This window comes from Phocoena phocoena, chromosome 8 (genome assembly GCF_963924675.1).
Source record: "Phocoena phocoena chromosome 8, mPhoPho1.1, whole genome shotgun sequence".
In the NCBI taxonomy this organism is placed as follows: Eukaryota; Metazoa; Chordata; class Mammalia; order Artiodactyla; family Phocoenidae; genus Phocoena; species Phocoena phocoena.
Genome location: NC_089226.1, coordinates 47,201,569 through 47,328,978, shown reverse-complemented (window position 1 = coordinate 47,328,978; position 127,410 = coordinate 47,201,569). Strand labels below are relative to the sequence as shown.

At 36.7% G+C, this 127,410-nt stretch overlaps 1 protein-coding gene across 2 annotated transcripts; it reads right to left on the bottom strand.

Moving 5' to 3' along the window:
* Positions 1-15,809: 15,809 nt before the first annotated feature.
* Positions 15,810-121,968, bottom strand: PICALM (phosphatidylinositol binding clathrin assembly protein). 2 transcript variants are annotated; one of them, XM_065882338.1, is made up of 21 exons: positions 121,588-121,751; positions 90,427-90,569; positions 86,774-86,849; positions 83,468-83,570; positions 67,726-67,819; positions 64,562-64,673; positions 62,836-62,942; positions 60,487-60,528; positions 57,291-57,376; positions 55,285-55,408; positions 54,876-55,012; positions 52,575-52,678; positions 47,294-47,443; positions 39,344-39,451; positions 37,665-37,796; positions 37,542-37,572; positions 37,262-37,361; positions 33,705-33,728; positions 32,257-32,316; positions 30,428-30,532; positions 15,810-17,675 (listed from the first exon to the last, which is right to left on the bottom strand). In XM_065882338.1, the coding sequence occupies exons 1-21, from the start codon at positions 121,715-121,717 to the stop codon at positions 17,661-17,663; spliced, it is 1,983 nt and encodes a 660-aa protein (XP_065738410.1). In that variant the 5' UTR covers positions 121,718-121,751; the 3' UTR covers positions 15,810-17,660. The 2 variants fall into 2 exon arrangements, with proteins under 2 accessions (XP_065738410.1, XP_065738411.1); XM_065882339.1 differs by lacking the exon at positions 47,294-47,443 and having other exon boundaries at positions 16,331-17,675; positions 121,588-121,968.
* Between the last annotated feature and the right edge of the window lie 5,442 nt (positions 121,969-127,410).

The following is a 127,410-nucleotide window of genomic DNA, read 5'->3' as shown; positions in this document are numbered from 1 at the left end:
ATATCTAACAAAAAAATCATATCCAAAATATATAAAGAACTTGTACAAATCAGTAGAAAAAAAGATTTGAGGAGGCACTTCACAGAAGAATATATCCAAATGACCAGGAAGCCTAAAAAGGAGATCAACACTATCAGTGATGAGGGAAAAGCAAATTAAATACTATACACCCACTAGAATGGCTAAACTTTAAAAGTTGAAAATAGTAAGTATTGACAAGGATACAGAGTGATTTGAACTCCTCTCATAGTTGTTGATGGGAGTATTAACTGGCACAAACACTCTGGAATATGTTTGGCCGTAATTATTAAAGCTGAACGTATATATGTATACATATATGTGTATATGTATGTCATGCTCCAGCAATTTCACTCTTGGCTTAATATGGAACAGAAACAAGTGGTTATGTTTACCTGAAGACAGGGATAAGAATGTTCCTAGCAGCTTTACTGAAAATAGGCCAAAACCTGAAACAGTAGTAGACTATCAGCAGTAGAATATGTAAGGAAATTGTGCTATATTCATGCAATGGAATACTATACAGTAACGAAAAGAACAAACCATTTCCATATGCAGCAATGTAGATCAATCTTATAGACCTAAAACTGAGTGAAGGAAGGCAGACACAAAAGAACACATACGGTATGATTCCATTTACACAATGTTCAAAAACAGGACGAGCGTGCTAATCTTGATGATAGAAGTCAGAAGAGTGATTGCTTTTGTGGAGGGGAATGACGAGGATGGTACATGAAAGAGTTTTCTGGTAATTTTGATGAGTGGCAGTTAACATGGACGTGTTCACTTTGCAAACATTCATCAAGCAGGACACTGAAGACTGGGTACGTGACTGATATGTTTTATACTTCAGAAAGATTAAAAAAAAAAAAAGCCCCCCCCCCCCCACACACACCCAGGGAATTCCCTAGCTGTCCAGTGATTAGGACTCCCATGCTTCCACTGCAGGGGGCACGGGTTTGATCCCTGGTTGGGGAAATAAGATCCTGTAAGACGCGTGGCACAGCCAAAAAAAAAAGTCCCCCCAAATAACTATATTCCAATCCACTCCATGAAGTGACAGTGTGAACGGCAGCAAGAGTGTTTCCTGACAGGAAGGCAGAATACTTTGTTAGGACAATCTTTCAAAGGTCAACAGAAACAGAAATGTCCTTGGAAAAGTTAGTAACAATATGGAGTGAACTGGCCAATTTTCTTTTCAAGAAAGAAAGGTAAACTTTTTATAGATAAGATCTTTACTTTTCTTGGGTAGGAAAAAAAAAAAAACTGACCTTCCACTGGGACAAACCAAAGAGCTCCCAGTAACCAACAAATATAGCCTATGTGACAGCTCATTGGTTTCAGTAGGTCAGCAGAAACTGACTATCACATTTGGAAAGTTCAGACCATGAGATTATTAAAACAAGCCAGGCATAACATGGTAGGATTCCAGCATTTATTTATTAGGTGTGGCAGTTTCTCCTTCACAATGTGAAATTGAATCAGGAGAAAATATCAAATGACTACAAGTCCTGTTTGCTGCCAAGATGTCAGAGTGGAAAAGGCATCCTTCGGAAAAAGGGAAGAATTTTCTTTTCTTCTGTTAATATTATTCCTTGCGTTTAGAATTTGCAGATAGCAGTATCTCTAAAACAAATCTTCGGGATTTTCCTAACCACCTAGATTCTTAATAGCTTAGGGTGGTAGCCCTGTTAGATGACTACATTACAAGGAAATCTCAATAAAGTTGTACCACTGTGAACTTCCTATCAGTGTCACCTATCCAACAAAGCATTTATCAAATGAATCTTTGCACCCAGGCACTGTGTGTAGGACATCACGGCAGCAACATGAAACTGCCCCTTTCCTCAAGATATTCACGGTCCAGCAAAAGTGCCTGATGGGTCAAGGAGCCTCTCAGCCTTGGTGTGACCTGCTTTCACTCTTAAACACTAACAGCAGAGAAGGAAGAAAGGAAAGTGGGAGATGGCAGAACAGGATATTCTAGGTGGTGCAGTGGTTGTGTTTAACTCAGAATACTTTATTTTTCACACCCTTAGCGACAGGCTTGGAAAAGAAATTTAAGATGAGTTTTGGAGGATTTTATGTTGGTTTCAGTTCTCAGAAAAACCAAGCATGTGAGTGCTACATGTTGTCATTCAAGACTGGGGAAGACGGGACAGGGTGTTGGCAGCTTTAGCATCAGGCTGGGAATGTGCTTCCTGTGGCCCAGGAACGAGATAGGTTTGAAGAAATTAAGGTGTAAAGAGACTGGGTGGCGTGTGGGGAAACACTCTGGGATCAGGCTGGCTGCCTTGAATCCTGGGCAGTCACTTCACCTCTTTCAAGCCTATTCTCCTCAGTATTACATGGACCTAATTCCTGTATTGAAGGATTGTTTCAAGGATGACAGAGACCGCATGTAACCTGCACACAGTAGACATGCAATACATGGCAGTTGAAATGATAATTGACATTTAACAGCAATCTCTGGGAGAAAGGCCTAAGACTTCTGCTTGTCTTTACAGTACATTCACTCAAAGGTGCACAGAGCGCGCCCCTGTCCGATCCATCACATGCTGTGAGGCGCCGAAAAAGCTCTGATGGCAGCTGGGCCCTGCGAGCTTGTGTCAAGGGGCTCACTGAACCAAACTGGTTGTTACTGAACCAAATTTGGGTCCACTCACCTGTGTGCAGTAAAGGCAATCTACTGACACTAGGTTGTGGTGAAGAGAAGTGCAGCATTTACTGCAGGGCCAGGCAAGGAGTATGGGCCGATAATGCTCTGAAGACCCAAACTCCCTGATGGCTTTCAGGGAAAGGTTTTCAAAGAGAGGGTGAGGGAGAGGGGTGCAGGTGTGGACAGGTGATCAGCTGTGGACATTCTTCTGATTGGTTGGTGGTGAGGTAAGTGGAAGTCAACATCATCAACCTTCTGGTTCCAACCAGTCTGGGGTCTATGTGCTTGGGGTCAAAATGCAGTTAACTTCCTCCACCTGGTGGGGGTTTCAGTATCTGCAGAACAGCTCAAGGACATGGCTCAGAATATTACCCACAGCCCTTGAAGAGGAACTAAAGGTCCTGGACTGTTTAATGGCTAAACTGTTATTATTTTGTCTTGCTTGTTTTCCTTTCTGCATTTTCTCACTTCTCTGATTAAAGCTGCTCTTTGGGACTCTGGGAGGGCCTAGGAGGCTAAAGTTTTTCTACAAACAAGATGCAGGTGGAGAACATAGGAAGAGTCTGTCCTGGGAAGGCACCATAGGATCCTGATCAATTACAATCTCCCCTTTTCTTTGATACTCCTCAATCTTGAGGGAGAACAACTGGAGAACAAGGAATAGAGTTTTGGATAGAGAGGTTAGTCAGAAACTCAGCAGAGGAACTCACTTCTAGGGGGAAATTCGTTTCAGGGTGGCTGGAAAGAGGGCTCAGCCACCCACTCGTGTGAGGACTCTAAGAAGCCCTGCCCTGGATCTGCAGATCTACATCAGTAGGGACAAGTAGTAAACTCAGTTCCAAAATTCTTACGAGTGCAGTGGAGGAAGGGCACTCCGCACTGTGGGTCAGTGGTAACAATTTTGTTTCTTTCTGAATCCTAGAGTCAGACACTGGAGTGATTCAGGGTCAGGGAGACCAAGGGGATTTTTGTGGCAATAAAGGGCTGTTTGTTAAAGGCCTGCTTGATCCTTGCTTGTTTTACTCGATCTCAACACAACAGTTCTCTGTATTTTTCTTGGAATAAAACGGCTTTTGCACTAGACACAAGGAACTGTGCCCTCAAGCAGCAGAGGCTTTCTAAATATTAGTGACTTTAACTTGATTAAGTATTTCCATTTCCTACTCCTGTGACTTTGTGAGGCCCAAGTTCCCAGAAAGGCTGCTTTTTTGACCATGACTCCTTAGATTGGTTATGTTTTAGGTCATTCTGTTCTTATGATCTACGTAAGTGCTAAAAAGCATCCAAGATACTTTTAAAAGATTCTTCACATGGAAATGTTTCCAGATTTCCAGCCAGCAAAAGTTTGAAAGGACTGCAGATGCAGATATACTCAAAGATTCTTAGTAAAAGGTTTTGTCAGCATTTCCTTCCTCAAATCCTTTGCTCAACTCACTGACCTCTCGCCTTCTTGGGTTAGGGCCATCTTTTTGTATAGTCTCAGCTATAAAAATATGCTAGGCCTTGCAACATTTCCCTCCTCCTAAGAGGAATGAAAATTAACTCTGTTGGATTCCCCTCTGCCTGCCTAACAGAGGCCAGCGAAGCGTTTTTATCTTTAAAGCCCTCAGACACCAAATGAGAGGGATGGTGGGCTCTGGCCTCACTTGAGGTTCTGGTGCAAGTAACTTCAGATCTTTGATGTTCTTTGACTGCTACATTTCATTTTGCATGGGTCATTTTCTCCTAGCCACTTAAAAAGTGTCCTCTGTGGCTTTTGCGCTATTTATGTTAAAATGTCAACTTGGGATACAGCAGGGCCTAAAATCTATTGAGAAGGTACACATTTCCAACGTGCTTGAAACATTTGCCGAACACTAACAGTTTGGATTTGCTTATTTTTCCTTTTATAAGCTTTTAACTTTTTTTGCATTTAATTCCTTTGAAATATTTAAATTCTAAAACTATAAACAATTCTTTTTTAGGATATCTCAGATCTCAAGTTACAATATGTGACATGGTAGGGTTTTGAGGTCATTGAGCAGAAAAGGTTCAAGAAATTAGCAATTCTTTTAATAAAAAATGTATGACTACGATAGCAGCTGCTAGTTTTCCTTCAAATCTATTCTCCCCGTTTCAATAATAATACATTCATTTAGTTGTTGAGAATACGGTCACCCCAATTTAAGTCTCTGTTTCCCAGCTTCCCTTGCAGTCACGTGACAAAGTTCTGGCCAATGGAAGGTGAGTAAAAGTTGTGCACAATTTCTGGGTCATCCCTTTCCCTCCCCTTCTCCCCGCTTCTTTCATCCTGCTGCTTGGAATGTAGTTCTGCTGCTCAGCCACAGTGGACTGTGTGACGAGAGGAACACCTTAAGGCCCGTGGAACAGCAAGACACCCAACACCTGAAAGTGGACACCTAACAACCTTGCAAAGCTGCCGTGCCCACTCAGACTTTCACGAGAGAAAATAAACTTCTGTCTTGTTTGAATCATTGTTGGTGTGAACTTTCTGTTACACACAGCCAAACCTAATCCTGAAACAGAGACTGACATGAATATTAATCTCCCTGAAGTCAACGTTTTCAATAGTAAAATGTAGTCTCCAGGACACTAAGTAAGTCTTTGCGGTAAGTAGCTATTCTCTGTTATAAATTTTAAAAAGGGCTCAAACTACTTTAGAAAGTATTCTGCTTTATCTGAGGGCACCTAAAACTGCCGACCCAAGTATACTTAGATTTGTCGGGCTTGCTGTTTTCAAAACAGTGTACTGTCACACCAAACTAAAGTATTGCCGAAGCTGCCTCAGCACCCAGGACTCCTGCTTGAGGTCAAGTGGAGTCAGGGGCTCGGGGTTCTGCTTTGGAAGCAGCTCATGGAACCTCCACCAGCACTGCGCTGACATCAACTATGCAAACAGAACAGCTTGGATAAATCCAAAGACTGATATTTTCAAAGGTTCTTTAGTAATACTAATAATGGCAAACACTTAAATGCACTTATTAAACGCACTTTGCTTACATTAACCTAGTTGATCCTTCTTATAATCCTATGAAGGTAGGGCCTCTAATCATTCTCATTTCACAGATACAGAAACAGACAGAGGGATATTTAGTAACTTTCCCAAAGTCTCCCAGCTAGTAAGAGACAGTCAGGATTTGAACACACATGTTTTGTCTCCAGAATCTAGGCTCTTAACCACAAGCTAGTCTGCATTCCAGTAAGAATAATAACTATGTATTGAACTTCTATCATGTGCCAGGCTGTTTTAAAATGCTTCCATTTATTAATTCATTGACTACATTGGCCCTATGAGGTAGGCACTATTATACCATTTTATAGATGAAACTGAGGCACAGGGAGAGTATGTAACTTGCCCAAACTAGGGTTCAAACTCATAGCAAGGCTGCAGAGTCCACAGTGTTACAGCTATGCTGCATTTTCTCATCAAGAAGCAGGTGCTTTCCTCAATGATGGAAATGCTTTCAGAAGGGAAAGAGAATGCTCTTCAAAAAAAGAGCATTTTCTGCACATTGTCCTCCGTATACACCTGTATTCCAGGCTCTCCATTTGCCTTTCTTCCACCTCCCAGCCCATCTCACCTCCACTCCGGACCACTCAGCTTTCCCCTTCCTCCCGCTGATTTTTCAGCCTATCTCCTCTTTTTTTAAACTTCCTTAACTCCTTCTACTCTAAGTAATTAATGCTGTTAGTACATTCTTTTTTTCAGCTCTATTAAGATATAATTGACAAATAAAAATTTCAGGTATTTACAGTGTATAATGTGATGATTTGATACATGTATACATTGTGAAAGTATTCCCTGCCATAAAGTTAACACATCCATCACCTCACATTCTTACCTTTGGTGGGGGGCAGGGTGAGAACATTTAAATTCTACTCTCTTAGTAAATTTCAATTACACAGTATAGTGTTATCAACTATAGTTACCATGCCATTCATTAGATCCTCAGACCTTATTATTTTTAACTTTGTACCCTTTTACTAACCTCTCCCTATTTCCCCCACCCTCCAGCCCCTGGAAACCAATTTTCTACTTTGTTTCTATTTATTATTTTTTTTAAAATTCCACATATAAGTGATAGCATACAGTAATTGTTTTGCTTTTTCTGGCTTATTTCACTTAGCATAATGCCTCACAGTTTCATCTATTTTGTCATAAATGACAGGATTTCCTTCTTTTTTAAGATGGAATATTTCATCATGTGTGTATATTTATCACAATTTTTTTTATCAGTTCATCTGTTAACAGGTCGTTTCCATACCTTGGCTGTAGTGAATAATGCTGCAGTGAACATGAGAGTACAGTTGTCTATTTGAGATAATGGTGCTGTTTCCTGTGGATGTATACCCAGAAGTAGGACTGCTGGATCATGTTCTATTTTTAACTTCTTGAGGAACTTCCATACTGTTTTCCATAGTGGCTGTACTAGCTTACATTCCAATCAACAGTGCACTAGGGTTTCTTCTCTCCAAACCCGCACCAGTATTTGTCATCTCTTGTCTTGTTGATAATAGCCATCCTAATAGCCTCACAGGTGTGAGGTGATATCTCACTGTGGTTTTGAGTTTCATTTCCCTGATGATTAGTGATGCTGAGTACCTTTTCATGTACCTGTTGGCCATCTGTATTTCTTCTTTGGAAAAATAATTATTCAGGTCTTCTGCCCATTTTTAAACTTTTTTTTTTGATGTTGAGTTTATGAATTCTTTATATATTTTGGATATTAACCCCTTATTCATTTGCAAATATCTTCTCTTGTTCATTAAGTTGCCTTTTCTTTTTGTTGAGTTTTGTTTAGTTTCTTTTGCTGCACAAAAGCTTTTTAGTTGATGTAATCCCACTTTTTTATTTTTGCTTTTGTTACCTTTGCTTTTGGTGTCAAATCCAAAAAATAATTGCCAAGACCAATGAGGAGGAGCTTACCCCCTATGTTTTCTTCTAGAGGTTTTCCAGGTGCAGGTCTTACATTTAAGCCTTTAATTGAGTTGATTTTTGTATATGGTGTAAGAGAGTGGTCCACTTTTATTCTTTTGCATGTGGCAATCCAGTTTTCCTCACATCAAGTATTGAAGGGACTATCCTTTCCCCATTGTATATTTTCCGCTCCTATACTGAAAATTGACCATATATGCCGGGGTTTGTTTCTGGGCTCTATATTCTGTTCCACTGATCTCTGTGTCTGTTTTTATGCTAATACAATACTGTTTTGATGACTATAGCTTTGTAATGTAGTTTGAGATCAGGAAGCATGATACCTCCAGCTTTGTTGCTCCTCCTCAAGATTGCTTTGACTATTCAGCGTCTTTTGTGACTCCATACAAATTTTAGGACTGTTTTCTCTATTTCTGTGAAAAATGCTATTGGATAGGGCTAGCTAGCATGGAATCTGTAGAGTGCTTTGGGTAGTGTGGACATTTTAACAATATTAATTCTTCTAATGCATGAGCACAGAACAGCTTTCCATTTATGTCTTCTTCAATTTTTTTCATCAGTGTCTTATAGTTTTCAGTGTATAGACCTTTGACCTCCTTGGTTAAATATATTCCTAAGTACAGTTGACCACTGGAAAACATTTATATTTTTTTCAGTCAATATATACTACAGTACTACATGATCCACAGTTGTTTAAATTTGATTAGCTAATATTCCATTGAAGTTTTACATCTATGTTCATCAGGCGTATCGGCTTCTACTTTTCTTGTAGTGACCTTGCCCAGTTTTATTATCAGGATAAAGATGGCCTCAAACAGAGTTTGGAAGTATTCTTTTTTGCTTTGGAAGAGTCTGAGAAGTGCTGGTATTAATTCGTTATCTGTTTGATAGAATTCACCAGTGAAGCCATCTCATAAATTGCCGGTGCTGTGGATCTCATAAATGCAAGCCTTGTTGGTGTTTTGGGAGCCCATCCCTTGTGTGGGAGTCTTAAAAGTTGAGGTGCTACATGTGGGATCCAAACCCTTCACTCCTCAAGGAAAAGCTGGAACTGGACGTTCCCTCCCAATTGTTTGGTGCTGTGCTGGGGTGGAGTTTATGGTGAAAGTGTGTCTCAGCCTTACCTACGTGTTTTGATGTGGGTATTTGTGTTCTCATTCACTTGATGTGTAAGGGTTGCTCAGCTATGACTACATTTCCTATAGAGGTAATTGCTCCACGTGTAGCTGTACATTCAGTGTGCCTGTGGGACAAGGGGAGTTCAGAAGTCTCCTGTCACCTTGGTCAACCTTCAGTAAATGCTCCTTGTACTGTTTGTGTCTTATCTTTGGTCAGCTCTTCCAGCTAATCCTCACAGGGCCTAAATTTTGCTCATACTTAAGGACTATTACCATTGTCTCCTGACTGATTTGCCATTTCCTTCTTTTGTCTCTCAGTACAGCAGCCACAATGACCTTTTTGCCAACGAAAGTTCTTAAAGAATCCTCTGCTCAACATGTGCAGTGGCATCCCAGCTCAGAATGAAATCCAAACCTCAGCATGACCTAGAAAGCCCTGCCCACTGCCACCTCTCTGACCTCTGCTCCCACCAAGCTCCCTCTCACCCACTCTGCTCAAGCCTTCCTGGTATCCTTGATGCTGCTCAGAGAAGCCAAGCATAGTCTCCTTTAGGATCTTTGGTCTTTCCTCTGCCTGTGTACGTGGGGAGGGCAGCCAGTCACCACATCTTACCATCTTGCTTCCTCACTTCATTTGTCTTTGCTCAAAGGCCATCTCATCAGAGGTCTTCCTTGATAACTTATAGAAAGTAGCACCATACTCTGATCATATCAGTCTATCCCTTCACCCTTTTTTTCAGAGTACTCATCATGTCATGAAATATTTGTCCATTGACTATTCTCACAAGAAAATACACTCCATAAAAGCAACACTTTTTTCTGTAGAAACACGTTTATTCAAATGACGGGCAGGAAGCAGTGGCAGCAGGGGGTGAGGGTGGCCAGGTGGAGGCTGTGCAGATTAGCACTGCTCCCCTACATCCCTTGTGACCCTGCTTTGATAGCCACCCAAGCTATTGGCATCAGGGTCAGAAATACTTTCCCTCCTCTCCCAAACTGAATAAATAGCATCCCTCTCCCGAGAGCCAGGAGGAGACTCATGTGCTGAGCTTGGTGCCCTGTCACAGTCCACAAAACCTTTATTGTTTCTCACACCTAAAACTACTGGCTCATAGAAGGCTCTCCAAGTGTCAAGTGGATGAACAAAGTAAATTTACTTTCATCTTAAAGAAAACTCTTCCTTGGCCTGTATGCCCTCTGCTTATTGTCCTTTACCTTTTTTAGTTCATAACCAAACTTCTTGATACCTCTACATTCTTCCCACCTCTTCGATTCCATGTAATCTGTCTTCTGTCCCTGCAATGCCTGGGTATAGCTAGGGGTAGGGTTTAAATTCCTACCTGCTCAGTCCAATGGGCAAGTTTGAGGCTTTATTTCACTTGAGTTGACTCTTCCTGACTTCAACTATGTCCTTGACATCTCTTTATTGGTTATTCTCCAGTTGACTGTTCTTCCCTGGTCTCCATTAATTCTTTACTACCCTTTAATGGAAATATTCTCTGGGACTCATCACTGAACTTATCCTTAGCCCGCACAGTTGTTCCTTCGGTAATCTTGATCACTGTGATGTATTCTTCCACATATTTTCCATACTTTGGGTTAATTTCTTTAGATTTCCAGAAGTGGGATAACAGGGCAAAGGATACAAATATTTTTATGGCTTTCTGAAAGGACGAATTTACAGTGCCCCTAAAAATGATGTGTTGCTAGTTTTCCCTCCCAGGAGTGACAGGATTTGTACAGTGAAAATAGGTTAAAAGTATAGATGCAAAGGGGCAGAAAACTTGAGTTCTATTCAGTGAAAATGCCTGAGCAGAAGTACCTAGAATGGAGGTATGAGAAAGGCTGAAATTGCTGTAGACCTTGAATACTTGATGAGCATTGAGCCATACAAGCACACTGAAGGATTCCAGCAGTTAAAGTGCAGGATTGAAGGGGAGGGGCTGGAGCCAACCAGACAGATGAATCCAGCATGTGATGGATAATCCCCACCCTTCTCTGGAAGCTACAAATTGCCAAGTGTCGAAACTTCGTGAAACATGTATGGTAAGGCTGCGATTGAGAAACTGCCTGAGAAGCTGCTTGTTAATTGTGAAACTAAAAATGCCTGTGGGTCCTGTAGTTTCCCATAACACAGGACAAGTTTCCTGGGGAGTTCCACTTACCTTCTAAATTTCATATGAAAGTAGGACTCCTGCCGATGAGTGGGAGCCCCTCTTCTCTACTGGGTAACCGGCAGGGAATCTTGTTCTCCTAAGCACTTCAGGCCAGTATTCCTCCTGTCTTCAGTGGAGACTCCTTCCCTCCACCTCACTGTCAGCAGACCAACCCTTCCCTGAGGGTTGAAAACATATCTTACCTTTGGTTGGCTTGGCAACTGGCAGAGCTTGGGGGTAGTGTACACTGGCTTCTCATCTGGAATGATAACAGTAAAGATCTGAGTCTCTAATTGTCTACTATCTGCTGATGTAAACTAATCCATGACACTCACGCTGCTTTGTGTTGCAGGGATGGGGCGGGCGTGGCTTCAGGGAGGAATGCATTCCATTAACCTGATCTCTTAGTCTCTGATATGAACAATTCCTATTTTCAAACGTATGTGCTATACAGCAGTTGAAGTCCCCTAGCTAAAACCCCACACCCAGGTTATTCATCTGGGTACATTTTCTAAAAGTATAATTGCTGGGTGAAGGGTAAGAACTCTCAAGTCTTCTGACAACATACCACCAAAAAAAAAAAAAAAGGTGTACTGGTTTATACTTACTTCAGCTTTAGATTAGCAATCAAACTCTGTGTACTCTTGCCCATGCTGTTATACAGATGCTGTCTGACAGGCAAAATGGCATCCTCCGTAACAGTATACAGCACAGTGGTTATGGCAGACCTGGAGCCAGACCATAATGGCTCAGGACTGCAGCTCAACCACTTAGTTGTTAAGGATCACACAGTAAGTGACTTACCCCAGCCGCTAGGCCTGTACCCTTATCTATAAAATAGGTATAACAAAGGTGCCTCCTTCACAGACTTGATTAAATGAACAATCTGTCCAAAAACACTCAGAACAGCCTTACACTTGGAAAGCACTGTTGTTTTCATTTGAATTTTTCAGTTACTACTAAACTCTTTTCATTGGTCATTAGTATTTCATCTTTGGTGAACTGTTTTTTTAAATCATATCCTTCCCCTTTTTCTATTTGACTGAGATAGTCACCTGTATTTTCCTTCATCTTTATAGTTCCTTACATTTATACTTAACTCACTTGAAATTTATGTTGGTATTATGTTGGAGGGAATTCCATCCCCCTTCCCCAAATAGATATATGATGCTAGTAAAACTGGCTTATATAAATACTCTTTTGAAATGCCATCTCAATCACAGAAACACCTCAGTTATTAGGTTCATTATTTGCATGAGAAAAACACTTGTTTCTCCTTTACTCACATTTACAATATACACCAGATGTGTGGGTTTTCCACACAAATTTTAGCACAAATCCCATAGGTTACGGGCTCAGTCCCACAAGATTGCCTCCCCCCACAAGACTTCAGAGGCCAACTACAAGTCCAGATTGTCACCTGTACTCCTGACTGATCAGCTATAAATCAGGGCTCCTGTGACTGACCCCCTTCTTGGTTTTGATAATTTGCTAGAATGGCTCACAGAATCCAGGAAAACACTTAAACTTCACCAGTTTACTGTATAATAAAGGATATGATCAAGGATACAGATGGACAGCCAGATGAAGAGACACATAGGGCAAAGTCTGGAAGAGTCCCGAATGCAGGAGCTTCTGTCCCCATGCAGTTGGGGTGCACCACCCTCCTGGCACATGGATATGTTCACAACCTGGAAGCTCTCTAAACTCCTTAATATCAGCATTTTTATGGAGGCTTCATTCACAAGGGCACAACTGATCATTAACTCTCTAGCCCCCTCCCCCTTCCTGGAGGATGAGGCTGCAGCTGAAAGTTCCAAGCTTCTAATCATCTTTTGGTCTTTCTGACTGGCCCCCATCCTGAAGCTATCCAGGAACCTATCAAGAGTCACCCCATTAGAACAAAAAACACTCCTATCACCCAGGAAATTCCAAGGGATTTATAAGCTTTGCGTCAGGAACTAGGGTCAAAGACCAACTATTAGAACAAAAGATGCTCTTAGCGCTCGCCTATCACTTAGGAAATAACAGGGGTTTTATGAGCTCTGTGCCAGGAACCAGGGACAGAGACTATAATATGTATTTTATATCATTTCACATGATGCTATTTTGTTCGCCTTCCTTTTACGTCAATATGACACCAGTTTATCGTACCTTTATCAGATGAAGCAAACTCATTCCTTGATATGTACTTTGGACCCATAGTGATGCAAATTCTGTCCACCATGAATTCCAAATTCTACATTTCAACATAGTTGTCAAAAGGTCAGCTCCTAGCAATAGCTGTTATGAGCAGCAAACACTGGCGTGGCCATTCCTGCACCTGCCTCTGAAGACTGCTGGCTGGGCTCCTTGGGATCTCTCCCTGAGTCTTTCCTCTCCTTCAGCAGTGCCTCTGCCTCCTCCAGGAACGTGACACCTGCCATCAATGAGTAATCACACAGAAGTGAAGAGCTTTTCAGTTGCTACCCTACTTCAGGACAAAAATGATGAGAGAAACACAGACTTCACTGCCTTTTAGGACGCCACTGAACTAGATGGCAGTGCCAGTGCAGTGTGCTTGATGCTTCCATTTGAAGTGTTCTTGAAATGTCAAGCAAATCAACTGCAAGTTCTGCACATCAGTGCAGACCCCAGAGTCCAGGTTCGTAAAGGAGAGAGGGGGGCTGCTTACTTCTCTTCTGATATTTCTTTGCCTCCACTCCAAGCCAAGGTCACAATAACCCAGTGCTTACTTATCAAGAGTACAGGACAGGGCTTCCCTGGTGGCGCAGTGGTTGAGAGTCCGCCTGCCGATGCAGGGGACACGGGTTCGTGCCCCGGTCCGGGAGGATCCCACATGCCGCAGAGTGGCTGGGCCGGTGAGCCATGGTCGCTGAGCCTGCGTGTCCGGAGCCTGTGCTCCGCAACGGGAGATGCCACAACGGTGACAGGCCCACATACCGCCAAAAAAAAAAAAAAAAGAGTACAGGACAGCTGCCAAGTGCCCAGGATCAAGGCAGACGGGCAGGCGCCTGACTGCAGAAGGCTCAGACAGGTTGAGGTTTAGCTCCCCAGGTGATTCTCACACAGAGACTTTTATTTCAAAACCAACTTTGGAATTAGCTTTTGCAGCAGATAAAGGAAAAGCTCTTTGGAATGAGAACTTATTAGGAAGTGAAGCTTCCATAAAGCTTTGTCCTTGCTTTCCTCTCCTTCTAGGTGTATGCCTAAACCCAGCGTAACCTACTCTGCCTCAGAATGGTCACACCTGCCCCAATAGTAACACCACAGAAAGACCTTAACTTTTGACAATGTGGGTAGTTTCATACAGCATAAAAACTACACCTGCATGCTGCATCAGTTAACAAAGGGGACATTTCCTAAGTGCTTAGAGCAAAATTAGACTAAAATACTAGCTAGAGACTTAGAAAACATTTCTGGTTGGTGACACACTAAATAGAATGCCACTTCTTAGTAAAAGCAAGGAATCAGCTTGAGGTTTTCTGAGAGAGACTGCATGGAAGATGATACAGCAGCCTTTCCATCCAGGGCCTATTCAGACTGCAGAATTCTAGGTGTAGTCAGACCCACGGGAGGTAGCAAATGTGACAGAACAAAGATCTAAGCTAGATGCAAAGGCCACTGATGGAAGCTGTGGAGCCATCTTTTCTCGAGGATAAGATAGATTAAGTTTACCTGGCTGAATGCTGTGGCCTTTCCATATACTGTGAGCTAGCCACTGCTGAACACACAGGAGCCACCCTCCCCTGAAGAGAGAGATTCTGTTTTTCTCCATGGAGTGCTGGAGAATAAGCATTTACATCAGTACTCTGAATTCTCAAGAATTTGGAAACATGTTTATTAGTGACAATAAACAGGAGAAGAGCCTTGGAATTACTTTAGTTCAAGGAGAAACTTATCCCAAAAAGGCCTGCTTTCCGGGGGTAATGTTTTGTTGGCTCGTGGAGAAGTAAAAGATTCCTGCTCTAACATAAGGCCTCTTCCTAAATATGGACTCACACAGTTAATGGTTAAGAAAAGTATATCTTAAAAATATAATGAACAATAATAATGAGACTGTTAAAAGGAAAAATTTTGCAAATGATCTGGGATGGGTTAGCTGCCCTCTGCTAACAGTCTTAATCTCTTTCTGCAGCCACTACCAACTTGTTAGCTGGGTAGTCAGATGGTGGGGGCATATACAGGTTTAGAACCTGATTTAGTTATGTATTTTTTAATGTATTCAACAGCTGACTTACTTCACTTGTTACTTTTTTGTTTTTTTGCGGTATGTGGGCCTCTCACTGTTGTGGCCTCTCCCGTTGCAGAGCACAAACTCCAGATGCGCAGGCTCAAAGGCCATGGCTCACGGGCCCAGCTGCTCCGCAGCATGAGGGATCTTCCCGAACCAGGGCACGAAGCCGTGTCCCCTGCATTGGCAGGCAGACTCTCAACCACTGTGCCACCAGGGAAGCCCCCACTTGTTACATTTTGATTAAAGTTAACATGCTCGTGTGTTTTGCAGGAGGTAGGAAGTATGCTTCATAGGAGAAGACCATCTGAGAATAGACAGTGGTCATCAGGCTAGACCACAGAAGGAAATAATTCCCTTTTCAGTTTATGCACAGACAGAACAATGGACCATGAAGCAAAGACCTGATTCCAATGTCTGTTAGCTTGTCAACCTGAGCAAGTTCCTTATTCCAATCTGTAAAATGGGTAAAATGTGGATAATACTAATCCAACAAGCCCAAAAGTTTGAACAATAAGATGGAAATGTTTATGAAGGATTTCACAAACTTGAATATGTTGAAAAAAAAAAAAAAGTAGTATAAAAGGAACAAGCCATAGACCTCAAATATAACATCCACTCAAACACCACCAGGAGAGACAAATCAAAATCTGTGATGATGTTAAGGAAGTTAACTTACAAAAGTACATTTTCCAGTCTGTATGAAAATGGTTTAATAATAGTGAAACTTAAAAAGTGGTAAAATTAACAATGTATATTGGTTAAAGACTATTTTTTCCAACCATGGCAAATAGTATGCAGACATTTATCAATGCAAAGTTTTTAGTCCCTCTATCATGTACTCTGGATCCTACTTACTATTCAACATGAAACACGATACAGTCAGAGGTTTCTTTGGCAGACATAATCACATGCATCAATAGGTCAAATTCAAAGTATTTTCTCCCTTAAACTTACCTGACCGAAGGCATCTGATTAAAAGACAAAAATGAACAGTTTTAATAAGTAGTTCAGTTTCTAGAAGGTAACAAAAGTACCAAGATCAAGCTTTTTGGAAGTTAAGTTAAAAGAGAAATAAATTTTACATTTTATTAAATCATCAAATATAATCACTTGGGTATACTTTTATTAGCAAAAAATAATAATACCAATGATAAAGAAAAGAGGAAAAAAGTAAATGTGCCTCAGACCAGAATACCATAACAAAGGTTTTGTGGAAGCTGCATTTTATTTGAAAATCCACCCATTTTTGCTAACATACATTTTAATATTGTAAACAAAAATAGAATCTGCAGAGACAATGCAACAAGTATGCTTAACTCATGTACAGAATTGCTTTCCTACAACAAACTGTCCTTCTTAAGGCCCCTCTCAACCCAAACGTTAGGATGTATTTACACAAAGCACCGATCAACAGTGCAGCTTAATTCTTCGTTAACTAAACTCTTGGCGAGACATTAACTTTAAAGATACTATTTCCCCTTATTTAAAAGGTACATGATCATAACATGGCATGAGCCAAATAAAAGGTTCAAGGATTTTGTCCCCTCCCCTCCCCCCATAACACCTCCTAGAGTTTTACTGAAAAGAAGGAAAGTCTTGAAGTGAAAGCAATTCCTCACATTCATTTTGGAAAGGCCCTAATGTCAAATGGAAAATAATGACATGCCAAGCACAAAGCAGTAAAGTCCCTTCCCAATGCACTAATGCTGAATTTAAAATGTAGTGCTTTTCCCAGTTCTGTGAACTGTTCCCTTGCAAAATCCTAGGCACAGAATTGACTATAAGGATTAATGCATTTATAATGCTTCCCTAAATCCCATAGAAACTGAGAATTCTTAAGCGATTCAGACCTATGGACTTGCCTTAAAATATTTAGTGCTCTGTATGTCAGCTGAAAAGCATTCTGAATCAGATTCATTCTTATGGATAAAAATCAAACATACTGTGTACATCCATACTCATTTTCATAAGGAGGTTTGATACAATATTAATGTTACGTAAATTGATAATCATAAATAAATACAAATACTTAAGGAATGTCTACTGCAAACTGAATATATAATTTTTTAAAAAGAGAAGTTAATTTTAGTTACTGTTTCTGTATCTGTGAGGACTGGAGAAAAGAAAGATACTGCATAATTAAGAATTATGATTTGATCCCCCCAAAAGAGTCCTGTTGCATTACAGTAAAGGACACAGCTCTTCTCTCCAGGCAGCTTTTCCAAATACAAATTTCACTCTTTCCAGATAAGGGCTTTTCTTGGTACGTTACTGATTATGGGTATTAATAGGAGATGAAAGAACTGAAGAATTAGTCACCAAAAAGACAGTCTGAATTCATGGCAATTCTTGGCTTTATAAACTGTATTGATACGTTCTCCTATCGACTAGTCCCAGTTTCCTTCATGGGCCTTCACTGGGTTACTGTAGCATTCTAATGAGAGTTTAAGAGACAGCAGTTTGGATTTTGCTGGAAGTAAGTATTTGCTGCTTGAGCACTTGTCTTTTGGGAATAATTCCATTATCTTCCATCTAGTTACATAAACTGTATCTGGGGGAAAAAAAAGAGTGTAAGTTAATTCACTGCATTGTAGGATATCTTCTCATAAGTAAAAATGCTTTGTGCCTCTTACTATTCAACTTGCCTGGAAGTGTTCATGGCATGCTTATCACAAACCCTGATTACAAAACGAAGTCAGTATTATCAGCTTATCATGAGCCAGAACTCAATATTTGAAGCATAACTACAGGAACTTCCAAATATCTTTCTAATTACTAAAAAACCAAGGGATATGGGAAGAAAGAAGACGAATGATTTTTCCATGACAAGTTCAGAAAATCTCTCCATGAACACAAATATTCCACATAAAAATCTCATTTACGCAACAAGCAAAATTTGAAATATTATTTCCAGATATTATAATAAAATCAGAGATAATTAAGGCAACAGTAATATTATGTTTACTAAAAATTTCTGATATAAATCAAAATCTGAAAGATCTACAAAAGAATACTTTTCAATAGGGTGTCAACTAGTCACTCAGATATTTCACTCATGATATCTTTATCCTTTAAACTGCTCATCCAAAGACATTACTGAAATGATGTGCTAATAAACTGTTGTCAAATCAGAAGAGTACAAACTCTCAAAGATCCAGAAGGTGTATCTACACTGGGGGCTACGGCATCAAGAAGAACAAATGACATTGTCTTCCAGGAAAAGAGGCAGTGTGGATCAAAAGCAGAATCTTTCTATCAAAAAGGGCACTAAGTATTCACTTTCCTTTAATTTAAAAAAATATATATAAGCTGTTTTTTTTGGAAAATACTACTATTTTAAAATGAAAAAGGCATACATAAAAATATAACCCTTTAAAGAAATTGTTAAAATGAATTCTTCACAATGAATCCTGGCCATTATGTTAAAACTAAAGATGCTCCTAATAAAGCTTGAATCCAGTGCGTAAAATTGTGTTGTTCTCTATAAATCTTTTAAGACTGAATAAAACACCCAGTTTTTAACGGGTGGTGTTTGAGCTCATCCATCTGCTGTGCACAGTGGATGCTTATATGTACATATGTGAGATGGTCCTTTGATTTCACATCTTCTAATAATGTTAAAGATATTTTCCAAAAGTTCTTTGTCCTTATGCCCTGTCTTGATCTATTCTTCACCTAAAGAACAGAGGAGGAGGAGAAAGAGAGGGAACCTAGAGTCCTTTAAAGAAACAAAGGAGAAGAGTAAATTGTGCTTAATGTTTGGTAATTTTTAAAAGTATTGATATTTAAGTCCCCATCTCCCCCAACAAGCAGCAATACCTAAAGTGATTTATAAGAAATCCTCCAAAGAGAGCTCTGCAAAAGGGTCCTTTCCTGAAGCTCTGTGAGGACTGTGACTGGAGGGGCTGGATGCTGCCGACAGCTGGGGGAAAAGAAGACAGAGAGAGGGAAAGAAAAAAAGATCTCAGAATGACAGAACATGAAAGCAGAAAATGTAATGAAAGAAGAAGTGGTTTTTGTTTTGTCAACTTTAATAAATATAATGGCAGCCCTTGCAGAAGGTGGAATTATTTAAACAAAAGTTTCAGTCACACATCTAGTTAAAAGGGTATCCAATGGCATGTGTTTTTCAGAAAACAAATTCTTGTTTCTGAATTCCAAAGGAATAAAGTCTTTTACCCGAAAAGGTTGAAATAAGCTGACCCATGGTTAAGACTTTTATTTTATGTGTGTGTGGGAGAGGGGAAGACGGGAACCACAGCCTAATTGTGAGCCACAGAAGATGGCTTCCTGTGTCCAGGCTGTCTGTCAAACGGTGTGTCAAATCTGACCTCAGTCCAGACCCAACACATCTAGTTGCAATACCCTTTCCTTCCTTCCTCATAAGAGGTGGAAAGTCCCGTTCTCAGTGTTCACACTTTTTTGACATGGAGTTGTCTCCTGCCTGTTTATCTGGACATGCCACAGCTGATGCTTATACTTTGGGAGGTAGAAGGAGCTTAGAGGTTATCTGGTCCAACTACCCGCATACTGCCCTGAATACATGGAATGCTTAAGATCTTTGGTTCAGCTTCCTGTTAGAATACATTCACTTGATTCTTGGAATTTGCTCCTGTTGTTTAAGTTGAATATACAGTAAGGCAAGCAGACTGTTGAACTCCATAACATATCTTTAGTAACCCTAAAGTACCAAGATGTTCATTTCATATATGTATCTCCTTCACCGAGCCTACTTTAAGAGTATTTTAAACCAAATATGAGCCATTTTAGTTTGGAACAAACTTTTAATTTTTTCCTCCTCCTACATCAGATTGCAGAGGCATGAACAGGAATGTTCAACTGAGCATTAAATCAAAGTTAAGACTAAGTAGAAACAGTTTCAATTCATACCTCAACATTCGAATTCCTATAAAGGATTTCAAGGCTCAAAACTCTGTCTTTGCTGGGTCAAAGTGATCTCATTTCTACCTTTTTATTTTCTTAAGAAAAGCACTATAAAGAATGAAGAGCCAATGAATTTTCAACAAATATTACACCACAAGTATGTGCAATTTGTTGTTTTGGATGCCAAGATTAATTTACAGGTTTAGAAATCATCTTCAGTTATATTAGTGGTTGAGTCATTTTCTTAATCCATACCTTGTTCTCAGAAATAAATGTTCAAAGACAATGGGAAGAGACAATGGAAAAGTTGATGGAATTACACAAGCAGCTACAGATGGGAGGACAGGACAGCAGGTCTGGGTTTGGAGATTCAAGTATCATACGTGCTGAGACAGAATAAGGTGCAACTTAATTAGAAAGACATTTCCTCCTCACCTTTCAGACCAACCAGGATGACCATTCAGAAGCGAAATGATTTTAAGTAAAGTGATCCCTGAGCTGGAGGGAGTTTAAGATTAACTGGGTTTTTCTCCAAAACAGATTTTCTTTTTCATTTGAAGTTAAAAAACAACAAGAAAAACCCCCTGCTTACTGCAGATAGATAAGCATCCAAAATCAACAGTCTCCCATGAGAGCCCCACACTGAAACATCTTCTTAAATCAAATTTTCATGAGGGCAGCAGTCTGAAGACCTGACAGTCTCAGGGGAAAATGCCCCTGAAGAATATGGTCAAAGGGAGCACCAGAATTCTGTTCTTTTCCATATATGAGCATACTGCTGGAGAAAAGTCCTGGAGGCTTAAAAACAATGTTGAAGAGGATCAATTTTCCTTGAGGGAAGAAGTGCTAGTTTTTAACTAATACTTCTTCTATTCTGATAAATTGGCAAAATAAACATATGTCTTATACCTATAAAAATATGTAGCTAAATTAAAACATGAGAAAACAAGACTTAATATCCCTGCAGTTTCATATCATCAACACCCATTTCAAGCAGATGAAACCTTGGCCCAGACTGGACTGGCTGACTGCAGCGAGTGCCAAGGACTGAGCCATGGAGCAGCCCTTCACCAGTTGGCCCCACCCCTTCCTGGCACCTGTACCGAAGCATAGGCACATCTTGCACTGGTGAAAAGGTAGTCAGCTCAGCGAGTAAATAAGGAAGCAGAAGGAAAGAAAATATACTGCAATCGCCCAGTTAATGCTCAAGGAAAGAAGGAAGAACAAAGTACACAAAGGAGTAACAGGATCCTGGTGGGTGAGAAGCAGCAGGATTTAAAGAGCCTGAGAAAGTCAAGTTAACCCTCCTTTACTTATAATTCTTGGGAGTAGATTAAAGAACACGTAGGGTTGCTGCGTACTGGAGGATAAGGAATTAAAAAAAAGGAAAAATCTAATGACCATCATTAATTACAGTATCACCATATTTTACAAGCCAGCATAAGACAAACTGTAACTGACCATTCCAGTAAAGTTCTACTACAAATATGCTAACACACACACACACACACCAAACAAAAGAAAAAGACTTTCACTCATTTATTTCAAGTAACATTCTCTATACCAAAATTCCCACAGAACTAAAAAATTAGTACAGCTATCAGTTTGTTCAAATTAAATCGACCTACCTCACAACTAAATATGCCATTTAAACAAAGCAGTCAGTCTCACTAGTCTAATACAGACATACTTAAAGTCTTCTCATTTTATAGGAAAATGAAATACTGAGAAGCAGTGAAAGAAGAGCTGCAGATAAATAAAAATACTAAAATGTACAAGTAATTGATGATGGCAACTCTCAGTTGACATTCCTTCACCCACTCCAACCACTCTAATCAACCTGTAAAAAAAATATGTTGAAATAGAAAAAAAAAAATCTAATGTTACCAAAAATCTTTGTTTTTATCTCCAGAGCAAAGATTTTTTTTGGCTGTAGTGTGTGTTTAGTATAGTAAAGACAAGAGTACAGAAATCATAAGTTAACTTTATAAAAAAGCAAACATACAGAGAATAAAGGATAAAAAAGAATTCTATCAGCACACTAAAGATCATAAATAAAAATGGTTACTCCTTCATTCTACTCCCATTCAACACCAAAGAAAGAAAATTTCATGTTAGAACAGGAAAATAGCATCAGCCTCAGAAAGTGAACCTAGTGCAATTGAAAGCTTACGGGAGAATAAAAGACTGGGTATTTAAGGACAAACTTGGCTGTGCTTAAAATTCTTAGCAAAGAAGCAAGGTGCCACACCTTTACATTTGAATTTGCATCCAAAAGCCTGGATAGCAAATAGCAATGCTGTAAGACTCATTTTGTCTTTCTTGAAGAAGCAAAGTTAACATCTTAGGAAAAAATGGGTGTATTTCCTTTGCCTGGGATGAGAGAGCACAGTTTTATGGAAAGGAATCTAATCCTGGCTCTTTTGTAAAATGAGGTTAAGAATATCAAGACCCAATACCCACATCCCCGTTAATGGCTGTCTTGAGGATTAAAATATATAAAAAGCACCCTGGCATATGTTAGTCACTCAAATATTAGTTCAGCCTTCCTTACCAGCTACAATCAAATGCTCATCTAGTCTTACATAATAGGAGCCACTCTGTCTTGTCTGTGTTGCTCTTATAAGAGTTCTTATTTTACCATCAACCAGTCACTTGTGCTTCCATATTATACTCACCTTTAGGCTCCTCAGATGTAAGAAACATATTCTCCCTGTCTCTTGTTCAGCAACTAGCAGTGACTTACACATATTATAAGCATTCTATAACATGCTAAATTAAAATGTTTTTTGGTGATAAAACAAGCTCTGTATAAAAATGGTCACCAAAGTCGGACATTAGAAGTATTAGAAGACATTTTAAAATGTCTATTTTTACATGTTATTTAATGTACATAACATACTGTTATAGGGATATAGAACTATAAATACACTGAGGGTACGTGCCTAAAGAATATTTTCCTGATATTGCTGTGCAATGGAAACATGTTAGAACCTCAGCCCTACCTAATATGATTTCACAGAGGTGCCAGATACAAAACTGAGCACAGAAAGGTATGTTCTTTTTGAATAATGTTAGACCACGGCCAGACCACTGAATCCAGATGCACAGGGATATAAACATATAGTGCTGCATTCCAAAATTTTATACTAAAGATAATGCTATTCTCAGCTGCCTCTGTGAAGTATAGCTAAAAGAGAGGACTTCTTTCTCTACTGCGTAAGGTAGAGGGCCTGTCCTGTACGTTGAATCCAGTGCCTTTTGATAACTGCTTCTTGGGTTTATGCTTAACACAACCCATCTTGGGCTTCTGCCCATCAATAACATCACAAAGTTACGCCAACCTTACTCCTGTCACCTTCAAAGCACTACTTCATCTTGTCTTAGGGGCACCAAACAGCGACCTAAGAGGATTTCTCTTTGAATGTGTTGTTTCTAAACCTCTCTACTGCTAGAGTCCACATAACTTAAAACTATTAACATAGAAGTGACATTATTCCAAAATGGCATCTAAGTCATCTCCTTAGAATTATGGCAACCTAAACCGACAAAGAGTTAAAGAAGACCAAACTGGAGAGAGGGAAATAGAAGACTTCCTAAACTCATGGGAGGAAATACTATTAACAGACCTAAGCCAAAAATAAACAATTATGTATATCAGAAGTATTTGCAAGGGTAAGAGAAGTCTGTTTAAAGTTCCATTTGATGGATGGAAATCATGAAAACTGGCTCAGCTTATTTGAATAAAATGTTCACTGCTCATTCATATTAGACTCTTACCCCTTGAAAACCAAAGAAAATGAAAAGCTGTAACGTTTATGTCAACTGGTACATAAGGACACAAAATAATAATTACATGTGCCTACAATGCACCACTTATTTGCTGTTTATTGAAAATATGGCACTTTTGTTTGGTTAAAAAAAATTTCTAAACTGTGTTCCATATATGAGCTTGAGGCTACCTGCTTTTACCTGATTTATCTATTGGGCTTCCACTAAAAACATCTAAGACAGAGTTCCTTAGACTTAGACATTTTCAAAAGAGGTATGCCCCTCCTGACAAAAAGAGACTTATAAACTGTATTAAATTGGACCAAATAAAGATTTTAATTACTATAAAATAAAGCTTGGTCCTTTAGGGTAACACCACCTCCACAAACGCTGAGCCAATTCAGGGGCTGCTGACAGAGTCCTCAAGAGCGGTGTGTCAGGTTCCTGTAAACAATGTCCAGCGTCTACACCTCATGCGGATGATTCAGGCCCTAATGCAGACCGTGCTCACCCAGCCTGCCCCATCCCCACACCACAGTGACCACCCTAGCCTGTGGTTCTCTATGAGTTTATCTGATGTCATCAGATAATAGTGAGTCATGATTAAGGTTTCAAAATAATGAAGTATGAATTATTATATTTACAATAAAGATAATTTGTAACACATGGGAAGAAATATAAACTGTATTATTATAAATCAGAAGTTGGGAATAGGGACGCCTCACGGAATAGAAACAATTTCTGAAAATAGGGCAACCTTGTAACATTTTCTTCTAAAGACAAAAAAGGTTCCTTATAATCATCAATAAAAAAACATAAACATCCACATTCCTAAGTCAATTACAAATATTTTCATTTGGACCTTTCAACAAACTTATAAAGTACACAAGGTAAAAATCACCATTCTATATATAAAGAAACTGAGGCTCATCAAAGTTACGTAGACAATTTTCTCTGAAACACCCGGTTAGTGAGGAGTCGAGCTGAGAGTCTGTTGAACTGTATCCCCTAAAACGATATGCTGAAGCCCTGACCCCTATGAATGTATTTATGAATGTGACCTTATTTGGAAATAGGGTCTCTGCAGTTGTAATCAAGTTACAACAAGGTCATTAGGGTGGGCCCTAGTCCAATGACTGATGTCTTTGTAAAAAGAGGGAAAGGCCACGTGAAGACAGAGACACAAGGAGGATGCCATGTGAAAGAGGCAGAGACTGAAGTGCTGCAGCTCTAAGTCAAGGAATGACTGGGACTACCAAAAGCTGGAAGCGGCAAGGAAGGCTCCTCCTCTAGAGAATTCAGGAGGAGTGTGGCCCTACTGACACCTTGTTTTCGGACTTGAAGACTCCAGAACTGTGAGAGATTAAATTCCTGCTGCTTTAAGAAATCGAGTTTGTGGTACACTTTGTTACAGCAGCCCCAGGACACTAATAACAGACTCGAAAGCAGATCTGCTGACTCCAAGGCTGGTGCTTTGCTTTCTCTCTAAAATCTGCTATCTCAATCTCAACTCAGCTAGAATTCATAGCTATATTTTAATGTACAGAAAAAAGTTTAAGAGTAGAGAAATAATTTTTTAAAAAGGACTTCTCTAGTAAATGTTAGACAGTCAATATACCTGTGTGCTTTCTATATTCACAGTGCCGTACACAATCACTGATGTTCATCATGAAGATTTTGTAGAACTTCACAATCACCCAAGATTTTATGAATATGTTCTAAGTTTTGTTTAAAACAAGAATTAGATTTCCACCTTTTAGAAAAAATGTTCTCAGCAAAAATCCAGTGAAAAGGCCTGGTCGTACATGTTGTCTTATTAACAATAATGGTAAGCAGATGGGACTCCTCGAATTTTTGTTTTGACTGATTTGGGTATGCCCAGGGGACTGCAGAAACATTCTCACCTGTGGTCCTAAATCCCAATTCCCAAAGTAAATCCCCTCCTGAGATCTTCTACTAAGCAGGGATGAATGAGCACAACACACTGCTGACAAGGCAAAAGGCTTTCACAGAAATGCAGCTGGGCAGATCAGGTGACAGAGAGGCACTGCCAACACCCACAGTTAACATACCAAGAAAGTAAAAAAACCAAAAAACAAACAAACAAACTAAACTAAGCCTAAAAGCAAAGAGAGCTATTAGTTCTTATACACAGGAAAGTCATTAAAAGCCTTTTTTTTTTGGTAAGACTTGAATTATTCCAATATCCAAAGCCAACAGTGCCCCCATTTACATCGGTAAAAAGCACTCACAACTAGCCATTGTGTCCTTTCAGACACTTAACTGATGTCATACTTACTTAAATTTGGCCAATACAAACAAAACCCAGCGGCCATTTTACATCTTTAACCACAGCCTCCATTAAAAAAAACCCTCAAAGCCCCCCAATACCAATTAAGAAAACAATAAAACTTTTAATATGTTTATTTTAAAAAATAAATCCCCAAATGTAACACTCTACTATGGTTTTCATATTGCTTTTGGGAAAACAGATAAGGGATCACTTTGAGTTTCTCATATAAATAAGTGATAAGAACATAATAAACACAACCCTCCCCCTCAAAAATCTTCAGCATCTAAACTGCCTTATAAACATTCATTAAGAGAATGTTAGTTCACGTCACAGTAACTTAAAAAAAGCAAAACTAACTAGGTTAATTGTCTTCATGCTTAGTAACATAATAGCTGCATACTGCAACGCAGAATGAGTTTATAAAATATTGACCAGCAATGTATATTTCAATTTATATACCAGTAAGTACCAGTAAGATTTATACAAAGCATGAGCGAGAGGGCGTTAAGAATCCCCACTCTCCCCAAGTTAATAAACACATTAGTAACCGGTAACAGGCAATCAAATAGTGTGAGGAAGCACAGAAGAGAAAAAAAAAAGCATTAACCATAGGTATCTAGTGTTTTCCATGTAGTCGAACACCTAGAAAGATGCACTCATGTAAAACATTAAAAAAAAAAAAAAAAAAAGCTACAATGTTAGGCATGGAACACAAGAACGTAATACCCATCTTTAAGCATCTAATAGTTGTGTTAAAATGTCTTAAAAAATACAGAATAAGCCAGCACAAAAAATGGGATGGGAACAGAAGAAGTGTATAGGTGTATAGGGAGGCATAATTTCAACACTACAGTGTAGTCTATTAGATTAAAGCTATTCTGAAGACCATTTCCTAAAGAACAAAAAGTCTAAGCTAACAGTCATGTGGAAGGTATTAGCTACTTTCTCACTAGCAGGCCCTAACACAGCACTAAGAGTAATCTAGATATAATTTAGAACACACAACACATTGTTTGAAATACCTCACTGATGGTAATATGATAAATATATGTGGGAGGGTTGAGGTACTCTCAAGAATATTAGCTTGGTTCAATGGTAAGTAGGCAAGAGACCAGGAGCTACAAGTTACACATTTGGTAAGTAATGGCTCCCAAAAGAAATACTTCAAGGAATAGGAAAAGCTTTTTGATAAGAGCTGGAGAACTGGGATTTGATTAAAAGATTCTATTTTGATGGCATCTGACTTACATTTAAACTATCATTTACTTTACAATGTACAAAGAGACGTCTCTGCCTCAAGGAATTTTTATTGAAAAAAGAGCAAAACAATGAGAGAACAATTAAAAGGTAATTCATTAAGAAAAATTACTTTGGTTACTACTACCATTGGATGGACAAAGTTAATGCAAGGGACTGGCTAAGAATCATTAAAATACTAAAGCATGAGAAAAATCTTTCCTACTTCAAAGATAAATAGTTTAATTTTTAAATGATTAAAAATATTCAATTATGAAATTAAAGGTGTCTTCATTCTTCAGGTGACAGTCATCTAACATTTTAACTTATGGTCTATTAGCATAAATTAAACCAATTTTGAACACTGCTATAAATTATTACAATGGTTATAAGTAAGTAAAAAGGTATACCAATGAGAAGCATAGTAAGTTACGAAATGGTAAAGGTAAGTTTTCAACCAAATTCACTTGTTTGACAAATAATGTTCAAAAACTATCATGAATCAGGCACTGTTTTAGGAACCATGAACACAGAAGTAAACAAGCCACATAAGTCTGCCTCTATGAGGGTTACAATCTAATATAGGATCAGATGGATGGATGGATGAACGGACAAATGGATAGACTGATGGACAGATGTCAAGTAGTGGTAAGTTCTATAAAGAAAAATAATGCAGAATAAGGAAAAGAACTTCAGATCTCAGAAGAACTGAAAAGGGACAAGACACGACTAAGATTGAGTAAAGAGTAAACGCACTTTATGACACACAAAGGACTTCTGGAAAAGACAAACAGCAGCAGAACACTGGATACTTATTGAGAGTTATACAGGCATGGGAATTGAAGCTGAATATTCTGTTTATTCATTATTATTCTTACAAAGAGGGAGATTTTGTGAGGTAGTTTTTATGACAGAAGGAAAGCCTTACATTTCAGTTATGTTAGATTCGTCTCCTCAGATTTTTGAATATGGAGATGATACAAATGCTGCCTATAAAAGTTTACTCCAGTATCTACAAAATGGATTAAATTAGAAAGGCAAGAAAAGTTCCAATCTGGGCAAAGGATATAGAATGCAAAAAGGGTGGAGCTAATAATAGCAGAGGAACAATTAGTGGGACTTTATGACAAGACATATGGAAAACAAAGGGGGAAAAGGAATTAAAAGTAACATAAAATTTAAGATTCTGACTTTCAACTGATTCAAATAACTGCGTAAGGAGAAGACCAAAGCCCCTTTGAGCCATTTTACTGCCACCTGATTTTCTTTTCCTAGTTATCAATTTCCTTCCTTCACAGGCTTTTCTCAATCAGTAATATTTAAAATTAAGTACTTGCTTCAAATTTGATTTCTCAACTAGAAACTTATTACCTTAATGTTCCCATTCTCTTCTCTTCTGGTATAATTAGAAAAAGGCAGTTCTATCACTCTTTCATTTAAAGAACTTGGAAATTCTTGCACTTTTTTTGGTGTTTCAGTGAAAGTTACATGGATTTCAAAAGGAAACAGGATATAAAATCTGTGTTAAGAAAACATGCCAGGAGGCCAGCAATTTTTTTAAAGGTAGATTTTACTAAGATTTTTTTTTACCATATTAAAAAAAAACCCTCATATAAAATGTTTCAAGGTTAAAAGTATTATCCAAAATTGTATAGGATGCTCTTGACAACTACAGTAGTTATATCCCAAATACATAAATATAGTTTATAATATAACAGGAAACCCAAGGAATTAGCAGAGTGCTTCGTTGCTGACAAAAGGAAGAAGTACTACTGTAGTGGCCACAGGGGCTGAGTTGCACTAGTAGAGAGGCAGTGTGGCACAAATGAGCACTCGACCTGGAATCAAGGATTCTGGGAGCTAAGTTGCATTTCACCACTTATTTAGTTGAAGAACCTTTCCAAGTCTCAACTTTCTTTATCTATAAGGATAAAGGATGATGACAATAGTGATCCTAGGCCCATCTACCTTAAAGATTATTTCGAGAATAAGATGAGATAATGTATGTGAAAGTGCTTGGAAACTGTCAGGCAGCATCCAAGGTTAAGGTAACAATATATCCTGTTTTCTGTTTCTGTTTCTGAGACAAAAGCTTCAACTGGATCAATACAAATAATTTTGGCCATGTAACACTGTATGCACTGGCAAGTGTAATACTTATATCCATTCAGGTGGAAAAGGAGTAAGTCCATTACCAAACGCTCCCATGAATGTTTTCAAATAGCATTAAACACATAAAGTAACCAATCAGTTGGCATCGGAAGCCAAGAAAGGTGTACTTTAACAATCACATGTCATTATTTCTAACTGTTAAATGATATGAGCACAGCCACAGATACAGAAGGACAAGCTGTCCTATCACTTTACAAGGATCTCATTCCATAGTATGCTGCCAGAGAAGTAAATAACAGAGAAACTTCATATCTCCTCTCTTAACCACAATGAGAAGCTTTTTTCAGAAAAAAACAGATTCCCCTGACGCTAACAATGAGATGAAGAAGAAAGAGTGAATATTTAGGTGAATTTTCTTGAACTGGAAGAAGGCCTTAGAAACATCTGAAGAGGAAAGTCTTTCCTGTGAAGACATTAGGTCAGCATGGCATTTCAAGCTTTTTTGTCCTTTTGGGGGGGGTTGCTTTTAAATATGATCTTTAGCAGCAGGAAGTTATCTAATGAAAAAACAGCATTCACAACTTTTGAAGACTTGTCAAGTTTCACAAATATCTCAAACGCAACACCTTTATTGTAGCACCATTCAAGCCAAGGCACTGAGTTCTGAGTTCAAGGTTTCTAAGGCCCACAAAGGAGAGCATGTCAGAATCATTATCAGAAAAAAGGATCCTTAACCTCAGAAAAACCATCCTCTGGACCCACCAACTGTAAGTTATCAAGAATTTTCCATCTTTAATATTTGTAATCTGCTTATCCTTTCTTTCTAAATAATCAATATTCCTACAAACTCTTAGATGAGAAAGATATGCGAAGAAAATAACATCCACAATGAAGGGGGAAAAATGCTAATAACCTGCTTCTCAAGTTGTATAAAAGGATTTTTTGCTATTATATTTCTTCCACATCAAGCACATTAAAACAGTTACGTGTAGCATGTTAATTAGTACCTGTGCTCCTGATACAGGGCCAAAAGGGTTTGGTGGTCTCATGACAGGCTGGCTGTATATTAAGGTTGGTTGTGTCATTACAGGTACACTTCCCATTTGAGGAGGCTAAAAAAACAAAAAATGTCAAGTTAAAGGATGTTAACTCACATTTTCCTTATTATGAGTAAGTAAACAAGAAGGATGACAGGGATGAACAGTACTAGTACTTTTGCAGTAACTCAAAGGGAAAATACCTGTAAATGCAAATAAGACTGACAGCTACAAATGTTTTTTTTTTTTTTGCTGTACGCGGGCCTCTCACTGCTGTGGCCTCTCCCGTTGCGGAGTACAGGCTCCGGATGCGCAGGCCCAGCGGCCACGGCCCACAGGCCCAGCCGCTCCGCGGCATGTGCGATCCTCCCGGACCGGGGCACGAACCCACGTCCCCTGCACTGGCAGGCGGACTCTCAACCACTGCGCCACCAGGGAAGCCCCATCTACAAATTTTTAAGAGTATTTTTTTATATGGAAAGTCTTTAATGTGCTCATCTTTTAAAGTCTGCAAAAAAGCTCAACTTTTTCTACATGAGTTGCAAAATTCAAACTATGATAAACAGACAAAATAATTTAGACCAAAAAAATTTCCAAATCTGCCAGCTTTAGACATGGGAAACTTGAAACCATAAAATGGCTAAGACATTTCAAAGAAAACTGCCTTTGTGTATCAAATCAAGTTCTTATGCCATTATACAAATAAGCACAAGGGAAAACAGTTGATTGTTTGAAGAAGTTTACTCCCAATTGAAAGAACCCAATGGTTCTTTCATTTTATTTCAGACATTTTTAGGGAAAACCAAGAGGCTTAAATTACACACAAAGAGGTTAGTTCATTCTTAAATAATTGAAAATAAATCTCAACCAACCATCTCTTTAAAAATTACCACTCCATGGTATATAATTAACGTAAGTGACAAAATAGAGTACACACTGACCACCATATTATTTTGGTTAAAATGCTATATTCTAAAACCTTACCTTTCTGCAAGTTCTATTTAACCTTTTAGGATGACTCCTATTTGTAGTGAGAGTCATTTTGAGTTTTTTGTGCAGACACCTTTTTAATGTAATGACTACTAATCCAAAAGCTGTGAAACTCCTTCATATGCAGGAAAAGAGCTACAGATGTATAATAAATAAAGAAGTAGCAGAAGCAGCCACAGGAGCAATACCAACGGATGCAGTGCTGCCTCCCAACAGCAACAGTTCCGCCAAGTGTGTGGTGGGCTGAAGCCACTACCTTCATTTCTTATTTATGTGAGTCTATGTATTAAGAGTTGGGAGAGTAAGGGCAATCTAGAATGTGGGTTGTGGGCAGCTTAAAGGTTTAAGGACTGTTTCTGTACTATCCCAATCATGTCATAGGAAAATTTCTGCGGCCTTTACTAAACTAAATTTACCCCTACACAATTCAAGAAATATTAATTCCCTCCTTCCTCTAGAGTGGTATTCAGGTTATAAGACCTCACTGGTATTAATGTAAGGTCACAGCAACAAAGACTTGGAGTTAACATTAATGTTTAAATGAGTTCATAATGAAGTATAAAATGCCTAACAAACTTATGAGAGGAAAAATAAGCCAAGTAAATACAGTGAACATTAATAAATAGTATCCGTTGTATAATGACTATTCTAGAAATACTTATGAAACCTATGCTATGGTGCAAGGTTCTGTGTTAGGCATTAAGGATATATGTGGCACTAAATTCTTTTTTCAGTTAAGCTGGGAAATAAATTCATGTTAAATGTGAGCCAACCTATTTTCAAAAAGCTGTGTTGGGAAAAATACTTACGATTCCATATCCTATCATGCCTGTTGGTGTAGTAGCAGGATAGGCCATTACAGGGGGTGCCTGACATGATGAAAGAAAAAATAAACAAGGAAGTATAACTCATGTATGTCAACGGAGTTCAAGGAATTAATAGCTGTAGTTCCACTAAAAAGAATTGCTAAGACAGCTGTGATTAAATATGACATTTGTGTTCATTAATAATTGTGTCAATTAAAGCTCAATGAAAAAAAGTGTCTTGAAATTAGCGGAAAAGAAGAATTATCAGAAAGAAAAAATACCATTTAAAGTTAGATACAACAGTGATCTAAGATTTCATTGTGCTTTTACAAGCTTTAAAAATATTCAGATTTTTAAAAATACTCAAAGTTCTAAAATTTAAAGTCTATCACTAACATAAAAAATGTTTGCCTAGAAAAGTAGCATTACTGAATGTTTTCCTAGGTACTTCATTTTTTGAGCAAAAAAAATGTAAAGATCCCAAATCAATGAACAATCTGATCTTCCAAAAAATTAGTTTCTAAGGACCTCATTCACTCTTTTCAAGTAACTCCAAAGATTTCAAACCACTATGGAGTATGACTATTTCTAAGAAGCACAAGTTCTTACGTAGAGTATGTATACTAGTATTCCTTCTAATTTATTTCATAAATTATTTAAACTATCTTCTGCAAAGCACCAATTTGGAAGAGCAATACATTTTTAAGTCTGTTTATGCTTTAAGTCCTAAAAGAGCCATCTACCACTAAGATGTTTAAGGTCCCTTCCTCCTCCCACTTTAACTCAAAATAGACAATCTCAGCACAGAATCATTTTAGACATATCTGCTGTCTTAACAACATTCCCTGTGTGTGTTATCTTATAATAAAAACTGAAGAAGCTGAATACAGGTGAAAGACCAATAACACTGCTATAACATGAAAAATAACAAACTATATGGCAATTTGAACATACACATGGAGAAGTTAAATGAAGCATAACTAAAGTGAACAGTTAAAAGTTTAGTATTTGGGTGAGCATGTAGGACTTATTGGTCTCTCCCTACTTAAAAACCAAGAGCTGCGAGAGCAGTAGACAAACTGCCAAGTTCAGCAGAAGCCTGTAAGATTTCATGCAATTGTTATTTTCAACATTACCACAATCAACATTTCCCTTCATTCAGAAGTCATCAAGTGCATAGTGGCAGCACAGATACAGACACAGACACCCAGCCATCTGGCAGCAAATGGCAGAATATTAAGCAAGAAAAAAAAATTTGTATTTCCCATGCCACCATCAGAATCAATTCTGCAACAAACCCACAAAATCAGTAGATGCTAGGAAGAATTTTTGGCACATTGAAAATCTGAATGTGAAAACAAGTAATAGCTAGAAGGTTATGAGATTCTGCTACAGCATTGGTTAACAGCATGCCAATTTATTGCAAAAAAGGCTAGTTTTTGGTCACTTACGTATTGTGGAAAATGCATGCCATTCTGTTTTTCCCAGGGAGAACAATTACATAATGCAATAACACTGGATTAGAACAAGTACTTACACAACAGAAAATACATAGAGAGCATTTTAGTTCACATGAACATTCATTAACTACCTAAAATCCCTCGTATTTCCAGTATCTAATGGACGAACATCTGTACTAAAACACTATCAAGGTTGACAACAGGAAATTTAGTCTTTGGCATCATCACCTTACTTACATAACAGTTTATCGATTACAAGTGTCATCAAAACATAAAATCTATCAGTAGCATCAACAGTGCATCCCATAAACAGGGTTGCACTGCATAATGTCTACCACAGAAAAAAAGCAAACAGTAATAGAATTGGTAGTGTAACATCATTATATATTTTAATAAAACATCAATGAATGGTTAAAATTTTTAAAAATTTAAAAACCTTGACAGTGTTTAAGGATTAATTAAAAAGGTTAGAAATGTAAAGAAATGTCAAAAGCAGCAGTTTATCTAAGTAGTGAATCACATCACCAGCCCTAAATGTTAGTCATTACAAAGAACCTCTATAAAATACATACATACAAATGTTTTAACAAAATCCTTAAGAGATGATATACCTTACCATATACAACACAGCACCATAGATATTGCTTCTTATCAACAAATTCTAGATGGTTAGATGCCTATTAAATGCTAAAAGTCAATCTTAAGTGCTATTCACAAACTTCTAATACTTCATACAGATTAATACTAATTTCATACAAAATAAGAAAATATTCATTGTATTTTTATATCATTTGGATTTATATCATTCCTCATATATTATCAATGTATAATTCACTCCTGAGGCTGTAACATCTACTAACCTAACCTCCTGCCATCCCTAGTCAGAGAGGTGTGTTAGAGTGGGAAAAACACTGGATTGTGAGTCAGAAGGGACGGATTTCAATTTAAATCTGCTTTCTAGTTGCTTTGCAATTGAGGGGAAAAAAAATTGCATAACTTTATCCTTACAGCTGGGACAAGAGCTGCTCAAACTCCCCCAAGAGTGCACTATTTACAGACTCAGGATAGTGTGTGTGTGAGTGTGTAAAAATGTAAACTATTTAAATGCAAGGTTTTATTATTGGTGACGGTAGTGACCACTACCAGAGAAAAAGTACTGATTTAAAAAGGTGGCTAAATTTCAATATTATTTTCCATTAATGGAGACTGAAACTAATAAAACTCTTTAACATCATGTAAAACTTTAACAGCACACTATTTTTAGCTCAGCCCTATTAATTTTAACATACAATTAACCCAAGGCAACAGTAAAACAGCACAGTACTCTGGAAGAGATTTAATAACAAAAAGTAGCTGTAACAAGGATAATGTGGGGAGATCAGCTTGGTGCTTTGTAAGGACCTAGAGGGTGGGATGGGAGGATGGGAGGGATACTCAAGAGGGAGGGGATATAGGTATACATATAGCTGATTCACTTTGCTGTACAGCAGAAACTAACACAACATTGTAAAGCAATTATAACCCAATAAAGATGTAAAAAATAAATAAATAAATAAAATGAAAAAAAATTTAAAGAAAGAACGCCCCTGAAGGTATATTAAAAAAAAGTGGGCAAATGGGGATATATGTATACGTGTGGCTGATTCACTTTGCTGTACGGCAGAAACTAACACAACATTGTAAAGCAATTATAACCCAATAAAGATGTAAAAAATAAATAAATAAAATGAAAAAAAATTTAAAAAAAGAACGCCCCTGAAGGTATATTTTAAAAAAGTGGGCAAATGGGGATATATGTATACGTGTGGCTGATTCAGTTTGCTGTATGGCAGAAACTAACACAACATTGTAAGGCAACTATACTCCGATAAAAGAAATAAAAAATTTAAAAACAAAAAGGATAATGGGGGTCTCCAACAACAACAGAAAGGATACAATGTGTGGCTCGTGTAATCAAATGCTGATTAGCACACATTGTTGCAAGAAAGCATGTTTCAAATTTTTCTACAAAAAGAAATTGGTTTTCTCTGATGCAGGGAGACTTACTGGATTGGTAAAACAGCAGCTGACCAAGGATAGGGGTACGGCCACAAAACTACTCTGGGACGACCATACCTTATATTAATTAAAACCATTAGAACTTCTTCAGTACTAGATGCTAACTCATTAATTATCATATACAATTAATTTTCATTACTCATGGATTCTGTATTTGCAAATTTGCTATGCACTGAAATTTATTTGTAATCCTAAAATCAATACTTGTGGTGCTTTTGAAGTCATTCACATACGTGCGCAAAGTGGTGAAAAATTTGTCACCGGATGCATTCATTCGCAGCTGAGGTCAAACAAGGTGGGGCTGTGCCTTGTTTCAGCTCTGACATGAAGATGACCAGAAGATGGAGAAGTAGGGAACAGTGTAGTGTACTGCAAGAAGCTCTGGGGCCAGTTGGATAGGGCAAGAGTCTCTCAATTCAGGCACCTATTAGTGGGGATGCCTCAGGCAAGTCACTTAACACCTCTGGCACTCGTTTTCTCTTTCGTAAAACAAAAAAATATATAATCCACTAGAATGAGTTTTTTTGTTTTGGGATTTAAGATTATAATCTTTGTGAGATGTGTATGTGTATAGGCATACTCAATTAAAACTATACTTGCTTGGCTTTTGTTGACACTGTCATATAATTTATATAGTTGATTCTCCTTATTTGCTGGACTTACATTCTTAAAGTCACCAGAACACTGAATTAGTGAACACTGCACCATCAGTGCAGCGGTCCCCAACCTTTCTGGCACCAGGGACGGGTTTCAGGGAACACAATTTTTCCTTGGGTGGAGGAGTGGGGACAGAATGGCTCAGGCGGTAGTGCGAGTGACGGGGAGCGGCAGATGAAACTCTGCTCGCTTGCCAGCCACTCACCTCCTGCTATGTGGCCCGGTTTCCTAACAGGCAGCGGACCCATACTGGTCTGTGGCCCCAGGCATTGGGGACCCCTGCATTAGTGAACACTGAGCCACTGTTGGGGGAAATACGTGTATGTGTGTGAATCTAGCAATTGGTTCAGTGTTAAGGTTATTTATTTATTGCAGATAGATAAATAATAGATTTGAAACCAGCAGTAGAGAATAGTGATTAAGAAAATATGCTCTGAGGTAAGGCTGCCTGGGTTCTAAAAACCCACCCAATCTCTGTGATCTGGGCTTACTACTTAATAACCCTGTGTTTTCATTTCCTCATCTGTAAAATTGGGATAACAATAGTTACTACCGTGTAAGGTAAATTTGAGGATTATATAAAACAAAACCACATATTATTTGTTAGAATGATGCCTGACACAAAGTAACCTTTAAATAAATGTTAGCTACTAAAATGTACCTGGCAAACATAGTCAACCAAGCTTCCTTTAAAAGAAATACAAATTACTTATATTTCTAAAACTTGGTAACAATCTTTCCACTTATGCCTTATCACTATTTAAAAAACATTTTCATGTTACACATTTACCTAAATCATTCATGTTAGTATATAATGAGCTTTTCCAACTCACCATTGTTGCAGCATTCCAAGCAGTTGTTGGTGCAACCTTTGGTTGCCAGTTAGATCCTCCAGTTAGCTTCTTTTCACCTGGCTGACTCCAATTTACATCACTTTAAATAAATATGAGTGAGAATATTAAGTGTGTGTAATTATGAAGTTTCTTTACTATACATTTAGATTGAACAGAGCATTTAAGATGCAGATGACATCTCTACACATACTTTCTTGAGAGGAAAGCCTAATCAACCTCTAAATGGCACATAGGGAAAGAATACAAATAAAACACTCACTTCTTAGTGGTTCCATTTCCAATGCCAAGATCTAGGACAGGAGAAAAAGAAAGCATTTAAAAACTAGACTAATTTTTATAAAACAACTTATTTTAAAGATTAAAGAATACAAAAAATACTTACTGCCAACAAGGTTGGCTAAGGATGAATCCAAGTCATCAGATACTAACTTGTTAGGTGGGAGTTTGGCAACAGGAAGACTCTGGTTCTGAGAGGCCACTGTTGGTTTGAGAAGTCCACCTAGTTCATCAAAGCCTTAAAGTTACAAACAGACGAAATAGGATTTGTAAGGAACTTTATGGTGCTACAGCTTTCTAAAGGAGGTCTCTGCCTTTTCTCCTTGTTTGTTTACTGGAGAAGTCCTCCAGGTAAATAGGCACTAATAAATGCTCTGAAGTGGAAAAAGGAGAAATCCACCATTTCAAATCCCTTCTCTGTGAAAGAGAAGGAAATGGAGTTAATCCTTCCACTCAGCTGACAAAATTTTCTGAAGACTCACTTATACCTGAAGCAATACAGGTAAAAAATATATCTCTGTAACTTTGAAAAAAAGTTCCTTTTAAGAAATAATATTTTATAGACCTTTTAATACTCTTCAAAGTGGAGAATGTAAGGTATATGTAAAACAGTATATTAGAAGCAAGTGAAAATGAACCACTAGGTTATCTCTTTTCCTGTCTAAAAACAGCTAGCCTAAATTATACATAAGAAATAGTTAAACTACACTCAAACTGCATAAAACTGTCTAGTAAAGTAGAACCCTGCTTAAAAATAAAAAATAAAATAAAATAAATAAAATAAAATCCCTTAAGGTTCTCTACCAAACGGTAAAAGGTAAAACAGATCCAATCAACAAACCACCAAAGGACTGAACGGCACAACCCAGGAATACCAGAGAATATGAAAAAGAAAGTCACCAAAACCAGGGGTTTATAAAATATGAACAATTGGTTTCTATTTCCTTTATCCTTTTTCCCAGCAAGATAAACTCAAGAGGACAAAGTCAAATGCATCAAAAAATGTAATTATAAACCTACTAGTGAATAGAAAAAAATAAATTCCTAGTTCACACACATTCTTTATAAGTTTGCTTCTTACTTTTGTATGTATACTTATGATAACTAATTGTATATTATAAAATTAACAACACCTCAATATATTTCTTTAAATGGCTTGAGTTTAATTACTACACTTAGCACCCCATGATTAAGAATATAATTTGGTGCCAACTTTACAGGAACTCAATCTTTACAAAACTTCAAATTACCAAGATGTTAAATGGAAATTTGGCTCTACAGATTTATAAAGTTCTCTTAAGATGACTAAACAAGCATACTATAAAACAATAAAAAGCCTCTGAACCCACAACTCTGATATTTAGTTATTGTAGCTGTTCATTACACAGACTACCTCAACGAGTCAAGGTACCACAGGTCATATTTTCCTAGTTTTCAAAAAAGCCAATTTCATTTCAGTAAAGGTAAAAATTAGAGTAAAAGGTACAGCATTCTACACACAGTCCCTAGCAATTTAGCAGTCTAATCTGAGTAAAATCTCTTTTTTTCTCTCTTATTTAATAGCTCTGGGAGAAATAAAATCTACCCAGATTCAAAACTGCCACTAAGAAATGAGTAAAGGCTAACAGTCCCTTGAAGCTTTCTTCTAGTGGCTGGGGGAAGAGGGACCACTTCTTTGGCTACCCCAATTTCATCTATTTACATGTTAAAAGGACCATTATCTGTCCTTACACAGACTCTAAACTAGAACATTACAGTAATGTTAATAAAGCAATTTTTTCTTACCCCCAGAATCTACAATAACGTTGGTAGATTTATTTCCAAACACAGATTCAAAGTCAACATTAAGGCCAGCTGAAGGATGTGGCTGTGCAACTGGAGAAGGAGTGAATCCTAAGAAAAACCAAAATGGAAAAAGCTCAATTCTTTAATAACTCTACATCTACAGCTCTTTAATAATGATGACAATAGAATGGAAAAAGCAGTAAATTCCCACAACAAAAAACAAAGCCAACCCTTCAAGCAAAATGCTTCCTAGACTACCACATCTCTTGTGATTACATTTTCCAAAACAAAATCATCCCACTAAGAAAACTAACAAAAGAGCAAGTGAAGTTGAACTACTAGTTTGTTTCATTACAGAAATAGTATTTTTTGCTTATTTTTTTCCTTAAACTTGTAAGCTGACGTTAAAAAACCAAACACATCTAAAATTCTAGGATTTTGCATGAAGTCAAATTTAATTTAAGGGATCATTTGGGAATAAAATAAGTATTCTGTGGTGCTTTAAAAAAATATGAGTCTACTTAGTATCCCCCAAGAGTCTTTCTCCCTCTACCTACTCACCTTCCATATTTCTCTCTCCTTCCTTCCTTTCTCCCTTCCTTCCTTCGATGGTTAATCAAAAGCTATATGGTTTAAGTTAATTTGAGAAGTGACAGGATTCTGAAAGTTATAACCCACTAATCCTTATGAGCCCTCCCTTGTGTCCAGATGTGTTCTGAATATTAAAAAAAAACCAAAAAACAGACTATTTTCAACACCCAACCACCCTCTAGCTTCAACTTAACTACTTCCTAAAGTGGAGCTGACATGTATAATCAAATATACTAATTTACCTAACTGTTCTGAAACACCAGAAAATTTATTCTTTCCTGTCCATGTTACACTGATGGTGGTGGCAATAAGCCAACAGACACCCAGCTCACGTTGCTGAAACCAGACAATGCTGAGGTAAACGTTAAGATTTTCAGTTGTGTGAGGTTGTATTTTGTTGAGGTGAGGCTCTGAATTTCCAGAGGCTGACAAGAAGAATTAAAATCATCTAAAACCATTAGGGCTGTCACATGACTTGGGGAGCTTTCAATCACTGAGTATATATCCAAGTAGAGAACAGCCTAGCAAGGATCACAAAGAAGGAATTCTTTTGCTTTGTGGAAGGCTGTAATAAATGGCTCCGGAATTCTCTTCCATTTCTAAATTCTATAAAGTCAGAATGTTAAAAATAAAAAAAACTCTGGTATCAGAAGATTAACAACTATATCATTAAAGAGAAGTTAAACTTTTGAGCCCTGAACATAGACTCTCTCTCTCTTCCTGTCCCAACTTTCTGCTAAAGGACTTTCAGTCTATAAGAATCTCACTTTGAACTCTTAATGTATACCACCAGGATATAAAGAAGTACAATAATTCTGTACTAAAAGGACTGATCTTAAAGAAAAACAAAAAGTAGGACAAGATTTGGTGAGAAGTTCAAGAAGGTCCTCAAAGCCAGAGAAGCCAGAAAGCAATGACTTATTAACAATGACCCAAACAAGCTGGTATACATCAATGATACTACTTTAAAAGTAGCATTTTAGGGCTTCCCTGGTGGCGCAGTGGTTGAGAGTCCGCCTGCCGATGCAGGGGACACGGGTTCGTGCCCCGGTCTGGGAAGATCCCACATGCCGCGGAGCGGCTGGGCCTGTGAGCCATGGCCGCTGAGCCTGCGCGTCCGGAGCCTGTCCTCCGCAACGGGAGAGGCCACAACAGTGAGAGGCCCGCATAACGCATAAAAAAAAAAAAAAAAAAAAAAGTAGCATTTTACATCATAGTATGAATATTCTGTAGGGCACAAAATTTTTTAAATGTACAAGTTTGATCTTATTCCATAATTATTTAACTCTTTCTTAACTCAAAGACACTGGTCATACAATGAGAATACAAGCACTATCAAAACATAAAATAATTTAGTAGATAAATCTGACCATTCATCAAAAGGCTCCTAGAATTCTATAGATATACTGATTTAACAGCTCTTTGAAGTGTACGAACTGCTTAAGAAATATACCATGGGCTTGATGGTTCTTCTCCTAACTCCTTACAAAAAGAACAGATGTATCTACTCAAGAAAGACAAAAATCTATCATGCTTAATTATATGCCCATGCTGAACCACCACACATAGCATTCTTTAAATCATCCTGGAAATAATATCTGAGCTATGATATCATTAAACTTTAGAAAACACAGGGAACAATAATTTATAAAGTAGGACGGCATACCAATTTCTCTTTTCCCTTGCTATCTTGTCCGAAATTCTTTCTAGAATTTGATTGATATCAGAGATGAGCCTATCCTTTATAATAACACAAAAACAACTTCATTACTTTCTGTAAAGAGAGGAGCCATCTCCTGAGGTCCCTAGGGGCACCAATCTGTGAAATTGTATTACTGCCTAAAAGTATAAAAGATTTGAAAAGATATAAAGTAATCCAGAGCTAGTACCTCAAATTTTAAAAGCTTCTACATAGCAGAAGAATAAACTAAAAGGGAAATTCTTAATAAATTATAATAGCTGATTAGATTGTCAACCTTCAATTTTTAAAAGTTACTTAAAGCAAAGTTACAGAATTAATATCACCATTTCAAAAGAGCAGATTTAGGGACCACCCCCAAAAAAGATGAATAGGCTATCAAAGTTAAGGTTAATTTTATGAAATAATCACTACATTGAACTGCCTAACTTTCATTTCACAAAGCCCAATGAAAACTCTGTCACTGAACAGCTCCAGTTCACAGATTAACATTTAGAAACCACTGTACTACAGGGCAAATCTTGAGAGGACAATAGTAAGGTGACTGAAAGGTACAAGATGAAAACGCTTTTGGGACAGAAAGGCAATCCAAACACCTTTGAGAAAAATTGGCTGGGTTGTTTAATAGATTTTGGTGGTAGTTCTGTAATAAATAGGCCTCACTCTTTTTTGAGAAAATTACTGCTACTATTTATTAAACATTATGCAAGGGCTTTATAGATAGGTTATTATTTAAACCACACAATAACACTATGAGACAGTTATTATTATCCTCATTTTACAGATGAGGAAACTAAGAGATTAAACAACTTATCCAAGGTAAAATAATTAGTAAGTGGCAGAATCAAGACTTAAACCCCAATTTCTTTGATTCCAGAATCTATTAAGGGTTTTTGGTTTATCCTGAGTATTTCATCTTATATAAATTAGTAGGTAGGAAAATTAGTTTTTATTATTATAGCTATAATGATTATATCTATCAGGACTCTTCAAGTTTTATGAACTTCTTGAGCTTTGAAATAGCAAATACTGGGCTAAAAAATAAATAGCCCTTGGCAATTTAAAAATCTATCAGCAATACAAAAACAATGAGTTTTCAAGATTATATCTGATGATTAAATAATTTAGGTAAGAAGTATACTCCAAGTATGAAATGATCTGCATACACAAAATAATTGCTTTTTTTTTTTGGCCTTGCCCTGCGGCATGCGGGATTTTAGTTCCCCGATCAGGGACTGAACCCTTGCCCCTGCAGTGGGAGCGTGGAGTCTTAACCACTGGACCACCTGGGAAGTCCCCACAAGATAAGTTCCCAATACAAGTAGTTTTAATGATACTTCTGTGTCAGGCATTGTGCTAGATGTTATACAGGCATATATGTACACCTCATTAACAATCCTGCAAGACATTATTATCCCCATTTTCACAGTCTTAGAAAGGCTAAATACTTGCTTAAAGTCACACAGGTAAAGGAGTGTAACTGGAATTCACACCCAAGTTCACCGTATTCCAAACATTTTCTTTCTGTTAAATGCCCTCAACAATTCCATTTTTAAACACTTTTAACTATGTCTAATCCTTACTGCCAGTCAAGAACCTCAGTTCTTCAGTTGTGTCAAACCTACTTTTTAATGCCAACTTAACTAAGGTAACAACTCCTATACACAAAAAAATTCAGCTGGATTTTGAGGTCTTATTGCTACTGCACTGGCCTAGACAGAATATATTTGGAAAGATACAGATCAAATTGGTTACACCTCCCTGGAAACTACTTCCCATTTCTATGGCCTTTGCATAGCGCTGGAAAAGCATGCTTCTTTCCAGTATAATCTCCCTTCACCTGTGCCACAACTGTTCAAATCAAAATTATCTGCCATTCTATCACTAAGATCTATACACAGAGCTTTAAATTCCATGAGCTTGTAATATTAAAATATTATAAACTCTTCTGAAAATTTGAAAGTTTTGAGAATGAATAAAAGCAGGAAGATGACAGGCATCCATTCATAAAACAATCGTGTTTAATCAAGGAAAACAAAATTAAGCAAAAAACTACCTGTTCCTCAAAACCAAGTATTTTTTTTCTTACCAACTCATTTTAAGGAAAACAACAAAAAGAAACCCCTCTTGCATATAAATAAACTGATAAATTTTAGAGATTATCGTTACCTACCTCCAAATAAACCAGCTACAGTAGAAGGCTCATGGCACATAAGGGTAGTATTACGATAAGCTTGAGTACCACAAAAAGAATCTGACAAGGCATATAAGGGGGGAAAAGAAAGGACAGGAAAAAAAGAAAAAAGAGAAAGAGAAAAGTGAGAAAGTGAGGAGGAACAGTTAAGAGTGAAATGGAGTAATTAAAAACAAACAGAAACAAATAAAAACAAAACAAAAGAAAAAACAGGAGTCCAAGCCATTGGTGTTCTTCAAATTACAACTTACTAAAAAAAAGCACTTAAGCCTCCATTGTAAGTACTATATTTTAAAAAATATATATAAATAATATTCACAACAAGTTTTTAAAAATAACCAATACTGCATTTCTTTAGATAAAGAAATATGAACCAGTTGGCTTTTTAGTCAATACCAACATGTCTTCTAATGTCTTCTTTTGCAGATGAGGAAGCAGGCCTAGACAAGGTCACAAACATGGTATAGCTGAGACCACAACCCACTCCCCTTGACTTACAAATTTCAGTATTCTTATTGCTTTCATGAGGACAAGCTACAAAGTACACTGAGAATCATATCATCAAATCAAGGTCCTCCCCTGGAAGGGTTGGAAGGTATCTACATACCTAACTCTGATTGTTCTTGGTTGTTCTTAATCCTATAGAGCAGGGGTTGGCAAACTACATACAGCCTGGGGCCTATTTTTATATGCCTATGTGAGCTAAAAATGGTTTTTACCTTTTGAAAGGGCTGTTTAAAAAAAAAAAAAGAAAAAGAAAAGATGACGACTCAAAGATTTTATGCATCCTATAAAAGCCTAAAGCATTTACTATCTGGTTCCTTACACCAGAAGTTTCCTGACCACTGTTCTAGAGCACTATCCAACAGAGCTTTCTAATAACAGAAATGTTTTATAAATCCACACAATAAGCAGATATGTGCATATGGTACATTATGGTAGCCACTAGGCACATGTGCCACTGAAGAACGGAAATGTGGCTAGTACAAGTGAGGAAGTAAAATTTTAATTTTATTTAATATTTAATTTTAATTAACCTTTAAATGATGACATGTGGCTAGTGGCTAATTAGACTATACAGTGCCAGGAATGGCACACCTTGGGTGGTCCTCTCATGCTCTTACTACTCTGAGTAAGAAAGTATTGGAATTTTTATTACACAACTCTACTTCTCAGGAACTTTCAACTTGCATTGAAAGACTTATTAAAAAGCCTCTTCTAGGACAGGCATCAACAAACTACAGCTGTTTATCTTTGTAAATAAAGTTTTACTGGAACACAGCCAAGATCATGTGTTTATGTCTTGTCTACGGCTGCTTTCACGCTATAATGTCAAAGTTGAGCAGCTGCGAAAGAGATCGTGTGGCTCACAAGCCAAAAATATTTACAATCTGACCTTTTAAGAAAAAGTTTGCTGACCCCTATTCTAGACTAATGCCTAATGGTTTGACATCAGTGGTTTTTAATTTCCCCTTCTGCACTCATTTTCATTAAAAAAGAAAAGTATTTAACAAGTTTTTTTCTCTAATGACAAAACTTGGCAGATGTGATTTTTTTTTTAAAAGTATACTTCATACTTCCATTTGTATTATTCTCCCTCAGAAAGAGGAAGATAAGGGTTTAAATGAAAGTCTGCACTTCCATAAGGGAAAGAGCGCTGCAGAGCAAAGCTGCTGTCTCCTGATTTAGGCTTTGCTCCCACTAGCTGGGTTATCTTGATTAACTTTTCTAGGACTCAGGTGATGCATCCACAAAATGGTAATAATGTTCTCTTACTACTCTGAGAGTTGAGAGCTGGACCAAACATTCTCTGCAGGTTTTTGCAAACTCTAAATCACCAATTCTATGATTTTAATTTTCAAATGGACCGACTGACCTTGGAGTATATAGCCATCAACTTTACTAATCTGCTTTGCTTTCTGGTCTTCCTCTTGCCCCAAATCATAGGCCTTAAACTTAAAAAACATTAGGAATATGACATTTCTAGGATATTCCTATTATTACAGGCTTTTTTCCTTGAAAAGTCAAAATAATAATTAACTCTCTCACATGACTTTTATATATTTTTACTCTGTTTCTGTTTATATGTGAAATACCTACAACCTTCAGCACTTAAGGTTACTGTCCTCCATTCTGTCCCCCTTCAGGGGATACAGATGTGACATCCTGAAGTCCATGCACTGCTCTGACCTAAAAGATCTAAATATATAGTCCCAAAGCAAAGACGTATCTGTTTCATATCCCCAAATTAAGGCAACTGACTTAAAAAGATACAAACAGCCATATTTACAATATACAGACTATTCATATTCGGTAAATATGAAGAAAAGATAAACCTAAAAAACCACCACCCCAACAGAACACTCCAAAGATAACTCTAGTTACCCCTTATTACCAAGCAAAAAGGCACTCCATTTGACAAATTTCTAGAGCAACAAAATGTATAATTTAGTTTCAATTACTTTTTATATAATTTTTAAATGTACTACAATAAAGGAATTATTGCAACCAAATATTACACTTTAGAACTATTAGACTAGTTGTATAACTGGAGCACCTGCCTTGAAACTTTCTCAGATCTCCAACTACTGCTTTCTAGTCACCTTCCATCCTCCCCTTTCTCAGATATATCTAACAGAATATGGCCACATGATCTACCTAGGGTACACAGATGACTTTCTGAATGCTGCTTTAATCAAAGATTTAAATTTGTGTCACCTTACGTTGTTTCTTTGAATTGAATAAAAGCAGTTTTCATCATCTTTTAAGGGGGTTTAGCATCTTTTTAGTAGGATTCAAAAACATTTATTTCAGTTTAGTATGTACTTAAAAACTTATTCTTCCTTGTACAACTTCGGTATGAAATTTTGCCTTTTTACAGATTTTTAGACCACAATTAAGCCTAGTCAGTCAAGTTGCTTTTCATTTTCTACTTTTCACCCCAGGCTAACAATGAAATGAGACCCTTAAGATTGGACAGAGGGTATAGTGGGTTTTAGACAATATAAAGTTGTACCATTATTTGAAATTAAAAACGGGAAAAAAAGGAAGATTCAGAAAGCTACTAAGAGTGATAATCACCCTCTTTCTCAAGCAGAGAGGGAAAAATATAAGCACACATAAATACGTAACTAAGTTTAAGAGATGTTACTCCTTCAATCAACTCTCCTAATAACCACCTCTCTGAACTAATAAACAGGATGTAGCATGTGATGCTACAGTATGATAGAGAACAAAACAAAGTCCAATTTCAAAGGAAATTTTCTTTCCTAAAAACTTGCATTAAGTAAAATTAGGGATACTGGTGTAAAAAATCTCACTACACTATTGCTATTTAGTTTACTTAAAAATTTATTAGTAAAATACAAAGTAATTATTGCAGTGTTTTAAAAATAATGGATACGTTAAAAAAAAAACTTAGGCAGTATAAACATTAATTGGAAAGAAAGGTTAAATGGTACTTTACCAACAAACATTTCATGAGTAGGTGTCCTAGTAGTAAAAGTGGATACATCTGAAGAAATGGGAGGGTGAACATCACCACTACTTTTTGTGAGGAAAGGATTTAAGCTTGGAATGGCATCATCAACAGCATCTACAGTAGCAGAGAAAGGATCTGTGCAGTCCAAGTGCATTATAGCAAAATGAAGAAAGGAAGTAAATTAATTAGTATTGTAATCAGTCAAAAGATGCAAAGTGAAAAGTAGTAGCTATATTATTATTAATCTAAATGCAAATGATCAAATCTAATCACCAAGATAGAAGAAATGCATTTAACATATTTTAAAATGAACCCTCAGAAAAAAATACTTATGTGTCCATAACAACAGTAGCATACGAAGGCTAGATCTGCTTTACATCAGAAAGCCAACAGTCATGTAGTTAAAAAAGAAGATAAGTAAGAACAAAAATGTTTCTATAAAAGAGCCATCTACCCTGAACCGTGTTCCCCACCCAAGATGGGAGTGTATCAGTTCTGGTGGCATAGCTATGTTTACTCACATAATTGATATAAATAATTCAAATGTGGAATAAGCAGTATTTCAAAAGCCAAAGGGAATTAGGGGTTTCTAACATGTGAATATAAACTCTTGTATGGGTTCAGATGTAGGAAACAAAATAATAAAGATGAAGAAAAGGTCTAATGATGGGAAAGGAATTTTAGAAAAATTAAGAACAGAGACAAAAGACTGGCCATCCCAGTAGACTGGGATTAGCTTTGAAGGCCTAGCTATGAGTTTTAAAGCCTAAATGATTTGGAAGGAATAACAAAAGTATTGTTCCCTACTAGAATGGTACCAAATATGTACTTTATTATCAAATTTAGAATCACATATTTACTATACCTATACCTCATTCAAGATAACTGTCACTGTAATGACTGAAAGCCATTCATCATACCTTAACTAATGGGGAGAAGAAAAAATAAAGAGCAGCGAAAATATAGTGTCATAATTTTCTCTCTTATAACACAATTAAAAACAAAAAGATACTCCTGTACTTCCAACCAGCACCTGTTCTTGCCTCTTCTAGTCTAGTTTGTGGTCCTTACTTAAGAATACAGTATTAAGCACTGTATTTTACTCTAAGACTGTATGATAAAACAATAAGGAAGCAATGGCCTAAGGATCAGCTTCTGCAAAACAATATAGGCACACTTTATCCTTAAAGTCAATAAATTCAAAGCTAGTGTTCCACAAATCCTGCAACTGCAACTTTAAAAAGAAAAATATCAAGATAATATTGAGGTCATTGTATGAAGTCCTACAAACATATCAAAACTCACTGATGTACTATTCTAACTCAAATGATCATGTTAAACATCTTTCCCAACCCTCCACTTCTCAATAAATGGAACAATGGGGGAAGAGAGAAAAAAATAATTCAGAAATAAAAAGCAGAAAATAGTCAAAAACAAGATTCATTTTTTTATACTAAAATAAAAATGTAATGATGACCACTCTAACTCCTTCTTGTATAAGAAAGGATTTGCGTTAAGTTTAGAGTTGGCCAGTTTGGTTGAAAGTACTACTTTTAAATATTTGATAGAGGCATGGAGTTTTTAAAGTACATCATACTTTGTTGGACAAGTAACACAAAACTTCTCTCTGGTTTTCCATGCAAAAGAAGTCATGAGAGAAGTCATTCAAAAAGAGTATACATATTTCTACAACAGATCTATTAGGTTCATGAGAAAAGACATGTTTGGAAAAACTTACTAGTTATCTGCTATTCTACTGACTGACACTTTTACCTAAGCACTTAATATCAATCATTTCCTATTATATGAAACATCCTAAAGAAGAATATGCAGAAATGCGTAAATGAATCTGTATATTTAGATCAGTCAGACAATAAGAAAAACCAGCTCTTAATCTACCTTGACAAAACACTACTACTATGGGTAGCAGATTAACATCATTTAGATTAGATGATGATTTTTAAATCTAAATGTTAGTCTACTATACCATAAATGATTAATTCAAATTCATTAAAGATAAAAAAAATAGTAATAATGTTCCAGCTCTTCCAACTTAAACTGTACTTATCAGACTGGCAACTCTAAAATTCCTTATACTTTTAATAAATACTTTTTTCCATTATTTTTATCATTATTCACTTGAAAGTTTAATTTTATGTTACATTAGAGTCATAGAAAAATAATGCAAAAAATTGAAACAAAAATAGTACCAGTCATATTACAGTCTTGAGGTAAATATTTGATATCTACATTTATTCACAGAAAATTGAGTGTTTTATAGTGTCGTGTGTCTCATGCCAGCTGAGACTAAAACAAATTCAACTTCAGAAAGGGTCATTCTTTTTTACCTGAATTAAATTTTGAAATCTTGCTTAAAATATACAACAGTATACTTAACCTGGTAATACTGTATATTTTTAGATTTGCTGTAACTCAAAGTTTTCAAGGTGATGAAAACTGATATCTCAAGATATTAGTATTCAACACCAAGTGCTTGTTTAGATGCCAGACCATTTCTTGAAAAAACAAAGGCTCACTAATAATGCAATGAGAGAAACAGGAGAGCTTGTGTTCTCTCTCTTCAATGTTCATTTTTAGGTGGAACCGTAAAATGCCTCTCACATTAAACATATGAACTTTACCTCCTCTTAACTCTAATCACTAACCTAGCTGTGATTGGGAATACACATCGTTTCTGTGGTGCATATAAGAACTAAATTAAATACCAAATCTGTTGTTAACATCCATTTTTAGCAAATGAGAGCAAGGAAAGCATAGAATAAGATTTTAGAATTATCAAAAAAAAAAAGCATACCTTTGTTTTGTCACATACTATAAAAGCATGATGTAAAATGCTACATATTTCAAATGTTCAGGTAAATGGTTAACGTCAAAAAAATGCCTTTTAGAATTTACTGTTATGATCAAAGCTTTTTATATATAAAATTTATTTATCTTAGTAACTTTAATTTTAAAAATAAAGTAAAAAGTCTTAATCTGAATGTCATGGGTATGAATAATACAATGACTAAATTAGTAAGTATTCAAAGTTCTTGGCTTAAAATACTCTTCCACTATCCAATTATGCAGAAGTCAAAACTCTGAAATTATCACCAACTCAGAAGCCAAATATCTTTATATGAAATAGAAGACAAGATTTCATTCTTCTTAAATTGAGGGGTTTATATAAGATCACTGTCCTTTCCTCGTATATAATTGTAAGCTTTTGGAAAAATAGTAGTCAGTTGCTACTGCCTCTGCTCTCAACTATACTTGATAATACTTTTTTTTTTTAAACAGTTTAACAGTGTCACTTGGACACAGCAAGCCTAATGTTAAAATATGGGGGAAATTTTGATGAAAATAGTACATAAACCAAAATAACCTAAACTAGAAAAGGAAATCATGATTAAATGTACTCCCACACTGTATTCACACACAAATTGCCATGGAATATTTCTTCTAACAGAATATAAAACAATTTTTACAGGCTGAAATTACTTAAAATTATTCTCCCACAGTAACAGTCTATCTGCCTTCATATATGAGCTCAATAATTCCAAGCAGAAACTTTGTCATTGTTAGAATTAATTGTACATGGTATCCAGACAAAATAATTTCACAGTTCAGTTTCACTGAAATGTTATATTGGTCCTCATTAAGCCTTCTGTAAAATTTTTCATCTATCTAAAAATACAACTTTTCAGCCTTAATTTTAGAAAAACTGGTTTGTTTTTTTAAAAGGTGAGCAAGCTAAAACTGCTTTAAACAGTCATGTTAATCCTACTAATGTTTCCTAAAGCAATTCACAATAAGCAGGAAATAAGCATGTAAATTTTGGCAGATTAAAAATCCTAAAATTGTAATGACTTAGGATATTAAGAAACTGCTTTCTTAACCTTAATTTGCTGTCTACAGATCATTCAGATAAATAATTCTAAAATATTTACTGACTTTAAAACTAGCTTATCATTTTTAGAAATTACTCCCAGATCTTAAGATTTAGCTAAATTAAACTAGCTTTCAAAATCAATTAGTTATAAAAATCAAGTTATGGCTCACAAAATTAGTCTAAAAAATCTAGTATTTTAGTGTTTCACTATTCCTGTTCCCTGCCCTGTATTGAACCACAAATAACCTGACCCCCAAAAAAGAAAATGTCTAATCATTCAACAAATATTTACAAAGTACATGTTATATATCAATAAGTGTTCTAGGCATCAGGGATATATCACTCAACAAAATATTTTAGAGCTCTTCCCTTCACATAGTTTACATTCTATTATATAAAATATAGTCTTAAGAAATAACTATTAAAAAACCCCCAAAAAGTTATTAACTCAAACCATTGAAATAAAGATGAAAAAGTCGAATACACCAGAAAAACTCACTAGAACAATGAATCCTGCTATGAGAAGTAAGCTAGTCAATTCCGATTTTACATGTGAGCCAACATAAATGTTAAGGTAGCTTGCCATTCTCTAACGGTTCTCTAGACAGTGTCCTTTCTCAGAGTATCTTTCCCTCCCAAATAATTTTTCAGTGTTTATAAAATAATATTGATACTTACATATAAAAACAAACAGAAGTACCAAAACCAAACAAAGGAAATGATTTGAAAACATACTAAATATCTAAGGAAAACTGCTTAAAAACTGACATGGACTAGGCTCATTCCTTCAAAGATGCCAGGTCATGATCATAATATGGTCACCTTAAGATCAAAGAACTACTCAAGGTCAGCAAACTTTCCTGTTGGTACTAGGGGAAAAATTCTTTGAATACCAAAATCCTACAGGTCTGAATTAAATCAACATTTTAAATACAAGTAGCATAAAGTTTGTCATGACATTCCTGCAGAGAAGATAGTGCACTGCCTGATAACACCATCCGAATTTTATTAGAACTTTTATTAGATGAGTTTTCCCCTCTGCAAGTAAATTTTTTTTATATACCAAAGGTAAGAAAAGCATTACACATTTCTGGGTAACAGAACAGAAATTCAACATTGAAAGAATGATTTCACAACTAAACATACATTTGGTCCTTTTTCATCTTCAATAAACTTCATTTCATAATTTAATTGAACATACATTCCAAAATTGCATTTATAAATGAATGGAAATGTCTTCAAGGGGCAAAACAACTTCACTGTCATATTAATATTTTTCAAGTACTCATGTATCAAGTGTAAGGCAAGTAAATCCCACAGAATGGGGAAGGGAGATGCCTATACAACATACAAAGTAAGTTCATTAATGCTTACCTCCCCATGTACTTGCTACCTGAGAAGCAGCTGACATAGGAAGTACAGATGGGTGAAAAGTTGGCTGTTGCAAATCAAGCAGATCATTTGGTAGCTTTGATGTGCTAGGAAGATATTTTGAAAAGATGCTTTATTTATTAGATAAACTTTGCTACATTAGCCACTCCCCTCATCCACCCCAGTAAATAAAAACATTAAAAAGAAAAGTGAAAAAAAAGTCCCAATAATATAAATCTCCAAAGGAAAAACAGGTGCAACAAGATAACAGCTGCATACCCCTCATGTAACAGCATATTTCTAAGGAGGCCTGGAAAATTATTCAAGTACCATATCTTAAGTTTACATAAGATTCAAATAATAATAGCCCTTCTGGAAAGAATCAATGACTTCCCCAGGAAAAAACTAATTTCTTTATTGAAAAGAACCTAGAACCTAAACAACATAATTTTAAAATATGAAACGTCATGGCAATTAATTTTTTTAAAAGAAATTTGTTTTCTTACTCTTAATCTTCAAAAAAACTTCAATGACATTTGCAACACTAATACCCCTACAAAGTAAAATACCTGTTAACCTTACCTTTATTGCTTCAAATATCAAACAACACATCAACAATACATGGAAAAACTTATACATGCATATATGATATAAATTTATAACGAAGCCACCCCATTACATAACTCTAGGGGAGTACTACTTACGTAATATATTTCGTGTTACGTGATTAAGGAACAACACAAAAAAAGATCCCAGTTTCCATGAATTGAGGCATTATGTATATCTCAGCATAGATTATTTTTAACTTACACTTATTCAAAAACAAAAGTTTTGAAGACATATCTTTCAGATGTAAAACGTAGTTTTATAAGTAGATGAATCAAAACACAAATGCATTTAGTGCTTTGGGGAAAGATACAGAATATGCAATAAGCATTCTGTAATAGGCTGTAGGTTTGTCCTCAATTACTGTTAAAAAGGTGAAAATGTTGAGGGTATTAAGTGAAATAAAAAGATTAGTTCTTTATCTAATAATTTGTTTCATCCTCAAACCATCAACATTCTTTTCCATTTACCCCCATCCCCCTACCCTACTAAGAAAGACTTCTTTTTAAGGTCCCTAAGTGAAAAGCTTGACACTTAATGGTTCAGTGTTATTGGGGACTAAGGAAGGTATTATACAAAAATCAAAACAAACAAAAAGATAAAGCTGAAAGAGAAACACGTAGCTAAATTCAACATCTACTAAAACTTCAGAGAGCAGGTAGTAGCTGAGTTAGTAAAAGTTACACTGAGCTGTGACGGGAGTCGGTAGGTGGAAGGGAAGACCGTTTAAGGATGAGTTAATAAAATAAACAGCAACAACAACAAAATCAAAGAAACACAAGCAAACAAAACACCCCATCACTCTCTATGTAGCATTTACCATGCACTAAGCACTGTGTTAAACCCTATACTAGTGACCCTGGCAGAAATGAAAATTCTTGGGCCTTACCCTGCAGGTGGGGCTCAGAAACCTGTGGTTTAATAAACCCTCCAGGTGATTCTAATGTTTGGTAAAGACCAAGAACCACTGACTTATACCATACATTATCTTGCCTGGAAACTGAGGTTTAAAAAAAAAAAAAAAGATTAAGAAATAAATAAACCAGGATTCAAACCAGAATCTGAATTTCAAATTTCTCTAAACCACTTTGAGGTAAAACATAGGAGGAATTTAGAAAAATCCAGTTATTCCAATTTGCCTGGAAATATAATATTCCTATTGTTAAGCAGCTTGAAGTTGGGCTGGTAGGCTTCAATACCACAGAAATCTGGCGACTAAACTCTTACTGTGTTCCAGATTACTGAGTTTGAGTTTAACACCAGGGACTAGAAATGAAAAACATTTAACATCCAGTGAAAGGATATCCTGAAATACATATCATACATACATATCCAAGAGTTATATACAGGGTCTTGAACCATTAGACACTTCACAAATGTGTTTAACTATAGTTAATTTTTTTACAATGAAACGTTTGCCCAGAGATAACCCACCACCGTTCCAACTGGTATACCACCACCTTTCCAATTGGTATAAGTCTATCATTTAGCCATATCCCATTTCTTAAATATTTGAAATATAAAGTCTTTCACTTTATATTTAGCTATTATACCACTACCACCATTTATCACTACCTCCTTTGTGTGAATTTATGATTACAAAATCATGTATCAAACTAAACCTGAAAAACTGCAAAATTTCTGTTAGAAGTCTTTAAGCCTAAGTATTCAAAGGTAATCATTAACCACTCCACCTACCTGTTAGAAGAACTAGGGGTAGAAAATATGTCAATGGCTGGTGCAGTCACTATACCTCCTGCTGAGGTGGACACAGGAGAGGCTGCAGTTGTTAAAGAGGTATGAGGTTTCTTTGCAAGTTCTTTTAGGCGCTGTTCCTGTTGAGAAAGGAAACTACCATAAGGAATCCAGAAACCAGATTTGTTTGTATGGCCTCTGGGAAAAAAAAGCATTTTCTAATTTTGTTTTGATAGCAGAAAGGTATTCTCTGTTTTGCCAGTCATTCAATGTCAGGATGAAAAGTTAGACTACTGAATGTCACCCCATTTGTACAAATATTTATTAAATACTGTTAGTCTGTACAGAAGTCCCAGTTACTTTATGAACTCCTATACTTGTTTTTCCAAATAAAGAGAATGCACACACCTACCTTTAAAGCTTTTAAACGAGCCTGTTCTTCCTCTAATGCTGCCTGCTTTTCCCTTTCATCCACTTTGGTAAGAGACAGGCCAGTGCTTGCCAGGGAAGAGACTGCATTGGAAAGTGTTGTTGCCCTTGGATAATCAGACAAAGGTAATTTGGTTTTTTGCCAAACATTTATTTCACTGGTTATGAAATGGTCTAGCAAACTAGCCATGGATAGGCACCATAATTATGAACTAAACTTATGGAGTCAAAACCCATACTTCAGATGAAATATTCTACCCACTGACCTAGAGGATTATTAGAAATTAGTTGATCTACACATACATTCATTTATTTTTTTAAAGTAAGTGTTAGACTTTGGAAAGGGTTCACAGTAACGGTGAGGGACATTGCCTCTTCCAAGCCCCAAGGTAGGGAACCAATGCAATTAGAGAAGAGCTCACATACTTCTAGGAAAACCCTGATGTGTAAAAAGTACTGAATTTCTCATAGAAAATGATCTTCTGCTAATTTACAGCCTGGGTTTGGCAGTACTACTACAGAATACTAAAACATAAGCACCAGCAATAAATAATGTATGTCTAGGTATGTTTCCCTTATAATAACACCCAAAGATGTCATTCCCAGAGGACCCACAGGTTCTCTCAAAGGAAGATCAGTTTCATTCCAGTCACTGGTCCATCTGGCTCCCCCTTTCTCTCTGCTACCCTTTTGCCAAGCTAGAATTTTCTTTTCAAACATATTATATATGCACAATACATCATCCCTTACTGGTGGATTCACAGCAAACCACCTCATTTCTCTTATATCAAAACCTTATCCAGATCATAAACCCCAACATTTAATTCCCCAATGTTATTAATCCTAGGCAAAATAAACATGTGTGGTAAAGAATTCTAACAGGAAACTACTCCTCAGTGACTGCTACTAATTTTCCTTTTCTCACACACCAAACACCATTAATTTCTACTCTAAGCACACAAGTGGAAAAACTAAGTTTTATGTAAAATCAATTTTATAAATGAGCCAATATAAAGATATAACTCAGAAGACAAAGGAAGAGTAATACTGCTGTGAAGAAATACAAGAAACCCAGAAAATTTTATGTTAAAAAACATATGAGGTAAATCGGTGTACTTGAGCTACCTGGCTATATTTTTCATTACTTTCTCAAATAATCGGGCCTTATAACTTGGCTTATACTTCTAAAAACCTACTAGAAAATTCAAAGAACAAATCTGCAATTAAAAAGCATTAAAATCCAGTAATGACATTTTCCTTTACAAATTACTTAAATTTTGTTGCTAAAAAAAAAAGTTCTGAAACAACAATCGAAAAGAAGAAGAGCTCCCATCATACTTCATACAAATTTCTTTTTCATACTGCTAAAAGGAAATCTTCATAAGAAAACATGAGAACTACTCAAGTTACTAACCAACACAAAAATCACGTTACAAGGTCAATAAGCGATGATGTATATTACTTTCAATTTGCTGGTCTTGGTCTTGGAAATCAGCTAAAAGTCTAACAGAATGATTAAAATATGTCCACAGTCAACCCCATAAACTGGCATTAGAGAAAGATGATGAAATCTTATGTCAGACATCCTAGGTTTGAGTCTCAGAATTACTACTGCATACTTCACAGGGCTATTGTGAGGGTTAGTCAAATCTGTAAAAAAGGCATCTTGTAATTGTAATACACCATATGAACCTATGCATTTCATCTTTAAGAGAAATACTGACACTATGAACACCATTCTAAACCACGTAGTTTTCAATGCCATCATCTTAACAGATGCTGACATTTACTGAAAATTAGGAACTATCCCCAAAACTTACATGTGTTAATCCTTAACAGCAACTCTCTGAGGTTGATACTATTATTAAACCGACTTACAAATGGTTAAATCAAGATAAAGAGAAGTTCAATAACTTGGAACTTCAGCTAGACTCATCTACTTTCTCAGAAACATCACTACTGTTCTTTGCCCCACAAAGAATAATGTACCTGCTTGCAGCTGTAGAATCTTTGATTTTCTTTCCTTCCAAGGAAGCTAAATGTTGCTCCAAAGCATCAAGAAGACTGCTGGGGGCCTAAAATTGTACAAATATTAAGACTTTCTTTCATCAAAATAAATCAAGTATCGTCTAACACAGGAGAGCAATAAAAATAAATAGGTATATTCCTCATGATCTAACTAACAGTGTAGTTTCAGCCACCTAAGAATGACACTATTATTTTTATTACATAAGCATGACCTGGTAAGGAGTATCAACAAACATAAAGATATAAAAACTAAGACTATGTGAACATGAAACATTAAGAGAATCTTAGAATTTTCTATATTTAACTTATTTAAATTTTAAATAGAAACACAACCCTAAAAATCAGACATACTGTTGAGCATGGTCCTGGTACTTAATAACTACTCACTGAGTAACTGAAAATGTCCAAACACTATTCCTGAATAGTTATTGACAAATGAAACTGAAGACTAACATCAAGGAAACACAAACTGAAATCACAGTGAGATATAACTTCTTACCCACTAGAATGGTTAAAGTTAGATAGACTAGTAATATCAAATGTTGATGAAGATATAAAACAAATGCAACTGTCATACAATGCTGGTGGGAGTACATCCACCTTGAAAAAAGCTATGGGTTTTAAAAAAAAATAAAGTTAAATATACAACTACCTTAATTACCCAATTCTATTCCTAGCTATTTATTCAAGAGAGAGACAAATGTTATCTCCACAAGACTTGTTCAAGAATGTTTTAAGCAGCTTTATTTATGACAGTTAAAAAACTGCAAATAATCCAAAAATTTCCAAATTTTCCAATTTAGAAAACAGATAAACAAAATTGTGGTAAATTGACATGATGGAATACTATTCAGCAATTAAAAAGAATTAATCAATGGTATATTCAACAATATGGACAGATCTCAAAACATTATGATGAGCAAAAGAAGCCAGATATGAAAATAGTTGCATGATTCCATTTATATTAAATTCAAAATCTGATACAAATTATTCTATTAGAATTCAAAATAGTTATTTGTGTGGAGCGGATTAGGGAGTGACTGGAGGGGGACAGGAGGATTGGGGTGATGCAACTGATTCATATCTTGAATGGGGTGTTGATTATACAAGTGTTAATGGTTATCAATCCTCATTCAAATAGATATTTACCTCAATTTTTTTTAAAGACTAGCTTTAAACCTTCAGTCTATATATCAAATCTCACTTAATATGAACAGTTAATTACTTTCAAAAGGAAATCTTTTCTGTGAGTTGAAAAGGAATTTTTCACTATTTTTAAGTGAAGCAAATACATCAGTGGCATTCACTTACATCAGATATTCTTTAGGATTTCAGATAGAGTTTCTCAATTACAGGGATCCAAAAGCAGTTGCAAGAGACAATACTAGCCAACTTCTCTGCCAATTATGACCTGAACAATTTCCTTCATCCTGTATTTTCTCTCTACATATCAAGACCTTAGCACAAGAAAGATATGGTAGAAAACATTGACTTCTTTGTTGATCTGAGAACACATGTGCACTCCCTCAACCCCAATAAATCAGCAGGCCAACTACTGTCCCAAGAGCTATTGTTAACAATAGCGGTTAACATTTAAAAAGCTCCTGTAACACCACAGGCACTGTGCAAGCTACCTTATATGTAATCACTGACTCTATGAGAAAGACACTACTACATATCCATTCTACAAATAACCTGAAACTGAAAATTAAGCAACTTGTCCCAGATCACATATCTGATACATAGCAGGAGCGAACATAGTGTGCAAGGTTTGTCTGATCTGAAAGCCTAGATACTAACTACTATGCTACAGAATCCTAAATTAAAACTGTGGTCATTTAAAGTGTACTTTATTTTTTTCTGAAGGGTTTAAGCTGTGCTTACAAATATTAAACTACCTAGTTATGATAATTAATAAACTATTTCCCAAATCCCTTCTAAATGTATCTGGCTGTTCTTTAAAAGTCAAACCCACATTACAAAGAGTGAAGGAAATGTGATGCTTCACATCCTAAAAAGAGCAATTTATAACAAACAAAAAAAGAATAAATAATCTCAAATTTCCTCTCTTGTGTTTAACTACCATCTTCCCTTAAGTATAAAAAGCTTTGTTTTAATTCACTCGAAAATTTTCTGAATCATTCAGAGATCATCAATGAAGAGGGAGGGAAGGAGGAGGGTCAGAGGCTGGCCAACCCTACCCAATCACAATACCATGAATATTAAAGTACAGACACATAATAACAGTCTGGCCTGAGGCTGGTGCTTTTTAAACAAAGATAGGTGAAGCTGACATGACAAGTGGGGTAATGGCTTATCTGAAACTGCCAAATTAGCTTATACTACTATTGTTCAAACAATGACTCTTCTCACTTTTAGCCTACAGTAAGGTGCTTAATCTTAATGACATCAATTATCTCATGTGGGCATATGCAGAAATTTTTTATTTACATACAATCCATAACTAAATCTAGTGCATACTCTTAGCCTGGTGATCAAAGGGATGAATCAGAACGAGTACAGAGAAAAACAGTAAGAACCTTCATACATAAGGATAGTTTATGCCAGGTACTTTCATTCTTAATACTCAGTACACAAACACCAGAAAAGGCCAGAACTTCAGGTTTAAAGTTTCCTTCCCAGAAATTTTTAGAAGATAATGATGATAAAAATAATATTATAATAGCTAACATTGAGTACTTAATGCTCTAAATGTTTTTTAGGTATTAACTCATTTAATCCTCCAAACTACCTAATGAAATGGGTATTGTAATATCTGCATTTTAGAGATGAAACTGAAGCATAGAGAGAACTACAAATCACAGGGCCAGCTAGTGGAACAGCCAGGACTCAAACTTAGACAAAGCCTGCTCTCTTAACCCAACATCATGTTCTGAGGTTTATCCCATTTAATATATTTACCTGAGCCAAAGAGCCAAAGTGGAAGGTTTAAAACAGGAAAAATAAATCCTGTATAAGATAATTTTATACGGTAATAATGTTAGAACAATTGTCAGCAATATATCAAAATGTTAAAATCTGTCAAGAAAAATTACACTGATCTCCTTGACAGCAGGGGCTGCATATTATTCATCTTTGTACCCTTCATACCTAGCAGAATATAGCAGGCAGTGATTAGTATTATAACAATACTTACCTGTGAAAGGTCTGGTATATCACCTCTGTCAATTCCAACTTGCTGTAAGAAGAAGAAGCATTGTATTTAACAGATAAAATTACAATAGGGTGTTTTATAAGTAAAATTTAGAAAATGACATTTATGACTAGTACTATGAGCAATATTTTAGAAAGAATTCTTTAAAATCAGAAGAATATTTAATCCCCACAGATATCATTCAGTACGTCCAAGGACTCAGATGTTGTCTGATGGCTCTAAAAGTTCTAACAGGAGGGGAACAAGAGTTGGAAATTCAACAAGGCTATTAAGTTACCATCTCCACATCTTCTAAACACCTATATAAACCACCTTGTCACAATCTGAAAAATCCATCACTTCTATGACAAAAACATTACACCAAGAATGAGAAAGGCTGACCATGAACAAGTCCCCTGGGGCATAAGAAGAAGTTAAGGAACAAACCTAATGACAATGACTCTCTCTCCATATAGTATGCTTTCCCTGGCAATCACCACAGACAACAATTTTTAAAACCTATGTTCACTCAAGCAGGTCAGGTTTTATACAAATACCAAGTGATATTTAACCAGGATATAACTGTCACCACAAAGCAATCTCCATACACTTTCATGATGTTCAGGTACTAGGTAATTTCTAGCAAAAAAGATAAGAACCATTTCTATTTATTACAACACCCAAATTTAAAAATTCTTTTCCCTCCCATGACTATATGACTATATTTCATTTTCTAATCATTCTCTCTTCCTTTTCTCAACCTCAAGGGCCAGTCCCAGAATGATAGCAGTAGAAAATTTGATAAAATAATTCATACTAAGATCTTAAGAGCTCATTACTAATTGATACATTTGTCCTCTTCAAACACATTTGAAAAGGTTACTTGCGTCTTTTTTCATTTTTAAGTATCATTTTGACTTTATTTATTTTTATTTATTTTGGTTGCGCTGTGTCTTCGTTGCTGCGCGTGGGCTTTCTTTAATTGCGGGCAGCGAGGGCTACCCTTCGTTGCAGTGTGCGGGCTTCTCATTGCAGTCGCTTCTCTTGTTGCAGAGCATGGGCTCTAGGCACGCAGGCTCAGTAGTTGTGGCTCACGGGCTCTAGAGCACAGGCTCAGTAGTTGTGGCGCACGGGCTTAGTTGCTCCACAGCATGTGGGATCTTCCTGGACCAGGGATCAAACCCATGTCCCCTGCATTAGCAGGCATACTCTTAACCACTGCGTCACCAGGGAAGTCCCAGTTATTTGTGTCTTTACTCCAAGAACTAAGGTCTCATAATGAAATTGCTAGCCCAAAGACCGCCTCATGAAAGAAAAGAAGCCAAAGGGAAAAGCCAACAAACTAAAACTTTATTTAAGGAATTTGCTAGAATCATAGCATAAACACTACCTTTTTCTGGTTTTAGTATGTGACTGACCCTAAAGAAATGGGGGGAAAAAAACACTGATTTCTCCTTGAAAGATACTTTAAATCCAAAATAAATTTCAGTACACTTCATAAAATACCTGATTAACACCACAAAGCTATTTTCTTCAAAGGTCTCGTCATCCTTTTCTATCCTAGTCCATCTGCTACAGAATAAAACATCACTATGGTAATAGAGCTACAATCACCAACTTGCTAGTTTCAGATTAACTACTCTGATATTATTAATCAGTTATATAGTCTATTCATCTTCTAGAATTATCCTAGCAAGACACCTCTGGTGGTAATGCATAGAGGGCAGAGAAAGGGAAAACAAACAAAAACACTTCAAGTGCCGCCTCTGTGCCAGCAAGATAATGCCCACAAGCATTACCACAACTACCTTCTGTGACAGTCTCAGAAAATTATTTTTTAAACCGATTTGTAAAATTAGATTATCCTATAACCTACGTTCATGGTTTTCATAATCAATGACAAACAATAAATGCACTATATTCACTTCTGAAGGGAACAAAACATTTTGAACAATGTGGCTCCAGCTGCAACTCTCGCTGGAGAAAAGAGACTTGCACTAACATAGAATATTCTCTACCATATTGAATAGAATAAATCTTCTACAATACATGGCCAATTCCAAACATAAAAGTCACTGCCACCTACTTGATTTTATAGAGAAATAAACAATTTAAAAATAGATTACCTTTCAGTATTCAATACTGAATTAAATATACAGGAAATTTTTTATTCAATATTATATCATATTCATACCATAGCACAGAATTCAATATTGCATAGTGATATAATTGAATATACACCTTACTATACTTGACACTTCTTTCACTTGGATATAGACTGATTTCTTTGAAATGCACACTTAAAGACAAAAAAAGCAACTTAAGAGATACAGTCACTTAAAGACAGTTTACCTCTGCAACTTTGAGAAACTCTGAGATTCTTGTCATCCTAGTCAGGAACTTCTTATAGATGTCAAGACCTTCTTTGCACTGGTTCTTTTTCATATCGAAATATTTTTCTGCAAAAAGTAGATGTAAATATACTTTTATTCACTTCAAAATGTAACAATCAAAAAGGAAAAAGATTTAAAACAGCTCTAAAGAGATTATATTGATGTCTCAGAGAACACATTCACCCTACAGAAAAAATAGTGTTAAATAAGCTTAGATATTTAAAGCAAATTAAAATAGAGATGCTGTTATATTAAAAATTAAGAAATTTATATTAAAAATTAAGAAATTATGACTTTACTCATATTACTAGTATGTTCTACAATATTTCTTCCCTCACAATTCCCTAAATATATACTTGCATGTTAATACAGATCACATTTGACTCCATTTAAAACAGTGCTAACATCTATTTCCAAATATTCTTACTAATGATAAAGAAAGATGGGGGCTTCCCTGGTGGCGCAGTGGTTAAGAATCCGCCTGCCAATGCAGGAGACATGGGTTCGATCCCTGGTCCAGGTAAATTCCACATGCCACGGAGCAACTAAGCCCGTGAGCCACAAGTACTGAAGCCCGCGCTCTAGGGCCCACGAGCCACAACTACTGAAACCCGCGCTCCTAGAGTCCATGCTCCTCAACAAGAGAAGCCACTGCAACAAGAAGCCTGCGCACCACAACGAAGAGTAGCCCCTGCTCACTGCAACTAGAGAAAGTCTGCATGCAGCAACAAACACCCAACACAGCCAAAAATAAATTAATTAATTAAAAAAAAAAGAAAGAAAGAAAGATGGCAACTTTTCCACATCCAAATGTCACTTGGAAAGCTAATTTAACTTAATATATAAACAGCAGTAAAGAGCTTAATTTATACCAATCACAGGGTGGGAGACTATGCTTTCCAAAACTTTGTAGAAAAGAAAACTTTCCATTTTTCACTTGTTAAAAAAAAAACCACCTTATTTCCCTATCTCCATAGATTAAAGCATCCCTGAATGAGGCTGTGTTAAGCCAGCCTATGAAAAACAAATTTAAATAAATTCTAAAAAAAAAAAAAGTACTGAAAAGGGAGAACAATTACATTGGAATATTTGACATCTGACACTTGATACTTTGGCACACTTGGCAGACAGTTAATTGTCTACTCCAACCAAATCCCATTCAAAAAACTAGCATCTCTAGGCGAAATTAACTGCATTCCATATATACTGAATACACAGTAAAGCACCACATTCCTGAAATGCCTCAAAAGTAAAAAGCATCCTTAAAAATGCGTGTTTAATTATTTTAAAATAATTAGCAATCTGAAAATTAAGTTTAGAAAAAAATACCAATTTTACAGTTAAAGTTCATTTTGGAGTAAATTGTGAGGAAATGATTTTCCTGAGACAGAAAATTCCAACTTAATTTTTATGAAATTTTTGTATTTCTAAAAATAATAAAACTGATAGAAAAAAAGATATATCTAAAAAATACAAAATTCATCTAGCTGAACATTCTAGTTGTATAAGTATTTAATCACTTAGCATATGTAGTCAGATATAAAATTCTTTTCTCCGAATTGTTACAACGAATGACTATATCTCAGTGGATTTTTAGGCAGCTTTAAGTAACAACTTAGACAATATTATTTACTATATGACACAAGATAAGAAATAAAATGTTATTAAACTATAGAAATACTTACCCAGCAGGTTAATAATTCCTTCATTGTACGCTGCAAACAGTCTAATGGCATCTTTGAACAGGAGCATGAAGGCAGCATTTATTACCCCATTTGTAAGTTCATTGCTATTAACCTGGAAAAACAAAAAGAAAGATTAGCTAATGTTTTGTTTTAAAATGACAATTACTTCCTTCAAATTAAAATACAATGAATTCAAACATTTAGGTGTATGAGAGGAAGACATTTATCTCTAGCAATCAGTTATAGCCATATAGTGCAAAAATCTTGATCAAAGAGTTCAGATTTATTTAAAAGCTACAAACACAAATCCTAAAACATTCAATTTAGTTCAGAAATAAGTCATTGAGAACAAAAGTACCCTTTAACTCTTGAAATTCTTAGGCTACATCTCAAGTCTTTTAAGTTCAATTCAACATTAAATACTTCTAACTGCAAAATAAAGCCCATTTCTAGGTAGAAGTTCACTCTGAGTCATGAAGAATTTACTGAATATTTATAAATCAAAAAATATTTATTAAATGGCTACTACAATCACCAAGGCACTGAGTTAAGCTAGGCAGAATATATATTTTTTAAAAATATAACTTTTCCCAATATTACAAACAAGCTCACCTTCAAAATGGTTATAATAATATTTCTACCTCACACAGTTACTGGGAGAATTAAATGATATACTGAGTGTAAAGAGCCTGATGCAGTACTTTACAAATAATGATCAATATTTATTATTATTAGGGAATTATGCTTTAACAAAAAAAGCACTTATTTGTTTACCAAGAAATACAAGAAACACCTTTAGTTTTATCTTAAAGAAAGAATCAAAAGGATAAACCAAATTTATCTTAAATTCCTTTTTAGATATCTAAGTACATGATAGTTACCTTGTTAGGTATAGAAAAATATAAGCACAAAACTGAATGGTAAGCAACCAACTGGTAAATATTTGCAGAATATCTGACAAGGTTGACTTCCATCATAGAGAGAATTCTATAAGACAATTCACAAAATAAAAAATACATACAGCTAATAACATGTGAAAAGAAGTTCAACTTCACTGATCAAGTAAATTAAAATAATCAAATTAAATTACTGAACTATCCTTTCTTGAGCACCAGACTAGCAGGTATCAAGATAATCAAAACCAAGGTATTATTCTATACAGATAAGGATGAAGAAAAACAGGCACCTTTTGACAAGTGACTAGCTCAACCCTTTTGCAGTGTTAAGTTGGCAATATTTAAAATTTAAATTTCTTAAAAATTTAAATGCTGGGACTTCCCTGGTGGCGCAGTGGTTAAGAATCTACCTGCCATGGGTTTGATCCCTGGTCCAGGAAGATCCCACATGCCACAGAGCAACTAAGCCCATGTGCCACAACTACTGAGCCTGCGTTCTACAGCCCACGAGCCACAACTACTGAGCCCGGGCACCACAACTACTGAACCTGTGAGCTGCAACTACTGAGGACACACTCGGCAACTACTGAAGCACACACACCTAGAGACAGTGCTCCGCAACAAGAGAAGCCCGTGCACCACGACGAAGAGTAGCCCCGGCTCGCCCCAACTACAGAAAGCCCCTGCGCAGCAATAAAGACCCAATGCAGCCAAAATAAATAAAGTTAGTATTTCTTAAAAAAAAAAAATTAAATGTTTATGGCCTTGAACCACCAAATTCTTTTTCTAGGCATTAACCCTATAGAAATAGGTTTATAAATGTGTAGATACACTATTATCTAACACACACAGAGTACATAGTGTCCCTCCCACTTGTTTTTTTCCTCCATTTATTTTCTGAATTAAAAAACCAAAATACCCTATTTATCAACAGGAGGATCATATAAGTTGTTACACACAATGCAGTATAATAGACACTGAAAAGAATATGCAATTTTATAAAGGTACCCACAATAAATTAAGTGAAAAAAAAAATTCATGGTTGGACCCTTTCTCTATAAAAACCAAAATAAAGCTCAGTAGTTACATTAATCCCCTGTCATGTAGACTAGGGGCCAGCAAACTTTTTTGTAAAGGTCCTGATCGTGAGTATTTTAGACTTGCAGGCCATATGGTCTCTGTCACAACTACTCAATCCCGTTATTACATCAAAAAAAGCAGCCACAGACAACATGTAACCAATGAGCCTGTTCTAAAAACACAATTGTGGACACTGAAAAATAAACTTCATATACTTTTTACCTGTTAAAAATATTCTTTTTTTATTATTTGCAACTATTTAAAAATATAAAAAGATTCTTTTTATTATTTGCAACCATTTAAAAATGTTCTCAGTTCACAAGCCTGTAAAAAAATACTAGTTTGAGAACCTGTTCTAGTCTATAAAGCACCTTCAGGATTCATTTATTGAATGTTTACTGAACACTATCTATGTGCCACACACTACTGACAATGGGGACACAGCAGGGAAAAAGAAGACCTGGTCCCTGCCCTCCAGAAGCTTAAGACTACCAATTAATAGCATACCATTAAAGGAAAATCAATTTCAGCATAAAACTGTCACAGTTCCAATCACTAACTTGCACTTACAAGCTCTAAAATACAATGTCTTTAAGCTAGATGAACCAAAAAAGAAAAGACTTGTAAATGCTAACACCTAACATATTACAAACAAATGACAAAGCTGGCAATTTGGTTCAAGTAACAGTCATTAAAACAAAAATCCCAGGAAACACAACATCCTTGGGCAATAGCTATATAACATGTTGTTACAAGTATATTTGAACTTCCCTTTATTTCTCAATAACTGTCATGCTTTGAGTTCTACAATGCAGACAAAAAGTGAAATATTAAGTTAGATCATCATAAAGAAAATCTTTATACATTTTTAATATCTAAAAACCATTATCAAAAGAAAGTAGATTTTTACATCAATCTCTTCATCTCTCCATCACTTTCTTTAGCTTGTATACCCTATAATTTGGGGGTTAGAGAAGCACCACCAAAGAAATCAGAGTAAATCTAAAACAATTATAAAAACGGAAAGTAATCTGGTTTGGGACCACATTTATAGAAAATCCTTAGGCACATAGGATATTAGTGTGAAAAAATTAGTCTATGATAACTTGAGAATAAAAACTCTGACCAATTAAAATGATATAATTTTTTAAATCTCAAATTATAAAAGCATTTATGCAATCAACTTACATTAAAATCAAGAAGGGCATCCATTTGATTTTGAATAATTGGTACAGTTTTTAGGAGTTTTTCTGTGTTCATTGTTCTCATAACTCCATCAGCCCTGTTTAAAAAAAAAAAATTGAGTTTGTTATTAAATCTACATTTTGAACTCCCATCTGGTTCTCTATTTAAACAGAGAACAAGGTGCTACAAAACATCGCATGTTTTTATCACTTTTTTTTTTTTTTTTTTGCAGTACGCGGGCCTCTCACTGCTGTGGCCTCTCCCGTTGCGGAGCACAGGCTCCGGACGCGCAGGCTCAGAGGCCATGGCTCACAGGCCCAGCCACTCCGTGGCATGTGGGATCTTCCTGGACCGGGACACGAACCCGTGTCCCCTGCATCGGCAGGCGGACTCTCAACCACTGCACCACCAGGTAAGCTCCATTGCATGTTTTTAAGTCATTAATGAACCTGAAACCTCAAGTATCAATAGAAATCATATAGAAAAAACAAAAACAGGAAACACCGTTATGTCCAATATCAAGGTGCTCGTTTATAACTAAAAAGAAGATGTAAAGTATGAGACATAAAAATAAAAGCTTGCATTATATAGCCAAGTTTATACTATACTTTTTACATGAGAAAATAGTCTGATCCTCACACCACTCATATGTGTGTAAAGGGCAGTTTTACAGATTTTTTTTTGAAATTATAAATTAAAAAAAATCATTTCCCTCAAATCACTAAATAGGACACAATGGAGTCTGCAGTTGAACACAAGTCTTGCTGAGCACCACTTTACTTAAGGTACTTTATTTGTGACTCAAATCAAAATAAAATTATTTTATTATAAAATAAAGGACAATTTTACCAAGTCATTCTAATCTGGCCATTAAAATAAGTGATAATTAAGAGGAATGGTTTTTAATAAAATGTTCTGTTAAATATTTCCAAAAAGATTTCTTTAAATATTTCTTTAGATATTTCTAAAAATAGAGAAATATCAGCAGTACCAAATAAACTAGAATTTTACAAAACTGACAACAAAAACACTATATAAGAGGTACTAGGGTTACGGTGCAGAACTAACACTAAGTGTTTACTATATATCAGGCACCATATTAAGGGCCTGATGTATGTTTTTCAAATCCTCACAAAAATCCTCTGGACAGTCTTGTCCCATTTTATAGACATGAAATTTTAGGTTCAGGGAGGTTATGACTATCTAAGTTCAGAAAACAAATTCATTTTAGGGTCAGTATGTAAACCCAGGTGTATGAGACTCCAAAACAGTGCTTTTCATAACCTTTTGGCAGAGGAACAAGACCCTTTCAAAAAATATACAGGCTTTCCCTAATTTACAAATGATCCATACTTATAAACAGCTGTTCTACCCTAAGCTACCCCTTCAACCACAACTCCAGATACCAGAAAAACAATTAAGCTATGAAAAGCAAAAACAGTGCTTTGCAGGACAAAACAAGAGTTTAAAGAACAAACACTGGACTGCCTTACACAGGCAGCTATTGACCAGCTTTAGTCCAACAACTCTCCCACATAAGATGTGTTAACCCACCAACACCTATATCCTCTCAGGTATTAAACTACATTGACTGGAGTTTGGGATAAGGACGCCACTCCCTCTTTGTAACCCTTTCTTTATTCTCATACACATCACACTCTCATTTTATCAGTCACTGTTAGTCCCCTTTTAGTTCTTCCTCCCTCTCCTTGCTGAAGTAATTTTTGATCTCCTGGTCACTTCCCCTCCATCACAGAAGACTTGAATACTGGCTCAGTTTTTCTCAGTTAACTCCAACATCTTAACATGCACAACCAATCCAACATCTTGATCGCAAAATCCCTTAACCACAACCCCTATTCCCATAGTCAGATCCTAACCTTAACTGCCCATCCCCCAAGAAACAACATTATCCCTACTCCCACTCCTACTCCCTTACCCCCAACTTAAGAAAAAGGCAAAATTCAGACACCTTATCCTGACAATAACCTTTTAACTTTCCAGCTGCCTTGGTCAAGTGTCCCATGGCAAAAACTATTTGACTTTATCATAAACTTCAATGCATCAACCCCACCACTACCCACATCGATCCCTTTTCATTTTTCCTTCTTTAATCTAGCTTATAATTCCACAGATTATCATTATAATCACTCCCTTGCTAATACCCTAACTCTCTTACACCTCTCATTCCCTTGCGGTCACCTGGCAAATTCACAATCCTGGGTGAACACACATTTATCTTCTCCATGCCTGTACACATGCAGCTGAGTGCTAGTAAAGAAAACTGGGTAAACTGGTTAAACTACAAATTCTTGATCATCAGCCTCAAATGGGGACTCAGCATTGCCAGCAGTCCTCTTAGCCTCTCTAGTGAATCCCTCCCCTGAGTACTTTCAAACCACCTTCTCCCACCTGTCCTTCTCCACCCCTCCCCCACATCCAACACACAAACTCTCAGCTCATAACTCTCAAAATATTTCATTCAGAAATAGAAAATGACAAAAAGAGATTGTCTGATTATCTTGCCACCAAAACTATATTTATCTGATCTGCTCATATTACAATGGAGGAAGTCTATTTCTTTCCATCAAATGTAAATATCAATCACACAGGTCCTTTGGATCCCACTCTGTCACAATCTTTGGTTATCCTCTTTCTCTTTAACACAGCAGTGTCCAATAGAACTATCTGCAATGGTAGAAATGTTCTACACCTACACCGTTCAGTATGGTAGCCACTAGCCACACGAGGCTACTGAGCACCTGAAATGTGGTTGATGGAACTGAGGAAATGAATTTTTAATTTTATTTCAGGTGAATTTAAACAGCCACACGTGGCAAACAGCTACCATATTGGACAGTGCAGATCATTAATCTCTTTTAGACTATATCATTCCCATGAACATGCAAGCGAAGTCTACCACACTTTAAAGATTACCACGCTTTAAACACAAACACACACACACTCGCACTAACCCCACATTCCCATTCAGCTACCACTTCTGTTGCATAGTCAAGCACACTTCTTAAAAGAATTGCCACTTCCTTTTCATTCATTATTCAATTCACTCCAGTAAAGATCCACTCCTGCCTCTCCATGTTGCCTCCAACGGGTACTTGTCTAACATTACCTGACTAGACTTCTCAGCATCATTCAAAAGTTTCCCTCATTCTTGTAATACTCTGTCTTAGCATCCCCTATATCCCCCACTCCTTGTTTTCTTCCTACTTCACTATCACTTTTTTAGTCTCTTTCATTGACTCCTCATCCTCTACTCATTCTCTAAAATAAATGCTGTGTATCTCAAGATGTTTCTAGGCCCTCTCCTCTCATTCTGTATTTATTCCCTAGGATACTGTCATTCCCAAGGTAGAAATTACCAAACTGCCACTGATATATTTATATTCCCAGACTAGAAATCTCAAAGTTCCTAGTTAGTATTGTTGAATTGCCTAATTGATACTTTAACTTATAAAAATTATAGGCATCTAAAAACTAATATTTCAAAAACGAAATCCTTAATTTTTAATCACTATACCCTACCTTACCATTCCCAAAAACCTTCCCAGTAAAAGGTAACATCTCCCCAGTGACTTAGGTCAGAAACTATGGGGATGTTTTTTTATTCTTCCCTCTCTCACTAGCAACATCATTTCATCCCAGAGAACTTTAAATTTTTCAATTAAGAAAAATCCTAAGTTATCACACGCTTACATCAGACTTCAAAAAACTCAACTCACAAACCCAAATGCTTAAATATGATTCAGAGCAAATGTATGATAATTCATACTCTATGTAGAAAACAAGCTTTTATTACTTCTTAAATTCAGATACTTGCTTCCCAAATATAAGAGCAATGAATTAAAGGATGATCATCCATATCCTTATTCACAGACAATACCTCTATTATTCTTTCTTTTGCTTGTTATGTAACAATGTCTTGTTACTTTGAACCGTACTAATTTAGAATTCAAGATAATTAAACATGGTAAGTTAACATTATCAAAAAATGGAATGTTAAACAGAAAATGAAGGGACCAATCTTTAACACAACTAACTAAAAAGATAAATCTACAGGCAATTTACTGGATCCATTTTTCACAGAACCGTTTAATGTACTATTTAGAAACACCTAGTCATCTTTTCAAAAACTATTACATATTTACTATGTTGGAAAGTCCTGAAGATATGAATCTGAGTAAGACTATATTGTCTTCATGGACAGACAATCTCATATAAAATCTAACAGAAACAAGGATTCCTCAAAAAAATGATGTTTGAGTGAATTCTTGAAGAATGACTAAGAATTTGCCAGAATAACGAATAAGGGGCTAGATAAAAGAAGTATATATAAGTGAAAAGTCATTTAACCATACAAGGGTAATAATTCATTTTGATTTTGAATATCCTATATTTCTATTAAAAATTACAGTTATCTCCACCTCAATTTCTAAATACCAAGATATATTCTAAATGAATTAAAGATTTAAATATAAAATACTGGATCCATAAAAATATCCAATGAAAACATAAATAGCTAGTTGATCACTTTGGGGTAGAAAACCCCGCTCCAAGTTTGCTTAAAAAACAACAGCCATAAAAATAAAGATAATGGGCTTCCCTGGTGGCGCAGCGGTTGAGAGTCCGCCTGCCGATGCAGGGGACACGGGCTCGTGCCCCGGTCCGGGAAGATCCCACATGCCGCGGAGCGGCTGGGCCCGTGAGCCATGGCCGCTGAGCCTGCACGTCCAGAGCCTGTGCTCCACAACGGGAGAGGCCACAACAGTGAGAGGCCCGCGCACCACAAAAAAAAAAAACTTAAGCTGGCTGAAGTATCCTACTAAAATCTTTCATATAACTGGAGTGAAGCTAGAAATAAAACCTAAATTTATCTGACAAAACAGCCAGTTAGTCTTAAGACAACAGAAAAGAATTGTAAAAGTCTAACAGAGAAGTGGGCAAAGGACACTGAAAAGCAATTAACAAAGCATGAATGGCATTTTTAAAAAGAGAGAAAGAGGCTCAATATCACCATTTAAAAATTAGTTGATCAACCAACATAAAATGAACACCTAATGAGATACATTTTCATGATGAGGGAAGAAAACAGAGGAAGAGGTATTTATAACTGTAATTAACTCAGTAATCTGGTACCACTTTTATCCAGGGCAACTTAATATTTTCTAATAAATGGTAAATGTCTATAACGTTTGACTTGTCAATTCTAAGAATTTATTCTACAGGAAACTTCACTTAATGCAACCAGAGAGGACAGACAGAAGAATTACAATCCTGCAGCCTGCAGAATGAAAACCACAATCACAGAAAGACAGACAAAATGAAAAGGCAGAAGACTATGTCAAACATGAAGGAACAAGATAAAACCCCAGAAAAACAACTAAATGAAGTGGAGATAGGCAACGTTCCAGAGAAAGAATTCAGAATAATGATAGTGAAGATGATCCAGGACCTCAGAAAAAGAATGAAGGCAAAGATCGAGAAAATGCAAGAAATGTTTAACAAAGACCTAGAAGAATTAAAGAGCAAACAAACAGAGATGAACAATAAAATAACTGAAATGAAAAACACACTAGAAGGAATCAACAGTAGAATAACTGAGGCAGAAGAAAGGATAAGTGACCTGGAAGACAGAATGGTGGAAATCACTGCTACAGAACAGAATAAAGAAAAAGGAATGAAAAGAAATGAAGACAGCCTAAGAGACTGCTGGGACAACATTAAACGCACCAATATTCACATTATAGGAGTCCCAGAAGGAGAGAGAGAGAAAGGACCTGAGAAAACATGTGAAGAGATTATAGACAAAAACGTCCTTAACATGGGAAATAGGCACCCAAGTCCAGGAAGCACAGAGAGTTCCAGGCAGGATAAACCCAAGCAGAAACATGCCGAGATACATAATAATCAAACTGACAAAATTAAAGACAAAGAAAAATTATTAAAAGCAACAAGGGAAAAATGACAACATACAAGGGAACTCCCATAAGATTAACAGCTGATTTCTCAGCAGAAACTCTGCAAGCCAGAAGGGAGTGGCACGACATATTTAAAGTGATGGAAGGGAAGAACCTACAACCAAGAATATTCTACCCAGCAATGATCTCATTCAGATTCAACGGAGAAATCAAAAGCTTTACAAACAAGCAAAAGCTAAGAGAATTCAGCACCACCAAACCAGCTCTACAACAAATGCTAAAGGAACTTCTCTAAGTGGGAAACACAGGAGAAGAAAACGACCTACAAAAACAAACCCAAAACAAGAAAATGGTAATAGGGACATATATATCGATAATTACCTTAAATGTGAATGGATTAAATGCTCCAACCAAAAGACACAGACTGGCTGAATGGATACAAAAACAAGACCCATATACACGCTGTCTACAAGAGACCCACTTCAGACCTAGGGACACATACACACCGAAACTGAGGGAATGGAAAAAGATATTCCATGCAAATGGAAATCAAAAGAAAGCTGCAGTAGCAATACTCATATCAGATAAAATAGACTTTAAAATAAAGAATGTTACAAGAGACAAGGAAGGACACTATATAGTGATCAAGGGATCAATCCAATAAGATATAACAAGTAAAAATATATATGCACCCAACAAAGAAGCACCTCACTACATAAGGCAACTGCTAACAGCTCTAAAAGAGGAAATTGACAGTAACACAATAGCAGGGAATTTTAACACCTCACTTACACCAATAGACAGATCATCCAGGCAGAAAATTAATAAGAAAACACAAGCTTTCAATGACACAACAGACCAGACAGAATTGATTGATATTTATAGGACAGTCCATCTGAAAACAGCAGATTACACTTTCTTCTCAAGGGCACACAGAACATTCTCCAGGACAGATCACATCTTGGGTCACAAATCAAGCCTCAGTAAATTTAAGAAAACTGAAATCGTATCGAGCATCTTTTCCGACCACAATGCTATGAGATCAGAAGTAAATTACAGGAAAAAAAACGTAAAAAACACAAACACATGGAGGCTAAACAATACATTACTAAATAACCAAGAGATCACTGAAGAAATCAAAAAATACCTAGAGACAAATGACAATGAAAACACGACGATCCAAAACCTATGGGATGCAGCAAAAGCAGTTATAAGAGGGAAGTTTATAGCAATACAATCCTACCTCAAGAAACAAGAGAACTATCAAATAAACAATCTAAACTTACACCTAAAGGAACGAGAGAAAGAACAAACAAAACCCAAAGTTAGTAGAAGGAAAGAAATCATAAAGATCAGAGCAGAAATAAATGAAATAGAAACAAAGAAAACAATAGCAAAGATCAATAAAACTAAAAGCTGGTTCTTCGAGAAGATAAACAAAATTGATAAACCTTTAGCAAGACCCATCAAGAAAAAGAGGGAGAGGACTCAAATCAATAAAATTGGAAATGAAAAAGGAGAAGTTACCACAGACACCGCAGAAATACAAAGCATCCTAAGAGACTACTACAAGCAACTCCATGCCAATAAAATGGACAACCTGGAAGAAATGGACAAATTCTTAGAAAGGTATAACCTTCTAAGACCGAACCAGGAAGAAATAGAAAATATGAACAGACCAATCACAAGTAAAGAAATTGAAACTGTGATTAAAAATCTTCCAACAAACAAAAGTCCAGGACCAGATGGCTTCACAGGTGAATTCATTCAAACATTTAGAGAAGAACTAACACCCATCCTTGTCAAACTCTTCCAAAAAACTACAGAGGAAGGAACACTCCCAAACTCCTTCTATGAGGCCATCATCACCCTGATAGCAAAACCAGGGAAAGATACTACAAAAAAAGAAAATTACAGACCAATATCACTGATGAATATAGATGCAAAAACCCTCAGCAAAATACTAGCAAACAGAATCCAACAATACATTAAAAGGATCATAAACCATGATTAAGTGGGATTTATCCCAAGGATGCAAGGATTTGGATGCTGTAAAACTCTTAGAGTAAAACATATGCGGAACACTCTCTGACATTAATTGCAGCAATATTTTTAATCCACCTCGTTGAGTAACAGAAATAACAACGAAAATCGACATATTAAAAGCTTTTTCACAACAAAGGAAACCATAAACAAAACAGAAGGACAACCAACAGAATCGGATAAAAATGTTTGCAAATGAAGCAACCAACAAGGGATTAATCTCCAAAATATACAAACGGCTCATGCAGCTCTATGTCAGAAAAACAAACAACCCAATCGAAAAATGCGCAGGAGATCAAACCAGACATTTCTCCAAAGACATACAGATGGCCAAGAGGCACATGAAAAGCTGCTCAACATCACTATTAGAGAAATGCAAATCAAAACTATGAAGCATCACCTCACACTGGTTAGAACGGGCATCATCAGAAAATCTACATACAAATGCTAGAGAGGGTGTGGAGAAAAAGGAACCCTCCTGCCTGTTGGTGGGAATGTAAATTGATACAGCCACTATGGAGAACAGTATGGAGGTTCCTTAAAAAACAAATAAAGAGAACTACCATACGACCCAGCAATCCCACTACTGAGCATATACCGAGAAAACCGTAATTCAAAAAGACACATGGGGCTTCTCTGGTGGTGCAGTGGTTGAGGGTCTGCCTGCCGATGCAGGGGACACGGGTTCGTGCCCTGATCAGGGAGGATCCCACATGCCGCGGAGCGGCTAGGCCCGTGAGCCACGGCCGCTGAGCCTGCGCGTCCGGAGCCTGTGCTCTGCAACGGGAGAAGCCACAACAGTGAGAGGCCCACATACCGCAAAAAAAAAAAAAAAAAAAAAAAGACACATGCCATCCAGTGTTCATTGTAGCACTATTTACAATAGCCAGGTCATGGAAGCAACCTAAATGTCCATCAACAGACGAATGGATAAAGAAGATGTAGTACATATATACAATGGAATATTACTTGGCCATAAAAAGGAACAAAATTGGATCATTTGTAGAGACGTGGATGGACCTAGAGACTGTCATACAGAGTGAAGTCAGAAAGAGAAAAAGAACTATCATATGTTAATGCAGGTATGTGGAATCTAGAAAAATTGTACAGATGAACCAGTTTGCAAGGCAGAAATAGAGACACAGAAGTAGAGAACAAACGTATGAACACCAAGGGAGGAAAGCAGCTGGGGGTGAGGGAGGGTGGGATGAACTGGGGGATTGGGATTGACATATATACACTAATATGTATAAAATTGATAACTAATAAGAACCTGCTGTATAGCACAGGGAACTCCACTTCACTGTAGAGTAGAAACTAAGACAACCTTGTAAAACGACTATATTCCAATTAAAAACAAAAACAAACCAAAAAAAACTGCCCAGTCATATGGTTTGGCCCTCTTTAGGCAGAAGAGTGGATATTCTCCAGGGATCTCTGATCAGATCCCTGGAAGCTGATTTATAACAAAGCACAAAGCTAATGGCTCCCTATGAGGGCCACAGTAGCATCCACATACAAGGTGTCAAGATGAGGAGTGGGCCTTTGGTAAATCATACAACTACTATGCTGATTAATCCTTCTGCCCACAGTTTTCTTGTTGAAAGCCCTGCCATACATTTTGATGCTGTGTAAAGGTTCCTTATTCCGCATGTCCATTCCTAGGGAGTAAGCCCAAATCTAGTTTGTTATTCCCCCTTATTCTCTAAAACAATAATACTTGTATATACATCTAACATATAATTATGTTACTTACATTTAAAAAACTGCAACCATATGTAAAAGAATGGTCAATGTGTTACTTTTGTAAGATAAAAAAAAATGGGAATAGGGCTTCCCTGGTGGCGCAGTGGTTGGGAATCTGCCTGCCAATGCAGGGGACGTGGGTTCGACCCCTGTGCTGGGAAGATCCCACATGCCATGGAGCAACTAAGCACGTGAGCCACAACTACTGAGCCTGCGCGTCTGGAGCCTGTGCTCCACAATGGGAGAGGCCGCAACAGTGAGAGGCCCGTGCACCGCGATGAAGAGTGGTCCCCGCTCGCCACACCTGGAGAAAGCCCCTGCACAGAAACGAAGACCCAACACAGCCAAAAATAAATAAATAAATGAAATTTTAAAAAAAGGGAATAAATCAAATGTACATCTAGAACATAATTCTAAAGCCATTCAAAAGAATGAGATGGGGATTTCCCTAGTGGCCCAGTAGTTAAGAATCCACCTGCCAAGGCAGGAGACACGGCCTTGAGCCCCGGTTCGGGAAAATCCCACATGCCACACAGCAACTAAGCCTGTACACCACCACTACTGAGCCTGTGCTCTAGAGCCCGCAAGCCACAACTACTGAAGTCCATGAGGCCTAGAGCTCGTGCTCCTCAACAAGAGAAGCCACTGCAGTGAGAAGCCCCGCACCGCAACGAAGATAGCCCCTGCCTGCCACAACTAGAGAAAGCCCGTGTGCAGCAATGAAGACCCAACGCAGCCAAAATTTAAAAAAAATTAAAAAAAAAAAAAGAATGAGATGGATCTATGTGTACAGACATTGAAGATACCTAAAATATATATTAGGGGAGGGAAGCAGTCTTCAAATAATGTGATTATGTAATTTTCTGTGTCCCTTCATACACGTATTTACACACAGAAAACTGATTAGATACACCAAAATATTGTTTCTTTAAGTCAGAATACTATGTTGCCTGAATTTTTGTAATAGTTTTATTACTTTTGTAAACATAAAAATTCGTTACCCTAGTAAATAAAACTTTACTATTTACTACACAAACCCTCTCCAAAACTGAAACAGTCTACTCAGGTTTTTGCCATCATATAATAAATTTCACACCTTCATCTTATACTCTTATGTTCTATATTTTTCTTTCTTATTTATACTGATATATATGTGTATGTGTAGGTATCTGGGTATTTTATACACCCAGATACATATACATGTTGTGCTATTCTTGATTCCATTCAATCATAGGTCCTCTTTGATTCACTTTCCTTTTCCTTAGCATTAAATAAGAGTAATTTCCTTTAAATCAGTACTAATTACATTGTGCATAATCAAGGACTGTTTTCATCCAAGTAATAAAAGTTTGCTCTATTAAATATAAAAATGCAGCAACCCTCCTCAATTGAGAAACTGACCCTTCAGATTAGAAAAGAAGTTACAATTTTTAAAATATATTAATCTGGGACTTCCCTGGTGGCCCAGTGGTTAAGACTCCACGCTCCCAAAGCCAGGGGCCCAGGTTTGATGCCTGGTCAGGGAACTAGATCCCACATGCATGTCGCAACTAACAGTTCACATGCCACAACAAAGGAGACTGTGTGCCACAACTAAGGAGCCAGTGAGCCGCAACTAAGGAACCCGTGAACAGCAACTAAGATACAGCATAATCAAATAAATATTTTAATATATACATATGTGTGTGTGTGTGTATATATATATATATATATATATGAAATCTACAAATATCTTGATCAGTTTTAACTGAACATGCTTTACAGGGAAGTATTAATATAAACCCAGCTGGAAAGTGGTTTACTGGACAGAATACTGAGGGTAAAGAATCAGACCTCTAATATGATCTCCTCTATCATAATCACCTACAAAGTACCTAAATATATGAAACAAAAATCTGTGGAATTCAGTTTTGGTAGGTTCCAAACTCATCACCTCCCAATTAATTTGAAACAGTGACACAGAAACATTTAAATTCAGCTTTAAAACTTCTTGAATAACTGAGAGGTTACTTTACATTTGTATTAAAATTTCCATTTCAGTCTAGTAATTTAACATGTCAAGAGAACAATTTAAAGGAACATATTAATCGCATAGATCTTTGGGATCTTTAAAGAGCAGGGAAATTTAGAAACTCAGAGTATTTCCGCAGAAGCCAGATTCCCCTCAGGGCAGGCCTCCATGGTTACAAGGGTCATCGATGCCCCTTAAGAATGTCTTCTTTCCTGAGGACTCATCATATATCCTAAAAAAGGCCTGTACACCGGACTTTTTATCAGGTATAGAAACACTGATTCTATCATTCATGAGATTAGTTCTTATGACAAGAAGACTGTGATTTAGGGCACAGCAAGAAATAAATTCAACCTCTGCGTCCAAGATTAAAAAGAACCTTAAATGCAAAACAGCAATGAAAGAAATTACACAAGATAAACAGAAAGATATCCTGTATTTATGGATTAGAAACAATGTGTTAAGACACTTAACACTTCCCAATTTGATCTACAGATTAAATGCAATCTTTATCAAAATCCAGCTACCATTTCTGCAGAAATTGATAAGCTAATCCTAAAATTCATACGAAAATGCAAGAGATACAGAATAGCCAAAACAATCTTGAAAATTAAGAAGAGAGCCAGAGAACTCACACTTCTCAATTTCAAAACTTAACTACCAAGCAACATTCTTCAAAATAAGTGTGGTACTGGCATGAGGACAGACATAGATTAACAGAATAGAATTGAGAGCCCGGAAATAAGCCTTTACATTTATGATCAATCCATTTTCATCAAGACCATTCAATGGGAAAAGAAAAGACTTCAACAAATGGTGCTGGGATAACAGAATATCCACATACAAAAGAATGAATTTACACCCATACCTCATACCACATACAAAAATTAATTCAAAGTGGATGAAAACCTAAACGTAAGAGCTAAAACTACAAAACAGAAAAAAGGTAGGAGTATATCTTTGTGATCTTGGATTAAGCAATGTTTTCTTAGACATGATGCCAAAAGTATACACAACCAAAGAAAAATAAATAAATAGGAATCCATCAAAATTAAAAACTTACGTTTTTCAAAGGATACCATTAAGAAAGTGAAGACAAGCCATGGCAGGTGAGAAAATATGTGCAAATTATATATATGATAAGGTACTGATGTCCAGAATATATTTAAAAACGCTTACAATTCAACAGTAAAAGGACAACCCAATTAAAAAACAAGGACTTGAACAGACATTCTTCCAAAGAAGATATACAAATGGCCAATAAGCACATAAAAAGACACTCAACATCAATAGCCATCAGGAAAATGCAAACCAAAACACGATACATCACTCCACACCCACTAGGACGGTTATAATCAAAGACAGAAAATAACAAGCATTGACAAGAATGTGGAGAAACTGGAACCTGTATACATTGCTGGTGGGAATGTAAAATGGTTCAACTACTTTGAAAAAGTTTGGAGGCAAAGACCTGTACTCCAAAAACTATAAGACACTGATGAAAGAAACTGAAGATGATGCAAACAGATGTAAAGATTTACTGTGTTCTTGGATTGGAAGAATCAATATTCTTAAAATGACCTTACTAACCAAAACAATCTGTGGATTCAGTGCAATTCCTATCAAATTACCAATGGCATTTTTCACAGAATTAGAACAAAAAATTTTTTAATTTGCATGGCAACACAAAAGATCCCAAATAGCCAAAACAATTTTGAGAAAGAAGAATGGAGCTGGAGGAATCATGCTCCCTGACTTCAGACTATAAAACAAAGCTACAGTAATCAAAACAGTATGGTACCAGCACAAAAAGACACATATAGATCAACAGAACAGGATAGAAAGCCCAGAAATAAACCCATGCACTTATGGTCAATTAATCTATGACAAAGGATGCAAGAAGATACAATGGAGAAAAGACAATCTCTTCAGTAAGTGATGCTGGGCAAACTGGACAGCTACATGGAAAGAAAGAAATTAGAACATTCTCTAACACCATATACAAAAATAAGCTCAAAATGGATTAAGCACCTAAATGTAAGACCAGATACTATAAAAACCCCTAGAAGAAAACTCAGGCAGAACACTCTTTGACATAAATTGTAGCAATATTTTTTTGGATCCATCGCCTACAGTAATGGAGATAAGAACAAAAATAAACAAATGGACCTAATTAAATTTAAAAGCTTTTGCACAGAAAAGGAAAGCATAAACAAAAAAAAAATACAACCTATGGACTGGAAGAAATTATTTGCAAACAATGCTACCAACAATGGATTAATTTCCAAAGTACACAAACAGTTCATATAGCTTAACATCAAAAAAAGAAAACTCAATTGGGACTTCCCTGGTGGCTCAGTGGTTAAAAGCTGCCTGCCAATGCAGGGGACACGGCTTTGTCCCCTGGTCCTGGGAAGATCCCACATGGATGGAGCAACTAAGCCCATGCACCACAACTACTGAGCCTGCACGCCCTAGAGCCCGCACACCACAACTACTGAGCCCACACATAGCAACTACAGAAGTCTGCATGCTTGAGGGCCTGCGTGCTGCAACTATTGAAGCCTGTGTGCCTAGAGCCCATGCTCCACAACAAGAGAAGCCACCTCAATGAGAAGCCCACGCACCACAATGAAGAGTAGCCCACACTTGCCACAACTAGAGAAAACCCTTGTGCAGCAACAAAGACCCAATGCAGCCAAAAGTAAATTAATTAAATTTAAAAAATAAAATCCAAAAATGGGCAGAATAAAAAAATAATTTTTTTAAAAAAGGGCAAAAGGCCTAAATCGACATTTCTCCAAAGAAGACATACAGATGGCCAACAGGCACATGAAAAGATGCTCAATATCACTAATTATTAGAAAAATGCAAACCAAAACTACAATGAGGTATCACCTCACACCAGTCAAAATGCCCATCATTAAAGTCTACAAACAATAAACGTTGGAGAGGGTGTGGAGAAAAAGGAACCCTCCTACACTGCTGGTGGGAATGTAAACTGAAGCAGCCACTATGGAGAACAGTATGGAGGTTCCTTAAAAAATGAAAAATAGAGTTACTATATGATCCAGCAATCCTATCCTGGGCATATATTCAGACAAAACTCTAATTCAAAAAGATACATGAACCCCAATGTTCACAGCAGCACTATGTACAATAGCTAAGACATGGAAGCAACCTAAGTGTCCATCAAGGACAGATGAATGTATAATGATGTGGTATGGCGCTTCCCTGGTGGCACAGTGGCTGGGGGTCCGCCTGCTGGTGCGGGGGACGCGGGTTTGTGCCCCGGTCCGGGAAGATCCCACATGCCGCGGAGCGGCTGGGCCTGTGGGCCATGGCCGCCGGGCCTGCGCGTCCGGAGCCTGTGCTCCACAGCGGGACAGGCCGCAGCAGTGAGAGGCCCGCATACCTCAAAAGAAAAAAAAAAAAAAAACAGATGTGGCATGTATATACATATGGTGTCTCTACATGATAGAATATTACTTGGGCATAAAAAGGAATGAAGTACTGATGCATGCCACAACAAAGATGCTGTAACTTGAATACATTATGCTGAATGAAAGAAGTCAGACACAAAAGGCCACATATTGTACGATTCCACTTATACAAAATGTTCAGAACAGACAAATCCATAGAGATATAAAGTAGATTTGTCGTTGCCAGGGTCTAGAGGAAGAGGAAAATGGGAAGCAATGAAATGTTTTGGGATTAGATAGCAGTGATGCTGCAAAACTTTGTAAATATACGAAAAACCACTTAATTGTACACTTCAAAAGGGTGAATTTTATGTTGTGTGAATTGTCTCAATAAAGCTGTTATAAAATTCAAAAGAACTTTGAAAATCCTAGTGCAAAAAGTATCTGATATACTTCTTCAGAGAAAAATGAAGTTCACCTTTTAAAACTGGCCTGAAATTCCATAACTCATAATCAATAATGCCTACGATTTATATTTAAAATATTAAAATACATCAGATATTAAAAAGAAAGCAAGCTTAACTCACCCTCTTTTCACTTTTGTGAAATCAAATGCAACTTGTCTGTATGAAACTGCTTTTTCATTTAGATATCTACTATACCGCCTAATAAAGGTAGACATATCATACCCTGTAAGAAAAGAAACAGAAAAGGGTTTCATAAATTATTAAAATCCCAATTAGCTTAGAAAACCAACTCATTTCATCCAATGGCCATATTGTCTTGTTATCCCACCTTCAATTTAGTGATGTAAATTAAGTGACATTAAAATCTAATACTTAACATTTTTAAAGTCAGTTATGTCATATGTGGCTTAGAAAAATTTTCCCCCTTAGAATTTCAATAAAATAACAATTCTGCTTTACTTCTGACCAATATTCCTATCTTTTATTTATCAGAAATTGAAAAGCCTGTTTTCTTATACTACCTGATAACCTCATAACTCAAATTTAACATCCTATGGAACCACAACCCCACTCCTTAAATCATTAATCAATTTAATTATTTTCATACTTACCAATCTTTAGCTGCATATGACTTAGAACAACTATAACTTATGTGTGCCAACCTTATAAGTAGTAGAGAAAATTACTGCATAGTACAATGAAAGAAATGGCAATACGAAAGTTTAAGGCCTAACAAAAAACAATTATGTGAATGTTTTCAACTAAACTTCCAAAATGAATACCTAAATCATTCTAAGATTTTGTTTCATCACAATCATGAGATTTGAAAACTTCAGCACCATAAAATCTAATCAATATTATTAAAAAAAAAAAAACCAACTTGTGTTTTAGCTATTGCCTGGCTCAGTGAGGTCTACAAATTTTTGCTTCTCATTGTAAAAGCAGGTCCATTCTATCATTCTATTTAGGTCACCTTCATCTAACACATTCAACTTTAGTTGTTGATGGTCTCTGATACTTTAAAAAGATAATACCAAAACAAGCAAAAAAAAAAAAAAAAAAAAAGAAAGAAAGAAAAGTAAAAGTAAAGTGACTGGATTTAACATAATCACCAATTCATTTATTCAGCAAATATTTCTTGGGTGCCTACTAATTTGCCACTGGAGAAAAATCAGTAAATAGAAAAAAAAATCACTGCCCTCAGATATTCTCATAGCTACTAGTGCATTTTATAAGATGTTACATACTCACATTCTTCAGCTCTTTGGTTAATATTGTCCCCTCTAATCCACTCTACTCCATCCTCGATAATGGGAGAAATCTCTCTTATCCTTCAAGGCTCAATCTCTGAAACTTTCCCTGAGCTCTTTGTGCTCCCATATTATTCTTACTCCAAGTACAGCTCAAAGCTATTAGATGTACACAGTGTCTACCTCACTCACCAGACTGGAAGTTTATATTATATACACCCAGTATATATTTAAGAAAATATACCAGACTCCACCCAACAAAATACATCAGCAATCAAAACTACAAAAACACCACTGAATTATATACTTTAATTACCATTTCAGTCTTACCTTCATAATCTCTTTAGAATATGAGCTTTAAATAAAAGGCCTAAAAACTGTTCTCTACATAAAAGGAATGAAAGCCTTAAAACCTTATCACTAGAAGTGCTTAATTTCCATCTTAAGAAAGTAGAAAATCAGTAGCTAATAAGACACAAAAAACCCACTTGGACATATGCATATTTTCTGCTCTAGAGTAGTGGTCTGTATATTGCTTTCCACAGAATCTTACAGTTCAAATGAACTGAATGAGGGGGAAACCAGAAATAAAAAGATGAGCAGGCAGAGTTTTCTCCATGTTCCGGAAAAAATAGCAGCTCCAGTTTCATCTGTTATATGTATCTAGCTTCTATTTAAGATTTTATTTGAGAAAGGGATTCCACTGCTTCATTTTTTTCCCCCTTAACTATTTAAGGCATTATATCTCTCATTAAAGTAAAATCAATCTTGTAACACTTGGTCCTATGTATAGATTACTGACCTTCCAGAATCTCTGGAAGACTGGGTATTCAATTCATTCTAATTAATACTTCCATCTGCCAAAAGTAAATAAGTATTGAACTGGACAGTTCCTAAACACACACACAGTTAGTCACTAAATTCCATTGATTTTTATTGCCGCAAAAGCCACAATTCAGGCCCTCATTAACTCTCTACCAGATGACCAAAATAATGACCAGAGCAGTCTCAAGGTCTTTAAGACTTTAGACTTTATTCACTCGAATCCAACCTGCACTGTGCTATGGTGCTTTCTTTATAACACACACTCCCTCTGTCCTCCTCCCTCAACTCAAAAAAGTTTGATGGTTTCTCACTGCATTACAAAATCCCAACTATATCAAAATCTTTTGTGCATGATTTTGGCCCCAAACAGCTTCTTGAGGGCTATCTGTCACTACATGTTCTCTAATACCTCAACCTACATTCTATTCACATTCATTTGCTCTATAAATCTTAAACACCCTTTCTCTTTCACATCCACATCCATCTGTGTACCTTTGCTTAAGCCAACTTATGTTCTCATCCATCTTTCAAAGCGCAGCACACATCTCACAGATCTCTAAAGATACTTCCCAGTTGAACCTTATTGCTGAGTATTCCTTTAGTATGTCTTAGTATGGTCTTAGTATGTCCTTTGTGAGGCTCTTCCTAGAGTTAACATTCTATAATGCTAACAGCCTAGTTCTGGAACTAAGTATAACAGATCCCATTAAGACAGAATGTACATGGAGGGTGAGAATACCAGATTACAGCAATTTCCACTTACTGAATTAAAAGTAAAGTAAGTAACAGGTAAGTATCAATGAACAATTCATCTGAATAACACATAATGCTTACCTTTGCTACTAAAATGTATGATATTCCCAACTACATTTCTTGGAATAAAGCATAAAATAATAAGAACAACAATGAAAGCAGATACTTACATAGTGTTTCCTATTTGCCAGGCATCATTCTAGGCACTTTACATGTATAACTAGGTTAAGCCTCATGATAATCCTACAGGGTGGGTGCTATCATTATTCCTGATTTTACAGATGCAGAGAGGTGAAGTAACTTGCTCAAGTTTATGCAGTTGGTAAGTGTTACAGATGGGATTTGAATGCAGTCCGTCCAGTTCCAGAACCCAAGCTCTCAAACTGCTACCTTATGCTACTTTTCAAAAAGCTCTGGGTGTCAAGTAGTGAAGTCCATCTTTATCTTCACATGAAAATACAGTTTTTCCTTCCCTACAACCCTCACTAAAACATGAGGTTCCTCCATAGCACATGTTCTAAAGTAAAGAGTTCAACTCTGCAGTAATCCTCAAATGGGGTCACTCTTGATTTTCTATAATGAATAAGTTGTTTTTTACCTTGCAATCCACTTTTATCCAAAAAATTGCTTAAGTTAAACAACGTGTTTCTTGAAGCCAAATACTGAATAAAACGCTGGGGAAAAAAAAAAAAAAACAAATAATTATGTCAAATAGTACTGCCATCTAAGAAACTCTAATTTGAGAATTAGGGGAGAAAGTGGTGGTTAACACATTCCATTAATCTTATCTAGTTTAAATTTATCATCCTCAATCCCCCTAAAAACATAAAATATATTTTTCACTAGCATGCAGGAATTTATTAAAGTCTAATGCCCACAGCTATGGTATTAAAGTTAAAATAAAAGGAAACAGGCACTTTTAAACTACAAGCAGTAATTTTTGGCTTTACTATAGCATATTATGGCTATAGTTAATCATACTCAGATGGTGCCTTTATTTTACACGGATACCTGGTGACTCAAAAATTTTTATGACTTTTTTTTTAAAAAGCAAAATACCTGTAATCATACTGGAGTATAATATTACAGACATCCTCTTACCCGCTGTCCAGATTAAACACATTACCATAATCACTTCAGACGCCTTACAGAATCAAATTACAGACTATTGAAGACACACACCTTCAAAACCATTCCCTTCCCTCCCTCCCTCTTCAGAGGCAATGGCTTTTCTGAACTAGGTTTACATCATTCCCACAAATGTTTTTACAATTTTACTACATATATAAGTATCTATAAACTGTACATAATTTTGTTTTCTATTTTAAATTTACAGATATACCATACTGTACTTATTCTTTTCCAATGTGATTTTTAACAACTTCTTCCCAAGAATTATCCATTTAATACAGGTACATCTAGTTCATTCATTTTAAACAATGTGTGAGCATTTAAATGAACTACTATATCATTATGTATCCATTTCTATACGGATATTTAAATTCTTTGCAATTTCACTATTATTAACAATGCTTCACTGACATCTTTGTACTGGTCTCCCACCTGCAAACATACAAGAGTTTCTCATGATATATACTTAGGGCTGAATTGTTGGGTCGGTATGCGTATGAAAGTTCATTTTCTCAAAATACTGTCAAAACTCTCTCCAAAGTGCTTACCACAGAACACTACCTTAGCTTCCCTTTACATACAACCTCTAAAACAGCTAAAGAAACGCCTTTCGATTTCCTTTAAAAGGATTACTTTTTTGTAAATATATGCAGAGGATTATTATCAATTTTATGTACACCATCACTTCTGACTCAATCTTGTTCATCAGCGATCACCCCAAACAAACCAGGATTTTGAAAAACCATTTGTAAATCGAAGACTCCTGTTTCATCATTTATCCTAAAACAACCTGTTTAAAAAGGTGTTAAAATATCCTAAGAAAATATTACACTCTATGATTTTTTTTATAAGTTTTGATCATTCTTTTTTGTGGGGGCCTGTCCTGTGCATTATAAGATGTTTAGCACGCCAGTAGCCTCTACCTACTACATGCCAGTAGCATCCCCTCCAGTTATGAGCAATGTCCCTTGGGGATGAAAATCACTCTCTGCCCTTGTCCTATTTGAGAACCACTGTTCTATATAATTTCCAACACCATAGCATAGTGAAATCCTATGCATACTCTATCACGGACTAATAACACCTGCCAATGCAAAAACCTGAGGGTTGTACAAACTAGCACCAAAAAAAGAGCAGAGCATTGGATTTCTCTTAGCTGCTGAAGGGAAACTAGAGTTTATCTGAAAACCACTACTGAAATGCTACCTTTCTCTTTCTGTTAGTCAACTGTAAGGAATGACAGTCAACTTTCTGGTTTTTTTGCCTTTATAAAGTTTTTGCTTCTGGTATCATCACCTTATTTACCTCTGAAAGTCACCACTGATAGTGTGCCTCTTTATCCAGCACTGTAGTTGGTTATATTTGTGGCTTTTTCTTTTTAAAGAATAAACTATATATCTTTTTTAGAAAGGTAAAAAATACATACAAGCCTGAAATTCTTCTGAATAAATGATCATGATCTTAGACAAACACATTCCTGATGAAAATAGAAACTAATATCCTAGTTAAGATCAAAACGTTTCGAGTTACACGGAGGCTAGTATATCCAAATTTTTCTATTGACTCTATATACTGCTTATAATGAATGAGAAAGCAACTGAGTAACATATGTCCTAAAAATGGTCACGTCTGTTACCCAAATAATCATATTTCAGGTAACGCTTCTGGAACTAATTTTTAAAACTTAAGAACTACAAATAAAATCATTCAATGTGGTACTGTAACCGTGAATAATCAGAAAACTAAATTTCCAGGAAAGAAAAGAATTAAGAAAATGATGGACCATATGATCAATTATGTAGTCATTAAAGATGATAAATAGAAAGCACATAGAACATGGAGATGCTTCTTATGCTGTGATATATAAAAAAGTTAAATATAATATTTTATATAAATTATTATTATAGCTATAAAAAAGACCAGAAAGGAACACCAAAACATGCAAACAGATCTGTTGCAATGTAAGAGTTATGGGTAAATTTCTGCTTTAATTCTAAACTCTAATGATGTTCTCTTTGGTATCTGTCAAAGATAAGAGCAGGGGCTTCCCTGGTGGCGCAGTCGTTGAGAGTCCACCTGCCGATGCAAGGGGACACAGGTTCGTGCCCCGGTCCAGGAAGATCCCATATGCCACGGAGCAGCTGGGCCCGTGGGCCATGGCCGCTGAGCCTGCGCATCCAGAGCCTGTGCTCCGCAACGGGAGAGGCCACAACAGTGAGGCCCGCGTACCGCAAAAAAAAAAAAAAAAAAAGATAAGAGCAGAGTCTCATGACTGAAAAACCCAAAATAATGAGTAAAGTGATGGATGTCAGAAAGTCATGTTTATAAATCTGATACCAATGAATAAAGTCCCTCCCCATCTCTATGGGAGCTATCTCCCAGCAACCAGTGGTCTGCATTTTTCTAAGGCACATACCAAGGTACTAGATTTATCTAGTTCTATTCAAATTTTCTTTTAACACAATTTAAAATACTCCTTTTGACACAATTTTACAAGTAAGTATGCTAGGCTGGGAAAATCACCTAAGGTAAGAACTCAAAAATTAGCTATCAGGGAAAACAAGATAATTCTCTCCAAACAGTTAATTGCAAAAGCTCATGCATCTTATTTGTTACCCTTTTTTGGGAAACAAAGGCTTTAGACACAACTCTTTGCTGAAGAAGGCGTTCTTCAGTCAGTCTCCTCAGCAAAATGCCATCTTAGTCCTTACTATCACAGCCTTGAACTAGGCAAAGAGCGTCTATAGACAACTACATCACATCAGACAGAAATCTGATTGGGCTACGATAAAAAAGTAAATGAAAATAGATGAACATACAATCTATACACAAAGGCCTGCAAAAAATCAGTGATGCTTACAGAACCTATCTCTAGGCATTAATCTTTGCTTCCTGATCCCATTACTGAAAGTGCCCTGTGCTCTGACCCATTTTCTGCTTTCTGACTTAAAGGCCATCTTTCCTCAAAGTGTAGGGTCTACAGTTATATTTCTGTATAAGCACCTTGCCCTTTTTACCTATATTATTCAGTTGCTATAGCCATTTCTGAAGTGTCAGTGAGAGAAACAAGCTGAATCAGTCAACTCCCCAGTATACTTGTTAACTAAAAATACTGCTTACCTCATTTCCATACACCATCAAATGATGAGTTGTAATGAGAGATTTGAAGACCACCACCCAACTACTGTTAGTAGTTCTTTCAAATAAACTGTCTGCCAACTGCGGGATGTTCACATTCATCTCATTTGTGCACTGAATTAAATCTGCAATAAAAAAAAAAGATTAATTTACTCTGGCTTTCATTAATTTTTAATGCTAGATCTGTATACTAATAGGGTAAAGATCTAAAAAGAGTGGAGCAACGATGGACAGTTTGCAGAAGTTGTTAAAAATCTCTCAAGAGAACAACTGAGACAGTACTTCTACCTGAGAAGTAAACAGGGCATTGATTAATATCACACAATTGATCAGTAATACCAGAAAGTATATCAAACTCCTTTCACCCTTAAGTATTTTATTTATCTCAAAAGGAACTGTTTCAAGGCCTTGAGTAACACTTTCAGTTCTCTTACTACTCACAAACCTTTAGAGTTACAATACTAATATTATACATCCCTACATTTAAAAAAAAACTTTAAAAATTCGTACATATGGAAGCATAAACAAGCTGAAGTTCAAACACTTTATTAATATCCCCCCCTAGAATGCTGTGTTTGCACTAATAGAAAGAGCAGATATGTGGTCTGTGAGTGGATAGGATTCTCAGTTTGTTTAAATAAAATAATTCTCATTCTTTTCTCCCTTCAGTTCTACTGAGTTAGCTCAGTTTTCATTTGATATCAACTAGTTAACACTGACAAACAGAACTGAAAATGAACTGAAAGTTTCTCAATGCAATAAATTTCCAAAGAAGTGATCCAGGAATTCTACTCGATTATTACTCTGAACAGTTAAAACAATGTAAGTTCTAATTTTATATTTTAAAATATAAATAATTGGAAAGCATTACCATAAGATCATCTAATACACAATTGTTTTAGCACCAAAACTGAAAAAAAAAGTTAATATACCTCAGAGTTTCACCTCCAATCTGCTTCAGAGATATTACTGGCAAATTCAATGAAGAAAATACAAAATATGGTCCAATTTAGAGACTTAATGAAGAGGAAGACCAAGAAATGAGTTGTTTTATTTTTAAAGTATGCATAAAACAAAGTGTATAAATACCTCCGTTATAACTACCATAAAGGGGAAAAAATTAGTTATCTGTGCCTCATCAGCAGTTTTGTCCACTTTTAACCTTTAGTACCTAATGATTAAATATGAATTCAAGCGACCTAACTTGGCCGTGATTGCTAGTAAGAAACATCAATATTAACTATGACCGTTTATCTGCTTATAATCTTTCAAAAATGTTTGTTCTAACAGGTCTAACTACTATACAAAGTAACATTTGATAAGCAAATGCATTTTAGAGAAGCAGTTACCCTGGCCCACAATGCCTGAAGAACAAAGCACAAAACAGTCAAACAGAATGCCCATGGAACAGGAGGAGAACGACACAAGGTTTTCACAATTGAGACTACCTGCAACAAAAATTAAATAGTACATTCAACTTGGTTTGTATGGCTCAGCTTCTGATATTTCACTTCTGGTATTTTATAATTTGACCTCTGCCTTCTCTGAAACTTCTTGAATAGTACTTTATACCTGTCCTATGGTACTGAATATACTGTACTTGCCTTATTCCCGAAGACAAATTTTCTGTCTCTCTCAAAATATAATTTACTGGGGGCAAGGCCTATCCATGTCTTGCTCATTCTGAATCCTTTAAAACTTGATAAGCTATTCAGTTCTGAAATATAACAGTTACTTTCTCACAATGACATCAATAGTCATTTTACTCCTCAGAATCTTATTTTAGTTTCCAAAATTGAATGTCACAAAATTTCTTGTCGCAATACTTGCCCAAAGGTGCTCCTACCTGTGTGTGTGTGTTTATAAACACTCCCTAGAGACAATAAGTAACCAAGTCTCTTAAACCTCTAGCAATCCCACCTTCTCCTCTCCATCCCGTTATCACTGCCAAAGCCAGAGTTCAGATCCTATTTTTCCTTAACTAGAGGTCACCACTTCCGGGAGCATTCAGAAATTGGGGAGTGATTATCACGCTCTCTGAGTTTTACTGGCACTTAATGTCAAGGATGAGGGAGACTGTCATGCAATGCACAATTAACACTCCACAATTAAAAATTACCCCACCCAAAACTGTCCCCACTGAGAAAATGCTGGACTGACTGGTCTCTTCACTTCTAACGATACCTAATTTGGGGTCTTACCCACGCCACACTTCCAAACATTCTCTAAACTGGCCATAACCTGACCTATAACACAACACTGACTGTCACTGCCTAACCTCAATGATGTCCCAACTGCTTACAGGATTGGCATACATTTCATCTTTGTCCATATCCTCCTTCTTGAACCTCAGCTTCCAACACAGAACCACCTTCCAGCGTTCTGTAATGTACCTTTTGCTGTTACACAACCGAATCCTTCCATTCTTGTTCATTCTTCAAAATGAATGACGTCTTTTCCTTTGTGAAATCTTCTCCTCTACAGACTAAGGTACCCACCAAACAGACACTAAAGCTGGTACATAATTCTACATTTTCATTATTTACTTCCACATCATTCTCTTCTTCTACAATGAGAGATTTTAAAAGGAACCTGCAAACACTTTTGTTAGTAATTTCCATACTCTTAATCAGGGAGGTAAGTAAACTGCTAGATTAATCAGATAGAGCCTGATCCTAAATGAAGCCAAAAGTATAGATTTCAGTTTCAACAACTACAGTATTTTATATATTAGAATATATATATTCTATCTATGCTATGTTCCCTTTGTGATCAGCTCTCCTCTCTGCAGCGCTTTGCTTCAGTTACACTAATGTCTCCTTTGCAATGCCTCCTATGAGTCAAGTACCCTTACCTCAGGAGCTCAGTACTTCTGTTCCTTCTGCCTAGAATACTCTTCTCCCAGATATCCACACTTCTCTTACTCCCTGGCTTTATTACTATCGATCTTTGCTCAAATGCCATCCATCAGAAGAACATCTCTCAATATTTATAAAAAGTAATAAAGCCTTAAGGGCACTCCTCTACCTCCATAACCTCACTATACCCTCACTATATAAAGCACTTACTCTGCTTTATTTCTCTCCAAAGCACTTATCATCACCTAACTCATTTTAATTTGTTTAATGTCTTTCTCTCCCAATTAAAGTATAAGTTTCATGTAGGTAGGGCTCTATTATGTTCTCTGCTGTATCCCCAAAGGCCTAGAATAGTGCAACACATACAGTGGTCACCCATACTTTTTGAATAAATACACTTATTTTAGTATGCACAAGGACAGTCGTAACAGGACCAACCAAAATGGTATTTTTTACGTAGACTAAACCAACAATCAACAACTCTCTGCACAACCTGCTGTTCCCAAAAAGTTGAAAAACAATCCTGAGCCCATCGCATGTGAAAATTTTCAATTTCAATTTAAAGGGGATCTAACAAATAATGGTTTATCGTAATGCTATGAAAACTATATATATAGTACGCTTTAGAAATGACCACATAAAAACTGAAGGAAAACTCCAGAAACTAAAATGTAACACTTCACATAAAACAGGAAAAATGAGATGAGTTCATGCATGAATTCAGAGTAGACCAAAAGCAAAACCAAAGTATACAAACATTACTGGGAGAAAAAATACTGCACGGGTTATACAAACTCTGCAGAACACACTTCCCCATAGTACTTTAACACAACCAGTCATTTTCTCCAGGGGTAATTTTTCCTCTGAACAATGTTTCTACTATAGTAGTAACCTGAAAATGCTTTTAAATCTGAGCTCCAACAACTCAGGAAGGAAGATGTTTTCCCCACCTCTGACTAACCAAAATCAAATAGTTTCAAACAAAAGTCAAGCACATCATGGGAATCTTGATAGCTACTGCTTTTCTCATTCTCAATCCAGATTTCATTTCTTAAAAAGCACAAACTTGGTATTAAACCTCCTTTACCAATCAAAAGGCTTCCAAACTAGAAACTCATTTTTTTTAGCTATTTACCTTAAGAATATTAAAAACTGTAAAACCTTCTTTAATATTACATTAGTAACAAATCCTAAACCCTACACTCAAAAAGTAACTACTATATGGCATATAGATTCTCTGCTTTAGGTAGGTGAGAATTCATGAGGATTTCTAGTATTTAAGGGCAGGGAGAAAACAGGCCCACTATGGAAATGAAGAGCATTTTTCCATACAGAGACAGCAGAAGGAACCAATCCCTACTATATTAAAAAAATATTCTCACTTTTATTATTTAATATGCCTCTCCAACAAACAAGGTTTGGGGTAGATAAAATAAATGTTAATTGTATTAACACAGGTTAGGTGCTTACCCATAGGTAAGGTCACAGGAGCTCACTACTAAATATAACAGATTTATTAACAGAATTAAATTTTTGTAAAAGATAAGGGTGCTTGGAAACATATACGAAGTGAATACCCAACCAGCCAATTTAATGCAAGTTCTAAATTTCTAGCTAACTAAAACAAAAAAACAGAAAGAAAAGTAGTGAAATGCAAAAAACAAATTTTGTATTCAAGGGAAAATGTTCAGCAAAGTACAAAACTTCGGAAGTAACTAGTTACCAGATTGTTTCATTAATCTTACAGCCGTATTCATAGAACGTGCCACACGTCTGTATAGACCTCCCCAGGCAAAGTTCACCAACTTTAGAAACTTCCAGGACTTGGGGCTGACTTCCACAGCAAGTCAGGCAATCCAGCCAGTGGCATGCACCATTAGCAGAATGTAGAGGCCTCAAGTTCCCATCTAAACAGGCACTCTCTAGGCTATATCAAAACTATGCTGACACCCAGGTAGATTTTCTAATAAATGAGCTTGCTTAAAACTCGTCTTTAAAATATAAAAAAATTTTTATATATATATATAAAATCATTTAGCCACATATCATTGTCTCTTTCAAAAGGGTCACTTCGAAAGATACTCTTTTTGCAACTGCTTTCATAAGTGATTTTAGTAACATAAGACTGATTTCGTCAACCATCCAGAAAACTGGAGACACTCAGTTTGGAAAGCCAATTAAGTGGTTCATCAAACGTTCCTTCACTGATCAGATCTCTGAAATTTTTCCTGGGTAGGAGTACAAATAAAAGGAAAAAATATTCACCAAATATCCAGTAACTAGAGGATAAAGAAAACAGTTTCTGAACTTTTGCTATAAAGTATTGGCACAATTTTTTTCACTTAGCAAAAGTGTGAAAGTATTTAGAAAACATGCAAGCTGAAATCAGACCTCAGCCAAAAGATGTCTGGGAAACAAAATAACAGTCTTACACCTTACTCCATTCAATTTTTTGTGTAAGGGGTCACAAAACACGGTCCAAATTAAGATGTAACTGTTATAATTTTATCTTTAAAGTTTGTGGGATCCTCTGTGAGAAACATGTTACACTTTAACATAACTTCCATTAGAATTCACTCAAAAATACAGTCTTCACAGACTGATTTATACCTTAAGGAATAAATCTAACCAACATTTTAGTTGGATGTTAAAATTAAAACTAGGGAAAGACACAAAATATAGAATGCTCAGTACAAGTAATAAGGATTGAATCAATTTGAAAAGAGGAGAGAAAGGAGCATCCAAAGTACTAAAAAGAAATGACAAAGGTATCTAAAAGGCTTTGATAAAAGTACTATGACGCTAGGATACCTAAATCGCAATGTGGGTGGGCACGTCCAATAATGGAGCAATAGCTCATTAAATGGCAGCAGTCTGACAGTGAAATACTATGAGGCCAACAAATACATGGCAAGAAAAGCTGAGTGGGGAAAACGCTCACAGTATATTATATCAAAACCACGTTAAAGGGACTTCCCTGGTGGCACAGTGGTTAAGAATCCGCCTGCCAATGCGGGGGACACGGGTTCGAGCCCTGGCCCAAGAAGATCCCACATGCCGCAGATCAACTAAGTCCGCGTGCCACAACTACTGACGACCCCGCGCCTAGAGCCTGTGCTCTGCAACAAGAGAAGCCACCGCAAGGAGAAGCCCGCACACCGCAACAAAGTGTAGCCACAACTTGCCACAACTAGAGAAAGTCCGTGCACAGTAACAAAGACCCAACGTGGCCAAAAATAAATAAATAGATTTATTTTTTAAAAAAATGTTAAAGAACAATGCAGAGTAAGATTCCATTTTTTAAAATCATAGATATACTATATTTTCTGATACATAGTGTAATTGCCCAAATATGGGATGATGCAAAAAGAACTGAACACTGTCAAAATTACTCAGCAATTAAGTTATATATGAACATGTAGTTAAAACCAATATGTAACAGAACTATATCACTGTTATTTCCATAATTTCACAAATTTCAGTAAGCACCTCTTATGTCACACAGCCAACACCAATCCTGTACTGTAATTCATTCCAGACCCTTTGGAGCATATTATGATCAATGGTTGAAAGGACAGCACTGACATGTCCTTTTATTTCCTCAAGAATATGAGGAAGAGGTGGTAAAAGTACAAGCGTTGCATGGTGTAACAGCTGGAAATTCGGCAGCCACTCTTGCAGAGGTAGGCCAATATTTTGAATACAAGCTCAATCTCTCACCATGGTAGGTGAGTCTTGAGGAATCTCCAGAACCCATAAAGAAAGTAAGGCAAACTCCCATCTTACTAAAAAGAAACAAGTTGCAGCTGTAGGAAAAATCAATCTGTTAGCACAACCAGATATGCTATTTCTGTCACCGTGTTTTCTGCAAAATGAATGGACTAAGAATTCACACGTGAAAACTAAGAAATGTAAAGATAACTCTACAATTTGATAATCATATATTAGTATAGTTATATTAATAGTATGATAGTATAGTTATTTTTAACCTGGTTATTGAGCGGTAAGTTTTTCTTTAACTGTTTTTTTTTTTAATCACCATGTAAAAGGAGAGGTTTTTTTCCCCCTTAGAAACTATTCAACAGAAAAGCTGCTATAAATCTTCACAAATTCTCTCATTACCTGGTTTTCTGTTTATTTTAAACAAAGTTTTTTTGAAGAAGATATTAACCTGAAAACACCTCCATCAGTGCTAATCTCAGGTGCTTATGGAGACCACCAAAAGAAATCAATTTTTTTAGTAAGAGGAATTAAAAACAACAGATTTAGGAAGTGTTCAGTGCCTTCTGAACACTTTAAAAACCAATAGAAGAGAAAGGATTGACCTCCTTTATATCTGTAGCAGAAGAAAGAAGTAGAACTAAAAAGGGAATTCCTAAGAGAAGAAAGAATTCAGATGGAACTAGGTAAACAAAGCCAACCCTAAGGTACTCTACATTAATATTTCACTGAAATTTAGCTCTTATGTCACAGACTAACACAAGTCAAGTTTGCTGAGTCGTCCATACTTTAATTTTAAAAGTTCAAAATAAATTGTTTTAGTTAATGGAATCATCACGTAGTTGCTGTAAAATTTTAATCACACACCAAGCATCTTCTTCAAATCAGCTCAACCTGTCTCTTAAAATTATCTATTATTATTTATTCATCGCAATCTGTCATACATAAAAGCCTTACAACAAGAGCAGAAGAAAGTTTAAGTCATGAAAGTGCTACACAGAGAAACATATACTCCTGGAATACTCTCAGAATTCACTGCCACTACCTTCTTTCTCAAGTGAAACGGTCGTTTTCCACCCCACCCCCCCGCACCCCCCACCCCCCACCCCCCCCCCCCCCGCCACTATCAAAATGTTTTAGCCTACTATGTAAAAGCATTCTTAATATGAAAAAGTCTGAAAACCTAAAGCTTTCTCCATGGTGTTGTGGTGTATTCTGCATTCCTACCACTAGATGGGAGACTGCACAGAGAAACAACAGGACTGGCAAGGACAAGGGTTCAAGCTTACCTATAAACAGACCCCTTAATTTTGAGACTGCTTAGGATTCCACATAATTTCCAAACCTAGACAAGTTTAGTCCCAACCCAGATTCCAAATAAGATCTTAGAGGTGAGGAGAATCACATTTTGGTAAGCACTACCTCAGAGGTAACTATTACTTCTGTATTAATGTTTACTTTGCCAGATAATGTAAGGTAACAATAAAAAGTTACTTAATAGAATAAAAACACATCACTTAATATAAGAATAAAAAAATTTATTTAAACAAAATAAAAACATTACAGTGTTCCAACTTAAAATCACATGTCTATGGTACAAGCACAAGGCATTCTTCCCTTCTTTGAAGATCTGAAGTTTCAGAATTACAATCCCACCTGTAGAAAAGAAAACAAAGTACAGATTGAGTAATTTAAGAGTAAATGCCAAAATTACAAATTCTCTTTGTACTACATTCTAGGAACTTAATAATAGTTCATCAGCCCAGTTAAGGAGATATAACCAGGATTCTCAAAAACAATCGAACACTGGATCAGAAACACACAAAACCTGATTTCCTAAGCAAAATAAAAGGTCAACTAACAATACATTACAAGTTCTGTACTCACCTCCACCAACGCTGTAAACCAGAACAGTCCAGGGCTGCAGAAAATATGGAACGAATTCTTTTCATTCCACTGAGCCCAGGAAAAAGGAACCAAAGCTTGAGAGATTCTATGAGTGCAGATCACAGTTCTCTAAAGGAGAAAAAAAATTATGTGGAGAGGTTCAAAGAACAGGGACTAAGTCTGTAGGAAAGTATGTCATTAGTAAGAGGCGATCAGTGCCCTGATTTTCCTGGAACAGTCCTGGTTTACACCTGTTGTCCCAGTGTTCCATTCAGATAGCATATACTTCAGATAGCATATACTTTCACTCTTGAAAGTGACCCAGTTTGGAATATAAACCATATGTCACTCTAGTTATAAGTGACCTAATAAAAGTCTACATGTAGCTAAGGAATTAATAGACAATCACCATCTACTCCTAGTATATTTTGCATTTTTCTTTCTCTGAGGGCTATACCATTCTATTTTGTCCTCTCATCCCCAACAAAAACCTCTAGGCAAATGATTCTCAAATTTCTTCTCTGGGGAATTGGAAATACTAGAAATTTTCACCTCTATGTCCAAAAATATCTTTTGCTTAAAAAACAGGAACATAATCTTAACTGTAACCTGACTGTCCCACCATTTTTGTTTTAAGTGATCAAGATTCATTCTTTGCTTTTTTAAAATAAATTCAGGAATCTTTTGTTTCATCTTCCACAACGTGTGGCATGATTCCTTGTACATGTGTTGATATGATGGTATAAATACTTGTAGAGTTATAGTGAAACAAAAGTCCATTTCTCCACTCTAAGATCCAGAGGGAAGAGAGAATAAGAGACAAAAAGTCCTCCCCATAGCTAGGTTAATGTTATTCAGTAACAGCCAACCCCACGTCTAAAAAGTAGGAATCCAGAAGAATTTTAATGGCTTCTCTTAAGAATTTAAATCTGCCTAGACAGAGGGAATAACAAATTGCAGTTAGCCTCTGTGCCAAAGTCTACTCACCCAGAAAACACAAATTTCATGTCCCCAATGCAATTAGAACAATAGAATCTTTATATTCCATCTTCCCACAACTCTGCAAACTTCAGTACAAACAAACAGAAATCCCATTTCTTCTACAATACTCACTGTATACTATAATATGCCAAATAGTCTGACGAGTTAGAAATACACAATAGTGGACAAAGTTCCTGCCATCATGAAGCTTATATACTAGTGGGAGAGACAATCAATAAACGAACAAAAACATGTCAGATGGTGAGATGTGCTAAGGATTTGTTAGCCCTTAAGAAGAATGGGGCAGGTGCTTGGGGGAGGCTGCTATTTATACATGATAATCAGGAGTCTTGCATAAACAGACTTCTAAAAATTAACAGCAACAATGGTAGGGTGTCACCAGTGGCTTGGAGGCTTATGGAACTGACCACCATGATTAATTACCATCTTCCACATAGTAGGGAAGTACGGAGGCATTCCATTCATTCTACATCACCTATGTGTGCTTCACCCTTACCAAACCAAAGTTATGCTGAACAGCAATCTTGTTGATTCTGCAAAGCCTCTACTTTTATGTAGTTAAGTAGAGACAGTGGAAATCTCATTTATTCACACATTTCACAATTAAATCAAAGCAATACGTTCACCTTCAGTGAGTCAAAATGGTACCAGCCATCTACTACAGTTCAAGAAGTAGGCATCAAGAGACCCCTCAAAGCTAGTGGGTAACAAAGTGAATGCCATTTCTGAAAACCTTTTTTCAAACTGATGTAAACAGTAATGACAGGTATAACCAAAAATAGTAAGCACCAAACAATAACCCACCTACATGGCTTTAAATTTTGAAATAATGCTAAGTGAAAAATGTGAGTAATCAATATATTATTAACAAATCCCAATAAACTAAAGCCAAAGTATTTCTCCTAGTAAGTTTAAACTTGAGCCTTTAAGTTTCTACAGGAAAAAATAATCACTCGGAGTATTTCAGCCAAAAGATCTCCATTCTCACACATTTCGTAACCATACAACTGTTCTTATAAAATTCACTATAACCCATGTTTGCCTATTTCTCAGCATAAAAGAAAATAAGCTGAAAATTTCATGACAAATGACTTTCTTGAAAGGCGTAATAGCTTCTGAGATAAAAATCTGCTTTATAAGATGTCAAAATTGAAGATATTACTTTTTTTAACTTAAAAATTCCATGTAAATTATGCAATAATATTAAAGAAAAAAACACCAGTTTGAATCTAAAAATCCAAGCTTTGGCCATTAAAAATTGTTTGTTGATCTGAAACCAACACTTTTTCAGAACTATGCAGGAGAATAGGGAAGGAATTTGGTACATTTATTTAAATTCTAAAATAAAGTTATTTGAGCTGTTTAAAAGTCATCAACTGATTAGCTCTTCTATTAAAAGTTGACAGGATCACAACTTATTCTACACAGTTACGGATTTATTTCCCCTAAATATAGGCTTTAAGTATTTCTCAATACAAGACATTTTGATAAACAGATCTCTGCTGCTAGAGAATTTGGAAACAATTAATTTAACACAACATATATTGTACATAGTACTTACAGTGGGTTTTAATTTAGTTCTGCTTTTATGTACCAACTTCAATAACGCTAATAATAAAAGACTAAGAAAAACAGTTGATTCTTTCATGTAAGTATCTATATTTAGGTAGATAGATAATATCACATATATTTTCAAAATCCACATTCTGTCTGTGGATGGATATCTGAAGAGTTCCTCAAATTTGAAAGAATGTATCTTTCACTTGATTTGTTATGGTAAGGTAACACAAATCTTAAATGGTCCAGACAAGTAGCAGGGAAAATTTAACCACCTTTCTCCCTTCAATTTACAATACCACCCTTTCACCAATTTCCCTTTTGCTGCAGTGACAAAGGCTCCCCAAGTAGCCCTCTACCCAACTAAAATGCTACTACTTTGAAGACTACTATTTTTAGGCTATGATCCTTGCCTAAAGACAATTTTTCCCACTGAAGGTGGGGGGGGGGGTGGATGGTTCAGGCGGTAATGCAAGCGATGGGGAGCGGCAGATGAAGCTTTGCTTGCTCTTCCACCACTCACCTCCTGCTGTGCCGCCTGCGTCCTGCTAGGCCGGGAGGACCCTGCTAAATTGGATACCTTCCAGAATGACTGGGATTGGCCAGTGAGGAGAAGGCACGTCTGTTTTTAGTTCTTTCTATTCCTTTAAAGTTCATTTCTCCCTATTAGAGCTCTTCTCTGACTCCACTTATTTGACAGTCTATCCTAAGTGCTATTCATTTCCAAAATGCATCGAACAGTAATGATGGGGATGCTAATTCCACCAACCACTAAAATTCTGCTCTAGGCTCTCCTTCCAACACTCCCAGGCATGGCTGAATCCACTTCCATGTGCTAGGACTGTACTGTAACAGGATGAAGTGACATCAGAATAACCAAAGGATCCAGAACCAAATTCTAGATTCACTATTTTACCATTATGACTTCAAGCATGTTAATTAGCCACTCAGTTTCAATTTCACCATTTTAAAAACAGGGATAGGAGTAATTAATTTTCACAACAATATAAACTGTAAGACAACATATTTAGAGTACTTTACAAGCTTTAAAGCACGATTAAATATTAGATATCATTCATTTTACTTAGTATCGTATTTTACTGGTGAGTTTTCCCTCGTTTTAGTAGACTATATTCCTCTATCACTTTTCCAATACAGTACTATGAAACCACCTCAAACTCAAGGACATCTGCAAAACCTTCTTCAGAATGTTTATAAAGCCCAACTTCTTCCACTGAGAAGTGTTAACCAGTTACTTGCACTGGATTGTAAGAGGGGCAAAATCTTTATACATAGGGATTTCTTCATACTTTATAACAAAGTTCTTTCACATCCTTAGTCTTTTGATTTTGTATTACAATAGCCTTGTGACAAGGCAAGGGATGCTTTGTTATTTCCATTGTAAAGATTTAAATACTTGCTTACCTTGCCTACCTAAAGTAACACAAACTAGTAGCTGTGCTGGAATTAGAGTCTTTAAGAGTATTTTCCACTAGAGGAATGGATGAAGATATATATATATTTTCCTCTCAATTCTCTCTCTCTTCATTTCACATGGTTTGTGTTTTGTCTTCACCTTCTCTAATTATTCTAAAATTCACACATTTCTTTTTAGCCCTCACAAATCTAATAACTAGTACAGACAGTAACCACCTCTTAACTAGTATAGTGTATTCTGCTCATTAGCATCCTCGCTTTCATTCTGACTACAATAAACTAAAGTTGACAGGGTGTAAGGAAGGAACCATATCATTCAACTAAAGTTCACAAGGAATGGGTTTAAAGAGTTTTGGCATCCCCATCTCCAAGTGACTCAGAAACTGCAAGCCTTAATTTATAAGCAAGGTTTAAAAAGCCAAGAATATTACAAAACAAAGTCAACTCACCAGATTTTAAGTGAGTAGGGCTTACATGATTTTACATGAGAGGAACACATAAGGCAGTTTCCCAGTCATCTGCCAGAGATGTTATCATTCCCAATTCTAAGTAATAGGAGAAGAGGTAAACTATGTTTAAAAGGGCCTCAAAAACTACCATACCTTCTGGTTGGTCACTGGCTAAGTTAGGAAAACCTAACTCTGATGAAGAAAGTCAAAGAAAAGGCACTTCTAGGTTAAGTCTACAAGCCCAAGGACAGGAAGCAGCTTCAGCTTGTCTTAAAAAGTTTTCCAGCTCCAGATCGGAAGAAACAGTTTTCTCCCAGCAGTTAAGCAAGGAGTGTCTCAGCCTCCTCAGCTGCTTAATAAATATCAGTAGCTTTCTAACTTAGCTGCCAGTTGTAACTCTGTAACTGATTTCTTTTCTGTAACTGATTTTTAAGTCAGTACTTACGGTTGTTGTTTACTGCCACTCAGCTATGTTTATGCAGTGTTTCTGGGATGTGCTACAGAAATCACCTGCAAATAATGCCTTGGTCCACTCTAGGTTGCCAATTCAAAACATTTTGCAAGAATATGAGGAACAAAAATAAAGGAGGGTTGGGCTTCCCTGGTGGCGCAGTGTTTGAGAGTCCGCCTGCCAATGCAGGGGACATGGGTTCCTGCCCCAGTCTGGGAAGATCCCACATGCCGCGGAGTGGCTGGGCCCGTTAGCCATGGCGGCTGAGCCTGCGCATCCAGAGCCTGTGCTCCGCATTAGGAGAGGCCACAACAGCGAGAGGCCCGTGTACCGCAAAAATAAATACATAAATAAATAAAAAATAAAGGAGGGTTTATACCATACCATGTCTAAAATCTCATACTGAATTAATACCTAACACAAATTCCAAACCTGATAACTAATACACAATTACATAGTTCTGTGAAAAGTTACAAAAGTTAATGCTGAGAAAATAAAAATAAAAAAGGAAATACTGCCTGCTAAACCTTAACTTCTCAGTCATTGAAAAGCTGGTGTTACTTCTAAAAAGAAATGTACAAATGGGAATAAGGATAATGTGGTTATATCTTCCAGATCTGAAAACTGAAGACAACGTGATCATGTAAAGAACAAACCAGATCTTGCCTCCTTGAGTTTCATACCAAGAGATCAAACGCAGCTATCCTGTAACCCTCTTGGATACGCAGTTCTTAAAAACAAATTCACTGTAGAGCAATCCATTCAGTTTCGTATTTATACCAATTAATCTTCACACTGGCCTTATAAATCAAAACTAGACCCATTTCCCCACAACATCTCATCTGAAATAAAGCTAGTAACTGCAATTAGTGAGATGTTTTGTTTTCTACTCACTCAATATAAATGCTACACATTTCCAAAATCTTGCCCCTCCCTCCCCAAAAATGCTACCTGAAGACAAACTTAGCAGTTAAAAAAGATACCAACAAATAATAAAACAAGTTTCCTAGGTATAATTCATATTGTATACAACTAAAGATTATTCTAAATGATATCAATAAGTTACTTACTTAAAGTTACAAAAGGTAAAAAGACTGCCAAAAAGAAAGACAGCTCACACTGTATTTGACAAGTTAACTCAAAACTAACTACACGTACATGTACCTGCAAGTAAAACTTTTTTTTTTTTTTTTTTTGGCTGCGCTGCACGGCTTGTGGGATTTTAGCTCCCTGACTGAACCCGGGCCCTCACCAGTGAGAGCGTGGAGTCCTAAACCTGGACCGCCAGGGAATTCCCTGATCTTCTCTTAGTGGTGGCCCTAAGAACACAAAAGGTTGCAGGCCAAAAAAAGAGTAGGCAGCTATACTCGGGAAAACGGATGCAGTGTTGGTCTATTACAAGTTCCAGCATTAATAAGTAGACATATGCAACCCCCATCCACAATATATATCCATAGTATACATATACTTCAAGAAACAGTCTCCCCAACAAATAATCTTTGAAACAAAAATAACACTTAATTTCTATGGTTCTATGAGATTAAAATAAGTGATAAAAATAAGGTATAAGGTATTAATTCACAAATTCATCACTTAACCAAATAATTTTAAATTACTGTGCAAATGAACACAAGGGGATGGATTAGTGATGCTCCATTATATACAGTCAACTGATCTCCCATCCAACAGCCAACAAAAGCAAGATAATCACCAGTGTACATCATTTAGTCTGTGGCAGTAGTTAAGGGACACCACCATCACCGCTTTTCAGGTATCAAATTCATAATCCTAGCATGAACACTATGAACTTATCAGGTGAACCAACTAGCTAAAGACCAAGATCATATCTGAATATTTGCAATAAAGATTCTGTCCAGGAAATTCACATTTAAAAAATAAAACAAAAAACTGTTGACTAAACAGTTCATTAACCAGCCCAGTATATTAAGTCCATTATCTTCATCAAAGATTTATTAAATATTTACTAAGATATTATTATGCACCAGGCATTCATTATATTCTGGGTATTGGGGATACCAAGACAAAGCAGAGTCCCTGTTTTCAGGAGAAATAAACAGGCTCAAGATGCTCTGAGTTAAAAAAAAAAAAAAAAGAAAGAAAAAGAAGACGACGAAAAAGAAAACAGAAAAAAGAAAATGCCTCTGCAGAGGGATAGAGGAGCAATTTGATTACAACTGCTACTGAAGGCTTGACAGATATGGCTCATCTGACCAACCAGGGAAGGGGGAAGAGGGGAGAAGGGTCCTGTTCTCCCTCACCAAATAAGGGCATCCAACTCAAACATAAGTGCCCCAAGGGGGCAAACATGAAAGGAAGATAAACATCCTATGGTCAACCTGGCTGACTTAAGTGAAAAATTCAGAAAAGAAAGCATTTGAAACATGGTTGGAAAGGCTAATAGGAAGTATTTTATTATCAAGTATGTTAATATTTTACATAATTCACATATTTTTAATAAGATAGAAGAAAATTCACATTTTTGTTGGCCATTTTCTCCTAAAACAAAGTCACAGAAAACAATGCTACCCCTCCCTCCCAATGACAGTAAAATATTTAAAATTGTTTTTCAAGGAAAGATGATATATTGGTAGGTGAGCTACTCTAATTAATGGAGAATGAAGCAAAAGCTCATAAAGAAACCATCCTTAATCTTAGTTTCCAAAGCACCAAGCCAAGAACAAAAAAGCTAAAGGGGCACAAATACAGCATCACAGAACAACAGAGCTGGGAGGCAATTTAGAAAATAAGCAATTTAAGTGAGTAAGGGATTTTCCTAAGGTCATATGGAGCTGGGGCCAGCACACCACATTCCAGTTCAGGCTTATTCCTCTAAAAGCATAAGAAGTATAAGAAGTTGCTGTTTCCAAATGTAATCTTACATATTTACAGAAATTATATTTCTCAAAGAAAGGCTTTCTCCTAACTATATCCCATTCCTTAAAAGTTCTCTGTGAGCTAAGAGATTCCCCAGATTGCCTGACTTCCACTCAAGGTTCTTCATTGCCATTCAAGTGCTAAATTTATTCTCTATTTCCTTTTATTAATAATGTTTCCTTTATGTAGCTGTATAATAGAGCTAATAAGACTACATATTCAATAGGTTTTTTTATGAAGATTAACTGTGTTCATGCATGTCAAGTGCTTAAGACAGAAAGGATTCTTTAAATCTGAGCTATTATCCCCACCATGCAGGTTGTGTCCTTAAAAAAAAACTGATCTGATCAGATTTTGTGCAACACTGAAGACTGAGTTTCCTTAAACTTTAATAAAATCTCTATCTTCAGATCAAAATTAGGAATATATTATTACTGTTTAGAAGACTTCTTCAATAATTCATTCCTGTGCAATCTATATACTCAGAAATCCCCAAAGCCTTAGATATTGCCACTATTAATACAGTCTATAACCAAGTTAATATGAGATATAAAATCTCATTCTCAGCTTCAAGATCAGCAAAACTTCTTGCCTTCCCCATTTTAACACTGGCAGCAGAAAACATAGTGCGCAACTTTGAAAATCAGCTCTAACTATGGTTCAACTTTACCTACAGCAGCCAAAAGCTACCAGGAGATGAGATATACCTGAAGGTCATATTATTAAAATCCATACTCCCTCCACAATCTCACCTCAGACAATTGCTCCAACTATCTCTCTCCTTACGCCTACCCTGTCCTTCCTCTGGCCTCAAAGCACCCCATTTACCATCTCAAGTTAAAGAGATTGCTTTGTTCCCCAAGCACAGTTCCAGCTTTCCTACCTACAAATGTTTGCTCAATGCTCTTTCCTCCAGCTGAAATGCCTACTGCTCCTCCCTAATTATCATTTAAGGTCCATTTCTCCCCCTTATCGAAAGCAGTTATCTCTCTCTCTCCTCTAATTTTCAATGACATCTGATCTGAGCTTATCTCACACTGCCTGGTAATACAACTATCTGTATATGTCATCTTCCTTACTAGACTGAGGACATGATCAGCAATTTCAGTTTTAGATTTCTCAATAATCTCAACATGGTAACTTGTTTATATAATAGACACTCAATATGCAATTGCTAATGAGTATATTAATTTCCACTAGACTAATAAAGTCTTGTTTGCTGGAAATCAGGCTTTAAAAACCTAAAGAAACTAACAATTAATGTATCCTTTGTAGATAAATTGATATCAATTGTTAAACCACATAAATCAAACATGCCCCCAAGAATCTTATCAAACTTTTCCTCTTCACGCTGACCATCGTCAGATGATAAGATAGTTTGTGCTTGAGTTCATTCATAAATTTGGAACTCAAAAAAACTTCACTTGCACCCAAGCCCACAAAAGCCATGAGATCAGTGTACCTGATTTTATTTACTCAGTGAGCCAAACCACCATGTATAACAACATTCAGAAGTACAATTTCAGGTGCCAAAGCTCATCTAGCCCCCTGCACAAACGGCAACAGGATTGTAGATTCCTATCTTCCTTCCCTTTCAATAACCCTGCCACAAATTACCAGGAAAAAGGAAAGCAGTTCCTCCAGTTCCGTAACACTGGCATCTAAAGCTAGGAGAGCAGCTAATAAACGGGAGGAAAGGGGATCCTAAAATCAGGATCTGGGGAGGAGAAACCAGAGTCTATCAAGATAACTCCTGTCCTTACAAGACATTTAAGGGCTCTCTCTCCAACCTCATCTCCCTCTTACTCTCATTAACACTTTACATTCCACCATACAGCACTACTTAAAGTTTTCCCCAAACACATCAAAATGCTTTCTTGCCTCTGTGTCCCTAAATGTGCTAATCTATTTAGGAGGAATCCCTTTGTCCATCTGGCAAATCACTGTTCATTCTTAAAATTCTTGTTACCTCCTCTACGAAGCTGTCATTAACTCCTTCAAAATTACTCCAGCCCCTACTTTGATACTTTATGTAAATAATATTACGCATTTATCTCAATTATTACAATTATTTGTTTACACATTTTCAACATCAGATCTCATGTTCCTTTTAGAGTAACGATTAAATGCCATTCATTTTTACATTACTTTCTAGGCCTTGATCACTTTTCCTCAGCACCCCATTTAATGCTTCTAACCAGGGGTTTTGCCAGCACTGTTCAATTCAACAGAACTCAATCTCAGAACTTTCACCCCATATTCTTGCTCATAGAACAAGCAAAAGATTTTAATACAGTTTCCTAGATAATTTTACTAAAATAACATGAAATTTTAAAAAAAGATTTGCTCTTATAATTCTTTTTTCCACTCAGGCCTTCTCCAAGAAATATAAAGTCACACAAAATAAACTCTTGAGTCTGTAGGTACACAAATGAATTAAGATTTATCTACATTACACATTCAAAAAAAATTAATTTGGATTTCCATAAGCAATTCACCACAGACAAAATGGGCATAGGTGAAGTAGGTAGTAGAAAGAAGCCAATCAAGGTCAACATCCAGTTCATTATAGCCTATTAAAGACATATACTTCATTTCTATCTTTCTTTGCACTTTACAAGTTTTGCCAATATCTTATAACAAAAAACACAAGCATTTAGCAAATAAGGCCTATAGCATTCTGCTATCAGGTGTGAACTATCACAGGTAACACAAAGTCTAAAATCAAAGACTGCCTGGAATTCACTTACAACAACCATACATTAGCAAATAATACTCATAACAGGGGAAAAAAAGAAAACAAAAACAGAAGAAACATTTGAAATCAAATATACTAATATTAAGTAGGTCCTGGAATAAATAATATTTTAAGTGTGTCAAACTACCCTAATTTTATATAATCTAACTCTGGAAATTTACTTCTTAACTTCCATAATTCCTCACATTTTCAACCAATAAATAAAAATTTACTTCATCATGGGAACAGAAAGAAGTTTAAACAAACAACTACTACTTATAGCAAAGGCATTACCCCTACAGTAATCTTTCTCTTCCTTTATGGAAAAAATCCTAAAACGTTCTTTGATAACACATTAGAAACCCCTCATGGAAATTTCATCCCTCCTTCATTCTTTCAGCATCTTTTTATTACATACTTGCTATATGCTCTATTTAGCACAGTAAAGACGACACACAAGGGTTTTCTGTAAACACTTATAATTATAGAAGCTATACGTACCCCAATGTCCACTGCAGCACTATTTACAATAGCCAGGACATGGAAACAACCTAAATGTCCAACAACAGATGAATGGATAAAGAAGATGTGGTACATATATACAATGGAATATTACTCAGCCATAAAAAGAAATGAAACTGGGTCATTTGTAGAGATGTAGATGGACCTAGAGTCTGTCATACAGAGTGAAGTAAGCCAGAAGGAGAAAAACAAATATCGTATATTAACGTATATATGTGGAATCTAGAAAAATGGTACAGATGAACCTATTTGTAGGGCAGGAATAGAGATGCAGACATAGAGAACAGACATGTGGACACAGGGTGGAAAGTGGAGGGTGGGATGAATTGGGAGATTAGGTTTGACATAAATACATTACCAAGTGTAAAATAGATAGCTAGTGGGAACCTGCTGTATAGCACAGCAAGCTCAGCTCCATGCTCTGTAACGACCTAGATGGGTGGGATGGTGGGGTGGGAGGGAGGTCCAAGAGGGGGGATATAGGTATACATATAGCTGATTCACTTCATTGTACAGCAAAAACTAATACAACATTGTAAAGCAATTTTACTCCAATAAAAAAAAGAAGTAGTACAAGTCATTATGGAGAAGTACAAGATACTATGGAAACATACACACCATTCTGTATAGATAAAAATTACTGCTTATGGACACCCATGCAATTGTGTATTATCTCTTCACACATTTAAAAAGGTTGTTGGATTAGATTAATTAGTCCATTCAGTTGAAAAATGTTTGACTTGAATTTTCCATAGTCAATGAACTATTACCAGTACTGGAGAATGCCATCAAGGAAAATTTTTTCTCCCTCACTAATCTCTATTTCCACATTACACAGAGGTAGCAGAGTTGTATCCCATGTAAACCTCAAAAGAAGGGGAAAAACTCAAATATCCTTCATTTTCCTTAACGTCACCTTGTGTCCACACACCATATATAAAAATTAACTCAAAGCTGATCAAACCTAAAAGAGCTAAAACTCTTAGGAGTAGGTGAGGTGTAAATCTGCGTAAACTTGGATTAGCCAATGGTTTCTTATTATACCAAAAGCACAAATATTCAAAGAAAATATAGACAAACTGAACTTCAAAATTAAAAACTTTTGTGCATCAAAGGACACTATCATTTATTTAAAAAATTATGAATCACTATGTTGTATACGTGGAACTAATATAATATTGTAAATCAACTATACTTTGATTTTTAAAAGGGCAGGGGGAACACTATCAAAAAAGTGGAAAGACAAGACACAGGATGGGAAAAATATTTTCAAGTCATATAAGGATCTAGTATCCAGAATACGTAAAGAACTCTTCTAGCATTCCAAATAATAAAGAACCAAATTTAAAATGGGCAAAGGATCTGAATAGACATTTTTTCAAAGATATACAAAGGGTCAATAAGCTCAACATCATTAACAAGATGTTTAACATCATGAGTCATTAGGGAAATGCAAACCAAAATCATGATATATACTATATATATATATATTTAACTAGGACGACTACGATGAAAAAAAAATTTTTAAATACCCTGAAAATAACAAGTGTTAGCAAAAATACGGAGAAACTGAAACCTTTATACATTGTTGTTGGGAATGTAAAATGGTGCAGCTGCTGTGGAAAACAGTCTAGTAATTCCTCAAAAAGTTAACATATAACCACCATATGACCCAGAAATTCTTCTCCTTTGTACATACCCAAGAGAACTGAAAACACATGTTAACACAAACACTTCTATACAGATGTTCATAGCAATACTATTCTTCCTGGATTTAAAGGGATAAACAACCCAAGTGTCCATCAATGGATGAATGAGCAAAATGTGGTATATCCATACAAGGGAATATTATTAGGTTATAAAAAGAATGAAGTGTTGTTACATGCTACAACATAAATAAACCTTGAAAACATTATGCTAAGTGAAAGAAGCCAGACATGAAAGGCCATGTATTGTATGATTCTACTCATATGAAATGTCCAGAATAGGAAAATCCATAGACAGAAAGTAGATTACTGGTTGCCAGGGAATGAGGGTGGAGAGATGGGGGGAGTGATTGCTAACAGATAGGTGGTTTCTTTTTGGGGTGGGGGGAAACGTTCTGTTATTAGATACTGGAGATGGTTGCACACAACACTGTGAATATATTTTATGTTATGTGAACTACATCTCAATTTAAAAATTGCATTAAAAAAATCACTTTGCCTCACAATCCCCCTTTTCACATTAGCTTTGGATTAAATGACAATATCTCAAATCAGTCAATACCATGCATGATAATAAATTTCTGCAAACAACTGTTTCTAATACACCAAAAAGGTCTGCAAATCCTCTCCGGTGTGAATACCACCCTATTTACTTTTTGGTATATATTTGAATTACGATAAGATTTTTGCATATTAGATGTACTTAAAATGTTACATTTGTATTTCTCAAGCTTCCACAGGATAACGAACTCTGTTACCAGCACATAAAAATTTTAACATACATACACACACACACACCATGACCCTTGTTTCCAGAGCTTATAAATCACATGAGGAGATCTATAATCAGCAGAAACATGTACATTAAAATACAGCAACTGAGGGGCTTCCCTGGTGGCGCAGTGGTTGAGAATCTGCCTGCCGATGCAGGGGACATGGGTTCGTGTCCCGGTCCGGGAAGATCCCACATGCCGCGGAGCGGCTGGGCCCATGAGCCGTGGCCGCTGAGCCTGCGCAGCCTGTGCTCCGCAACAGGAGAGGCCACAACAGTGAGAGGCCCGCGTACCGCAAAAAAAAAAAAAAAAAAAAAAATACAGCAACTGAGTATACCCTATGAAGTCACCTGTAAAGTATACCTGCAATCTTTAGTGAGGGAAGAAGTTTGGAAAGAGTATCTAGCTTCCTCAACCACTACTTGAAAGAAATGTCCCTTGAGTAAAATCAGGGCCCCTAGCAAGCTTTCAAGTACTAAGTTTATGACTATAAATACCAGCACCGTTTCAGAAATCACTGCTGGAATTCCAAGCATTCAGAGAAGACTTGCAGCAACTCCTACCAGCCCCTGGAATGAACTGATGATCTGGATTTAGTGGTCTATCATGGCCATCACTACTTAGCACTCCAACCTTTGCTTACCCTACAAGGCTTCGTTCTAAAACGGTCATTTCTTTTCTTTTGCATCTTGACGTTACCTATTACGTGTACTTTAGGCCATCACTACTACTACTCCAACTTTGGCTTCATACCTCACAAGGCTTAATTCTAAAACAGTCATTTCTTTTCTTTTGCATTTTGACATTATCTATTAAGTGTACTTTATCCTAAAGTGAGGCTGCCATACAGTTATATACTGGAGGCACCCTGCACATAGATTATAATGTGATCAGCACCTCCTAGAGTTGTACAAGGAAGCAGCTCTGATAAACATTTCAAATCTAATTCTGGTACCCTGTTTAATTCTTAAAATTAATTTCTACTTTTAAGACCATATCCTCAAAAAACATGCATTTGAATATAGTTTTCAAACTGAGTAAATGTAACCAAGAAACTTTTTTTCTTTGCTATAACAATACTTTGGAAAAACCACATAATACCTAAACAAAACTAAACCTCAATGCCTCATAGGTGCCATAGCAATTTGTTATAATCTTTTTTATCAATGCTACTGAATGACTTCATATATAATTTTGTAACCAGGTGATTACCATTCACTGCAACTAAGATAATGGCCATAAAAACATTATTAAAATATCTACTGGAATAGATCTCTACGGTGTGTCCATACATTGTTCATGGAATAGCCTAAGCTGTGACGGGAGATTATGTGTAATCATTCAGTACTTACTGGGCATCCAAAGGGCCACTGATTAGGTACTTTGAGAAGAGACATAGAACAGCACAAAAAAGAACAGTTCCTATTCACAGAGAAAACACACATAAACCCAATATATACATAAAAGCATAATACTGAGTACAGTTTAATAAAAATATATATATATGTAAACTTTAAATGGTGATAATAATGTTGGACTGACAGAACCAGGGGGAGTTATTCAGTAACGTCTTTAGGAAAGAGGTTACTTTAAAGGTGAATGTTAACAAAAGCAAGTTAGTTTAAAGAAGATTTAAAAGGAAGGATGCATCTGTACTGACAGAGAGGTGAAGGTATTTTGTGTCCAAGGAATGGGATTTGCAAAGGCTGGCTAATAGTTTGAGGGTCAAGAACTTATTTTGGTTCAACTGGTACCTAACCTGCTTGGCTGAAAAGAAATAGCTTAGATATATTTAAAACAAAACAAAACAAGTGAGGAAAAATAGATCAAGAGTCTCAATTAATGATGGACTCTATCAAGGCCTTTTAGGAAAAATTACATTATTACTGTTAGAGACTCTTTTTGCCCCCCAGAAGTCTCCTTTCCAAGTCACACAGCACATTCTTTCCAATCTACTCAACAGTATGACATAATCAAAAGATCACGTCACATCTCTTCCTCAGTCCTACAATGATTGGCCCACTGTTACCCATCAAATCAAATCAAAATTACTCTGAGAATTTAAAGGACCACTTACATCTAGTTTCTCTCTGAGTATTCTTTTCTCCCCTCTTCTAAACACCCTTCCTTAGAGTTGAATTTTTTTAGTCTCAGAACCTTTACAATCTTAAAAATTGAAGACCCCAAAGAGCTTTTGCTTATGTGGTTTTTCTCTATTGGTATTTACTGTGTTAGAAATTAAAACTGAGAAATTTTTAAATATTAATTCATTTTAAAATAATAAAATTCATCATATGTTAGCATTATTCATAAAAAATAACTGTATTTTCCAAAACCAAAATTTAGAACAGTGGCATTGTTTCACATTTTTTTCCAAAACTCTTTACTATCTGGCTTAATAGAAAACAGTTAGATTTTCATATCTGCTACTACATTCAATTTGTTGCAGTATCACAGCCTCTGGAAAACTCCACTGTACAATAGTGGAAGAATGAAAATGGAAAAGGAAAATAATGTCTCAGCATATGAATATAATTTCGATTTCACAAATACGCTGAAGGGGTCTTGGGGACTCCCAGGAATCCCCGGACCACACTTTAAGAAACAGCCATGAATAGATAAACATGGTCTATTCATTCTCTAGAATAGAAAATCATTACATAAAAAGTTACACTAAAGTGAAAGCCAGACCTGATGCTAGACTACCTGGGTTCAAATCCCAGTTCTCTTCTTCCTGGCAATGTGACCTTGGGCAAATTACTAAACTCAGTGCCTTAGTTTCCTCTTCAGTAAAACGGTGATAATAATAAAATCTCTTGGACTTCGGTGGTGGCACAGTGGTTAAGAATCCGCCTGCCAATGTAGGGGACACAGGTTCGAGTCCTGGTCCAGGAAGATTCCACATGCTGCAGAGCAACTACTACTGAGCCTGTGCTCTAGAGCTCATGAGCCGCAACGACTGAGCGAGCCAACATGCCACAACTACTGAAGCCTGCACGCCTAGAGCCCATGCTCTGCAACAAGAGAAGACACTGCAATGAGAAGCCCACGTACTGCAACAGAGAGTAGCCCCCACTCGCTGCAACTAGCGAAAGTCTGCACGCAGCAACGAAGACCCAACACAGCCAAAAATAAATAAATAACTTTAAAAATAATAATAAAATCTCTCACAAAGTTGTTGAAAGGAATAAACAAGTTTATAAATGCAAAGTGTTCAGTAATGTGAGTGCCCAGCACAAAGTAAGCATAAACATTTGTTAAATAAATATAAACACAACCTAGGCATAAACACAAAAAACACGTCTAGCTGTGAGTATTGCCACTATGTTCTAATGTAACTTGAGAAATCCTTAATATTCTGATAACCTGGCAAATTACAATTCTGAACATAATTTTTAATACAAAGGTTTAAGTTCATTAAAATTCCCTTTTAAAGGAATATCATTAGTAAATTGTAACTGCCTACAAACAATTCTCTCCATGAAGAGAACCATATACACAGTGAATACACAAAATTCTGAAAGATCAAATCCAAAAATTTCAATTCTCTAGAGAAATATATAAAGCCATTTAACTGGGAACATACTGAGACAGAACACAAAGTAACGGAAATGCCACTTCAGCCACCAAAAGAACAGGAAAAGCAAATATTAAGCCTTTACTTTGAAAATCTAACCCTACTTCTTCTTGGTAGGGCTCTAACCTCTTGCCAAGAAGTCTGTAAGTTTATTTTACTTGCTTCTTTGACTTTAAGGGCAAAATCAAGGAACTAAGCACTTTGAAAATGAAGAAAACAGAAGAGACTTTATGTATTAGGGTGAACTTTCACATTAAATATTCTAAATGATAATCAGAGTCAAAATAAAGTATTTTATTCAAATTAAAGCAATTCTGATGACTAATTAAAATCAATTATTTTAAACAAATTGGTGAACTTTCACATTATTTAAATTAAAGCAATTCTGATTAGTTAAAATAAATTAATGTATTTTTAAAACATCTGGGGGGGGCTTCCCTGGTGGCGCAGTGGTTGAAAGTCTGCCTGCTAATGCAGGGGACACAGGTTCGAGCCCTGGTCTGGGAGGATCCCACATGCCGCAGAGCAGCTGGGCCCGTGCGCCACAACTACTGAGCCTGTGCTCTAGAGCCCGCAAGCCACAACTACTGAGCCCAGGTGCCACAACTACTGAATCCCGCATGCCTAGAGCCCATGCTCCTCAACAAGACAAGCCAGCACAACGAGAAGCCCACACACCGCAACGAAGAGCAGCCCCCACTCACTGCAACTAGAGAAAAGCCCGCACACAGCAATGAAGACCCAACACAGCCAAAAATAAATAATAAATATTTTTTAAATTTAAAAAGTAAAGTGGAAGAGCTTAAAAAAGTTAAAAAAATAAAACATCTAATTAAATATCATACAAGTGCTTTACAACTCAAATGAGAGGAAAAAAAGCATGTCACTTCATAATGAAGTTTCACTTCTTTTCCGTTGAAATTAAATTCTAAGACATCTTTTAAAATTATTCAGATATATAAAATATATAAACATAAAAAGCACTGCTACAAGGATAAAAAATAGATGAATAAAGTCTAAACAGTATTTCTTAAAGTAACAAGTCCACCAGTGAAGCCTAATTACTTTACAAAGAAATTTTAGAATTAATTTGCTAGTTACAAATAAGGCAGCTACCGAAATGGCTATAGGTAAAATTCTCTTCAGGTTGCTCTTTTAAAATACATACTATTCAGAAACATAACTAAATATGTCAAGGAGGAAAAACTTATATTTGTGGAGTTCTACTATATACCTCCTACATTTGACATAAGTAGTCAAATCTTGCTATTACCACTTTGATGACTCAATTACCATTTTTTTTTGTATTTCAGAACTATTAAAGTAGTAAGGGACAGAATAGGTCAACTAATGAAAATGAAAATATAAATCATACGATTAATTCTTATGGGAAAGAACAGTAAGCCCAAACATAACTATGAAATAATTGTCCATTTGGAAAGCCCCAGTTACCTTATTTCTAAACAAGCGCCATCTAGGGGCAGATCTTCTACTTACTATCTTCCTCACAGGTACCTTCTTTCAAATCAGATCCCAGTTACCAGATACATTCTTGACAATACGCAAACTAAGCACCCATTGGATATCATTAACTAAGACATTAAAAATCAATAATTTGCTTAGAAAGATAATTATTTTGGGTGCATGTCAATATTTTATATGTATTTTCAGTGGTTATACAAACCACTTACCCAAACACAAATTCCACCCTCTACATATTCAAAACATTCACAAATTCTTACTTAAAAAAATATGTTTCCACAATTAAAATTAGGCAGAGTCTAGAGCCATTACACAACACACAAATACCCACACCGTATCTACCTTAGAGATATGCTTATAACGGATACTTAATAAGAACATGATCTTGATTTTGTTATACAGAATGCAAGGCAGATGGTGGCTGAAATGAAGTGTCCCTTGAAATTAACTGTAAAAAATATGGATATAAAAGTGAAAACATTAGCGCCATTAACATAATATTTCATCTCAGTGAAACATGCCCCAACATAAATGTCCAAGGAAAGTAAACAAGTATAGAAAAAAGTGCTCTTGTCAAAAAAAACAAGAGTAAAGGTTGTGAAATCAGGTAAGAATGTTTTTACTTTAAGAATTTATAAATTTTAAAACTCTGTTCTGGGCTTCCCTGGTGGCACAGTGGTTCAGAATCCACCTGCCAATGCAGGGGACACGGTTTCGTGCCCCGGTCTGGGAGGATCCCACATGCCGCGGAGCAGCTGGGCCCGTGAGCCATGGCCGCTGAGCCTGCGGGTCCGGAGCCTGGGCTCCGCAACAGGAGAGGCCACAGCAGTGAGAGGCCTGCGTACCGCAAAAAAAACCACAAAAAAACAAACAAACAAAAAAACCTCTGTTCTGTCTGTACTTCAACCAATAACGTTTTAAGTATTCTATACCCTCTTTAAATTTAGTTAGAGATGATCTTCTATGCATATGACTTGCCTCTCCCATAGCTATGAGAAAGGATTAAATTAGATAATGGTTAATAAGTGCCTGGCAAACTGAAGTCCTTCAAATACAAGGCTGCTATTCTTCTATCTTGATTATGGCCATTAGAGGCCTGAAATTAAATGCAAACCATGTTTAGTTTCAAAAATATGTTTCAGGTTTGACAACTCTTTTCATAGTAGGGACACTACTTAACATTATTATCTACTGACCCCTATAAGCAAAGCAAAAGCTCTTTCTTAAACAAGTATACAATGTAGTATGAATTAAGCCATAATTCATGGATTACAATCATCATTTCCTAATATAGACAGATTTTGGCGAAGTACACAGAAACCACCTCCACACTCTAAAGGCTTATAAGAAAAAGCAGTCCTAAGCATATTTTTGTTAAATACTAATATTTAAAAAATGAAATCATTTTCATTAGGGTCAACTAATTAGGCAACAGTTTCTCAGTATATTAAAAGGCGCAAGAGAACTAAGCCTTCACTAGAAAGAAAAATTCCTAAAAGAGGAAAAATTGTATCTACATTAAAGACTTAAAAGTCCATGATGTCAAAACCCAGAACTGTTTGTGAAAGCCTTTTCAATTTCCTCAAAGTATGTTAAAGTGTGTGGGCGAAGAAGGTGTTTACAAAAACCACTCATTGGTCAGACTTAAATTTATTCCATTAGTGGAACTGGTTATAAGGGTGTTTTAAACAACAATATAAAGAAAATAGTATTTTTTAAAAATTGTATTTTAAAAATAGTATTTTAAAAACCTCATAGAGTAAGTGGCTCCTTATTCATACAGATTTTTTTTAAAAATCAAACATTACCAGGAATATTCAGGTTCTAAATGGGAATTTATAAACACAGCAGTGGTAGAGAAAAAGACTACAAATGTGAGATTATCCATATACCAAACTTAATCCCAGTTCTTATCTGCAGCAGCTTCCATTACAAGAGAAAAGGCTAACATTCATAAAACCACAAGCAAGTCTCACTCTCCTAAATTTACCTAGCCTATTTTCTGACCTTTTCCACAATGTGTTAGAACTGCAACATTTGAAATAAGACAAGAACCTTTAAAAAGACTTTTAAAAGTGGTATCTATTCGTGTTATAAGTTATCATTTTGAAGGGAGAGATGAGGATAACAGTTCACAAAGTCACAAGTAGTTTCTTCAACGCCAAAAACAAACAAACAACAAAACCAACCTAACAAAAGAATTAACAGTGTTAGGGCAAACCATAGATTGGGTAGAGCAAGCCAAGTAGTCATTTGAAGAGAAGTAAACAGTAGAAACGTCTACTCCAAATATCAGACAATCAAAAGAGGTACTTAACGGCTTCATAATGTATTTAAAAGAATTTTCCATTTATAAATGTGTCACCATTTAAATATATTCTGAATTCTTTAAAACAGTCAAGGATTGATAGTTAACAAGCAGCCTCCATGAACCGCACATCAAAAGAAGAACCAAGCAATAATGATGCTTTTTTAAACTTTTCCACAAGGAAGGAATAAGTCACAATGAATAATGGGTTTGTCTGTAGCAGTAACTTGTTCTTATTTTCAGTAATTCCTGAGCAAAGTGTCTTGGAAGAATTCACATTTTGTACATTTTTTTAAAAAGCGCAAACCTTACGGCCAAAGTCCAAACGAGAACTCAAAACAGGACTCCCGTCAGTGAATTCCCTTTCAGGACATGCTCACTCTTGCTTCAAACAGTAAAGCAAAGTAACTTTCACGTAGGATGAAGTCAGTCAGGCTTATGTGTCCAGTAGCCATTTAAAAAAGGAACTTATCTATTACAATGCCTTTTTCCCTACGTTTCCCTGAAAAGTTTCAGGTCAAAGCTCCATTGAGTCAAAGCTTGAGTAATCCACTGATCTTTGTACCTTGAGGTAAAGGAGTGGAATAAAAAAGGAGGATATTACAGGTAGCTTCCAGGTTTGGAAAAAGTTGGGAGGAGTTAGCTCTAGTAATTGTAGCTAAGTTAGTGAATGGTGTAATATCATGCGTTTAAGAAAAACTAGTTCCTCAAAAGATAACCAGCATAAATTAAAACGGAGTCCAAACTCAAGCATCACCAAATATCTTTTTACCAGTTTTTTAAAGGATGTATGTTATTTGTAGATTTGATTATTAATCTATTTTGAATTCCAATAGTCTACGCTTCACTCAAGCTTCTGAATTCAAACCGCCAGGCTTAACAGCTCTAGGAACTGATACCAAAAGCAGCAAACCCTTTTCCATATCCCCATTAGAAAAAAGAAAGGGGGGGGGGGTGACTGACATTCACAAATTATCCCAGTCAAAAGCATGAAAATACAATGATTAAACCCCACCAGAGGTGATTAAAAATCCCGGCGTTCCACAAAGCTTTCCCCACACTAACAGAATCCCTTTACTTTCACGCCCACGAAGAAAGTAGTCAGGGGAAAAAAGTCGGATATTGAGTATGATATTTACAATGAGACGAAGGAACTTAAGATACAGAGGCAAAGAAAGGTAACCCAAAGGGCGGGGGGGGGGGGGGGAGGTGGACGAGAAAACCGGGAAAGGAAGGGACAGAAGAGGCTAGTGGAGCAAAGGAAGTGGGAATCACTTCAAGGGAGGCGGCCCTCAGGGTTGCGGAGAAACAGGGATCCGGGCCCACGGAACCGGGCGTTTACGGAAACCCGAAGAAGGCTAGTGGGGAAACAATAGGGCGGTGAGGCCGGGAGCAAGCGGGGAGACGCTCAGGAGAGGGCGGCTAGGCAGCACGGGACGGGTGGGAAGAAAGAGTAGAAGGCTGCAGCAGACAGAGGCGGCCGGGAGGTGAGGGGCTAGGTGGAGAGGCAAGTTGGCCGGCTGTAATGTGTATCGCGGAGCACCGGGCAGAGAAGCCAGGGTCCCCTAGGAACCTGGAGGGGAGTGGCTTGTCAGGGATTTTTAGACAGGGAACGGAAGCCGTGAAGGCAGGTGTGATGGAAGCAAAAAGAACACAGCTCGGATGAGCACAGGACCCGCCGCGCCAGAGAAGATGCAGGGAGGGAAGAGGCAGCTGAAGCGGGGAAGAAAAGAGATGGGGAGAAGGACGCGGGTCGCGGGGGCAGCGGTCGGCTTCACTCACAGTCCAGGTGCTTTTTCTTGGGCCCCATGATCTCGTGGGTCGTGGCCTTGCATACTGTCTTGGACACGGCGGACCCGGTGACACTGTGTTGGGCGGCGGTGATTCGGTCCGTCAAGCTCTGGCCGGACATCTCTGCGGCTCCTCCGCCACCCCTCCCGCTCGGCAGCCGGCGGGGACTGGGACCCCCAAGCGCCGGAGGACCCCCACCCCCCCTACCCCCACCGGCTCCTTCTCCGCCTGCCGGCCTGGGGCGGGGCTCAGGGCCGCGCGCTGCCACCCAGCCCAGAAAGAACCGGCTCTTGTCACCCGCGGGGTCAGGCACGATATCGGGCACTCCCCTGCCCCCGCCTCAGCTCAGCCCACCCCCTCCCTGGTCAGCTGAAGCCGGGCAGGGCAAAAGGGACAGGCAGCTGCAGGAAAATGGCGGCGCCAGGCTCCTCCTCGGAGCTTTCCGGGCTGCCCCGGGTCACGTGACTCGGGCACCGCCCCTCCTCCGTCTCCCGCCCCTTTTCCCTTCTCTTTCCTCTTCGACGCAGGCCCTCCCTCGCTCGGCGAGGGAAGAGCGGGGCGGCGCCCGCGCGTTACGTGATGGAACCCGCCCGGCGGGCGCAACAGGAGGCTCCCCCGCGGGGGCAGTGCGCGGCCCGCCGCGTCACGTGATGCTCCCTGCTAACAGGTCGCCCGAGGCTGGGCTCGCTGGGGTCACGGAGGGGGAGGGGGGAGGCGGGGCGAGGGACGTATGGCTTCTCCCTTCTCCCCCCACAAGGGTGTCCTAGTGTCTGTGGTTGAAACCAACGGCTCCCCACAGAGGAGGTGCAGCTACCTTCACAGCTACCCCTGAGCAAGGGGGTGTCAGAGCTGCTTGGGCTTTCCTAGCAGAATCAAGAATGTGTTTAGGGAGGCCCCCAAAACCATCCTCCTGGCTTTAATGAAAAGGAAAAGGCTTCCGTCGGCCCATTCTCGGAGGCTGTCAGCAGGCCTCTCCCTACAGTGGGTATTGAAGCTCTCCCTGCTTACTTACCCCAGAAGGGTTGGGGGTTTTTTCCCCTTTTCTTGAGAGGCTTGGAAATGTCACCTGTTTTTGTTTATCTCGTCCCTGAAAACTTGACACATTGCTGCCAGTCTAAATTTGGATGCTAATGGGCCAGTATTTTTTCTCTAGGGTGTCAAATAGGACAGGAAACACATAGCTTCACTGGAATTTGAAAAGGGAAGTAGTACGATGATGTCAACAGAGATTAGCTGACCCTACAAGGCTGACTGCTGTGGTGATTAAAGGTCCAGACCATAGAAGGAAGTGAGAAGGTAGTAAGTGGAGAAGTCCCATTCAGAGAATCCAGACATCACTACCTGCCATCTCCCCTGGTTTAGTCTTTGTTCTCTTTGGCCTCTTTTTCTCTTGCGTAAGCCAGATTTTCAGGGAAAGAAGACACTTGAAACTGTCCTGTGGGCATTTTAGAGGAATTATTATATCCTGTGAATCTATTCTATGAGATCCAGGTCTATTTCACAATGTCTTTTAAAATGTTAAAATGCCCCACTTTCAACACAAGTTTAAGGATAAATTTTTAAATCTCCATGAATGTTAAATTACCATGATAGTCCTATGTAATCTTGCTAGTTTCAAATGAAATGCTAACATACTCAGAAAGTCTGTGTACACCATCTGCTAGCCAAGTCCAAAATACTGTGCTTCAATCTGGTGACTCTCAAAAGATGCAAAGCTAATGGTTAACATTTTATGTATCATCATGAATTTTGTGGTCTCCTCCCATTCCCTTTCCCCCCTTTTTTTTTTCACTATGGCTGGTGAAAATTTGCAACAGCATGCTTTTGCCAAGAACATAAAGTGCTTAAACCAGCAGGCTTCATCTGTGTCAAGCCAGCCCCAAATTTCTCAAAACTGTAATGACTTCCTTCAGTGCATCTGCAATCCATCTGCAGTTTGGTGCCGAGTTTGCTGCCCTGTGTCCATTGGGCCGTGGAGTTACCCAATTCTTAAGACCTCCTTACTATTCTTCTGCGGGTTCCACTTAATAAGTTAACAGGTGGCCTGAGCTTCTGCATTGGTAGACCCCCTGCTGAGGTCAACAGGAGCTAAATCAGTAGCTAAATATTTCATCTTTAGGGAAAATGTAAAAGTTATTCCTAAACACACAGAAGGCAACGTGTATTTTTTGCACTACTATGAATGACATTCTAGGAAGGTATTTCACCATTACTTTTACCAAAGAGATTCTTACAAACCACCATTATTCAAATAACTGTAGACATGTTCACCTTATAAATAAACTAGCTTCTGTTAGAAATATCACTGTACTTTTTTTCAAGGGTGTATTTTAGAAGTTTCTAAATATGTAAAAAATTAGTGTCAATCAATTGTTAGGGTCCCCTAAATTAAAAAGTATATTGTAAAAAAAAAAAAAGTATATTGTAGAGAGGTGTGAGGTACAGGGGAGGGAACAACCGTTTTTTGAATGCTTTCTATGTGCTAGGAACACTACGTGAATTTTTTCATTTAGTTCTCATTACTATAACTCTAAAAAGTATTGTGCCACTTAATACAGGGAAGAAAAAAGTCTTAGAGATTAAATGCTTATATAATTTTTCTCTATTGCTTAAAAAAAAAATTCTTAGAAGTCCCAGAATCCCACAAATACTCAAGTGCAAGATTTAAAAACTCATTGTCTTTCCATTACTTTATCTAGATTCTTTAGGCAAGACTTGAAGCAACTACCATATATATTAAATTCATTCAACAAATACTTCTTGCCTGCATACGCTGTGCTAGGCATTGCTAGGTGCTGATGTAATAATGTGTGACGCAAACATGGTCTCTGTTCTCAGAGTTCTTACACTATTTTAAATGGCAACAGAGGAGAAAAATAAGTGGGGAGAAGAAAATATGCTGCACCTGAAGAATCTTTATGATGTCTGTAACTTTAAGAAAATGAGGGAGAAAAAGAATATGGAAGAGGAGATTGATCAGAATTTTTACCCTTTATTATTTCAGTTAAGCCCACTCCCAAATCCAGAGTCTACCAGTTCCCTACACCCACTCTTCTTAGACATTAAGGTTATCTAAATTGTAATCTTTTGACATTCTGTTAGCTAAGCTGACATGAACAACTTGGCAACCGCTTCATCCCTCACCTTTCAATGTTTATGTTTCCTGATGCTGCCAAATCAGTTAAAGATCATAATCTTATATAACCTTACACAAAGGTAAGGACTTTTCTCTGAATGTAGCTGAGCTCTCTTGCTAGAACCTCCAAGCAAGGACTTCACTTCCTTATTCAGACTCGCAGCATACACCCTTGTGATAATAATAATTACATGCAACTGTGTTGATTACTTACCCTATGCTAAGCACGTTACATGCATTATCTCAGTTAAACCCTAAGACAACCTCATGACCTGAAGTGGCAGAGACACCTCTGAATTCCCCAAAGTCTGTTTCCTTTTCTCCTGAGCGCACATACTATGTTTCCCAGCCTCTCTTGTGATTAGTTGGGGTCAATACACAATAGACTGTGGACAGAAACAATGAAAGCTGTTTAAGTTTTGGCCCACAAAACCTCTAAAACCTCCTACACATGCGCCATATTCTCTTTCTTTCCCTACCTACCAGCTGAATGAAGATTTCAAAGAATCTAGAGGAAGTCAAAACTGCAAAATAGAAGAAGCATGGGTCCCCAAATTAGTCCTCGAAGGAATCCTGCCCCAGAGAACTGCATGACCAGGAACACCGGTATTGGATTTTACTTGTTTTATTAAATTATGCCTCTAAAATTTTAATGCTGTGTGTTATAGTAGTAATTAGCTACCCTACCTAATGCCCTTCTTTTCTCTCCATTTTACTGATGAAGAAATTGAGGCTTAAGAAAATTTAAGTAACTTGCTTAAATTTGCTCAGCTATTAGGTAGGGGAGCAAGGATTAGATCTCAGGTCTGTCTGACTTTAGAGCTTGGGCTCTCACTGCTTGAGATCCTCGTGATACTATTTTATGTACTTCTAAAAACTTTATTAAAATTTTAATACACACTGCTTCACCTAGCATGCAGAAAAGACAGAAATCAGGGTGACCACCAGGTTCTCTCCCATATGTGAGACTGTCTTACTATCTTTAACTCATTCCTGCCACATTATCCTTTCTTCCAGGTATATTAATTCTATAATTTCAATATGACTTTCAATGTATTTGGGCCTTTTATACCTCTTGAAAGATGACATGTGGACTAGCTCTTTAATCCTTCTCTTAAAAAGAAAGACTAACCAAACCTTGACCCTGAATCATCATCAAAAACTCTCTAATTATGAAGCAGAATAAAAATAGGATACCTGTGCTGTTAAGGTACCTGGGGTCCATTCTTCTCTGTAATATAAAGAGGCTGAATCAAGTAAAAATGTATTCGAGCATGCAACACTGAACTAAAAGATCAGAGTTTCAATGTTAATGGTAAAATTAGGATATTAAATTTTGACCAGTAAATATCACTAAAATTAAGGAGATTTATTAATTCATTTGAGGCAATGGGAGAAATACCAGTTTGGAGTCAGACACACTTAGGTTCGAAACTCTGGGCAAGTTATTCAGTTTCATCGTATGTAAAACAAGGGTAGTAGCATATATCTTACAGATTTCTTATCAGGATTAAGATAATGTACATTTGTAGCCTTTATTTAGATTCCATGTATAAGCGATATCATGTGATATTTGTCTTTGTCTTACTTCACTCAGTATGACAATCTCTAGGTCCATACATGTTGTTGCTAATGGCATTATTTCATCCTTTGTTATGGCTGAGTAATATTCCATTGTATTTATGTACAAATGAACTTATCTACAAAATGGAAATAGAGTTACAGATGTAGAAAATAAACTTATGGTTACTGGGGGTAAGGAGTGGGGGAGGGATAGACTGGAAGATTGGGATTGACACATACTACTATATATAAAATAGATAACTAATAAGGACCTACTGTATAGCACAGGGAACTCTACTCAATACTCTGTAATGGCCTACATGGGAAAAGAATCTACAAAAGAGTGGATATATGTATATGTATAACTGATTCACTGTGCTGTACATCTGAAACTAAAACAACATTGTAAATCAACTATACCCCAATAAAAATTTAAAAAATAAAATAATGTGCATAAAAACTAGTACAGTGCTTGACACACAGTTGTCACTCAATGAATAAAATCATTCAACAAACATTTGCTCAGAATTTACTATGGGCAAAGCCCTCTACTAGAGTCTCAGGATGCAGACAAAATGTTAGATTAGACAAAATGTTAATGCAATGTACAATTAACCGTTGAACAACATGGATTTCAACTGCGCAGGTCCACTTATACGTAGATTTTTTTCAATAAATACATACTATAGTGCTACATGATCCCTGGTGGTTGAATCTGCAGATGCAGAGGTAGGACTGTAAAGCTATGCATGGATTTTTGACTTGACAGTGGGGTGGGAGATGGGGGCTAACTCTTGCCTAGTTCAAGGGTCAACTGTATTAAGTAATATGGTAGAGGTATGCCTAGAGTACTATTAGAACAAAGAGAGATGACACCTAGTTCTTCCTGATGGGATCAACGAAGGTTTATCAGGGACAGTGACACATAAACAGACTCTTGAAGGATGATTAGGAATTGTGAAGGAATCAAAGAGAAGTTATTGCAGGCAGAGGAAAACCACATCTGCAAAAGAAGGAGCCATTTGGGGACTGCAAATTGTTATATACGGCTGAAACATAGTGTATGTGAGGTTTTTATTTATTCAGTCAATCAACGAGTAGTTATTGAGCACCTA

Bases quoted from the DNA above. Each gene is read 5' to 3' on its own strand.
- PICALM (XM_065882338.1), bottom strand. From the start codon at position 121,717: ATGTCCGGCCAGAGCTTGACGGACCGAATCACCGCCGCCCAACACAGT. The intron at 47,444-52,574 runs GTAAGCATTAAT...TGGACTGCACAG, and splicing joins GGTAGCAAGTACATGGGGAG to ATCCTTTCTCTGCTACTGTA. The intron at 37,573-37,664 runs GTAAGTATTTTT...CTCCTGTCCTAG, and splicing joins CTTAGCCAACCTTGTTGGCA to ATCTTGGCATTGGAAATGGA.